General features: G+C 39.7%; 1 protein-coding gene and 3 non-coding genes across 4 annotated transcripts; 2 read left to right on the top strand and 2 right to left on the bottom strand.

Moving 5' to 3' along the window:
• Nucleotides 1-15,683: 15,683 nt before the first annotated feature.
• On the top strand, nucleotides 15,684-15,790 carry LOC141624816 (small nucleolar RNA R71). The gene has a single exon (XR_012534619.1). It is a non-coding gene; the product is annotated as a small nucleolar RNA R71 (small nucleolar RNA).
• A 52,645-nt stretch (nucleotides 15,791-68,435) lies between these two features.
• Nucleotides 68,436-103,721, top strand: LOC141623738 (2-methylene-furan-3-one reductase). Its single transcript, XM_074439884.1, has 4 exons — nucleotides 68,436-68,990; nucleotides 69,091-69,414; nucleotides 102,859-103,018; nucleotides 103,298-103,721. The coding sequence occupies exons 1-4, from the start codon at nucleotides 68,571-68,573 to the stop codon at nucleotides 103,561-103,563; spliced, it is 1,170 nt and encodes a 389-aa protein (XP_074295985.1). The 5' UTR covers nucleotides 68,436-68,570; the 3' UTR covers nucleotides 103,564-103,721.
• Nucleotides 103,722-114,087: 10,366 nt separating this feature from the next.
• On the bottom strand, nucleotides 114,088-114,194 carry LOC141625879 (small nucleolar RNA R71). Its single transcript, XR_012535625.1, has one exon. It is a non-coding gene; the product is annotated as a small nucleolar RNA R71 (small nucleolar RNA).
• Nucleotides 114,195-123,455: 9,261 nt separating this feature from the next.
• On the bottom strand, nucleotides 123,456-123,562 carry LOC141625878 (small nucleolar RNA R71). The gene has a single exon (XR_012535624.1). It is a non-coding gene; the product is annotated as a small nucleolar RNA R71 (small nucleolar RNA).
• Between the last annotated feature and the right edge of the window lie 20,617 nt (nucleotides 123,563-144,179).

The raw sequence follows: 144,179 nt of genomic DNA, 5'->3' as shown, positions 1-144,179 counted from the left end.
CAAATCATATAACACATTGTATATAAGACATAAATATTATTACCTCTTTTCCTCCTCCTCCTCCTCCTCCTTCTTCTCCTCCTCATCTTCCTCTGCTTCCTTTATGACTTCTTGAACCATATCCAACTCTTCTTCTGATGGCTTTTCCCCAATTTCCACCATTCTCAGCATCAACCTGGCCATTTCCTGTAGTTGTGTAGTAGAAATTAATGTCAGCATAAATAGTTATAAATTATGTTGAATCAAATACAGTATTTATATGATTACCTTCTTGGAATCATCATCATTCATCATTCTTCGAGGAGTTTTCCCAAAATACTTAATGATACCAACATGTGTCGATACCCCTCTCACACGACCTGGATGCTCTACTTTGCCGATTGCCCTAGCAAGAATGTCATCACTTCTTTGAGGCTTCCATTTTCCTTCCTCTACTTCCTTCTCACAGATCCTCTACATACACAAAAAACAATTAAGCAACTAAATTTTATTTAAACTCACAATTATATAACTCCGACCACCAGTGGTAGGTGTGACATATTAAGTCAAACTTACAATTTTCTCTTTGATGTCCTTATCATATTCAGTTTCCGTCTTTCCATTCTTAGGAGTGTGACCTTCCACCCAAGCGTCTTGATGACTGAATTTTCAAAGGTTTGCCTTCAATTCATTCATCACATTGATATCTTTTCAAAATATGTATGATAACTATGACCATATATAACATCCTACTAAAACACCTAATAGTCTAATACTACAAGAATTATGTACTTACAAGTTTTGTCTTAATCAATCTATAACCACCTCGGGAGCCATAAATGGTGGTCTTTTTCTTTGAAATGTTCTCCCTGTTCCTCCCACTCATAGCCTTCATCAAATAAATTGTATCGAGAAACGTAAGCATGACCAAACACTAAACTAAGTATACTTCTTTAGTCATTTAGTTACCTTAAACTTGTCTGACTGCCTATAAGCGATATAGCTTTCCCAATAGTCCTGACTGACATAGGGATACTTCTTTGTTGGTGGTTTCTTGTTCATCTCCCCGGTTTCCTTGTTGAACAAGTGGTTCTCAGCAATATTTAACTTCCAAGAACTGGGGGCTTCCCCTGTCTTTTTTTTAAGGTACTTACCATACTTTTCGGGGACAACGTAAGCTAACTACATATATGATGAGCATAGTTGGTTTGTTTCTGCTAATACACATATCAAGTAGTAACTTAATTTCAGCTAAAGCTTTTATTATTGTATATACATAGCTTTATTCTGTTTATTAGCATGGTGTTCCGTGTTTTACTTACTTCACTGATACGGGGCATACCGAGAGGCACATACTGTCTTACACAACAACCAATCCAACTCGCAAAATACCCCGCATTCTCACCATATGGCAGCCCCGTATCTTTATCCCATTGTAAAGGATTAGATATCTTTGAATTTATTGCTTCTAGGAAACCTTGTGGCGCATTCGACCCGCGGTTTTTTGAACATTATTCTCATCACCTAAGTCGTCGCCTGACACATTTCCATCGGTTTTTTTTCCGCTTTTCGACCATATCTAAAGCATAAATTTGTTGGAGTGTCCCCGACAATAATGCGATCACAATTGTCGATCATGATGATCACATGTTTAAATCTCATTTTTAAGAATACGTAAGGGATGATTCATTATATAGTCAACTGATCAACATTAATCGGTAACGATTGGCTTGCTAGAGTTTGACGTTACTGTCGTGGGACGTTGGTGGTCAGTTGATCCCTTAAGGTCACACCTAAAGGATGATGCCCTAATCTGTAAAGTTGATTAATTATATGACGATACAAGTTAATCAATTCCTTAAAATTGAATAATTCAATTTGTGAGAGAGAATAATTATCTTATTGTAATGGGATTAAATAAGATTTATTTTAGTAATAAAATACTTTTTTACTAAAATTGTTTATTGTTTGAGAAACAATAGAGATAAGAATGAATGGTTAATTATAATTACAAGATATTGTGAATTATAATTATATAACCCATTTTATTTATGTGATCAAATATCACTAGTCAAATTTTTGTATGTAATTTAATTAATTCATGAAATGATATTTATGTGATAAATATGCATTAAATTAATTAATAACATGTATCATACTACATGTGACATGTTGTGTGACAAATGACAAATTGACAAAATAAAATGGTAGTCCATTTTATGTATATGGACCGAAAATGGAGGGTGTGTTAGTGGGTTATGGTTGTTTTATTTTATTTGATAAAATGACATAATGATGCCTACCTACAACTAGTCTTACACCTACTCTTGCACATCTTACACATCTATTTCTTGTGAAGACAAAAAGGAGAAAGTAAGATGCCCTATATTGGACTACTCCAACCGCCCACCCTCCATCAATCTATAGAGAATTTTATTCTCTTATTATTATTCATTCACATGCATCATTTACTTATGCATCTTTCCTCTTTTCTCTTCCATCTTTCTTAAAAACTTGAGAAATGATGATCCAAATTATTCACTCACATTACTAATATTATTAATGTAATATATGAGTATTAGTAATCAATTTTAAGGTAAACTACTAAACTAATATCTAGCTAATATTATTTAGTGGGGATAAGGGATAATCTTGGGTGCAATCAAGAGGAATGGCTTCTATACTTGAGGTCTTTGGAGGATCATCCTAACATATGGAAAGCTCAAGAACAAGTGAGGTAGGAGACTTCACTTGTGCCCAAAATATCCGAAATATTCACATGTAAGGAACCGGTTTTCTTCTACACTTATTTATATGTCTTGCATACATAAGATCCTTAAGTTTTTATGACTAAAACTTTCAACTAAAATATGTGATATTCAAAATATGATTTCTAACAACTGGTATCAGAGCATTATGGTTGTTGCATGCAAGATCGGGTCAGTTGTTCCGAGTTAATTTAATTAACATAAAAAACTTGTTATTTAGGATTTATGAAGATAAATCATGAAATAATTTTGCATGTTAAAAGTCTCTGGTCCTAAGTGATTTTTAGGACATTTTGGTTTATTTATGGATTTTATTGTTCATTTTATATAACATTGGCATTAAAATGTGATTTTTATGATAAAAATGTCATTTTGGACGAAAATTAGCTAAACTTCGAATTTTTCAGTGGTTTTTGGATATGTTTTCATATATATTATCTACTGATGGCCTGTAAAATTTCATGTTAAAATGAGTTGTTTTTCTCGAAATATGGATTTTTCAAATTAAAATCGTATTTAAATGGGTAAATAGGTTAATATGAGTTATATTTCGAATCTGATCATTAAAATTTAGTATGTTGTCACATACAATTTTACAAGATGTGTGTAAAATATTTGGCTATAATGAAGTCTTTATGCATGATTTATGAATTTTTGATGAAAAATCACATAAATAGTGACTATAATTAGTAAAAATGCTAAAACATACTTCATGACTAAGGAAAAACGTCATATGTTGCATTTTATCATATATGTCAGATCTAAAAGTGAAAAGTTGATGAAAATAATTTTTCTCATATTTTTATGGTCATAATTGTTAAAACCGATAAACCGCAACATTGTTTTTCTCGATAAATTTTCGAAATTTTTAACCTAAGTTTTGAACATTATGAATGTCATGGTATTTTTCCAGAATGTTAATGAGTTTAAATTTCAAATTTTGAAATTATTTGAAATTTTTATAATTTAATTTGAAGTTTATGATATAATTTTGTATTTTTAGGTCCATTTATGAACAATATTATGAAATCAAGTTTAATTATTGTCAAAATGTTAGTGGAGACTAATTTTTGTGTCCTAAGATGGTTAGGGTAATTAACTTGTACATAAATATGAATTTATGTAATTATTGTGATTTTAACAAGTTATAATCACGCAAATCCATGAAAACCGATAAATATACGATATTGGCTCTTAAAAGGCGATTTAGCATAAAATCTAGCATGTTCATATATATTATAATGCTGCATTTTATTTATGTTTGTCATATTTTAATTTTATGTAATTTTTGAATTATGTAATTTTACTTAGTATGGCCTTAGTTTTAATTGGTATTACCCGAAATGTATGGGAATATCGATTCGGTTGTAATTATTATGATCTTGTATCACCGTTTTGTAATTTAATAGATTTATTTTTATTTTTAATTACAAATGTATAATAGGAAATTATATAATTCATTTTGTAATTTAATTATTCCAGAGTTCTTTGAAGACGGTGCCATTCGAGAAGGCGATCCATCAAAGAAAGTGTTGCCTTGAAATGCGTGCCAAGACCGAAGTTCAAGGGACCAAAATAGTTGGTTTCCGAATTTGTAATAGTTTAATAGATTTACTATTTTAGGAAGGCCATACTAGGATTTTATTTATGCTTTGCATTTTATTTATATGTTGCATGCATCGCTAAATCGCCATAACTAAAACATGCATTTTATTTAATCGAGTAAATCGACCGTGTCAATTATAATTATCGTAGTTCACCGCTTTAATTCACTTAAAACGTGATAGATAATAAATTGACATGACCTCTCGCTAAAATAAACAATTGAGACTTAGCCTTACCAAAAAGTAGAAACCATGAAAACCTATTTCATGAGGGAGTGCACTCGGCCCTACCGGGGTAAAAACCTTGTTACGTAGGGGAAGTGGGTGATAAATGTCTAACCACCGAATTTATAAAGATAAGGGTTGTATTCGGCTTTACCGATGCCCAAGTTGATGTAAATTTGGATCATGGACACATTTATTCGAAATTTGGGTTGAACTCAACGAAAGTATTCTCGACAGTTGTCGGATGTGTTTCGGGCTAAAGATAAATATTAATGTAATTTTATCGACCAAGAGTTCTAATAGTAGAATCGATTAAAGAGTTAATCCACCGAGTTATATTGATGAGGGTTGTATTCGGCTTTACCGATGCCCAAGTTAATATGAATTTGGATCTTGGAATCATTTATCATAGTTGGGTAGAGGTCACTATGTAAATGCTTTACTTGTTATTTACAAGTATTAATAAAACGATAAATGTTAAGTTTTTCACTATTCCGTAATCATATTGTTCTATTCCTTTACCACAATTCATATACGATATCATTTCGATTTTTGATTCAAATCTCTATTAAAACATCGTAACTAAAGACAAATATGAATTTTCTTCTAAAAAACCTCGTATTATCCATTGTAAGGATCTCTTGTGAAGAGTATAGATGAAAGTAATTCATGATCAAAAGGGTTTTTAATTCTTGACTAACATATCTACTTACAAACAATTGTTTCTCATATTCTTAATTGAGTTAAGCACTTTGAAACGTTACATCATTTTGGTAACTAGATCTGTTGGAAATCAAAATTGACCAAAATACCGCAACCACTTCAATGAAAGTTTTAAGACTAAACAAACGAATGAAGAGTAGTCTTCATGAATTTCAATTTTGCTTCTCTTAGCAAAGACTCATTGAAATGAGTGGGAGCATTCTCTTAAACCGTTAAGAAAAGGGTGAGGTTCAAAGAAGTAAAATTAGAATGGAATTGATACAAGGTTATGATAAAAGTAAAGTTATTGAGAATAACGATACTAAACCTATCAATCCCGACCGATAAAGTTTCCATTGTCTTAAATGTTGGACACAAGAAAGGAAACTACCCCAAATTATTGAAGATTCAACAAGTTAGTTGTGGGACATCTAATGGGACCTTCTTCAATAAATGTTTATTTGATTGACATAAATTTTGGTAATACTACTTCGTCAATATTAGAAACCGATGGTGGTTTTCATCATTGTATTTGATACATAGGATGATTAGAATATGACGACTAGCAACAATAATGTTGAGAGATAGAGTCATTGTGTAATAAATCTAGTTTTGGGTTAATAGTTGTACCTTAATTATGACTATTAAGTGCATAAACTCTAAATAAGAATATAAACTTGTTAAGATACAAAAGAGGTTTCACTTTTGTGACCCTATACACCATGATTTGATGTATGGCTAGCCCATTATCAAGATGATTATATTCTAAACCAAACTAGAATGATATATCATGTAGATGATGCAAGACTCAAATTGGTAACCCAAGATTGAACCTTAGATTCTGGAATGATGAACGCAAAGAGTTATCGAGTACTCTTGAAACCATTAGATCTTATGGTATATGTGTATCTTGTATTCAAAGCAAGATGTCTCGTGCCTTTTGGTTGAAAAAGAGATCGAGGTTGTAAATCATTGATCCAAAATAGGTTGATCATTTTATTTTACCAACAATTTAAGTTGACGCTAATGTGTTCACTTAATAAGGTAAATAGAGAAATCTTTGAAGAAAATCAATGAGTTCAAGGAATCACGATTTAGTCGTGATGGGATTATCAAAGTGAAGACTTTGATATAAGCCAAATGAAATGTGATATAGTATCACAAGTTAATCTCTCTTAACACACATTATGGGATAATGTGTGGTTGGATAAGAAATCAAACGCTATTCGATATGGTTTGGACTTCAATCAAGTTACATTGAGTTACTTGATCCTTTTGGGGATTTTATCATTTTGTCTAAATTATTTTTCCACTAAATCTAAAACGAATCATATGAGATATGAAATGGTAGGGTACCATGTTTGTAAGTTGACCAATGCTCATTTTTCCTTACTATAATCACGAGTACAACGGGATTGTGGCTCGTGAAGCTGTCTTTCTAGAATACAAGTTTATTTCTAGAAGACAGAGTGGGAGAAATTATTCAAGAGCCACAAAGAATGTTATGTCGCAAGAAACTGGTCTTTCTTGGCTACATGAGACGTTTTGTGTAAAACGTTGTTTCTTCAAAACCTAGGAGGTTAAAGTCATCACTTGTTGAAGATGATGAATTAGTGTTACTTTTAGAAAGTAAATAGCTTGTAACTTACAAAGAAATTGTTTGATTCAAGTTGATTACTTCTGGAAAGTAATGAACATATGACTTACATGAGAGTGTTTAAGTCGCAACTCAATACAAGGCTTAGAGCCATGAAAATCCGAAATAAATTCTAAGTGAATTGTTAGATATCAAAGCTTGATTGGTAGCAAAGGGTTTTGCACTAGTTGAAATGCTTAAGTCTATTTGGATCTTCTTAGGGATTGTGTTTCATTATGATATATATAGCGAGTGAATCTAAAACCCACTTCTTCAATTAGAAGGAATGTATTCAATACATGTCTTGAGTTTTGTAGATTCTTGCAATCCTAAGATAATGTGAAAATTAAGAGAGGGTCTTGAGTAGGACATCAATGAGTTGGAATCAATGATTTGATCATGGTATAAAAAATTTCCCGATAAGTTGAGAAGTTGTGTTTATACATGAAGTTTAGTGGGAGTTACGGAAATTTTAGTAGTCTTATATATGGATGACATATTGATCATTGCGAATGATTTAAGACTTTGGAGAAATATAGTACATCTTTAATATCCGGATTTATGGAGATAAATCTACATGATATTAATGTCAAATAAGGAGTCTTATGTTGATAAGATTCATGACTAGTTCAATCGAGTTGAACATATTTGATTGATTCCATTTGCTTCCGCTGCCGAATCAATTAAATAGGAAATGATGTATAACACTTCATATACTTTGAGTATGATGAATTGTTTCAAATCGAATTTAAGTAATCGTTACCAAGTAAGCCATAAAGATTACCCTTAAGTGCTTGCAGAAGCATTAAGGATGTAAAGCAAAGTGTTTTAATGCAATTTTGTGTAAGGGTGTTACACAAATGATAGTTGACAATTGATATTGCGCGTGGTTTCCGACAAAACCATTATCAAAACACATTAGGATGGTTAAGATACCATTGTGGCTATGTTATTTAAGAAATAGATTTTCTAGAATCGTTCTAGGCAATAAAGAACAATGAGAAATATTTACAACGGAAGTTTTGTAATGCAAATGTATACATTACAAAGGAAAACGAGTATGTAGTAAGGTTGAGTAAGGTACAAGAAGTTGATAAAACCTACTAACCAAAGCCTTCTCATAGGCTTAACATGATGAGTCATGTCATATGTCATTTCAATTGCATTGAGATGAACAACTACATATAAGATGAAAATAGATTATAGAATATGAAATATTAATCAGGCATTGACTATTCATATATGATAATCACATTTGTCGTTCGAGTTTTTACTTTAAAAACTCTTTTATTACTTTGTTACATCCAAACGGGTTGTAGAGACAATATTGAACCCCGTTAAAGTGAACCCGGATTAACATGGTATTTGCCCATAGTCACTTGTATGAGGTGACGTCTTGAAGTGACTAGAGTGTGATGCGATTGATGGCAAGTTCAAGTGCCATAGAGTCATGTGAGATGACTGGTCGATCACATAGTCAAACTGTTAGGAACACTTTATCGGGCAGTGACCGCTTATAGAGTTCTGGCAAATTTATAAAGCCTGGTCGTGGCGAGAGCTACTATAGTATTCTAATGAGTCGATTCTTTTGACTAAAGACTGTTCGCCTAAGATGGCACAGTTTCAGATTAACTTTGATTTATGTTACTACAACCTTCGTAAATGGGGTCAAATGGGCATATTTTGGGTTATGATGGATGTGGCTAGTCGAAGGGAATAGTGCGATAGGAATTGTCCACCCCCTTGTCAGGGTTAAAACAATATCTCAGGGCCACTCGAGGAGCAATGAACTGGAAATGCGTGGCCACGCTCAGAAGGTATCTATGGTAGATAATTCCGGTCAAATCAGTTATTCTCCAGATCGAGGAAACCACTCTCGATGTGATCACTTGCAAGTACGACCTGAAAAACATCTTGCATTGAGTGGGAGATAGTAATAGGATAAGAGAATTGGTGACGCACACTTGTCGATGACAAGTGGGAGATTGTTGGAGTGTCCCCGACAATAATGCGATCACAATTGTCGATCATGATGATCACATGTTTAAATCTCATTTTTAAGAATACGTAAGGGATGATTCATTATATAGTCAACTGATCAACATTAATCGGTAACGATTGGCTTGCTAGAGTTTGATGTTACTGTCATGGGACGGTGGTGGTCAGTTGATCCCTTAAGGTCGCACCTAAAGGATGATTCCCTAATCTGTAAAGTTGATTAATTGTATGACGATACAAGTTAATCAATTCCTTAAAATTGAACAATTCAATTTGTGAGAGGGAATAATTATCTTATTGAAATGGGATTAAATAAGATTTATTTTAGTAATAAAATACTTTGTTACTAAAATTGTTTATTGTTTGAGAAACAATAGAGATAAGAATGAATGGTTAATTATAATTACAAGATGTTGTGAATTATAATTATATGACCCATTTTATTTATGTGATCAAGTATCACTAGTCAAATTGTTGTATGTAATTTAATTAATTCATGAAATGATATTTATGTGATAAATATGCATTAAATTAATTAATAACATGTATCATACTACATGTGACATATTGTGTGACAAATGACAAATTGACAAAATAAAATGGTAGTCCATTTTATGTATATGGACCGAAAATGGAGGGTGTGTTAGTGGGTTATGGTTGTTTTATTTTATTTGATAAAATGATATAATGATGCCTACCTACAACTAGTCTTACACCTACTCTTACACATCTTACACATCTATTTCTTGTGAAGACAAAAAAAGAGAAAGTAAGATGCCCTATATTGGACTACTCCAACCGTCCACCCTCCATCAATCTTTAGAGAATTTTATTCTCTTATTATTATTCATTCACATGCATCATTTACTTATGCATCTTTCCTCTTTTCTCTTCCATCTTTCTTAAAAACTTGAGAAATGATGATCCAAATTGTTCAATCACATTACTAATATTATTAATGTAATATATGAGTATTAGTAATCAATCTTAAGGGAAACTACTAAACTAATATCTAGCTAATATTATTTAGTGGGGATAAGAGATAATCTTGGGTGTAATCAAGAGGAGTGGCTTCTATACTTGAGGTCTTTGGAGGATCATCCTAACATATGGAAAGCTCAAGAACAAGTGAGGTAGGAGACTTCACTTGTGCCCAAAATATCCTAAATATTCACATGTAAGGAACCGGTTTTCTTCTACACTTATTTATATGTCTTGCATGCATAAGATCCTTAAGTTTTTATGACTAAAACTTTAAACTAAAATATGTGATATTCAAAATATGATTTCCAACAAAATTAATAAACAAATAATAATGCATACTTATAATAACAAACAAATCTCTAGAAAGGAGGGTTTATTACTTCTTTAAAGAGGATAATCCGGGTTGATCTGGCGGCGGCAGTGGCGATGACAATGATGACTGCGACGGCGATGGAGTAGACTGGTGGTTGAGGGGAAGCTCAGTGTTTGAGGATATTATGTGGGGGAGGAGAGGCTAAGAGTATATATGTGTGAAAAATACAATACTTGCAAGACCTTGTTTAATGGAAAGTAATAAACACGGTATAAGAAAACCCGTTGTATTTTGTTTCCAAATAGACATTGGTTTTGTTTGAAACCGTAATTAATTAGTATTATCTACAACGGGTTAGAAATAACCGGTGTCTTAAAGCTTTTCATTTTGATTGATTTTACCGCCAAGAAATAAAGCATCATTTTTATATAGATAAGAACGACCTGAACCGTTTTAACTGTATACGTCCTGAACAACGGTTTAGGTATAACCGTTTTATTTTATATTTCATTTTGTTTCATTTTACCGCCAAGAAATAAAGCATCATTGTTGAGATATGTATTTCACACCTTTGACTTGAACAATGTTACGATTTTTCCCTAACCCACTGCAAAAGCAGAAAACGTTTACAACAACAGTTTGATTTATGCCAGCTAATTACAATATGTTTCTCAAAAAATCTTGCTTATTTTCATTAATTTAAAGGATTAAAAGTTTATACATAAAGAGTACAAACTACCACCATACATAATTGACTAGGTAAATAATAATTAGAAGAAGAAATTTGACAATTAACTTAAGTCAAGCCTCATTATTTGTGAGTTCTACGATATCCATGGTTAACTTCTTGCATTATTATTTTGCCTTCAATATTTCACTGTCATTTCCCCGCTTCTCTTCTTCAAGTTGATGTATTATACTTCTCACTTGAGTAATCTCGATATCCATGCTCTTTTTCTCATTCACTAACCTGTTTATAATCATCCTCTGCCACTCAGTCATTGGTTCATCAACCCACTTGAAGTAATTGCATCCACGCATTTTAGTCTCCAGATTATAGAATTTGCAAGTAAGAAGCTTTCTTCCCGGATTTTCCAAAGTCTAAGAAGTCCACAATGCTGCCGGAACTGAACAATTGCATGTGCATGTTGAAATTGAGGAAGAAAAAGAGCTGTCACTTGACATAATTTGAGTAATAAGAGAAAGAAAGAAAGAAAGAAACAAAGAAACAAAGAAGGTTATTTAAAATCTATGTTATTCAGCAATTGCATAATCTAACACGATTCTTATAAGAACCGTTGTAATTATATTATTAATATCTTCCAATTTCCATTTATTTTTAGAGGTGTTTATATTCTAACACAGTTCTTATGAGAACTGTTGTCATTATATTATAAACTAATTACTAAAGTATGAAAATGTTTATTTTGATTGTTTAATTTTTGATTGAATATGTTATTGTAATTAATGTAACCTAAATCATTATTATTGTTTCATTCATTTGTCTGTTCGTAAGTTATTTAAAATGTATGTTAATAAGCATTTGCATGTAATTAAGAGTAGAACTATATATTAAAACGAGTATATCATACAATGGCAAAAAAAGGGAAAAAAAAAAGAAACGCAATTAAAAAAACCACAAAAACAAACAGCTTGCTAAGTAAATTAATTAAACACCCTAACAGAAGTTTGACTAGGGGTGGGTAATCAGGATAAACATGATTATAAATCAAGCTTACTACATCGGCATCAAAACGGTGGTCAAAATGAGGCACTTCTTCGTCTTCCCATGATTTCGGTACAGAAATAAAACTGTATGAAAAAACCTTCTCAGCAGATAATGAGCATTCTCAGCAGTGGCAACCCATAAGTAAGGCCCAGCGTGTACATAACGATCCTTAGGGTCGTCGGCATAAAAGTCACGTTTGCCCCTTTGATGGTCACGTGATGCATACCTTGCAGCGAGTTGTTTTGCTTGGCGAAAATCGTCTAGACCATCCCCTCGAAACTCGATCAGAGCATATCCAAGAAACCCATGACTCGAAATCTAAGCCGAGTGGATTGCCCTAACATTTGAAAACCCATTCTCAATAAGGATGTCCCTCAACGGGGTAAGGCTCTTAGAAGTTGGCTTCCCAACAGCATCGCGTGTGACTGGGAGATTGTGAATTATGCACGTAATCGGATTAATATAATGGGTTACCGATTTATGAGGATGTGCGACTGCGGATGATAAAGACGACAACATTTTAATTATGATATTTATTTATATGTATATTATTTAAAAAGTGAAGTAGATAGGTTAGTAATAATAAATTGATTCTTATTATTACTGCAAATGTCATGCTATTTATAGTATAATTCTATAATTAATTAGATTAATTTCATCCATACGTTATATTTAAATTTGTATTAATTGTTCATGAGGTGAATAATGGTCAAACAAGCAATAATAATAGGGCATGCATTGGTAAAATCACAAACTTCTCAGTTTTCACGGTGGATCTATGTTTACAACGGTTTTAAGAAAAACCATTGTTTATTGTTGTAATATGACAACGACATTAAAATAACCGTTGTTTATATGTGTAATATGATAACGGCTTAACAAAGAACTGTTATCATTTTATGTTATACATATGGTCAAACAATCATTACTGCACCTTGAATCAGAAAAAGTAAAAATTACAGGGCATGCATTAGTCAAATCACAAACACTGAAAAATCACAAATAATTAAATAGATAATATGATGACATTGTTTGATAATTTAGTTTAAAACGGGTGTTGTCCTACCGTTGTGTTTTTACTCATTGGAAAACGGTTTTGTAGATAACCGTTGTTAGATTATATGTTTAACACGGTAGAGTGAACCGATTCTTATTTTGTAGCACAGACACTTCTATTAAAGCTTAGGAGTCTATTTTTGCTCCTCTTTTCATTGACGCATTTTCTTGTGCAAACTTTTTGATTTTCATTTCAAGACTTGAACTCAATTTTGGAGATTTTTGTGCCCATTCCCTTTTGTATTGGCAAAACATGATGATAGTAATGAAAGAGCGATTGCATGGCATCATGGGTCACCTTGGAATAAACGGTAGCCAAGGGGTCATCACACCACAAGGTACTCTTGACTAGGCCTTAGTCCATGAGTCAAAAGATACTATTATGACACATCCTAGGGTGTCTTGAGGGTATTCTAGCAAACAAAGTCTCAAGGAGAAAAATTACCTACAAGGGACTATATACACTTGCCAAGCTTCCCAACTAGACATTTTCACAAAAAATTTCCTAAAATGCAACTATATGCCATGATGCAACTAGCATATATACAACCTAATGCAAATGCTACTATCACTAGTATGCCATATAATCTAAATGCAACTCCTAGAATCACATTGGTTTGTACCCTATCAAACAAAAAGAAGCCACATAGTCATTAACATAGAGAGGAAAAAGGAGATTTGGAAAGATCATACCATGCGGTCTTCATATTTCTCATGCCTCGGATGTGGCGTAGTCGGTCCAATGTAATTGGAGTGAACACAAACAAACAAATATATACAATATATACATTTCTACACTACAAAAGGAAGAAAATGTTTTTGGATTTTAAAATTTTTAAAATTTTTATCATTTTTGAAATTTTTGAGTTAGGAAAGTGTTAGAATTGGGCGGTGTGTATTCGCCCTTCTCTTTGAGATTTCCATCTTTTCCTTGCTCTTTGAATGGAGATTCCATCTACTTCTTGTCACCCTTCCGAGTATAGTGATCAACCATAAAACATGGTTCAAACAAATTGGGAGCTCTCATAGTCTTATCAAGGTTGAAAGTGATTGTTTCGTCACCTACTTCAAGGGTTAGCTCTCCATGTTTCACATCGATCACCGCTCCGGCGGTGTGTAGGAAAGGTCTTCCTAAGATGATTTTAATGTTAGAATCCTCCTCCATGTCAACAATGACAAAGTCCACCAGTATGAAAAACTTTCCAACTCTCACGGGTACATCTTCCCATATTCCTAGTGGTTTCTTTATTGAACGATCCGCCATTTGTAAGATCATGTTGGTGCACTTGAGCTCTCTCACTCATAGTCTTTCACATACCGACTATGGCATGACACTCACACTTGCACCTAGATCACATAGTGCCTTGTTGATTGTGGTATCACCAATGGTACACGGAATGGAGAAACTCCCCGGATCTTTGAGCTTTGGAGGGGAATTCCCTTGTAGAATCGCACTACTCACTTTAGTAAAGGCAATGGTTTCCAATTTTCGGATGGACCTCTTATTGGTAAATATATCTTTGATGTACGTTGCATAGGCCGGACCATGATGGATTAGCTCCTGAATGGTATAGAAACTTCTAAGTTCTTCATAATCTCTATGAACTTTTTAAGTTGCTCATCAAACTTAGTCTTAGCTTGGCGACTTGGGAATGGAAGTCTAATTACAATAGGCTCTTTCTCAATTTCCTTAGCCTTCTCTTCATTTATCTTTTTTGATGAGTCATTGGTTGTTGTCTCTACCACCTTAGGATTTCTCCTTGGTGGCTCAATCACATCACTTTGCTTGTCATTCTCCTCAACAATTCCTTCTTCAATTTGCACATTTGGTCCCTCATATCTAGTACCGCTCCTCAAGTGGATAGCATTGATGGTCTCATGTCTTGTGGGAGGGTTACCTTGAGGAGGTAATCGTCCCTTTTGTCTTTGGGAGCTAGAAGAAGCCAATTGAGACAATTGAGTCTCCAACATTTTGGTGTGAGAAAGGATATTGTTGAAGGTGTTTTCTTTGGCTTGGCTATCCCTTTGCATTTGAGAAAAGAAATCTTATTGGCTCTTTTGCATTTGGAGGACCGCTTTTTGAACATCAAAAGCTTGGTCATTGGGTTGATTGTAGTATGGTCTTTGAGTAGGATTTCTCATTGGAGGTGGTGTGTATGTGGGTTGAGGGTTTTGGACATTTTGGCTGTTGTATGAAAGGTTTGGATAGAATTTGGTATTCTCATTATAGTAGTTGGAATAAGGGGTGCCATTCTTGTATGCTTGGAAAGCATTTACTTGTTCATTTGTTCCCCTACATTCATTTTGATCATGTCCCAAGGTTCCACAACTTTCATATACTTCATTTGGGATTGAGGATGATGCCATCATAGCATTGACATGTTGTTTGGGTGATTTGGAAGCTTCATCAAGCTTAGCCATGGCCTTCTCAAACTTCAAGTTGATAGTGTCGATGTGAGCACTTAGTTGGGCACCCAATTATGTGATGGAATCTACCTCATGCTTTCATCCTATAGTGGCCTTTCTAGGCCTTTTATATTTGGAATTATGAACCGCCATCTCTTCAATTTTGGCCCATGTTTGATTGTAATCAACCTCGGTGAACCTCCCATTGGATCCCATATTAAGCACATTTCGTGAGTCTTCTTATAAGCCATTCCAAAACTGTTGAACAAGGAACCACTCACTAAGTCCATGGTGTGGACAAGAACGGCAAGTATCCTTAAATCTCTCCCATGCTTCATATAATGATTCCTCATCCTTTTGCTTGAACCCGGTGATTTGGGCTCTCAACATGTTAGTCTTCTCCGGAGAATAGAACTTCTTGTAAAAGGCAAGTGCTAACTTCTTCCATGAATCAATACCAAGGTTAGCCTTGTCTAGGCTCTTCAACCATTGCTTTGCGGCACCGATAAAGGAAAAAGGAAACAACACCCATCGAATTTGATGTTGGGTTTCTCCGGTTTGAGAGATAGCATCACAATAGTCACAAAACATTTCCATGTGTAGATGAGGATCTTCGCTAGGCATCCCTCCAAATTGGCTTCTCTCAACTAGTTGTATGAATGCAGATTTGGCAATGAAATTACCGGTTAAATGAGACGGTGTCGGAGTACCATTTGGTAGGTTCTCCTTGGTAGGTACGGAATGAGATGAAAATTTAGGCATTGTGGGTTGGTTTTGAATTGGGTTCTCCTCTCCTTCTCTTGCAAAAGGGTTGGTAAACGCAATATTATCTAATTGGATAACACCGACGTCCACAAGTTCTCCAATACCGAAACTTGTTGAAGCCCCTCTGGTTGTTCTTCTAAGATTTGTCAAGGTTCTTTCAATTTCGGTATCAATAGGTAAAGGTCTACCTTGTGCTCTCCTAGATATGCAAAAAGCAAACAACTAGAAAACAATTAAAACTACCTTGAGGAGCTTGACTTCCCCAAGGTTAAGAAACACAACTAAAAACAACAAAAGACAACAATTCAATTGAACACCGTCCCTGGAAATGGCGACATTTTTGGTGCGGTTCGAAACTTTGTCGTCTAAGTCAACTAACCAAAACAATATTTATAACTAAACAAACTACTCTTAGTAGAGTGGTAAGTAAAAGTCGGATCCCAAAAGACGGGTATTGAATTAAGTTATCGGTTGTAGAAAGTTATGTCTTAGGCTGTCACAAATTGGGTTGAGATATGATGTATCAAGCTACACTACTATAACAATGAAATGTAAAGAAATGAAAGTAAAATAAGAAAATAAAGTGGTGGTTTGTAAACAATAGATTAAAGCACTAGGGTGTCATGGGTTTATAAGGGATTTCATGGTGGTGATCATACAAACATGTTTTCATAGTTGCAATCAATTGTTGTTGTAGTGGAATCGAGTTAGTTTATATCTTACGATTCATAGGAAGATTTGGGTCCCGGAGCCGAGTCGTCTAGACTGTACAACACCTACAAGTCGAGTTACTTTCTTCCTATTGACTTCTATGCATGGTCTAACAAGACTCGAGTTAGTTTATATCTTACAAGTTTTGTTGAAAAGATAAGAGATGGGTAAAAAATGCAAGGTTTCATAGTCTAGCATTTCATCAAGCATAATATGTGCATAGGTTAACACTACAACAAGCAAGCAATTATATGATAACATATTAGATTAAGTATGGATCTACCCCCATGTTATAGTTCCCCTAATCCCCCATTAATCCTAGCTAGGTGACTACTCACTCATGACTATGGTAAACATGCTAATGAAGGTGTCAATCATATTAGCAAAGTTAAACATGGTGAATGAGTAAATAAATAAGCAAGGGTAAAAAGGATTATACCAAATTGGGGATGATCCAATTAATAAGCAAAGAATAATAGAAGAACACTTGATGAATGATGAAGAGTTGTCAAGTCTTCAATAAACACAAATAATCTTCAAATTACCCAAATAAAACTAAGAACACTTGAAGGATTAAGATTTGATTAATATTGGATTAGGAGATTACAACTTCATAAACTTGATTAATGTTAAATTCTAACTAGCTAAACTTCTTAAACTTGATAAAACTTCATTAAAACTTGGTGTCTAATCCCCTAAAATAATGGGGTATTTATACTAAGTACAAGTATTAGGGTAACTAAGGGCTTAAATGACTATTAAGTCCCTAAGAAGATGATTAGTGCTTTGCAAGTCCTAGAGGGAGCCGTGCAGATTGTTGCCTAAGGATCCGCTTGAGCTGAGCTCGGGACGCTTGGATCATGGCTTGAGACGCCCGGATTCTTGCTGGAGTCGCTCGACCTGGGCTCGGGACGCCAGGATTCTTGCTCAGCTCTTCTTCTTCTTCTTCCTTGACTGCCCCAAGGATACGTGGGGATCGTTGGTAGGTCGTGGGACTCCTCATCATTGCCCATTTCTACTTCATTTATTCACTTAGGCCTTTAGCAATGGTCTCCTCTTTGATGCTTGGTCATTAGATGCACTCCATTTAGCTCTACTTTTCTCCATAAGTGCAAGGTTAGAGATCCTCTCTTACCAAGGACACAAAACCTCAAAGAATATGAAAAGTAGGGAACTAAAGATAAGAAACGACCCTACATAGCACTAGAAAGCATAGGAACGAGGCTAGTTCGGGGACTAAATGTGCACAAGTATGAGTCACATTAATTGTTATAACAATTCATATGCTTTGAGTATTACGAGTTGTTATTAATCGAATTTAAGTGCAAATCACATTATAGTCAGATAGATTATCTTTTAGTACTTCAGAAGGACTAAAGATGTGAAACTAAGTGTTTTAAATTTATTTGATTTGTGTAAGGAGTCACACGAATGCTAATTGAAGTTTGTGTAAACTGTTACATATATACCATTTTTTTAAAACATATATGGATTATATGGAATCTCGTACTGGCTATGAGGAGTTGATCTGCTGGAAGAGTTCTAGGCAGTTATACATTGCGGATTTTACAACGGAAATTGAGTACATTGTAACATTTGATGTTGGAAAAAGGAAGTAGCTTGGATTCGACAGTAATGCAGGGACTAGAAGTAGTTCCTGCAGCCGCATATCCTATCCTAACACACTGTGATGATAGTGGGAGCTGTTTTTTAGGCAAGGGTGTCTTAGTCTAAAGTCAAATCTAGATATGTAGTCAATTTTGTTACATGTAATATAAGTCATGTGGAACAAAGGGAAATAGCAATTTGTTCGTTTGATCAGATGAGGTGTCATTGATTTTAAACCAGGCCTTATTGAAAGCTAAACATGATAGTCATGTCGTTTCAATGTGATTGAAACACAGTTATTGAATTGCTTGTAGATTATATGATGTGTAATAATCTGATAGTGTATCAATTTTACATATATGATAATCGCATTTATCGTTTAAGTTTTTCTAAACTCTTATATATTCAGTACTTACTGGATATTATTTAATACTTTGTTAAATCTGAAAAGGTTGTGGGACAACGTTGAACCTTTCAAGTTAACTGGAATAACATTGTATTTTGTCCCTAGTTGCTTAATGAGGTGACGTCTCGGAGTGACTAGATTGTAAGTCGATCGATGGTTAGTTCAACCACCATAGAGTCATAGAGATGAATGGTCTATTACATAGGCGGAATGTAGAGACATTTTGTCGGACAGTGACCATTTATAGAATCCTCATGTTGCCTGGTCGTGGCAAGGATTTCTATTTATTCCTTCGAGTCAATTCTTTAGACTGGCGGCTATTTGTCTAAGTTGGTACAGTTTTCCGATGACTTTGGTTTTTGCTTTAGGTCGTACCGTAAAAGGAGGCCAATGGGCATCTACTGGGTCATTGTGATCTGTATCAAACGAAGAAAATAGGTCAACGGGATTGTCCACCTATGTCATTTTTTATCTCAAGGCCACTCGAGGAGAGGTGACTGGAAATGCGTGGCCACGCTCAGATGAGATCTATAGTAAATTATCCGGTCAGACGGTCATTCTCCTGATCGAGAAAACCATTTTATGATATGATCACGTGCAAGAACGGCCTGAAAGACATCTTGCATTGAGTGGGAGATAATTTAGGAAAGAGAATTGATAGCGCACACTTGTGTCGGACAAGTGGGAGATTGTTGGAGTAGTGTCCTCCTCAATAGTGCGTCTACATAATAAATATCGTAAAAGGAATATCAGGGAAATAATATTTTATTTGTCAACTGATTAACGTAAATGGGTAACGCTCGGCTGACTAGAGTTTGACGTTACAGTCGTATGACGGCGGTGATCAGTTGATCCCTCGACGTCACACCTATAGGATGGAGCCCAAATGGAAATCTAATTATTTGGATAATTAGTTCCTTGAAATATATATTGACTAATGGTTAGTCAAGTGAGTTTTAAAGTATATTTATTATCATATTATGTGATAATTGAGTAATAAAATATTATATCTTATTAATGTGATTAAATCAGATAAAAATTTAGTAATTAATAGTTAATTGACTAAATTAGTATTATTTACTGATAAAGTATTAGTTTTAATACGATAAGTTTATTAAGTTTGAGGCGGAGGTAATTAGCTAATTAAATTTACAAGAGGTTGTAAAATTAGCTAATAGAGTTTTATCAGTCACATTTTATATTGAAAAAATGGTCTAATAATACTTAAAAGTTGGGTGAACATTATTTGTTAATTTATATTATTTAAGTGTTAAATAATTAAATTAATATTTAATTATATAAGATAATTAAATATAGGACTTATAAGCATTTGTGGGACAAATGTCGAAAGTCGAAATAGACCCGATAATTACTAAGTGCCGCCACTTGTTGATGATGATAGTCATCACATGTTGTTTGGTATTTTCCACTAACAAATGTTGTTCCTCATTTGTTTACATTTGAGGACTATATAACCCCCCCCCCCCCAAACTTTATCATTTAGATGGTTAAAAAATAAGAAGAAAAATTGCTCTAGTTTTATTAGCATAAGAACAATAGTTGTTCATCATCTTCTCTTCTTATTTTTACACATATAACTCATCCAAAACTCACATAAATAATAAAACATCAATTATTATTATAGTAATAATAATTTGTAATATTATTTCAAGGTAATATTCTACTTTATATCTAGTTAATAAAAGTAGGATTTTGGGTGATATCTTGGTGCCATCAAGAGGAGATCACCTACTTTGGTGATTTGAAGATTGGAGGTTCATCCTTGAGTTTTTAGCACAAGAACAATACAAGTAAGGAGTCCTTGTGTTGTGCCCATTTTGTTTTCCTTGAGCATTGTAAGGATTACTTACTCTTATCATCTTAAGTCATTTTATATGTTTGCATGTAACTAGATAATTAAGACTAAATTAACAAGTAATTTAGTAACTAATTAGAGGTGTCTAATTAGGGGTCTAGTACCTTCAGTTAGCCCACATGCAGAAGTTGGTAAACCTCAAGGATCATCCATTGATCAAGAAGATGAGCAATCCACCAATCATTTGGTGAAAAGAATGAAAATCAATTCACAAATATTCAATCAGTCAAGGGAGGCATCATCAGTTGCAAATGTCATCAGTGGTCTTCACCCAAATTATGCTTCTTGTTTGAAAAGTGGCATCCAAACCATTGAAGATTTGTCAGAAGAAATTGTTCATATTAGTGAAGTCATTCAAGGAGATTCCTCGGCTATGCCAACTCCTAGTGAGCATGTTATCCACATTACCGAAGTGAAGTGTGTGGAGCCTTCTCCAGAAAGGACCACACATCCGCGAAGGCCTCTATCCAAATTGGGTATTCCCTATGTCGCAGCCTTTAGAAGGCTAGTCTCCAAAGAGCTAATCCAGCCAACTGGTCCGACTCCAGAAACTAGTCTTGAAAGGAGAGGTCGTTTTTGGGATGGCTCTCAATATTTCCAATATCATAGGGGCAAATGACACGACACTAAGGAATGTTATACGCTCAGGGATACCATCCAATATATGTTTGATCATGGCAAGATATCTTTATCGGCTCTAGATCTTTTAAGAGGGAAGAATGACCCTCATGGGCATTTTACTCTTCAATAACAGGAAGGTCTTCTAGACTGTTATCCTTCCAATGTTGCTAACAATGAGGACGAGGTGCTCAAATGGATGAATTCTCAAAGCCGGATGTCGAAGCCAGTTCCCGGAAAAGTAAATGTTCAAGCATGGGCCGATGATTATGAGTCTGGATCTAAGATCGAGTCAGAACCCGAGTCCGCGTCCGAGTCTTAGGCTTTCTGTTCCATAATTATTCAAGTGTCTGTTTGTCTTTTTTTTTTTCATTTCCATTTCCTAGTGGCAACCTGGGGGCTCTCCCACGAGTCATGTCTTCTCGAGTCTATGTTAAATACATTAATTAATCATTACAATAAAAGTACAATTTTTAATCCACATATTATATCCTATCTCTTTCTTTACCATTTCATGTGACAACAAGAATTGATTTGAGACATTTTAAAATGAACAACAACACATGCCAAGTCAATGTGAGTTCACTTAGTCCACTTTTTGTTCCAAGTTGTAGAGGACCTGAAATTCCGTATCCATTTTTCTTACCTATTCTATATCTGGCAGTAGAAACCCCTTGATATAGCCTAGTTTAGGACGAGCTATCTCAAAGAGATTCTAGGACGAATCCAGACCGTCTCCCTTGTTAAAGATCCATGACGGAAGGCAAGCCCATTCCCTACAATAAAAAACCTGTTTACTTAGGACCAACCCGTTTCACACAAAAGGTGCTAGTCTGACCCAAATCCATGGTAGCAAGCAAATCCAAGACGATACGAGCCATGAACAAAGACGAAGGTTCAATTAAGAGAAACTGGTGCCAATATCCAAGGCCGCAGTTATGCCCGTAATCTAAGACAAAAGAGTAAAAAGAAGAAGGCTCAATCAAGCAAGTCAATTTCAATATCCATAGTCAAAGTTATCTTCAAAAACCTGAATCAAGAATCTGAGCAAAAGCCTAGATATATTCCAAGACCAGGAATCGGAGTCTGAATCAAGAACAAGCCTGAAATCAAATACTGAACAGAATAATGTTGAAGTCTATATAGAATAAAGACATCGATGAAGATGGTCAGCTAGCACCCTCACTTAGGCTTTCACATATCACACACCCTAAGTCCTTCTCGAGACCGTTACAGGGAGATAGTTAAGAATTTTGAGAATCCTCTTAAGCTTGTCAAGTATACTTATCCTTTATAGCCAAGACATGGAAACTTGATCCCGCATCAATTAACCTACCTTTATGTGCTCAGGCTACATCAAGCCAGGAGACTCCATTTCCAAGCCACATTACAAGTCATAATCCCATCGAGCCTCAGATCCACAAAATAAAGCTCCAAAGATTTGCTCATCAAAGCCTCTTATTTCAAAGCTCCACATTCCAAATATCCAATCCAGTTTCACCTTCACCCAGACACGGAGTCTTCAAATACTTTGCTACCTAGAATCGGACATACCCAATTCATCCTTAGGATCCCCTTTTGAGTGTGCTCACACGATAAGGAAATTTTTACAAACTTAATTACACCTCTTTGGTCTATGATCTGAGGGAGTTATCTCAAATCGGTTCTTTTGAGTCACTAAAGAAAATTGCCGTTGTGAACCATGTATTTTAAGGACGTAACAACATAGCTTAGGCACACACACAGAACTATGATCTGGTTTGATTTCACTTCACGTGAATACGTAGGCAGTCCTCAAGGACACAACCATCCCAATTATTAACTTTCGACCTCAATTCTCAAAGCCAGCTCATAACTACGATCTGGTTTGATTTCACTTCACGTGAATACGTAGGCTGTCCTCAAGGACACAACCATCCCAACCATCAACTTCCAACCTCAATTACCACCCTAACCATCAACTTCCAACCTCAATTATCATCCCTTACATAACCAACACTTCTTTACTGGGGGCTCCTTCTCCTCGCCCAGTCTCCCTTTTTACTAAATTCCCGAGTCATATTCTCATCCTAGAGGCTTCTCTTCCGAGATGCCACCCTTCCTTCATCCTTCGAGTCTCAATTGAGTCGAGCTAATCTTTGTTCTGGACAATGGCAAGGTCTTAGATCAATTCTCCAAGTTATCGTGCCTCAAGAAGGGTCTCTTTTATAGAAAACGGCGGCAAAAGACATCCAAGTAGATAGCTTATCCATAGCTCATGACTTGCCTTTATATGTCCCCATCATTCTTGCAATTCTCTACCTTTGGAACTGATACGCGTTGTCGCCCACACTTGGCTAGGGGTTGCACATACTTAAGCAAAGTTTGTCAGAGTCATCCTCGTGTCGCGTCAGTCAGTCCTATGTCTGTATTGCGCCAGTCCATCAGTCTACGTCAGTATAAGGTCTACATCGCATCAGTCATGTGTCTAAAGCCCATTGAATATGCATAACGCATTACAAGCAACAAATTTCATGTTTTAAACAATATTATAAAGAAAAGAGCTTTCAAAATTTGTGTATCTCCTCATGTGCTATGTGTTATTTGTCTGTTAGATTGCATTCTTGCGTGGCTACTAACCATATAGGTGAGTATGAGAAGTATAGCTTGCTCTAACTGGGGGCTTTGCTCAAGTCTTCATTTTCCCTAACGCCAGTCAAATCTATAAATATTCGCCATAAATGCTTAAGGTTTTATCCTTGATGATCAAGATGCTCCTAGTCATCGATATTATCCAGTGAGAGTTCATTGCCGTTATACAACCCATGTATTTCTCGATCAAAGTAAGATTTGCTTGAGATGATGCAAGCAGATTATTTATCGGCAGTTCTCGTAAAGTCCTGCCCTTTTATCAGCAGTTCTCGGAAAGTCCTTCCCTTTTATCAGCAGTTCTCGGAAAGTCCTACCCTTTTATCAGCGTTTCTAAGAAAGTCTCGCCTTCTATAAAGTCAAGTTTTATCAGCGTTTCTCATAAAGTCTCGCCTTCTATAAAGTCAAGTTTTATTAGCGTTTCTCAGAAAGTCTCGCCCTTCTACCAAGTCAAGTTTCTTCAACGGTTCTCGGAAAGTCCTGCCTTATTCTCCAGCAGCCCTCGGAAAGTCCTGCCTTCTATGAAGATTAATTATTTTTCTCAGCGGTTTTCAGAAAGACTTGCCCTCTTACCCATCGGTTCTCAAAAAGTCATGCCTTTGCCTCCAGCACTACACAGAAAGTCTTGCCCTTCTATTCGGTGGTTCTCGGAAAGTTCTGCCTCTGTCCCAGCAGTTTCTTCTAACGTTCTGCTATCGACATTAGATGTTTCATCCCTGTGAAGACCCAGGTATGGTTACTTCTTATGGCTGGCGAGCTTCCTTACGTAGTCAAATGGACTTTGAACGACCCTCTCCGATAGTCGACAGACTCTAAAATGTTCCTGACAACAGGTCCTTGGCTCAGACCCCTTGAGCCACCTAGCGTCGCCATAGTCTTAAGGTTGTAATCTTCGATTGGCCTGAGGGCTATACTTTGACTTTTGCCTTGTCCAAGCCTCAGTCATAGTGGGGGCTCTGTAGACACCTCATTTCTACACCTCCCGCCAAATACCCAGTGATGATTGGACAGCATGTTTAGCATATGTCGCGATTTTATGACGTTTCATAAATCGGTTAATAAAAGGTAACTTGTACACTTGTGTTTACCCCATGGTTGTCATCTAGGTTTTATTACGGTCGTTTTGGCAGTAATTCGATTACATTTGGAGTCCGGGTCAAAAACCGTTTCCATTTTCTAAAACCGTCAATCCCGGGTCAAAAAGCAATGTGCTTGTCTACCTAAGGTTAGGATGTCATAAAATGTTAGGAGTATATCTCATTTTGAGTCCAATGTCACTTCTTTAGGCTAAACATACATTTACATTGCAAAATATGCACTTCATTTACGTAAAATGAAAACCCGACCTTTAGGCCCGTTTTATGAGGTAATAACGACTTTTTTGGGCCTGGCCTATTTCACAAAAAGTTCTAGATCTTTCTCTTACCTTTCCAACGCCACTAAAATCACCTTAAACCGAGTCTTGTAGAGAAAGTTATGCCTAAAATACGATAAGTTGTCAAACGCGCTTTCTTGCGCAAATAGAAACTACTAGAGACAAAACGCATCAGGTGTTGCGCCTCTTCTGTGGGACGCAACACCTACTGCGCCTTTTCTCAAGGCTTTCTTTCGGTCCAAGTTTCTGTAATACCCTCATACACCAAGGTGCCATACCAAGACCACCTAATGCATGGAAATGCTACCATCTCGGTTACCCGAGGCAATGTATATCAAATAGACCATGAAGAAACGTATTTAATTAAGTAAATGAGTTTAAGTGATTACAATTTCAAACCCAAACTGTAAAGTAAATACAAATGTTCCCAAAAACCAATCAACTGAAAAGAAAACTAAGTCCAAGACACAGCGGAAGACTCTAAAGACATGTGATGACTCCATCCCAGCTATCCCTCGCGCAAGCCATCTCATACCTGCTCAACAACTGCTCACCATCCCCGAATGGATCACCATAGTTTTCAAAACATTTAAAACGGGGTCAGTTACTGATTACATAAACAAGATGCACAATAAACAAACAACAGACAGCTCCCAACTCCATAATATCTCCACACACCTGACTACACACTTTAGTCCTGAAAAAATACCCAACGCAACAGGTATTCCACGCCGCCAGTGGGGAACCGCAGCCGTACCCACTAAATCTCCGCTCATCTATTCCGAGCGATAACCCATGTTCCTTAATGTCCAAATCCCCTCCTGTGGCGGGTTCCACAGGGGACGAATCAAGAGCGTGAAACCACTCCCGCAAGTGACTCCACTCAGCCAAGGACACGCCTCGCGAACCACAGACAAACACAACACAACCAATTATACAACAACAACACCAATACAATCCAATACGATAAAGATCAACAATAAACACAACCATCACCAACAACTATGTAATCAATAACCGAGTAGGGAAACCTTACCTGGAATAAGCAAATCACCACGATCGTCACAAAGCAGCTATTCAAAATTGCTCCTCTACCAAACCACCTCCTATAAGCACATAATCTTAACATTACCATCTAATACAACATCATACTCCCAAAACCCCCAAATTACCCAATTAGGGTTTTAAATAAACTCAACGAAATGATATAAAAACTATACAAGGATCTTACCCATGACACGATGAACTCAACGGCGTAAAGAACACGACGATCCGACGATCCGAGCCTTTGGGATTTCATAGCAACGCGAAGATGAAAGTAACGTAATTTGCTTTTTCTTTTGAAAGGTTTTAGAAAAGATAAAAGTGATAAAGGAACTGACGGAAAGCTTTAAATATCAATCACGCGTTACTAACAAAACCCGGCTAAATCAACCCGCAGAATCGACTTACTCGATCGAGTAAGTCACTTACTCGATCGAGTGACCCTTACTCGATCGAGTGCCACACTTACTCGATCGAGTACCCATCAGCAAAACACTATTTCCTGAACCAAACGTACTTACTCGACAGAGTAAGCCCCACTCGATAGAGTACCCAAAAGCATAGAAAACAGTAGTATTACAGTCTTCCCTCCTTAAAAAGAACTTCGTCCCCCGAAGTTCAACCCACACTCAAAAACAAAATATGCTAACTCAAACACGACACAACAACGCAACTAAAAACTCAAAACAAAACTCCCAACCACAACTCAAACCAACTCAAGGAACCAACTAACTGTACCAAAACTAACATAAACCATAACAAAACCATAAGCGATCACCTCCTACCCTCTAAAAGAAACATGGTTACGTCCCCGTAACCGCACATACCTGATCAAAAAGAGACGGATACCGCTCCCTCATAGCCTCTTCCGCCTCCCAAGTAGCTTCCTCAACCTCATGATTAGACCATAGGACCTTAAGCAACACTGTTTCCCCTAACCTAGTTTTCCGAACCTTGTGATCAAGAATCTGTTTTGGCACCTCAAGATAAGATAAGGACTCATCCAACTCTATGTTCTCCACCTCTAGCACATGGGAGGGATCACTCACATACTTCCGTAACTAAGGCACGTGAAACACATTATGCACACAATCCAAAGCCACTAGTAACGCTAACCGGTAAGCAACCTCTCCCACACGATCCAAAATCACATATGTCCGATGAAATTCTGGCTCAGCTTCCCTTTCTTACCAAACCTCATAACCCCACGCATAGGAGACGCTTTCAGAAGAACCTTGTCCCCAACCTTAAACTCTATGTCACGGTGATGTAGATCTGCATAACTCTTTTGACGATCATGGGCCGCTTTCATCTTTTGCCTAATCACCTTAACTTGTTCTACCATCTGTTATCCTAAAACCATTTCCTCAGCTTTATCATCCTAGCAAATCGGACTCCTGCACCTCCTCCCATACAGAGCCTCAAAAGGTGCCATCCCAATACTCGTGTGATAGCTGTTATTATAAGAAAACTCAATCAAATCCAACCTATCCTCCCAGCTACCACCAAACTCCATCACACAAGCTCTCAACATATTATCCAAGGTCTTGATAGTTCTCTCTGTCTGCCCATCTGTTGCGGGATGAAAAGCAGTACTCATCTTCAGGGTAGTTCCCATCATCCCCCGCAACTCTTGCCAAAACCGAGAAATAAACCTCGCATCCCGATCTGACAAAATGTCCTTAGGAACTCCATGTAACCTCACCACATGTTTCTTATACCCATTAGTCAACTGAACCTTACTCCAAGTATCTTTCATAGGAATAAAGTGAGTTGACTTAGTCAAACGGTCAACTATCACCCATATCATGTTGTTACCCTGCTGGCTCCTCGGTAAACCCAATATAAAGTCCATAGAGATAGATTCCCATTTCCACTCAGGTACCTCAAGAGACTGAATCTTACCTTGTGGTCGTCCCTGTTCTCCCTTAACTCTTTGACATGTCAAATATCGAGCCACAAACTCAGCTGTTTCCCTCTTCATCCCAGGCCACCAGAAAGTTTTCTTCAAATCTTTATACAACTTGTCACCGCCTGGATGTACTGAATACAGTGTGCAATGAGCCTCTGTCATGATTATCTTTCTCAACTCCTCATCATTAGGAACACACCATGTCCTATTAAACCTAACACTCCCATCTGTATGAATAGAGAACCGAGCCACTGTCCCTTTCTCTACTCCAACGCTCCACTCCACAATCTTAGGATCAAGAGCTTGCTTTCTGCGAATATCATCATAAAGGTCTGGCTCCACTATCAAGTCACCTCTAGCATCCCCTTTTTGTATCACATGTATCCCCATCTTCCCCACCTCATTTCTCAACCTCATCAAAAACATAGATGTGCATAGAGAATACACATTCTTTCTGCTCAATGCATCAGCAACCACATTTGCTTTCCCTTCATGGTATATGATATCTGTTTTGTGTGGATTTTGCGCAAGGCGAAATCAGGTCAGGGTAGAGTTGTGTAAGGTTAATTAGCTCTAGATAGTCTGTTGGTCAGGTCGTCAGGGTGAAATAATAAGTTGTAAATGAAATAATAACAACAATAATAAGACAAGTAATTTTGTACGTGAAAAACCCTTGACTGGGAAAAAACCACGGGCACCAAGCCAGGAGAGGATTTCACTATGTAATTTGGGAGAATAATTATATGATTATAACAATGCTTATTTCTCTCTATGTATTGCGTATGCTTCTTCTTGCGTGTAAATGATATCTCCCCAATATCTTCAAAGTATTCTTTATATAGGCTTCTTCCCTGAACGGCTGCTTGATATTGTATTAATTGAGATTATTCTCCATTATTACCAGTAATAATTGCCAATTATTCCTCCCTTAATTACTGCATTTACTGCGAAATATTTATACTTAATGCTGCGTATATAATTCCTTTATAACACGCGTATATGGTCTAATATCGTCCTGATATTTTGACCGTTGTCCTCTCCATGGCCTGGCGCCTATCTTCATGTGCCCTGATAGTCTGGCACCCTGACAGTCAGGCTTAGATGAGATACTGATCAGGAAGGTCTGCGGATTTCCAGGCCTAACAATTGCCCCTTATCTCCTTATTTGCAGTGTGCCGGGACGAAAAAATAAGGAGATAACTTTATTTTTAGGAAGATTACCCAACGGTTAAGTTTTGCCTAGTCAGTTTCCTGTAACGGCTATTTTACTGCAGTTGATGACGCGTGTGATATTTACTGTAACTTCCTTAATGATTATCCACTTCTTTTGCGGCTGAAACCCTAATCTTCTTCATTATAAATACCTGCGTGCTTCATTAAGTTCAACTCACCAAAGCAATTTCTTCTCATTTTCTCTCTTTAATAATCTTTCTCTTCAGTTCTCTTAATTTCCAACTTCTTCAATCTTTAATCAATTCTTCATAATCTTTCTAATAATGGCTGCAAAGAAGAAGTCTACCATGGCAGCGGTTCCTGCAACTCCTCCTCCTCAGAATCCTGAGGAAACTTCTTCTGAAACCTTGCTTACTTCTTCTGCTGCTCCATCTCCCACAGTCAATAAGCCGAGTGATTCTCCATTGGAGATGATCTCAATATTCCATGGTGATTTTCAATTCAAGCCTACGAAGGCTTTCAATGAGGATCAGTCTCCTGAAAACCGTTTGAAGCCTGAGTTTGAGAAGATTTTGAAGGATAAGGGGATCATCCCTGCTGATGCTGAAGTCTGGATCCCTGAGAATTCTCCCATCAGGGCTGACTAGGCTTGTCCTGGTTGGTTCTGTATTCATGACTGGGCTTTCAGGGCAGGCTGTAAGCTTCCTTTTTCTCCTCTTATGGCTGAGGTTATTAAGGAGATCGGTGTTCTATCTTATTAGTTAATGCCAATGGCGTGGAAGGTTGTATGTTCCATTGAGAATCTCTGTAAAAAACACAATATTTCTTTTTCTCTTGACGACTTGAAGACTTGTTATGCTGTTAAAACAAACAGTCCTGGCCGTATAAGTTTTAAGGTCAGGGCGTCTACTACTCCTCTTCTGAGTAATTTGGACAGCGGCCATGATAAAGGCTGGGCTGCTGGGTACATGTTTGTCAGGACCAATTCTGTGGGTCCTGACTTGGCGTATTTAAATCATAAGGCCTGCGTTGCTGGTGAGTCTTTTGGTTTCTTTCTTTGCCCTGCATGTTTTATTTGTTAGTGAAAAATAAAATAAAAATTATAATAAGTCATACCTCTTATGTGTGCAGTTGATGACTGGGTTACTGAAACTGAGTATCCCACTCCCAATGTTTCTGCTTTCCTCGCTATTCCTCCTTTAGAGAGGTCATGGCCTCTCTGTTGTGGGGTTGGTCACCTTCCTCGTTGTTTGAAGGCTGATAGTGCTGCCAGGGCGGCTAAACCTTCAGGGGCTGCTAGTGCTACTACCTCAGGCAGTAAGTCTATCTTAGTCTTTCTTTTCTTTTTATTTTAGCTTCCTGATAATGTTTGGTTTATATTGCTAATATAGTATTTCGTGTTGCAGCCACCAGGTCATTTATTCGCCTTGCCAGGTTTGGTATGGCTGACCTTTCAGCCAGGCTGGCTAAGATCAAGGAGGAAGGTTCCCAGGGAAGCGGGGATACTGAGCCTGTTATTGACTTGACTGAACAGTCTGATGCTGCCAAGGTCTCTACTGTACCTGCTGCCCCTACTGAAACAGTTTCAGCAGCCCAAAAAAGGAAAATTGAAGATGTTGATGTTTCTGCCCCTGTCAGGGAAGTGAGAGTCAGGGTGGACAATATGGAGGCTGCTAGGGTGAAGATCAGGGACTACGCTGCTTCTAAATCAGATGTCATGCTCACCCTTGACCTTGTTGAGACTGCTACTCAGGCAGTTGCTTCAGTGGATCATTCAGTCCGTCTCTTGGCTGGTGCCTTGGCTGCCGTAAGGGAGGTAGGTTGGAACAATTTCTATGTGTGTTTTGTTTTGGTAGTTTTCTATTATTAGGGTAAGTTACTCATTCTTTTCTCTCTGTTTTTGATCAGGATGTTGCGACCTGTCTTCATAGTGCCTATCAGGCTACTTCTTTGGTAGCCAGAATTGATCAAATGAGATTAGATTATGATAGGCTAAAGTCGGAGCTGGATTTTGCACGAGCTGACCAGGCTGCTAAAGCTGCTGACTTGACAAGGGTGCAGGCTGAGAGGGATGCTGCTAAGACTGAGGCAGTTTCGAGCAAGCGACTGTTACAGGAGGCCTTGGACAGGAATGAGGAGCTCACCCAAGAGAGGGATGACTTGGAGTTCAAGCTGGATGATGCTTTCCTCTACTTCTATATCAAGAGAAGGGCGGCTGCTATGTCGGAGCCTGTCGAGGCCAGGGCGAAGTGAAACCCTGAGGCTGAGATGGCTTTTGCTGCTTCGAAGTATCCTGACCTGCATAATATGGAGAATGAACAGGAGGTCGACTCTCCAGGGGAGCAGGATGTTGATGCTTTGATCCGGCTAAGAGTGGGAGCGGGTTGTTGATGCTTTGCTCTTTTTCTAAGGAGAAGCAGTAGTTTATTTTTTTAGTTTGGTATTTTGGCCCATCCAGGGGGGATGTCCCTGGACAAACAATATTTTTCTTTTCCTGTGTTTGGTCAGGGAGGCTATCCCTGGCTTTTATGAATATTTTGGCACCTTTGCCCCAGGGGGTAAAGGTTTTTATTAATATAGGCATGATGGCCTTCTTTTTGCTTATTCTGCTTTTGATATTCCTTTGTGAGTTTCATCCTGTTGGGCCTGTCAAACATTCTGTTTGAATAACCTGCACATTATTTTCGTTTTATTTTGTTATTCATGAGTAATTCAACCAAGTATAGTTTTTGCTATAATGGTTGAAGGGGTTGAAGGGGTGGGAAAACCGGCCTGTCAGGAGGGCTTATGTCCCATGCCTAGCTGGAGGGCTTGGTATTCGGCATGTCAAGAGGGTATTTTAGACTAAGTGTTTGGGAGAGAACACCCTTACACCTGTCTTGCTGCGTCCAGCCGGTTGTAATCCGTGGCAGTAAACCTAGTCAAGTCAGGCAATTATTTCATGCCTGATTGGTCCTGACTCTTTACTGTATCTGGTGGCGGTTACCAAATCGTCAGGCACAGTTAAGTGCGAAATTTAAGTTTCAGGAATGTATAGTAGAGTAGCCCTCAATCCTGAATATTTATGCATATTATATTTTATCATGTATAATTGTTCAGGATTCAAAAATTCAATAGATGGGTTAGTTGAACAGATATAAAATACAGACAAGGCATGTAAAATATATAATTCATCACATAGCATGTTAGGTTGAGTAGTGATTGAATGTATACCTGATTGTAGCATGATCTTTACATATGGAATAATTTTAAATGAGTTACATTCCAGGATCTTGGGATCATTTCCCCTTCTAGCGTTTGGAGCCTGTATGCTCCTTGTCCAACAATTGAATCAATTAAGTAAGGGCCTTCCCATGTGGGAGCCAGTTTGCCTGCTGATTTTTCTTTTTTATTTGGGAATACATTGTGTAGGACAAGGTCTCCTTCTTTAAAGACCCTGACCCTGACGTTTTTATTGTAAGTCCTGGCGACTGCTTGTTGATATGATGCCATCCTGATTTTGGCAACGTCTCTTAATTCTTCTGTCAGGACCAAGTTGTCTTGCATCAGGTCTTTGTTTGCTTCAACGTTGTTCAGGCTGCATCTGGATGTTTGTACTCGTACTTCCACAGGAATGACAGCTTCACAGCCATACACCAGGGGGTAAGGTGTTTGGCCTATTGCAGTTTTTGGAGTTGTCCTGTCTACCCATAGTACTAATGGAAGTTCTTCAGCCCATCTGCCTCGTCTTCTTTTTAGCTTCTTTTTTAGGCAGCTTATGACTACCTTATTGCTAGATTCATCCTGGCCATTAGCTTTTGGATATCCAGGGGTTGATGTTACCAGGTTGATATTCCATTCTTGGCAAAATGCTTGGGTCTTTTTCCCCACGAATCGAGTTCCGTTATCGCATACTATTTCTGATGGGACTCCATATCTGCAAATGATGTTTGTCCTGATGAAGGATATTACTTCTTTTTCAGTTACTTGCCTGAAAGAGTCGGCCTCAATCCATTTGGAGAAGTAATCAGTCATAGCTAACATGAATACTTTTTGTCCTGGAGCTACGGGCAGTTTTCCCACAATATCCATGCCCCACTTTATGAATGGCCAGGGCGCGGAAATTGAATGGAGGAGTTCAGATGGTTGATGTATGATTGGTGCATGAATTTGGCAGGCTTCGAATTTTGAAGAGTATTCCAGCATCACCCTCGGTGTGGTCCAAAGAGTAACTGTCTCCGAGAACTTTGCTTGCCAGGCTCTTTCCTCCTTTGTGGTTGCCACAGTGTCCATCGTGTATTTCTTGAAGTACTAGTTTGGCTTTGTCAGGCTCCAAACATCTCTGGTAGGGTCCAACCTGCGATCTCTTGAAAAGAGTGTTATTGATGATAGCATAAGCCCTCGCCTCATGTCTGCCCTGAGGCAGTAGTCCTTGGAGAAACCAGTCATAATAGGGTTTAGTCGAAGAGTTATTGTCCTGATTGACAGGACTGACTTGTTAAGGTTTGCTGATGGCTGGCTCTAATAAGTGCACAATTGGTATTTTGCCGAAAATAGTGGGGGTAAAATTCGAACCTAGGCTGGCTAGAGCGTCAGCCTGGGTGATAGGTGCATTTTATATAGTCTTTTTAGCCTATTTTATGCACGTATTTCTTTGCTTTTATCGTAGTTTATGCTACGAAATTCCCCGAATAGGCTACTTTGGGTTATTTTGTCTTATTTGCAGGAATGAACCCAAAAGTAATGAAATCGAGCCATTTATCGTCCGATTTGCATGCATTTGGAGGAAGAGTGAATTTGGAGCGGAACTATTGTTGTCTTGGGATGCGTGAAGATGTTTCGGGAGCTAAAAAGACAAGTCATAGCTGAACTAACGAGAATTATGAGTTGCTGAAGTTAGTTTTCACTCAATCGAGTACTTAACTGGTCGATCGAGTGGTTTTAGGTCAAATAATCAGTCGATCGAGTACTTTAGTTGGTCGATCGAACTGTTTCATATATGGGTTTAGTCGATCGAGTAGAAATTTTGGTCGATCGAGTGGTCGGAGCCTTAGTTTGCTCGATCGAGTGGTTTAAAACCACTCGATCGAGTGGTTTATCCTACGGGCTTGGGCTTTTTAGTTTATTTCCGTCATTAGGTTAAATAATTCCTATTTTCTTATAAATAGGAAGGAGGACGTCAGTTGTAGCTCTCTTCTCTTCTCCCCTTTCTCGACACTTAATACATTGTTCCTGCTACTTTGTTCTTCCTTAATTCCGGATCTATTTCTAGTGTAACTCTCTTCTCTCCCTTTTCTCCTTATTTTAATTTAATGTTTATTATTCCCCCTTCCCTTATTCTTGCTCCTTCATTTATGTCTAGCTAATTCTCTTGCTAGGATTAGGGTAGTCAATGAATGAATGTTAATTGCTAATTAGGCTATTAGATCTGTCGTTGCTGTTGTTGTCTTTGTTGTTAAACTGCCGTTAACTGTATCTTGCTAGTTGATTCGAAGCAACTAGCCTTTTAATATTGGTAACCCTTGACCTGGACCGAAAGGTTGGAATAGGTGAGACCCGCTTTAGTGAGGGCGAAAGTTAAGCTAATAGCATTTTAGGGTGAATTGAGACCGAAAGGAGATATTCATTGCCCCTTAGACCGACACATCGACTGATTTGTGACCTTACCCGCAATTAACTAACGTTCATTGATGACCCGAAATCCTAGTTCCCTTCTCTTATTGTTAATTTCTCTTGCCTTTAGCCTCATTAGTTTAGTCAAAACATTTCAAACCCCCAATTGTGACATTAGACAGATAGAATAGACAAGTAGATAGTAAACCGCCTCCCAGTGGAGATCGACCCTACTTACCGCTAACTTCTGTTGGTAGTAATCTAGGTATTTATTTTTGGTACAGAAACGACCGTATCAAATTTTGGCGCCGTTGCCGGGGAGATCGACCCTACTTACCGCTAACTTCTGTTGGTAGTAATCTAGGTATTTATTTTTGGTACAGAAACGACCGTATCAAATTTTGGCGCCGTTGCCGAGGAGGCAACTATTTATTTATTTGTTTATTTCTGTCTGTTTTTAGCCTCAAGGGATTTTTCCCTTGAGGCCGTTCTAATCTTTTCTTTAGTACTGTTTTGATAGGCCTTACAGGTTCTACCTAGACAGTTCTAGGTGAAAGATTGTCAAAGGGAAGGCTTGAGTACCTTTGACCCATCACCTATGTCCCATTATATGGCGCAGCAGGTGATTTACTGGGGGAGATGTGGTTCTGCTGAGCACAATGCAATTCTTTGTATGGCAGAGAATGACGCGGTCTACGAGTTCAAGCGTTGGGGACGTGTTAGCCATTCCCCTGTAGTTGTGCCGCCACATCCACCCTATCAATGGCCACCGCAACAAGATCCTCCTGATATACAGAAAGAAGAGGTTGCAGAGCTGAAATCTTTGTTGGAGACGCTTGTATTACAAATGCAAGATGATGATAGACGCACTTGTGCGCGATTTGATAAACTCGAGTCTGAAATTGCTCAGTTAGTAGCTGAGCCGGATAGTTGGCAACCAGAAGAGGTATACTGCACCGAGAGCGGTTTCTCCCATAAAGAAACCGTGTTGCCCAATGCTGAGGATGATTTTTATGACTCGGACGACGAATTTCTATCATATTTCAAAAGTTTACACGAAGATTTCAGCGCTGTACAGGAAGAATCACTCGATCGAGTGACTTACAATAGTCGATCGAGTGAATTTCCAGAAGAACCAGTCGATCGAGTAGTTCAAATCACTCGATCGAGTGAAAATCAGGAGGAAAGTACTCGATCGAGTGATAATTCTGCTCGATCGAGTGAGTTGGCCAGCGAGAGCAATGATTTGTTGCTTGGGTTCATTTTAGACGATGATTTTGATGATGGCAATGGTTATGGTGAGTCTCCCCTATTCAAAGCCGAGTTGGATGCACTTGAGGCCGCGATTTACGGGACGAATTCCACTGAGGGCGACGAAAGGACAGCTGAGTCGGTAATTGCTCATAGCGCGGAAGAGGTAATAAATTCCTTTATCTATGATTCCATCGTTGAGAGCAACCTACCTGAGGTAATTAGCGATAATTTTATTATTGTTAATATTCAAAGTACCCTACCTCGTTTGACTCGTGCTTTTAATGCTATACCCCCTCCCATGTGGACGTTTAATTTAACGAATTTTCACCGTCCTTGTCATTTCAATTTTGTTAATCTAAAACGGAGCCCTAACTTATTGTCAATTGCTCCTGCGCTCCTTTATTTTGTGGATAAATTTAGGAGCTCACATAGGAAATTTGTTAGGCTTAAACGGTTGTACAATTTTATTTCCTATTTCTTTATTCCACTGTGGTGCTACTTACATTTCTCGTAGCACATGCGCAGATTTATGATTTAATGCTGCGCACTTTGAGTGTTTTGATTATGATTAATTAGAGAGCCTCAAGAAAAGAAGGTCGAGCTGGACTGATCAAGCTAGCGCCGCCGAGGCAACCCGGAGATTTATTTCTAATTTCTTATTTCATTTCAGTTGTAATAAATGGTTTTCATACCATAGACTATCTCAGTATGCTTGTTAAGTTAGTTTGCGGGCTGTTTTTAATTGCGTTTTGCAGGAACACACTGAGGATCACTCGATCGAGTACTTTTTGTACTCGATCGAGCACTTTTGTTGCTAAATCCACTCGATCGAGTGATTATTTTACTCGATCGAGCACCTGCAAAGAGAGAACTACTCGATCGATCGCTATTCTTCTCGATCGAGCGCTTTAGACGCCCGATTCACTCGATCGACCACACGCTCGATCGCTATCGTGTGTTATTGACTTGGATTCGCTTCCCGTGACGATATTTGGGCTATTTAGCGACCTCCCACGTTGCTGGCTGGTTTGGGGAGGTCCCTTATTCGCGTATCTTGTGAGTTTTCCGCATTTACTCTCTTTCTCTTTCAGTTTGCATTTCCTTTCCATGTTTTGGTACAATGAGGGCATTGTACGGTTTGGTTTGGGGAGGTTATGCATCTATATCTGTGTCTGCATCTTGTTTTTTATTGAATTTCAGTTATCACGTTTAATTTTCGTATTGCATTGTTGTTTATTTCTATAAAAATTCAGAAATTTCATAAAAATTAAAAAATTGATAAAAATCAAAAAAAAAATTCATGTTTATTTTAGCATATAGGCTGAGTCGGAACGGTCGATTTCAATGATGATATTGCTCTATTATTTGTCTTTTTGCTTAAGCCTTGCATTAAACTATTATTCTTTTTAGCTTTGTCTTATTGCATATCTACGAGTTAATGTTAAATTTAGCTGAACGAATAGACTTGACCGGAAATTTTGGCAACCTACTTATAATTTCTAAGGATTAGAGCCTTATAAACTGGTGTCATTTGTGACAGTTTCATGTAGGATTGTGAGTAGTTACTCCTTGCATAGCATGTTCATCAATTTGCACGTATATGAAATTCAATTGCTTTTTGCCTGCATACATTCGGGTTAGTGGTTGGTGTCACATGCAGGGAGGTGCTTACATTCCCTTTTCTTTCATTTTTACCCATTTAACTCCACATTAGCCAAAATGCCAAATTTGCCTGTTGACCCTTAGCTACATTCCAAATTCAATCTGCCTTGTCAAGCTAGTTTAGTGTATGTTTTGCGGTATATATTTCATTGTGCCAAGTTTGGCTTGTATCTGTTGATTCGGAGTTGGTATTTTATGAAGAGAAGGAGGATGAAAGGAAAAGAAAAGAAAAAAAAGAAAAAAAAAACGTGAAAAATGAAAAAAAAAGGATTCGGGAAAAGAAATGTGAAGAAAAGAAACCGAAATAAAAGATTTCGAAAAAAAAAAAAGATGTTGTTTGATGAGACGGTCTCACTCCTATGCTTTATTTACATTTATTGAGGAGTATTTTCAGTTCGGTTTGGTGAGTTTTGTGCCAAATGAAGGGCACTCATGCTTAAATCTATAATTGAGTTGGAAATGGATGTTGTCATATGGTTCTGTTTAGGTACTAGCTTGATCACCTATACCTCCACATCCCCATAAATGTTTTGCCTTTTCTTACCCATTGCCTCACTTTACCATATTTTTGTAAGCCCTCGGCTGTGACAGGACCTTGTTTGGTTGGAATGTATGTACGGTAGCTAGAATTGTCTATCATATTAGTTGCATACATGTTTATGTGGGTCGTAGTCTAGGTGAGCGACTATTTTTCTTTCTCTCTTACATATATATATGTGTTCACTCTTTGCTTCATGAGAGAAGAGTGATCCGTGAGAGTCCATTATTAAAGGTCTTGCAAGGTCGACGGTTCAGCTTTATTATAAACATCTTATAACTCGTTTGCATTTGACTGTTTGCTATAAGTGTTAGTTTGCTTGCATTAAATTGGTTTAAGTGGGCATTTGTAGCTAGCTCTGAGTTATCTTTTCCGTTCCATTAGTTTGCATTTAATTTACTCGAGGACGAGTAAAGGTTTGGTTTGGGGAGATTTGATACGTGCATTTTATATAGTCTTTTTAGCCTATTTTATGCACGTATTTCTATGCTTTTATCGTAGTTTATGCTACAAAATGCCCCGAATAGGCTACTTTGGGTTATTTTGTCTTATTTGCAGGAATGAACCCAAAAGTAATGAAATCGAGCCATTTATCGTCCGATTTGCATGCATTTGGAGGAAGAGTGAATTTGGAGCGGAACTATTGTTGTCTTGGGATGCGTGAAGATGTTTCGGGAGCTAAAAAGACAAGTCATAGCTGAACTAACGAGAATTATGAGCTGCTGAAGTTAGTTTTCACTCGATCGAGTACTTAATTGGTCGATCGAGTGGTTTTAGGTCAAATAATCAGTCGATCGAGTACTTTAGTTGGTCGATCGAACTGTTTCATATATGGGTTTAGTCGATCGAGTAGAATTTTTGGTCGATCGAGTGGTCTGAGCCTTAGTTTGCTCGATCGAGTGGTTTAAAACCACTCGATCGAGTGGTTTATCCTACGGGCTTGGGCTTTTTAGGTTTATTTTCGTCATTAGGTTAAATAATTCCTATTTTCTTATAAATAGAAAGGAGGACGTCAGTTGTAGCTCTCTTCTCTTCTCCCCTTTCTCGACACTTAATACATTGTTCCTGCTACTTTGTTCTTCCTTAATTCCGGATCTATTTCTAGTGTAACTCTCTTCTCTCCCTTTTCTCCTTATTTTAATTTAATGTTTATTATTCCCCCTTCCCTTATTCTTGCTCCTTCATTTATGTCTAGCTAATTCTCTTGCTAGGATTAGGGTAGTCAATGAATGAATGTTAATTGCTAATAGGCTATTAGATATGTCGTTGCTGTTGTTGTCTTTGTTGTTAAACTGCCGTTAACTGTATCTTGCTAGTTGATTCGAAGCAACTAGCCTTTTAATATTGGTAACCCTTGACCTGGACCGAAAGGTTGGAATAGGTGAGACCCGCAGTGAACAATAGGATGCTTTAGTGAGGGCGAAAGTTAAGCTAATAGCATTTTAGGGTGAATTGAGACCGAAAGGATATATTCATTGCCCCTTAGACCGACACATCGACTGATTTGTGACCTTACCCGCAATTAACTGACGTTCATTGATGACCCGAAATCCTAGTTCCCTTCTCTTATTGTTAATTTCTCTTGCCTTTATCTTTCTTGCCTTTAGCCTCATTAGTTTAGTCAAAACATTTCAAACCCCCAATTGTGACATTAGACAGATAGAATAGACAAGTAGATAGTAAACCGCCTCCCTGTGGAGATCGACCCTACTTACCGCTAACTTCTGTTGGTAGTAATTTAGGTATTTATTTTTGGTACAGAAACGACCGTATCACTGGGTATTCAGGTCTCTTGATATTTGATCTATGTCAAATAAAGCGAATTTAGCGGTAAGGTTTTTTGCATATTCTAAATACGAGATCATTTTTGCATCCTTAGCCGTATAAATTCCCTTTATTTGGTTAGCAATTAAGAGTGAATCAGGTTTTACTTTTAGGTTTTGAACACCGAGGTCTAGACATACCTTTAAGCCTGCTATTAGAGCTTCATATTCTGCTTCATTATTGGTAGTTTTGAACTCACAGCTTATAGCCTGAGCTATCACGTCTCCCTGTGGTGATTTAAGTACTAACCCTAACCCTGTCCCCCTGGCGTTGGGTGCCCCATCTATGAATAGGGTCCATTCTTGGTCTGGGGTTTTATTTTCTAGTTGGTTGACTTATTTTATCAGGTCTGGTTCCAGGTTAGGGCTAAAGTCAGCCACATAGTCTGCTATGGCCTGCGATTTGATCGCTGCCCTGGGTTCAAAGGAGATGTCGTATGTGCTAATCTGTACTGACCATTTGGCCATCCTGCCTGAAAGTTCAGGTTTACGTAGGACATATTTTATGGGCAGATTGGTCCTGACTATAATGAGGTGACTTTCAAAATAGGGTCGCAATTTAGTACATGACATAATTAAAGCTAAGACATATTTTTCAAGTAGTCCATACCTCAACTCAAAGATCTCAGCAGTGCTTTTACTTACATAGTAGACTGGATGTTGTCGACCGTCTTGTTCTTTCACCATGATCATGACGATCATTGTGTCATGTGATGATAGGTATACTGATAAAGGCTCTCCCTTTTCTGGCTTAGCCAGTAAGGGTGGAGATGATAAATAGGATTTTAGATCCTAAAAAGTTGTCTCATGCTCATCTGTCCACTGGAATTGTTTATTTTTCCTGAGGAGGTTATAGAATGTTTTGCATCTCTCGGAGGATCTTGATATGAAACGTTGCAGTGAGGCGGCTACCCGGCCATCAATTTTTGGATATCTTTGACGGACTTGGGTGACTGTAGTTCCAGGATAGCCTTTATCCATTCAGGGCTAGCTTCTATACCTCTCTTTGTGACCATATATCCAAGAAATTTACCTGAGAGACTCCAAAGTGGCATTTTGCGGGGTTCACTTCATGTTGTATTTTTCTAATATCTCAAATGCTATTTCTAGATGCTTCACATGATCTTCCGCATTCTTGGATTTCACCACCATGTCATCTATGTATACTTCCATGATGTCACCTATCTGGTCTTTAAACATCATGTTGACCGGCGCCAGATACGTTGCCCCCGCATTCTTCAGCCGAAAGGCATGGCGAAGTGTAACAAGATATGCCTCGGCCTCAAATGAATGCAGATTTCTCTGGTCAGCAGGGTGCATCTTTATTTGATTGAATCCACCGGAAGCATCCATGAATGTCGCATTTCGTGGCCTCTTTGTGGCGTCTACCATGGCATCAATATGAGGCGGGGGAATGGATCTTTAGGACAAGGCTTTGTTCGGTCGGTGTAGTCTACACAGACTCTCTACTTCCCATTCTTTTTCTGCACAACAACTACGTTAGCCAGCCACTCAGGGTACATTACTTCCCTGATCATCCCCATATCCAAGAGTTTCTCTACTTCCTCGTTTATTATGGTATTTCTTTCACCGCAAATTTGCGCCTTTTCTCATTGTACAAAGCTTAAAAGATGGGTCAACATTGAGCTTATGAGTAATTATATCGCTAATTCCATCATATCAAAATGTGACCAAGCAAACCAAGATGATTTATTTTTAAGGGATTTTACCATTCGGGCCCGACACTATCCGTGCGTTAGATCCTATCAAAACATACCTGTCGGGGTACTCGAGTCTAGGATTACCTCGATCTGTTTCCATTCTCGGGAGGTGCCACATAAGTGCTCCCGACAGTCTCGTAATTGCTATGCCAGGGACTTACCCGCCTTGAAGGCTTCAAGGCCGCCGTGTAGCATTCCCTGGCTGTCTTGTGATCCCCTTTGATTGTGGCTATGCCCCAATCTGTTGGTATCTTGATGCACTGGTGATAGGTTGATGGTACGGCCTTGACATTGTGAATCCAGTGGTCCGCCCAGATAGCATTGTAGGATGACAGTGATCAAGGACTCCAAATTTCTCATAAGATGAGACTCGTTCCACGTAGGTTGGGAGGTCGATTTCTCCTAGAGTGCTCCTGGTTTCACCACTGAATCCTACTAGGACGCTTGATTTTTTGATGATTTGGTCCTCGTTGATCTTCATGGCTTTTAGTACGTCAAGCATGATCAGGTTTATTGAGCTGCCTCCGTCTACCAGGATCCTTCTTATTGTGGCTGTTCCAATCTGCATAGAATTTAACAGGCCATCATGATGAACATCAGGGATGCCCACTAGGTCACAATCATTGAAAGTGATTGTTGGGACATGATCCGGCCATAGGCGATCGATCCTTGGCGTCCTGGCTATCTTTTTGTTCTTGAACTTGTCGGGCCACAAATCTCGAACCGCCGATATGAATTTTACTTCATAGATTGGTGGTGGTGGAGGGAGACTACGATCCTGCTTATGCTCCCGATTCTCTTTATCCTGGTTTGCGTTCCTCCTTTTGTCTTGATCGGGTCTTTCGGGTATCCCGATTTTAGCGGGTAGGCCACTTCCTTCCTCAGGGTGAAACAATCATCCGTGGTGTGTCCAATATCCATGTGAAATTCGCACCATTTTTAATTGTCTCTTCTGGGATTTGGATTTTCGACTTCCCCGGCCATCCGACACCGATCCCATGTTGTCCGGTCTCGGATCGACCCCGCAATATCAACACCGAAGTTATGTTCGGAGATAGGTGGGTAAACTTTAACCTTACCTTGATACTCATGGGCCAGGTTCACTTCCGATCGATCCGCCCGGAATATAGAGTAGGTCTATAGTTGTTTCCTTTGTTGCTCTTCCTACTGCTCCTTTCATGATCTTTTGGTCTGCTGGGTGATCCAAGTTTATAGCTTTTATCTTCTTCCAGCCTGATGAAGGCAAGAGTCTTGGCCTGGACATCTTCGAAGGTGTGACAGGGATACTTAGTGAGTTCGTTGTATAAGTCACTATATGGTAGTAACCCCTGTCTGAATGCCTCCACTGCTGTTCCAACGTCACACCTGGGTATGGATACTTTCTCCTTGTTGAATCATGCAAGAAATGTCCTGAGAGTTTCATCAGGCTTCTTTGTAACTCGGTAAAGATCACTGGATCATTTCTCCAACTCCCTGCTACTCGCGAACTGATGGTTGAAGCTGTTGACCAGGTTGGCAAAGGAATGGATGCTCCCAGTTGGGAGGTTGATGTACCATTGCAGAGCAGGGCCAATCAGGGTCATTCCAAATCCCTTGCACAAGCAAACTTGTCTGAACTCGCTGGGAATAGATGCAGCTAGCATTTTTTGCTTGTAAAGAGCCACGTGATTTTGTGGATCTGTGGTTCCATCATAGACCCTCATGGATGGAATTGTGAACTTTTTTGGTAGGTCTACTTTTGCTATTTCGTCTATGAAAGGCGAATCAAGATAGCTTGTCGTGGGGGCGACTTCTTCCATGCTGGCAGGTACTCCAGGTATCTTATCGAATTTTTCATTGAGTTTCTTGTTCTCCTGAACCACTGCCATCATGATGGCTGCTGCGGATTCATCAGGTTTCTCCTTATCATCTTTTGGTTCATCATCACCATCAACATTAATGGATTTAGGAATACTTGGGCTCCCAAAACTGGAAATATCAATATTTTTAATGATTGATGAAAATGGGGTTCCTGGTTGGAATATAGAGCCTGTCCCTTGGGTCTTCTCTAATTTTTGCTTTAGAGCTGACTCAGATTCTTTCAATTGCAGGATTTCTCTTGCCCGGTTTGACTACGTTTTCTTTCGTGCTTTCCAACTCGGCCGATTTTTGGAGAGCCGCATTCAATTGTTCTTCAACGGTGGGTTCGGCCATTTTTGTAGGTTTTTTGAATTTTTGTAAGATAAGAACAAAGGATTTAAAGAGCTAGATGCCCCACGGTGGGCGCCAATTGTTTTGTGTGGATTTTGCGCAAGGCGAAATCAGGTCAAGGTAGAGTTGTGTAAGGTTAACTAGCTCTAGATAGCCTGATGGTCAGGTCGTCAGGGTGAAATAATAAGCTGTACATGAAATAATAACAACAATAATAAGACAAGTAATTTTGTACGTGGAAAACCCTTGACTGGGAAAAAACCACGGGCACCAAGCCAGGAGAGGATTTCACTATGTAATTTGGGAGAATAATTATATGATTATAACAATGCTTATTTCTCTCTATGTATTGCGTATGCTTCTTCTTGCGTGTAAATGATATCTCCCCAATATCTTCAAAGTATTCTTTATATAGGCTTCTTCCCTGAACGGCTGCTTGATATGGTATTAATTGCAGATTATTCTCCATTATTACCAGTAATAATTGCCAATTATTCCTCCCTTAATTACTGCATTTACTGCGAAATCTTTATACTTAATGATGCATATATAATTCCTTTATAACACGCGTATATGGTCTAATATCGTCCTGATATTTTGACCGCTGTCCTCTCCATGGCCTGGCGCCTATCTTCATGTGCCCTGATAGCCTGGCACCCTGACAGCCTGACAGTCAGGCTTAGATGAGATACTGATCAGGAAGGTCTGCGGATTTCCAGGCCTAACAATATCCATGTCATAGTCCCTTATCAGCTCCATCCATCTCCTCTATCTTATGTTCAGCTCCTTTTGAGTAAAGATATACTTGAGACTCTTATGATTTAAAAACACTTTAAAGATTGCTCCATAAAGATAGTGCCTCCAAATCTTGAGAGCAAACACAACTGCACCCAACTTTAGATCATGTGTCAGATAGTTCTCCTCATAAGGCTTCAATTGCCTAGAGGCATAGGCAATTACTTTCCCATTCTGTATCAACACACATCCTAATCCATTCTTTAAAGCATCTGTATATACCTCAAAGTTCTCACACCCTTTAGGTAAAGCTAAGACTGAAGCTGTGGTCAAACGTTCCTTTAATGTTTGGAACGCTGTCTCACAACTTTCATCCCAACGAAACCTATTCTCTTTCCTCATCAACGCTGTCATAGGTCTGACGATCTTTGAAAAGTCTTTTACGAACCGACGATAGTACCCTGCCAAACCCAAGAAACTCCTGATCTCTGCCACGTTCTTCGGTGCTTCCTAATTAGGCACTGCCTCTATCTTTGTCGGATCCACAGCTACACCATCCTTGGAAATCACATGCCCTAGAACGGCAACTTCCTCAAGCCAGAACTCACACTTAGACAACTTTGCATACAACTGGTTATCATGCAAAGTCTGCAACACCAACCTCAAGTGCTCCTAATGCTCCTCCTTAGTCTGGGAATAGACTAAGATATCATCTATGAACAGCACCACAAACTGATCCAAAAAATTTTTAAAGACCCGGTTCATCAAATCCATAAACACTGCTGGTGCATTAGACAACCCAAACGGCATCACCACGTACTCATAGTGACCATACCTCGATGTAAAAGCTGTCTTTGGTATGTCCTCATCCCGAATCCTCACCTGATGGTAACCTGATCTCAAATCAATCTTGGAAAAGACTGTTGCCCCACTCAACTGGTCAAACAGATCATCTATCCTTGGCAAATGATACTTGTTCTTCACTGTAACCTTGTTCAGCTCTCTGTAGTCGATGCACAACCTCAAACTCCCATCTTTCTTCTTCATAAACAGAACTGGTGCTCCCCACGGCGATACACTAGGTCTAATGTATCCCTTATCAATCAAATCATCTAGATGTTTCTTCAGCTCCTCCAACTCCTTAGGACCCACGCGGTACAGGGCCTTTGGGATTAGTCACGTCCCTGGTTTCAGCTCCACACTGAAATATATCTCCCTCTTTGGTGATACACCTGGTATCTCCTCCGAAAAAACATCTGGAAACTCCCCCACCACTGGTATCTAATCAGCTGTCGAACTCACCTTACTATGGTCTCTCACATGGCATAGAATCAAAGGTCACCTCTTCCTTAGATAAGACTTTAATGTCACCGCTGCAATCTGATGTAGAGCGAGTCATTGTTCACTCCATCAATCAAACACATTTATATTTCTCAACAAATAACTAGTTAGTGGTTAAGTTGAGGTCGATCCATTGGACGATGTGCTTTGGGTTCTAAGTCTATCTATCTCAATTTATGCTAGTGTCACACTTGATTTGGGTTGGAGTTGGCGAGTCTAAACTAATAGAAGGAATAGAGTAAAATGAGCAATAAGTTAAGAGATATAAACAATTAATAAAGATACTAGGATGTCATGGGTTCATAAGGGACTCATGGGAGTAGATCATACAAACATGTTCTCAATTAGAAGCAAACACTTATTATTGTGATGGGATCGAGTAAGTGTATATCTTACAACCCCTAGGAAGATTTAGGTCCCGGAGCCGAATCATCTAGATTGTACAACACCTTAAGTCGACTTAGTCTCCTCCTATTCAACTCTATGCATGGTCTAATGAGGTTCAAGTTGGTTTATATTTTACAAGCCTCATTGAAAGGATAACAGATGGGTAAAAATGCAAGGATTCATAGGCTCGCATTTCATCAAACATAACATGTGCATAGGTTAAAGTCACAACAAGTAAGCAAATTAATTATGAAAACATATTAGATTAAGCATAGATCAATCCCCATGTTTGTTTCCCCTAATTCCCCACTAATCCTAGTTAAGTAACTACTCACTTATTATCATGGAAGACATGTTATCTATGGTGTCAATCATTACAACAAGTATAAACATGATAAGAAAGTGAGGAAATAAACAATAAACAGTAAAGAGTAAAGAGATTATACCAAACTTAAGATGAACAATTGGAAAGGAAAGAATAATAGAAGAAAACTTGATTGATTCATGAAGAGTTGTCAATTCTCCAATAATAACCCAATAATCTTCAAATTACCCAATAATAATAAGCTTGAACAATAATTAAGGAAAGATTGACGTGGAATGATTGAGATTAGTCTATTCTAATCTACTCCTAATATAATCTAAGAAAGGTTTGCCTCCACTAAGAGGGCTTAGTCTCTTGATTCTTACAAACGGAGTATATATAGTCGTACATCATTAGGTTAAGCAAGAGTAGATTAGTAAATGACAATGCTAAGTGTTGAATAGAGAATTGCAAGTCCCGAGGGAAATACGCAGATCAAGCTGCTACTCCCACCACGATCCGCTCGACCTTAACTGGTGCACGGCTAGTCTATATGGAGATCCGCTCGTCCCGTGCAGGAACCGCTCGGATCAGGACACTGCAATCCGCTCGTCCCGTGCCAAGGATGCTCGGATCCTGACACAGGATCCCATCCTTTTGCTTAAAGACCTACGATATATGTTATACTCTTTATTCTAACTTCTTTGGTCATCGTTCTTGCCTCCTCTTCATACTAGTCTATCCAAGATCGTCAACAAGCTTCCGAACATACGCAAGAGACGATAATTCTGCCTCATTATCTCCTTTCCTATAAGACATATGAAATGCACTAAGAAAGCAAAATAGGAAGGATTTGACGGATAAAATGGCCATGAAATACTATAATAGTATGCAAAATAGGCTCAATTAGGGGACTAAATGTGCGCAAATAAGAGTCACATTACAATCACTTTGATTTTGGGTTTGACAACAAACCCACGATAAGACACACTAACTCCCTTAGGACCTCTCAAAGAGACTCTTTTGGTGACAATCTATTCTAGCCTTGTACTTACCCAGTCAATCCATACCAACTATCATCTCAAAACCATCCATAGGAAATTCTAACAAATCTACTGGAAGGTCAACCTGTCCAACTATCATAAATACACCCTTGTACAACTTCCTACAAGATACAGACTCATCCGACGGTATAAAAACCTCATCTTTTACAGGCTCAAACTCTCTCAAACCCAAAAGCTTAACATGACTCGACGATACAAAAGAGTGTGACGCCCCCGAATCAAACAAAACAAAGGTAAAAACACCATTAACAAGAAAAGTACTCGTGATCACGTGAGCATCATCCTCAGCAGCTTTCTTGTCCATCATGAATAACTTGCCACTGGTCTTTTGTCCACCTCCCTGGACGGTACTGGCAGAAGTAGACGGCTTGGCAGCCGGCCCCTAGTTGTTATTAGCTGCCGGTTTCTGATAAGAGTTACCGCCATTGTGGTTAGATCCCCCGTTGTTGTTACTCTGACCACCCTGATTGTTCCATGACCCAGCCGGCATGTTGCTAGCATAACTCTGAGACGGACCCTGAGAGAAACTCCCATGTGATGGCCTCTGAAAACCCCTTCCCACACCACTATTACACTCGTATCTCTTGTGGCCCATACCGCCACAGTTGTAACAAGATATACCCCAGCTTCTACTACCACCACCACGGCCACGCCCATAGGAAGCTCCGCTACTAAACTCCGATCCCGATGAGTAAGCCCTCGCTTGATTATGGTTGCCCCTCTTGTAACTGGACTGACCACCACCCTCACTCTCGGCCATCCTCTTCACGGGACCTCTCTCCCTGTTCTCCTTGGCCATTTCGACCAACCTCTCAGCTCTCCCTGCTCTCTCATACACCTCCTTGACATCTGTAAGGACCCCAACCTGTAACTTCTCCATGATCTTATAGGTCAAGCCTTTCTCAAACCTCAGCGCTTAGTTCTCCTGGTTCAACCCCATATCCTCTTTATATCTAGACTTCTCATTAAACTTATGATAGTACTCAGCCACTGTCATATCCTGAGTCATTTTGAAATCATCAAACTCCTCCCTCAGCTAACTAAACATGCTCAGGCATAAACTCTCGGCGCATAACTCTCTTAAACTTGCTCCACAGTATAGCTGACTTCCCCTGCCTCACATACAAGTCCAGAGCACTCTCCCTTACCTTATCCCACCATTCTCCAGCCGCATCTCTCAAGTAGAATGCAGCTTGTTTCACTTTGAAGTCGTCGGGACAGTGAACCACATTCAGGATATTCTCCATTTTTCTATGCCAATTGTCGAGCAAAATTGGCACTCCGGTACCCATGTATTCCTTTGGGTTGAAACGGGCTATGGTAGTACTCATCTTAGCAAAGAGTACCCCAGCTCTTTGTTCTTCCCAAACTTCTTTAAGGCCCCAGTAAGCGCCTCTTGATGCTCAAGCATCTTGGCAACTTCATCCACACTCATCAACTCAGCCCTAGCATACAAAGCGGATCTCTTTGGCGGCATATTTGAACTATATAGAAAAAAGGTAAACGTAAACACACATCCCACAACTAAATATGTATATAAACTGTGCAGACCCCACTCGACCGAGCTACTCATCCCACTCGATCGAGTTGAGGTCACTCGATCGAGTTGCCCACTTACTCGATCGAGTACCTTAACTCCAGAACCTGACCAGAAAGCATCACATAACCCACTTGATCGAGCCCCTCACTTACTCGATCGAGTAGCCCTCACTCGATCGAGTCCCCAACTTACTTGATCGAGTGCCCCAAAACAGCAGCGATTGTTCAAAAAGGTCATATACCCCACTCGACCGAGTCCAGCCCACTCGATCGATCCCCACCTACACGATCGAGTATCCCCCACTCGATCGAGTCATGCTGACTCGTTAGCTACTGATGTGACTCTTAATTACGCACATTTAGTCCCCTAAATGAACCCATTTTGCATACTAATATAGCATTTCATGACCACTTTATCCGTCAATTCCTTCCTATTTTGCTTTCTTAATGCATTGTATATGTCTTGTAGGAAAGAAGATAATGAGGCGGAATTCCCGTCTCTCGCACATATTCAGAAGCTTGTTGATGATCTTGGATGGACTAGTATGAAGAGGAGGCAAGACTTATGACCAAGGATATAGAAATAAAGAGTATATAGAAGGATCATAGGCTTAAAATCAAGGATGACGAGAAGGAAGCCATTACAAGAAGAAAATTTCTCGGAACAAAACTTAGAGTTGCTTGTTTGGCTCTGAAAGTATGCTAGATGAAACGGCGTCAAAAAATCAAGTGGTATAGGCTTTTAAATCACTCCAATAGGAGTCCGGATGAGGAAATGATGTCCGTTTTACAATCCGAACTCAAATAGACAAGCTGTCCCAGGATCCGCGCGTCCCGAACTCAACCCGCGCATCCCGAGCTGCTTTGCCATTTCAGAAAGTATTGTCTGAGGATCCGCGCATCTCGAGCTCAGGATGAGTATCCCATACCTAGGATCCGCGCATTTCCCTCAGGACTTGCAAAGCTCTACTCAGCACTTAGCATTGTTATTTACTAATCTACTCTTGCTTAACCTAATGATGTACCACTATATATACTCCATTTTTAATAACCAAAAGACCAAGTTCTATTATATTAAATATCTCTCTTAGATTAGATTAGGAGTAGATTAGAATAGATTCATCTCAATCATTCCACATTAATCTTTCCTTAATTATTGTTCAAGCTTTATTATTATTGGGTAATTAAAGATTATTGGGTTATTATTGGAGAATTGACAACTCTTCATCAATCAATCAAGTTTTATTCTATTATTCTTTCCTTTCCAATTGTTCATCTTAAGTTTGGTATAATCTCTTTACTCTTTACTCTTTATTGCTTATTTCTTCACTCTTTTATCATGTTTATACTTGTTGTGATGATTGACACCATTGATGACATGTATTCTATGATAATGAGTGAGTAGTTAATTAACTAGGATTAGTGGGGGATTAGGGGAGTTAATCATGGGATAAATTTATGCTTAATAAATTCATATGAATGCTTGCTTATTGTTCTTCAACATATGCACATGTTATGTTTGATGAAATGCTAGACTATGAAACCTTGCATTTTTTACCCATCTCTTATCTATTCAACAAGGCTTGTAAGATATAAACCAACTCAAGCCTTGTTAGACCTAGCTTGTAGTTAAAATAGGGAAAACCCAACTCGACTTGTAGGTGTTGTAAAGTCTTAACCGACTCGGCTCCGAGACGTAAGTTTTCCTTGGATTTAGTTTATCATGCATGTAGTTTAATAGGAAGAATTAAGTTGACTTGTAGGTGTTGTAAAGTCACAAATGACTCGGCTCCGGGACCCAAATCTTCTTATGAATTATAAGACATGAACTAACTTAATTCCAACAATAATAAATCTCTTGCATCTATATAACTCATTTATGCTATCTTACCATGATTCCCCTATGATCCCATGATATCCTAGTATCCTTTATTACTTGTTTACATCTTTATTTGCTTTATTGCCTATTTTATTCCATTGCCTTCTTTAGTTTAGAATCATCAACCCAAAACAATTGTGAAAACTCCAAGCACAACTACAATTAGATTGAACAATTTGAGTACCCCCGTCCTATGGGTTCGACCCCGACTTGCTTGCTATGCTAGTAGTTGGGTATAAATGTGTTTGATGGCGGACAACGACCCACTCCATCAAAATGGCGCCGTTGCCGGGGACGGTGTTGTGTATTTGAATTATTCTTTTGTCTTTTTTTAGTTTTGCTTCTTCTTGAGGAGCCTTGGTTCCTTGGGAATTTCGTTTCTTGTGCTTTAACCTTGAGGAACTTGTTCCCCAAGGTTCGTTCTTACCGTTTTTGTGTAGTTTCCTTGGTTGTAGTTGTTTCCTTGTCTTAGCTATGATGATGACTCAAGACTTGACATATGGAGTATGTGGTGGATCTTTTGAGTATGATTATCGGTATAGGGAGTTTGAGGAGCAAGTCAACATAAACCTACCTTACAACTCATACAAAGAAAATCCTAACTACTACCCCAACTTTCCCCACCAAAATCACCACATCCAATACCCACAACAACCACCCACCCAAGTCCCATATTACAACCAATGACAAATGCCACAATATGACCACTTTCACACCCACACACAATAAGAATATGAGCCAAACTTTGACATGCAAAGTGTGGTTCTCCAAATGATGGGAGACCAAAAAAATTTCTTCACACAAATGCTAGAAGAGAACCAAAATAGGAACAATGTTCTCCAAAGCATTGTTACCTATGGTGAGGAGTTGGCAATTCTAGTTGCCCAAATGGATGCAACCCAAGAAACCACCCAACCAACCACCCCCTACCAATCCTTGAGCATTGACCATGAATGTGAATTTGAGGTAATTACCTTTGGTGAAGAAGATGTGAAGTGGGAAGAGCCAATATCTTTAAGCTCTTTTGTGTATGAAAGTGTGGTATTTGATGAAGAAGATATAAGGTTGAGTAATCCAAGTACTCTTAGTCTTTGTGAGTATGAGGGTGTGTCATTTTATGTGGATATTGAGGTGTTGGAGAAAGAGTTGATGAGGAGGAGTGAAGCCCCCATTTATGGTTCATATGGAGATAGCAATGATGACAAACCTATGGAAGAAGCTTATGCGGAATATGTGTCTTTCAATGACTTATGGAATGTAGAAGAGGAAAAGAGTTATGATATTGCCTCACTTGAGGAGCCCATCCTTGAGAAGTTTGAGGTATGCTTCCATGAAGAAGATGAATGCCTCTTTCCTATTGACAATGAAGACCTTTTCGCACCCACCATGGAACATGTGATTGTTAGAGATGATGAGGTAGACCTTCCCCAAAATGTCAAATTGTTATATAAAAGGTACTTGGTGGAGAAGCTCAAGAAGAAAGTTACAAATAAGCGTACTTGTGGAGACTTGGCACCCACAATCTCAATTCCTAAGGTACCTCATCATCAATGTTATGAGAATTCTCCTTCTATTCTTGAAGGATTGACACATCCGAATGCTATCATCATCACCATATTTGAGAGAGATGGGAGAGATGGAAGCCTCCCGATGACAAGAATTGTAACCTTGCTAATTTGGAGAGCCAAAAAGGCTATAATGAAAAGCCCAAGGTGAAGGGGAGAAATTTCCATAAGAAGCCCCTTGTGGAGGATTGGCTATATTCTATTTTGAAGTGGCCAAGATCCTACTTGTGTTTATTTGAGACCTATTCACAAGCCTTTGATCGTCTACTAAGAGCATTGAGCAACATGGACAACATCAATAGCCATGGCAACAAGGAATGAGTGTGGTGGAGTCCTCCCTCAAACCACCATTTGTAAGATATCCTCTCCTTTGACTTTGCATTACATTTACACTTGCATTTAGTTATATACATATACATTTAGCTTGCATTTGTGAAATATTTCATATTGCATCTACATTAGTGAGTTGCATATAGTTAGTTGTTGCATTCATACATAGTCACTAATGACCAAACCTATTCCTTTCTACACTAGAAATAGTGCTTAAATCGGTTTGGGGAGGTTTGATCATAGGTGACGTAAGCATGCATCATCTAGTATAGTGTAGATTGCATTCATTTGTTATATATGTCATATAGAATTGCATTTAATTAAAGCATGCATTCATTCATATCATATCATTGCATTTATACTTCAATTTCCATAAAATCAAAAATCCAAAAACATGTATTTCTTTTTCATTCCTACTCCTACATGTACATTAAAGTGGGGGATGGGAATTTATATTCCAAAAATACATAAAAATTGAAAAATTTCGAAAAAAACTCAAAAATATGTCTTTCAATTTCATTAAAACAAAATCCATAAAAATTTTAAAAATTCAAAAACCAAAAACATGTTCTTTAATTTAGTAGTGTAAAATTGTATATACTTGTGTTTTTGTTCTCTTCTCACATAGATACAACACTACATTTGAGGCATTAGCAAGGGAAAATGAAGACGGCTTGGTATGATCGCTCTAATCTCTATTTCCCTTCCATTTATTTTCATTATTCTTATGAGGAGGATGGGCTTACATGTCAAGGAGGATGTGGTGTATTTTGTTATTGCGGTTTGTGTACATATGTGTTGTTAGGAGTTGCATTTAGTTTATATGGCATAATAGTTGATAGAAGCATATGCATTAGAGTTGTATATATGTTAGTTGCATCATGGCATGTAGTTGCATGGTTAGAAAATTTTGTGAAAATGCCTATTTGGGAAGCTTGACAAGTGTATATAAGGCCCTTTTAGATAATTTTTCTCCTTGAGACTTTGTTTGCTAGAATGACCTCAAGGCACCCTAGGCTGTGTCATACTAGTATCTTTTGGTACCTTGTGGTGTGATAACTTCTTGGCTACCGTTTATTCCAAGGTGATCTTTGAAGCCATGCAACCGTTCTTACACTTCTATCATCCAATTATGCCAACAAAAAAGGGAATGGGCACAAAAATCTTCAAATTGAGTTTAAGTACCAAAAAGAAAATCAAAAAGTTTGCAAAGTGCATCAATGAAAAGAGGAGCAAAAATAGACTCATACGCTTCAATAAAAGTACCCTTGCTACAAAATGGGGTTACTTTGAAAAATGTTCAAAAATGCAAAGATTTAAAAATTTGTCAAGTATCAAAATGCCAAACATAAAAATATGACAAGAAATGTTCTTCAAATATCAAATGCCACAAGAAATTGGGGGGAAAAACAAATCAAAAGAAAACTACCATTGTGAAACTCATACACTTCGAATCCCTTTTATCCATTGATCTTATTTGTTGCATGGTGGAGAGGGGACGACCCTTCTTCTTGTCTAAGCAGAAAGGGGAATTCCGCGATCCTATAGTGTTTCTAACACCATAGGGAGTCTACTCTTGACAAAAGCATTTAGCGATTGAGGACAAAAGTAACCTAGTTTGACACAACTTGGAGGTGATTTGTTGGTATTCTCTTAGACTTAGTAGCTTAGAGAAACACTATCTATGATGAAGTGTGTACCCTTAAATTGCTTCCCTTGTAGATGATTTCCGCCACTTAGATGAGGAAAGTGGCTATTCTTTTGTAGATGCATCCATTACTTGTTTTGAGTGCTTAATGCTTGGATGTATCGCCATTTTGGCAAGCTCCACCTTTCCTTTCAAGAAGGAATCTTACCTCATAGATGTCTTGTTGTGAGTTGAAGGGACGGAGTGAGACCCGCTAATTATCTCACATCGGTTATATTATTACTAGGATAGTTTAAATAAAGGTCTAGTTCTAGTCACCTCTTTACTCGGGACGAGTAAAGGTTCGGTTTGGGGATGTTTGATGTGACTCTTAATTGTGCACATTTAGTCCCCTAATTGAACCCATTTTGCATGCTAATATAGCATTTTATGGCCATTTTATCAGTCAATTCCTTCCTATTTTCCTTTCCTATTGCATTGTATATGTCTTGTAGGAAATAAGATAATGAGGCGGAATTCCCATCTCTCACGCATATTCAGAAGCTTGTTGATGATATTCGATGGACTAGTATGAAGAGGAGGCAAGAATGATGACCAAGGATATAGGAATAAAGAGTATATATAGAAGGATCATAGGCTTAAAAGCAAGGATGACGAGAAGGATGCCATTACAAGAAGAAAATTGCTCGGAACCATACCAAGAGTTGCTTGTTTGGCTCTGAAAGTATTCTAGATGAAACGGCGTCGAAAAACCAAGTGGTCTAGGCTTCTGAATCACTCCAATAGGAGTCCGGATGCGGAAATGACGTCCGTTTTAAAATCCAAGCTCAAATAGACAAGCTGTCCCAGGATCCGCGCATCCCGAACTCAATCCTCGCATCTCCAGCTGGTTTGCCATTTCAGAAAGTACTTTCTGAGAATCCGTGCATCCCGAGCTCAGGATGAGCATCCCAGACCTAGGATCCGCGCATTTCCCTCAGGAGTTGCAAAGCTCTACTCAACACTTAGCATTGTTATTTACTAATCTACCCTTGCTTAACCTAATGATGTACCACTATATATACTCCATTTGTAATAACTAAAAGACCAAGTTCTCTTAGACTAAATATCTCTCTTAGATTAGATTAGGACTAGATTAGAATAGATTAATCCCAATCATTCCACATTAATCTTTCCTTAATTATTGTTCAAGCTTTATTATTATTGTGTAATTGAAGATTGTTGGGTTATTATTGGAGAATTGACAACTCTTCATCAATCAATCAAGTTTTATTCTATTATTCTTTCCTTTCCAATTGTTCATCTTAAGTTTGGTATAATCTCTTTACTCGTTACTCTCTATTGCTTATTTCTTCACTCTTTTATCATGTTTATACTTGTTGTGATTATTGACACCATTGATGACATGTTTTCCATGATGAGTGAGTAGTTACTTAACTAGGATTAGTGGGGGGATTATAGGAGTTAATCATGGGATAAATTTATGCTTAATGAGTTCATATGAATGCTTGCTTATTGTTCTTCAACTTATGCACATGTTATGTTTGATGAAATGCTAGACTATGAAACCTTGTATTTTTTACCCATCTCTTATCTATTCAACAGGGCTTGTAAGATATAAACCAACTCAAGCCTGGTAAGACCATACTTTTAGTTAAAATAGGGAAAACCCAAGTCGACTTGTAGGTGTTGTAAAGTCTTAACCGACTTGGCTCCGAGACGTAAATTTTCCTAGGAATTAGTTTATCATGCATGTAGTTTAATAGGAAGAATTAAGTCGACTTGTAGGTGTTGTAAAGTCACAAATGACTCAGCTCCGGGACCCAAATCTTCTTATGAATTATAAGACATGAACTAACTTAATTCCAACAATAATAAATCGCTTGCATCTATATAACTCATTTATGCTATCTTACCATGATTCCCCTATGATCCCATGATATCCTAGTATCCTTTATTACTTGTTTACATCTTTATTTGCTTTATTGCTTGTTTTATTCCATTGCCTTCTTTAGTTTAGAATCATCAACCCAAACCAATTTTGACAACCCCAAGCACAACTATAATTAGATTGAACAATTTAAGTACCACCGCCCTATGGGTTCGACCCCGACCTGCTTGCTATGCTAGTAGTTGGGTATAAATGTGTTTGATGGTGGACAACGACCCACTCCATCAAAATGGCGCCGTTGCCGGGGACGGTGTTGTGTATTTGAATTATTCTTTTGTCTAGTTTTAGTTGTGCTTCTTCTTGAGGAGCCTTGGTTCCTTCGTTTGTTGTGCTTTAGCCTTGAGGAACTTGTTCCTCAAGGTTCGTTCTTACCGTTTTTGTGTAGTTTCCTTGGTTTTAGTTGTTTCCTTGTCTTAGCTATGATGATGACTCAAGACTTGACATATGGAGTATGTGGTGGATCTTTTGAGTATGACTATGGGTATGGGGAGTTTGGAGAGAAAGTCAACACAAACCTACCTTACAACTCATACAATGAAAATCCTATCTACTACCCCAACTTTCCCCACCAAAATCACCACATCTAATACCCACAACAACCACCCACCCAAGACCCATATTACAACCAATGCCAAATGCCACAATATGACCACTTTCACAACCACACACAACAAGAATATGAGCCAAACTTTGACACTCAAAATGTGGTTCTCCAAATGATGGGAGACCAACAAAATTTCTTCACGCAAATGCTAGAAGAGAGCCAAAATAGGAACAATGTTCTCCAAAGCATTGTTACCTATGGTGAGGAGTTGGCAATTCGAGTTGCCCAAATGGACGCAACCCAAGAAACCACCCAACCAACCACCCCCCACCAATCCTTGAGTATTGACCATCAATGTGATATTGAGGTAATTACCTTTGGTGAAGAAGATATGAAGTGGGAAGAGCCAATCTCTTTGAGCTCTTGTGAGTATGAAAGTGTGGTATTTGATGAAGAAGATATGAGGTTGAGTAAACCAAGTACTCTTAGCCTTTGTGAGTATGAGGGTGTGTCATTTTATGTGGATATTGAGGTGTTGGAGAAAGAGTTGATGAGGAGGAGTGAATCCCCCATTTATGATTCATATGGAGACAGCGATGATGACAAGCCTATGGAAGAATCTTATGCAGAATATGTGTCTTTCAATGACTTATGGAATGTAGAATAGGAAAGAAGTTATGATATTGCCTCACTTGAGGAGCCCATCCTTGAGAAGTTTAAGGTATGCTTCTATGAAGAAGATGAATGCCTCTTTCCTATTGACCATAAATACCTTTTCGCACCTACCATGGAACCTGTGATTGTTAGAGATGATGTCGTAGACCTTATCCAAAAAGTCAAATTGTTATATAAAAGGTACTTGGTGGAGAAGCTCAAGAATAAAGTTACAAATGAGCTTACTTGTGGAGACTTGGCACCCACAAACTCAATTCCTAAGGTACCCCATCATCAATGTTATGAGAATTCTCCTTCTATTCTTGAAGGATTAACACATCCGAATGCTATCATCATCACCATATTTGAGAGAGACGGGAGAGATGGAAGCCTCCCGATGACAAGAATTGTAAGCTTGCTAATTTGGAGAGCCAAAAAGGCTATGATGAAAAGGCCAAGGTGAAGGGGAGAAATTTCCATAAGAAGCCCCTTGTGGAGGATTAACTATATTCTATTTTGAAGTGTCCGAGTTCCTACTTGTGCTTATTTGAGGCCTATTCACAAGCCTTTGATCGTCTACTAAGATCATTGAGCAACATGGACAACATCAATAGCCATGGCAACAAGGAATGAGTTTGGTGGAGTCCTCCCTCAAACCACCATTTGTAAGATATCCTCTCCTTTGACTTTGCATTAAATTTACACTTGCATTTAGTTATATACATATACATTTAGCTTGCATTTGTGAAATATTTCATATTGCATATACATTAGTTAGTTGCATATAGTTAGTTCTTGCATTCATACATAGTCACTAATGACCAAACCTATTTCTTTCTACACTAGAAATAGTGCTTAAATCGGTTTGGGGAGGTTTGATCATAGGTGACCTAAGCATGTATCATCTAGTATAGTCTAGATTGCATTCATTTATTATATATGTCATATAGAATTGTATTTAGTTAAAACATGCATTCATTCATATCATATCATTGCATTTATACTTCAATTTCCATAAAAATCAAAAATCCAAAAACATGTATTTCTTTTTCATTCCTACTCCTACATGTACATTAAAGTGGGGGATGGAATTTATATTCCAAAAATACATAAAAATTGAAACATTTCGAAAAAACTCAAAAATATGTCTTTTAATTTCATTAAAACAAAATCCATAAAAATTTAAAAAATCAAAAACGAAAAACATGTTCTTTACTTTAGTAGTGTAGAATTGTATATACTTGTGTTTTTGTTCTCTTCTCACATAGATACAACACTACATTTGAGGCATTAGCAAGGGAAAATGATGATCGCTTGGTATGATCGCTCTAATCTCTATTTCCCTTCCATTTATTTTTATTATTCTTATGAGGAGGATGGGCTGACATGTCAAGGAGGATGTGGTGTATTTTGTTGTTGCGGTATGTGTGCCTATGGGTTGTTAGGAGTTGCATTTAGTTTATATGTCATAATAGTTGATAGAAGCATATGCATTAGAGTTGTATATATGTTAGTTGTATCATGGCATGTAGTTGCATGGTTAGAAAATTTTGTGAAAATGCCTATTTGGGAAGCTTGACAAGTGTATATAAGGCCCTTTTAGATAATTTTTATCCTTGAGACTTTGTTTGCTAGAATACCCTCAAGACACCCTAGGATGTGTCATACTAGTATCTTTTGACCCATGGACTAAGGCCTAGTCAAGAGTAACTTGTGGTGTGATAACTCCTTGGCTACCGTTTATTCCAAGGTGACCTTTGAGGTCATTCAACTGTTCTTACACTTCTATCATTATATTTTGCCAACAAAAAAGGGATTGGGCAAAAAAATCTCCAAATTGAATTCAAGTACCAAAATGAAAATCAAAAAGTTTGCAAAGTGCATCAATGAAAAGAGGAGCAAAAATAGACTCATATGCTTCAATAAAAGTACCCTTGCTACAAAATGGGGTTACTTTGAAAAATGTTCAAAAATGCAAAGATTGAAAAATTTGCCAAGTATCAAAATGCCAAACATCAAAAAATGGCAAGAAATGCTCTTCAAATATCAAATGCCACAAGAAATTAGGGGGAAAAGCAAATCAAAAGCAAACTACCATTGTGAAACTCATACACTTTGAATCCCTTTTATCCATTGATCTTATTTGTTGCATGGTGGAGAGGGGACGACCCTTCTTCTTGTCTAGGCAAAAAGGGGAATTCCGCGATCCTATATTATTTCTAACACCATAGGGAGTCTACTCTTGACAAAAGCATTTAGCGACTGAGGACAAAAGTAACCTAGTTTGACACAACTTTGAGGTGATTTGTTGGTATTCTCTTAGACTTAGTAGCTTAGAGAAACAATATCTATGATGGAGTGTGTACCCTTAAATTGCTTCCCTTGTAGATGATTTCCGCCACTTAGATGAGGAAAGTGCTATTCTTTTGTAGATGCATCCATTATTTGTTTTGAGTGATTAATGCTTGGATGTATCGCTATTTTGGCAAGCCCCACCTTGCCTTGCAAGAAGGAATCTTTCCTCATAGATGTCTTGTTGTGAGTTGAAGGGGCGGAGTGAGACCCGCTAATTGACTCACATCGGTTATATTATTACTAGGATAGTTTAAATAAAGGTCTAGTTCTAGTCACCTCTTTACTCGGGACGAGTAAAGGTTCGGTTTTGGGATGTTTGATGTGACTCTTAATTGCGCACATTTAGTCCCCTAATTGAACCCATTTTGCATACTAATATAGCATTTCATGACCATTTTATCCGTCAATTCCTTCCTATTTTGCTTTCTTATTGCATTGTATATGTCTTGTAGGAAAGAAGATAATGAGGCGGAATTCCCGTCTCTCGCGCATATTCGGAAGCTTGTTGATGATCTTGGATGGACTAGTATGAAGAGGAGACAAGAATGATGACCAAGGATATAGGAACAAAGAGTATATAGAAGGATCATAGGCTTAAAAGCAAGGATGACGAGAAGGAAGCCATTACAAGAAGAAAATTGCTCGGAACCAAACCAAGAGTTGCTTGTTTGGCTCTGAAAGTATACTAGATGAAACGGAGTTGAAAAATCAAGTGGTCTAGGCTTCTGAATCACTCCAATAGGAGTCCGGATGAGGAAATGACGTCCGTTTTACAATCCGAGCTCAAATAGACAAGCAGTCCTAGGATCCGCTTGTCCCGAACTCAATCCGCGCACGCATGTCCCGAACTCAATCCGCGCATCCCGAGCTGCTTTGCCATTTCAGAAAGTACTGTCTGAGGATCCGCGCATCCCGAGCTCAGAATGAGCATCCCAGACCTAGGATCCGCGCATTTCCCTCAGGACTTGCAAAGCTCTACTCAACACTTAGCATTGTTATTTACTAATCTACCCTTGCTTAACCTAATGATGTACCGCTATATATATTCCATTTGTAATAACCAAAAGACCAAGTTTTCTTAGATTAAATATCTCTCTTAGATTAGATTAGGATTAGATTAGAATAGATTAATCTCACTCATTCCACATTAATCTTCCCTTAATTAATGTTCAAGCTTTATTTTTTATTTTTTTTTTATTTCTTTTTTTTTTTTTTGATGATGAGGGGGTTGAGTCCCCCCCGGGCCCATGCATTCCCGCACCACCACATGGACCATGTAAGCCACCCCCTTCGGTGGCTGCAGTGGTCAAGTGATCATCGCCCCAGCTGGTAGTCGAACCCGAGACCTCTCAACTCCTGCATTTCTGCAAGCTTCAAGGTTTAACCCAGCTACTAGTGGACTAACACCACTTGGTTTGTTCAAGCTTTATTATTATTGGATAATTGAAGATTATTGGGTTATTATTAGAGAATTGGCAACTCTTCATCAATCAATCAAGTTTTCTTCTATTATTCTTTCCTTTCCCATTGATCATCTTAAGTTTGGTATAATCTCTTTACTCTTCATTTTTATTGCTTATTTCTTCACTCTTTTATCATGTTTATACTTGTTGTGATGATTGACACCATTGATGACATGTTTTCCATGATAATGAGTGAGTAGTTACTTAACTAGGATTAGTGGGGGATTAGGGGAGTTAACCATGGGGTAAATTTATGCTTAATGTGTTTATATGAATGTTTGCTTATTGTTCTTCAACTTATGCACATGTTATGTTTGATGAAATGCTAGACTATGAAACCTTGCATTTTTTACCCATCTCTTATCTATTCAACAAGGCTTGTAAGATATAAACCAACTCAAGCCTTGTTAGACCTTGCTTGTAGTTGAAATAGGGAAAACCCAAGTCGACTTGTAGGTGTTGTAAAGTCTTAACCGACTCGGCTCCGAGACGTAAGTTTTTCCTAGGAATTATTTTATCATTCCTGTAGTTTAATAGGAAAAATTAAGTCGACTTGTAGTTGTTGTAAAGTCACAAATGACTGAGGGTGTAAACTCATCCTTTATCTTACTTATTTTTATAATAATTATTATGTACGTTTTTAAATTATAAACATGCCAAAACCGTCTTTTAAAATCATCTTTTAAAAGCTTTTTTACGAAAAAACAGAGATCTGGCGTGGAGAAGGTTCGCATAAACTGATGTGCCTTCCGGTAGGATTGCAGCATCTGCTGTGCCTCTCCCAGGGACTGCCATCAGTTGCTGCACTTCTTCTTCTTCTTCCTCGGGTTTCTGCACTTTTGTCCCTTTCATTCATTCGTTCTTTTTTTCGTCTTCTTTTCTTCTTATTTCAACAAATTGTTTTCATTACTTAGTTTTTTCAAACCTTTTCTAATCCTTTTTTACCTAAATCCCTTATAATCAATATCTGCGGGTTTTCGTCATTAATTCAAAACCCGGATTTTAAAGGCTCGATTTCTTCCATATAAAGTCTTTTGAATCCGTCTTTTGTATATTGTTTCCAGTTCACTCTCAATCCTTTGTTTCCCAACTCCTGTTTTAATTCGATCTTCGTAAAATCTGACATCTTAAATAACCATTGTTTTATCTCGTTTCGATTCCCTTTTCTCCCTTTATGACAATTTTAGATGCACATAAATCTGACTAAATCACTTCTACTCGATTCTTACATCAATAATCAATGTAAATCAACCAATGAACAATAACTAATCAACGAGTCCGACTTTCACAGTCATAATCCAACTCGAGAACAGTCGCATATACTGATGCGCCTCTTCAAGAGGACGTAGTTTATGCTGCGTCTGTTCTCAGATGGCTTCTGCCTCTGAACTCTTCTTGTTTTGACGCAGCTTTTCTAATTAGGATTTTAATCAACTATTATTCTTATTATCGCCATGATTCGACATATTTTACATAATTAATATTTTCCATATTTTCTATTTTATTTTTATTTCTTTATTTTTATTTTCCTAATTTATGTTATTTTCTATTTCTTTTAATTTCCTTATTTCTTTCATAAAATCTTTTGGCGTGTTTATGACGTAGATCGTTTGTCACTTGTAATTTATTTCTTTGTAATTTGTAATATTTCATGTTATCTTGTATGATTTATTTATCTGGCTTTTTAACATGTAATCAATCTACATATTCTAACTTCGACCCAATTGTCTGCTAAATTATTTGTTCGCCGACTTAGTCTAATCTCACATGCTAGGTTTAAAACGTTGGATGTTTCATAGCATGCATACAATTGACAACATATCGAGTAAAAATAACTTCCCTGATCATTAGTAGAGGTTGCTATCGAGGCGGGCGAAATTAGGTGTTCAAATAAACGAGCTTCCTAATACGTACCCTTACCCCTTACTCAAGAACTTTGTGAACACCCGTGTTCATTAGCATCGCGAGAGTCATTCTAGACATAGAATGCTAAGGGTAATGAATTTCTTAGTGTTCATGTCACTACTTTGTATCTTGACATGGCACGAGGTATTCGAACGGTTCTAATTTTGCATAAAAATTGGTGGCTACTCCACAAATGCAGGCTTGTCAACCTTTCACCGGTTTCAATGCCTTACAAATCGGTAATGCCCCATGACGTACTTTAGCCTCGCGCCGGAGTTCTATGGGAGAAGTGTCGCCGCCTCGAAACCAATGTGCGGGTGTGCGCGACGCGGGTGGCTATGTCCACACACTGTGACATAATGAGTTTGTTCCATGATTCTCGTGTTTAAGTCTTAATTGTAATTTCTATGTTCTTAAGTGAACCACTGAGATTATGACTCTGTAAACCTCTGAGATAGAACTTATAAACTCTTGAAGCGGAGTAGGTTTAAGTTTGAGTTGCAACCGGGGTTGGTTGGCGAGTTATTTTCATTGTAAAGGGGTTTAGTTGTTTGAGTAAATTTCTACGCAATAAAATAACGGTTGGACTTAGGCGTCGGTGTAGAGGCTGGACCAATTTTTTAAACATCGTCTTGTTTGTTCATTTACTTTTACGTTCATTTACCTTTGCTTATTTATTGTTAATCTTGCTCCCAATTCTGTGTCACAATCACTCATACTGTGATATAGACCTGCTGTACCTATTTGTGAACTCACAATCAATTGAGTTTCTCAAGTCTTGTACTTTATAGCTCTTACTTGTATTATCAATTAACCAAGTCAAGGAGAAAATTTTTAAAAGGTACACCTAATTCCCCCCCCCCCTTGGTGTTAGTCGTTCTTAACTCTTTACCTTGACTAAGAAGCAGAAGAAGGAAGACGGAGGTGAAGCGTCCAACAATATAGAAGGCGAATCAGAGGAAGACCGTTCTAAAGGAAACAAGAAGAATAAGAACGATGATGATCGGGGATTAAAGCTCGATATTCCTGACTTTGACGGCGAGATGGATCTAGAAAATTTTATGGATTGGGTAAGACAAGCCGAGAAAATTTTCGAGTACAAGAAATACGATGAAAAGAAGCAATTTAAGGTTGCAATTCTGAAACTTACCAGGTATGCTTCCTTGTGGTACAAAAATATGAAAAGGTAAAGAAGGAAAGAAGGAAAACCAAAGATCCAGTCTTGGATAAGTTCAAAAAGCATATAATGAAACGGTTTTTGCCACTAGATTATGAACAAGAAAACTACCTAAGGCTACAATATTTGTCGCAAGAAGATCTGGCCGTGATTTACTATGTCAAAGAGTTCGTGAAGTTGAGCATCGTTTGTGATTTAGAGGAGAAAGAAGAGTTGAGGATGGCTAGGTTTATTCGAGGACTCAACCCATCACTATCATGACAAGTCGAAATCCAGAATTTTGACGGGTTCAATGATGTGTTCCGATTAGCTTTGAAATTTGAGAAACATGACAAGGGTAAGAAAGCATAAAGAAATAGAGATTGCACTAAGGAGTCATATTTTGTGTTCGGGAATACTAGTCCTGCTTTGAGTCCGAGTGAGTAACGAAAAGAGGAGCCTAAGGACAAGAGGAAGAGTGTCATCGTGGAGACTAAGAGTGCTAGTTTGCAACGGTGTTTTAAGTGCCAAGGCTATGGGCACATAGCTAGTGAATACCCACAAAGGAGAGCTCTTACATTGCAAGCATTGTGTGGGATGTTGCCTTGTTTCGTGCTACCAAACAGTCCAATAGACTGTAAAATTCAAGGTGATAAAGAGGAAGACGAATTTGTTACTTATGAAGTCGAACCCGAGAGTGACGATGTCCAAACAGACCAGCCAGAAGCGGTGGTTCCAAATTTGCATCTCCAAGCCGATCCAACTGAGGTTGTTGATGATAGTGATCGTGATGAGGGCGAACAAACAGAGGACGGAGTGAAGGAAGTGTTAGAAGAGGGGTTGATCGTGGATAATACTAAGGAAACTCTGAGTTAATCAGATGGTACGAGATTCCAACAATTTGGTGATTGCTCAAATTTTGGAGACGAGGAAATTTATTGTTCACCACTTGATAAAGCAATTGACTAGAAGCTCTATGTTGAAGAATATCAGGGCTGCTGGTTTTTCTATCGGTACATGTGGTTGCTTACGGGGAACTTGCAAGTACAGGCAAGTAGTATTTTGGTTTCTCTAGACTTGTGCTAGGTGGGAGGTGGGGTGGAAGGCACAATCACAGATGGTTCGAAGATCGTGAATGCCGCTAGAAGATTGCTGCTATGGAGGAGGTAGAAGGGACACTACATAAGGTCGTCATCATAATCATGGTTAAATATTTGTGGTTCGTTTTTAATCCCGGTGGCAGGAATTTGAGGGCAAGTTTTTTTAAAAAAAAAGGAGAGAATGATGCAGGAGTAGAGTCGAAGAAACAAGCAAATAAGGTCTTACTTACTTGAGACATTCCGCTCATCCAAGAAGGTCTAAAATGAGGCTCGCATTAGTGGTCAGGTTAGCTTAGGATGAGGAAGACTAACGAAGACAACATGGCTTGGCAACGAAAAGGGGCGCGAAATGAAGTAGCTGCTGGGAATACGATTTCCAAAACCGTATAGCTGACTTTATTTATATTTAATATGGTTATTTTACTTTCGAATAAATATTAGGAATAATATGTTATTTCCTATTTACAGCATTAGTTTATTGTTTTATTGTTATTTCCTAATTAGCTAAGGAAATCAGTTTGCTTGTTGCCCAAATATGTTTAGGTTTGAGAGAAGTATAAATAAGACCTTGTAACTATTATTTCCGGATTACCGGTTTTTAATAAAAAGTTTACAATTTGTGATTTATTTTTGTTATTCTTGCGAGATTAGCAATTCGTCTCCTTCCGAGGCAGATCTGATTGTTTCAAGTTCGTAACATGCGAGGCGGAGAGCAAGATTCACATCAATACTATCCCTATATTTTTTTTCGTTTGTTCCAGTTTACACGACTAATTCATACAATCAGTCCGTTAATTCCATTAATTTGTTCGAGTTTTACAATCTGTTTTCTTTTAATTCCGCTGCATAATTTCAGACTATAAATTTCACGCCTAAAACATACCTATTCTACACCACAGTGATGAAAAGATAATTTATATTTAATTAGTTGATTAATCGAAGATTATTTGCCCTTTTTTTTTTTTGCAGTGTTTAATAATCACAAAGATTATAGATTGGTGTCCATAAAATAGTTAACTTTGCGATGAAAAGGTAACTTATAGTTAATTGATTGCTTTGACAAAGATTAGTTGTTGTTTATGTTTTTTTGGTAGTGTTTGCTTGATAACAAAGATTGTTTATACATGATTAGAAAATAATTTTATGTTATTAATTTATTGATTGATCAAAGGTTAGTTTTCATTTTTTTTTTCTTTTGCAGTGTTTTGATTGAGGCCCTGTTTGATAAACAACAGATTAATTTCAGTATAAATATATTTGAAAAATAGATTATAAATGACAGCTTATATCAGAAGGTTTGACTAGCATATTATAATTAGCAGAATTAATTTGAGTGTTTGGTAATTGACAGATTACGATTAGTAGATTGTTAGTTCTCTTTGTAAAATGGAGTAAAATTTCCTATTTTAGAATATGCTAACCAATATGCTGGGTAAGGAGCATATTGTAAAACAACATATTGACCCCAAATATGTTGTTTCAATATGTTGTTTACCAAACAGTAAAATTAGCATATTGATTGGTCAAACTTGTTAAAACCCTTAGATATGCTTAAAATCGGCCAATATGTCGTTTACCAAACACCCTTTCACTATAAAGATTAGAGGCAGATTCTATAGTTGGCGGAAATGGAAATGGAAAAGCATTCACAACTTGCAGGGATTATAAGAAGATTTTGTATATATTTAGTGTATATTATTTATTTATTATTACCGATTATTCTAATATTTCTTTATTATGGTTGACTGGATTGGAAAATGAATATTAAATGGGCTCTTGTTAGCCGTGTAAATGGAAGTGGGCTCAAATGATGCCCAAGCTTGGAATATTAGGCGGAAAAATCAATATTGAGAGTGAATGTGAAACTATCATGTGTCTAGTGTTTCATCTATTATACTTTTATATAGATAGATGCTGAGGACTTAGGAGTATGGTCATGAGGTGGTTAACTATTTGGCTGGGCGAGTTTTAGAAAAGCATATAAGGAGCGTTTTAAGGGCAGAGTTTGACTAGTTTAAAGCGGATGAGGAGGAAATGAGCGTTGAGGAATATAGAAGCTACAGAAATAACGAGTATATTTATTAGAATATAAAAGTGACTGAAATAACAAGCGAAGACATATCGTCCACAAATATAAGTAGCCCGTAATATTTTGATGTTAACCACCATTCTAATTGCCATGAGTTTTAGAGGAACAATCATGAAGCTGATTAAATTCCACAAGGGCCACACAAGTGTGACACAACTAGCGCCTGTTAGACAACATAGACCAGTGAACTGCAACGATTTCAATCAACTTCAAAATAAAATAAATTCACTTCCACACTTCCAGAGTACAAGAGATAAGTTGAGAGATGGAAACTGTAATCAGCACCACACCTTCCATCACTCTCTTCCACAACACCTCATCCTCACCAAACACTCCTTCACTCTCTTTCTCCTCCCTCTCAACCGTCTCCAAAACTTCCTCAAAGTTTACGACTAAAACCATATGCTACAAAAAGGGCACTCGAAAATACACGCATTGTGTTAGAATATCAGCAATGGCCCAAACTGCCCCAGCATCTATAACAGCATCGAGCATACCCAAGGAAATGAAGGCATGGGTATATCAGGAATATGGAAGTGTTGATGTTCTTAAATTAGAGGACAATGTTACTGTCCCTGACTTGAAACCTGATCAAGTCTTGGTTAAGGTTGTTGCTGCTGCCCTTAATCCTGTTGATTTTAAGAGAAGGCTTGGCAAGTTTAAGGCCTCTGACTCTCCTCTCCCTGTAATTTCACTTTCCCTCTCTCTTTTCTGTTTGGATGTCTCATTCATTATGTTTAACTTAATGGACTTTGCATCTTAGACAAAACTCCGTTTTAGTGCAGACTGTCCCAGGCTATGATGTTGCCGGTGTAGTAGTAAAAGTAGGAAGTGACGTGAAAGAATTCAATGTAGGAGATGAAGTTTATGGAGACATCAATGAGAAAGCTTTAGATGAGCCAAAGCAATTCGGGTCATTGGCAGAGTATACAGCAGTGGAGGAAAAATTACTGGCTGTAAAACCCAAAAGTTTGGACTTTGCACAGGCTGCTGGACTCCCTCTAGCAATTGAGACCGCCTATGAAGGTCTCGAGAAAGCCGGTTTCTCTGCTGGGATGTCCATACTCGTTCTTGGTGGTGCTGGTGGTGTTGGCTCCCTTGTTATTCAGGTACTTTTCCTCGTTTTAGATTCAACATAATAATTTTCCGCCAAATTTATATTAGGTGTGTCATGTGTGGACTATATATAGACTCATATCATCTATGTTACTTACCTTCGATTATAAGTATTAGACACCGGTGCATGTGCAAATGTCGGATTCATCCCCGTGTTTTTCCTGTGATATAATGCTCTAGAAAACTGTTGGGGGTATTCTCTCGTGTACCTGAAACTTTTTCGTTTTATAAAGTGTATCCCTCGTTTTTTCACAAATAAACTATGACCGAGGTCTGTTACGAGTTCATAAAACGGTAATTTTTTTTTTCAAACCAATTATCTCGTCAAAGCCTTGAATTTGAAAAAAAAAAATCACCGCTTTTTGAACACGTAGCCAGTAGTTATGGTTGGTCAACGCTTTTTTAACGAATAAACTTTGACCGACCATAATTCTCGATAACGAGTTGGGACATCGGTGAATTCTTTTTCAAACTAAAGACCTCTTAAACACGGTCAAATTGAAAAAAAAAAAACGTTTATTAATTTTCGAACTTATAGCCAAAGTTTTTGAGGGTCAAAGTTTTTTTGCAAAAAAAGAGGAGTATATGTTAGAAAACGAAAAAGTTCAGAGGTACACGAGAGAATATCCCAAAATTGTTTGTATTTCCCTCTAGTCATCTTGTATTTTACTATTTGCAAATGGCGTATTGGTTTTGTGTAGTTAATACAAAGTTGATTATAAAAGACGGATTAGAATAGGACAGTGAACGCACTTCAGATCTAAGTGAACATTTGACGCATTGCGAATGTTTTTGAAATCACAGCTTGTGCTGTACGTACCTGTTACCGTACATCCACGACCTGCACCACATTATTATTTCATGATCAAGTATCTCTGTATCAGTATGGGAGGTACGGAGTAACAGACGATAGGTAAATAAGATGTTGTAAATAAGATGTTGGCTCCCTTGTTATTCAGGTACTTTTCATCTTCTTAGATTCAACATATAATAATTTTCCACCAAATTTCTATTAGGTGTGTCATGTGTGACTGATTATATGTAGCCATATCATATATGTTGGATACTGTTTGGGCTAATATCTATATAATCGGTGAAACCCACTTAATAAGTTGTTAGGGAAATGGGCCATGAAAGGAAGCATAGTGGAAGGAGAGTCTATTAGAAATCTTGATCTCTTTACACAACATATTCATATATGTTTTATTTTTAATTTAGCCATAAAATTAAAAGGTGATCTTATGCATGCAAAATATAAGTAAAATAAGGAAGAAATCTTCATTCTTACATTGAGGATTTCGGTTTATATGGGCACACGTGAGTTCTCCTACTCACTTGTTCTTGAGCTTCCTTTAGTGGATGACCAAGGATTCAAGTAGAGAATCTCTCCCAAGGTTTTATACCCAAAGTAACAACTTAATAAAATTAATACTATTATTACTAGAACAATATTAATTTTGTATAAAAATTGATCCAAAATATTATTTGGTCTCTCTATTATTTCGGTTAAGAGAGAGGGAGGAGAAGGAAGATTTTTATATCTCTAAAATTTTAATTTTAGATGAATGAATGAATAATACACTAGCTTCTTTTGGTAGTGTATAATAGGTAAAAATAAGGAGAAAAACCATTGTATTCTCCTCTTTGAAAAACCGGGTGGCATGGGGAGGAAGGGACCAATGCATGCACAAGGTAGTCTTCACAAGATTAAGTAGGGTTGCATGGCTAGGTTTAGAAGGAAATGATTATGTTTACCACTAACATAATCAACACAATATATTTCTAATACTCCCCTTAATTTCGGTACATATAGATAAAATGGACTCCATTTTATTTTTGTCAATTTGTCAATTTGTCACATGTCACATAAAATTGTTATGTATTTTTAACATATTAAAAATCAATGCATTAATAAAAATACGTCATATACAAAATCGACTTAGTAATTCATAATTACTTGTACCAAAATATTTTACCAAATATAAATCACAACATCTTGTATTTATAATAATTTGTTCATTCAAATGCAATTGTTTCCTTAAACAATAATTTCATCTAAATAATTAAAGCAATTCGATTACTTAGACCGTATCTCATTTAATCAAATTTCAATGAGACACGTAAATATTACTTCCAAAATCGTCCGTCAATTTTAAGTAATTTAATTAACCCGTATCGTCATACGATCAATTAAATGATCAATTAAGAGTGTTACCCTTTAGGTATGACCTAAGGGGATCAATCGATCACCACCGTCAATTTGGTAATGTCAAACTCTAGTCAGCCAATCATTACCGATATGTGTGGACCAGTTGACAGTAAAATATTACTTCCCAATTGTATTCTTTAAAATGAGACTTAAACATGTGATCATCATGATCAACAGTTGTGATCGCATTATTGTCGGAGGACACATAATCCAACAATCTCCCACTTGTCCTCGACAAGTGTGCGTCACCAATTCTCTTGTCCTGTTACTATCTCTCACTCAATGTAAGGTGTCTTTCAGGTCGTACTTGCAAGTGATCATATCGAGAGTGGTTTCCTCGATCTGAAGAATAACTGATTGACCGGATTTATCTACCATAGATATCTTCCGAGCGTGGCCACACATTTCCAGTTCATTACTCCTCGAGTGGCCCTGAGATATTGTTATAACCCTGACTAGGGGTGGACAATTCCTATCGCACTCATTCCCTTCGACTAGCCACAACCATCATAACCCAAAATATGCCCATTTGACCCCATTTACGAAGGTCGTAGTAACACAAATCAAAGTTAATCTGAAACTGTGCCATCTTAGGTGAACAGTCTTTAGTCAAAAGAATCGACTCATTAGAATACTATAGTAGCTCTCGCCACGACCAGGCTATATAAATTTGTCAGAACTCTATAAGCGGTCATAAGGCCCGACAAAGTGTTCCTAACAGTCTGGCTATGTGATCGACTAGTCATTCTCATATGACTCTATGGCACTTGAACTTGCCATCAATCGCATCACATTCTAGTCACTTCGAGACGTCACTTCATGTAAGTAACTATGGGCGAATACAATGCTAATCCGTGTTCACTTTAACGGGGTTCAACTGTCTCTAAAACCCGTTTGGATATAACAAAGTATAAGTTGAGTTAATAATAACACAAACGACAAATGTCGACATCACACTTGGGTAGTCAATACCGTATTACAACCTTGTGATGCATATTGTAAATGTGTAAACACTTGTTGATTGCAATAGAAGTTTAACATATCATGTGTCCATGTGTTCAAACTTCTTTTAATCGCATTTTCCTTTACGTTCATGTTATCTATCATAGCATGAACCTTACCAAGTACACATCTAGGTTCCCAACCTCGGTTTCGGCTCTTTATCTTGAAAGAACTTCCTTGTACTGATCAAGTACTCCATCCACTCATAATGCACTAGGTAAATGTTTTGCAGAGTCTTGCAACAATTTGTCAAGAAGATTAGCCTAGCACTTCTCACAAGTCCTAGCATATTAGGAAAAATTAGTTTTGAGTAACTTCTTATTCAACTAAGTATCTTTCCAAACTTCCTATTTCTCCTTTTAGCTTGAAAACCTTAGGATTTTCATAAATCCTTACATGTGTTCGAACTGCAATATGTGCAACCTCTTGACACACAACAGAGTCTTCTTGTCAAACACTGAAATCGCTCATCAAATTCTCCTCGAGAATACATGACGTTTCTTGTATGGCTCGCCAACGATTCATCATGCTTTTATGCATATGAATCATTATTGGACATGTGCATGATTATTCTAATGGCGGAAACATTAGTAACTAATAATCATGAGATCAACCATTCTTAGGTTCAAGGAACGACCATGACTGCTAATGGCAATTCCATTTTCATTTACATGAATAACCTACGTTTCTCGTTGATTCGATGTGTATGTCTCAATACTTATCCAACATCTCATGATGTGATTGGATTCATCATAGTCCATTTTCATCTAGAATTGAAAACTCAAATACTCCTTTATAAAAGAAGGTATTAGCTCGTCATTCTCAATGAGTAGTGAGTTATAAATTTTTTATAAGATGATTGCTCTCACTAAATTCCATGTCTTCACACGATAATTTCCAACTCCCACTTAATTCCACATGATTCGCAATTGACTACTCAATTGAGACATTTCAAGAATTGAAATTTATTGCTTTGTTAAGTTATTGAGATAAAACCATATATGTTCCCATCATATCCTTTCATAATACCAATTTTGAAGTGGTCTCATCTTAACCTTATGGAAAAAGATTTTAATCTCTAACTCATTCATATCATAATGATGCGTAGCAATGTCATTATTTAAATATGAATAATATCTAATACACGTCCTTCAAAATACCCTTTTCGGAAGGAGGTTTAACCAATTCATTTTCATAATGAGGTTAAGTAATGACTTTTGCGTGGTTAATACTTAACTTAGCTATTGAGAATATCGGTATATCAATCCTTGCAACCTCTAGTCATAAATCTCGTTTATTTTCTAGGATGTTGCTTTGATTCATTTAGGCTCTTAAGTAAATATCAATATTGAAACTATTGGTCAAAATATATCATAAACTAGTCAAAAAACTCTTGTTAAGACTTTATATTAGTCATTCTTATTCCAAAACTTTCTTTTGGTCTCCTCGTGTTGTCATTCTTATTCCAAAACTTTCTTTTGATTACTTCACTTGATCTCTTTTGTCATGTAGATTTATTCGAGACCATAGATCTCATCTATTGGGTATACTATATAAATAGATATATCTTTATACAAATCATTCTCCCTTGCGTAGATCTCATTTACACAAGTACACAAATTAGTGTTGTGTGTTGTGTCCTCATTTTTCTCCCACTCTATCTTTAGAATAAATACACTAGAGATTCAAATATAGCATATGAGACTCAAATAATGATTTTTGAAGTATAAGGAGAGCTATCTCATAGTTTGACTAATTGTTTTAGATTTTGTAAGTGTACTTGGTGATTGACATTCCTTTAAGAGAGTTCATTAACTCAATATCACTTTATAAATGATCATACACAAGCCTTAAGCTTGTGGACATATAATGAATCCCATCATTATAGTTGTCTATTAGATCACTTTAAGTGAATAATCATATGTGTCTATGAGCAAGCGGATAAAGACGAATTTTAGAACAAGGATAAAAACGATAAAACGGGTGACTTGGGTTGCAAACCAAGCCACCATTGTCCAAAATACAACCATTATCCAAAATACATTTCCATGTCGAACACGGAAATCAAAAGGTTCTAAAATCCGAAACATAATTAAAATAAGACAATAAAAGCGAAGTTTCATGGAAGCTATTCCTAGCTTCTCGATGGTTTCTCAAGCTTGCTTTTCTTTTCCCTTGTCCTTGCTTGGTGGAGGCCCTATTTACAATAAAAAGGGGATACATTATCACAACTTTGTATCACAATTCCATAGTTGAATTAGAAACATAAAAGAAAGGATAGTCATTTACCTACTGGAGTGATCTTTCTAGCCTTAATATCACCAAGGTATTTGGAACAATTTCTTTTCCAATGTCCAACACCATTACAATAATGGCATTTATCAAGAGGACCCTTCTTGATTTTGGAAGTGCTAGCTTCATAAGTCTTAGCTTTGGTGAAAGTGGGAGCTTGCTTCTTACTCTTCTTCCCATTCCTTTTGAACTTCCCCTTGCTTTTGGTGCTTATGTTAAGCACATCCTTAGATGGGTTAACATTTAACCCCATGTCTCTTTCGGCTTGCACAAGTATCTTGTGCAACTCTTCAAGAGACACGTCTTTGTCTTGCATGTTAAAATTCACCCGGAATTGAACATACGCTTTGACCTTGGACAAGGAGTGTAGAATCCTATCTACAATGAGTTCTTTGGGGATTTCAACCTTTTGAATCTTCAAAGTCTCGACTAGCTCCATTAATTTGAGCACATGAGGGCTAACCTTTTGGCCCTCTTTGAAGTCGAGATCAAAGAATGCCGCGGCCGCCTCATATTGGACGATCCGCGGAGTTTGTGAAAACATTGTCACAAGCTTGGAGTAGATTTCATTAGCGGTGCCCATTTTAAAGGCTCTCCTTTGGAGATCCGCCTCCATCGCAAAGATCAACACATTTTTCATTGCGGCGGACTCCTTATGGTAAGCCTCATATGCTTCCCTAGTGGCGGCGGTCGACCTAGTGTTAGGTTCGGGTGGAGAGGCCTCGGTGAGGTAACGAAGCTTGTCGTCACCTTGGGCGGCTAATTTGAGTTGGGCATCCCAATCGGAGAAATTTGACCCATTCTTTTCATGTTTACATCGATCCATGAAGGATCGGAGCCATGAAGTATTAGTGAGAGGCGTGGCGTTGGTGTTTGGATTTGCCATTTGTTATGAGAAATAAGAGCGGTCTACAAAACAAAATATAGAAGGAATAAAATCATATGTCGTTTTCAAAATAATACTCGTAAAAATAATTTAAACAAGTTTTATGACATTTATCTAGTGACCTCTACCCAACTTAGATAAATGATTCCAGGACCCAAATTCATATCAACTTAGGCACGGGATAGCCGATGAAACCCTTATTAATATAACTCGGTGGATTAACTTTTAATCGATTCTACTTTTAGAACTCATGGTCGATAAAATTTACATTAATATTTATCTATAGCCTGGAACACATGCGACTACGGTCACGAATACTTCCGTTGAGGTCAATCCAAATATCGAATAAATGTGTCCATGATCCAAATTCACATTAACTTGGGCACGGGATGGCCGATGAAACCCTCATCAACACGAATTCGGTGGATAGACATTTATCACCCACTTCCCCTACGTAACAAGGTTTGTACCCCGGGATAGCCGAGTGCACTCCCTCGCGAAATAGGTTTTCATGGTTTCTACTTTTGGTAAGGCTATGTCTCAATTGTTTATTTTTAGCGAGAGGTCATGTCAATTTATTATCTATCACGTTTTAAGTGAACTAAAACGGTGAATTACGATAATTCTAATTGACATGGTCGATATACTCGATTAAATGATAATGCATGTTTTAGTTATGGCGATTTAGCGATGCATGCAACATATAAATAAAATGCAAAACATAAAAAAAATCCTAGTATGGCCTTCCTAAAATAGAAAATCTAATTAACTATTACATATTCGGAAACCAACTCCATTGGTCCCTTGAACTTCGGTTCTTGGCATGCATCTCGAGGTAACACCGTCTTTATGTATCGCCTTCTTGAATGACACCGTCTTCAAGGAACCCCGGCATAATTAAATTACATAACAAATTACATAACTTCCTATTATACATTTGTAATTAAAATAAAATAAATCTATTAAATTACAAAACGGTGATACGAGATCACAATAAATTACAACCGAATCGATATTCCCATACATTTCGGGTAATACCAATTAAAAACTAAGGCCATACTAAGTAAAACTACATAATTCAAAAATTACATAAAATAAAATTATGACAATCATAATAAAAATGCAGCATTATAATATGTATGAACATGCCCAATTTTATGCTAAATCGCCTTTAAGTAGACAATATCGTATATTAAACGGTTTTTACGGATTTGCGTGATTCAAACTTTTAAAATCACAATAAAATACATAAATTCATATTTATGCACAAGTTAATTACCCTAACCTTCTTAGGACTCAAAATTAGTCTCCACTAACTATTTGACCATAATTAACTCATATTTCTTAAAATTGTTCATTAATGGACCCAAATTACAATAAAATGCTATAAACTTCAAATAAATCACAAAAATTCCAAATAAATTCAAAATTCAAAATTTAAACTTATGAACATTCTGGAAAAAATACCATGACACTCATAATGTTCAAAAACTTGGGTTAAAATTTCGTAAAATCATCGGAAAAACTATGTTGCGGTTTATCAGATTTATCAATAATAATCATAAAAACATGAGAAAAATTATATTCATCAACTTTTCAATTTTAGATCTGAAACAGATAATAAAATGCAACATGTGACGTTTTTCCTTAGTCATGGAGTATGTTTTAGCAATTATTCACTAATTAAGCCACTATTTATGCTATTTTTCATCAAAAAATCATAAATCATGCATAAAGACTTCAATATAGCCGATTATTTTACACACATCTTTTAAAATTACATGTGACAACATACTAAATTTCTATGACCAGATTCGAAATTTATCTCATATTAACCTATTTTTCTTCTAAAATCGATTTTTGTCTTGAAAAATCCATATTTTGAGCATAAAAACTCCAAAAATTCTGAAAATTTACAGGTCATCTAAAGATAAAACATGTGATAACATATCCAAAAATCACTGGAAAATACGAAGTTTAGCTAATTTTAGTCCGAAAATGACATTTTAATCATAAAATCATATTTTTAATGCCATTATTATAAAGATGAACAATAAAAATCCATAAATTAACCAAAATATCCTAAAAATATTTTAGGACCAGAAACTTTAACATGCATAAATTTATTTCGTGATATACCATAATAACAGAAATTTACAAGTTTTATATGTTAATCGTATAACTCGGAAAAACTATAACCGATTTGCATGCAAACAACCAAGGCTCTTGATACCACTTGTTAGAAATGTTGATCTCTTTACACAACATATTCATATATGTTTTATTTTTAATTTAGCCATAAAATTAAAAGGTGATCTTATGCATGCAAAATATAAGTAAAATAAGGAAGAAATCTTCATTCTTACATTGAGGATTTCGGTTTATATGGGCACATGTGAGTTCTCCTACTCACTTGTTCTTGAGCTTCCTTTAGTGGATGAACAAGGATTCAATTAGAGAATCCCTCCCAAGGTTTTATACCCAAAGTAACAACTTAATAAAATTAATACTATTATTACTAGAACAATATTAATTTTGTATAAAAATTGACCCAAAATATTATTTGGTCTCTCTATTATTTCGGTTAAGAGAGAGGGAGGAGAAGGAAGATTTTTATCTCTCTAAAATTCTAATTTTTTATGAATGAATGAATAATACACTAGCTTCTTTTGGTAGTGTATAATAGGTAAAAATAAGGAGAAAAACCATTGTGTTCTCCTCTTTGAAAAACCGGGTGGCATGGGGAGGAAGGGATCAATGCATGCACAAGGTGGTCTTCACAAGATTAAGTAGGGTTGCATGGCTAGGTTTAGAAGGAAATGATTATGTTTACCACTAACATAATCAACACAATATATTTCTAATACTCCCCTTAATTTCGGTACATATAGATAAAATGGACTCCATTTTATTTTTGTCAATTTGTCACATGTCACATAAAATTGTTATGTATTTTTAACATATTAAAAATCAATGCATTAATAAAAATACGTCATATACAAAATCGACTTAGTAATTCATAATTACTTGTACCAAAATATTTTACCAAATATAAATCACAACATCTTGTATTTATATTAATTTATTCATTCAAATGCAATTGTTTCCTTAAACAATAATTTCATCTAAGTAATTAAAACAATTCGATTACTTAGACCGTATCTCATTTAATCAAATTTCAATGAGACACGTAAATATTACTTCCAAAATCGTCCGTCAATTTTAAGTAATTTAATTAACCCGTATCGTCATACGATCAATTAAATGATCAATTAAGAGTGTTACCCTTTAGGTATGACCTAAGAGGATCAACTGATCACCACCGTCGTACGACAGTAATGTCAAACTCTAGTCAGCCAATCATTACCGATATGTGTGGACCAGTTGACTGTAAAATATTACTTCCCAATTGTATTCTTTAAAATGAGACTTAAACATGTGATCATCATGATCAACAGTTGTGATTGCATTATTGTCGGAGGACACATATTCCAACAGAGTCCACGGATGGAAGAAGGTCAGATGGGCTAGGACGCGTGAAAGGAGAGGCGAGGCTCACTAGGAGAGGCGTCCGTGTTTAGGAAAAGGCTCAGGGAGAAGTCAGGGAGTGTTGTGCGGAAGCGTGAATATCCCGACATCTTTTCACCTGAAAATCAAGAAACCCAAATAACGCCTAAAAGACAACTAACGCGGAAGCAAATCCCAAATCAGAACCTTAGCTTTGATACCACTTGGTGTGCGGAAGCGTGAATATCCCGTGTTTGGCCTCTGCTACATCTGTGTCCACAACCCATAATAGTACGATATTGTCCGCTTTGGGCCAAGCCCTCACGGATTTACTCTTGAGCTCCTTCCCAAAAGGCCTCGTACTATTATATTTTCTGGACACTTATAAAGATGATCTTCCATCTTTATTCTACCGATGTGGGACATGAGTTTGCACCCTAACAATCCTCCCCTTAAACCAAGGACCATCATCTTGACTCGGACCTTGACCTCTATGGAGAACCTTTCAACACCATAGCCCCAACTTTTAGACACCCGAAACATCAGAAGTCTTGATAGCCTCCCCTTAGCCGACACACCATGTGCCCTTCTTGGGAATTTGCTACACATGCATATCGAACAGCCTCTGCATCCAATATACCCTGGACCGGATCCGTCACTTCAGAAGTTCCTAGAACACAAACGGTCTCTGGCATCCAACCTGGAAAGGACCCACCAGACTTGTGGCACCCAATCTGATAAGGGTCCACCTGATCAACAGTTCTAGTACACAAATAGTCTTTGTCCTGCAAGACCTATGACGCCTTTCATCCATTTAGCCCTGGACTGGGCTACTCACCCCGAGCTAGGAGTTCCATGCCTTACAGTGTACAACTTCAAGTCTTGGGCCTGTTGATGCATCCTCGTGTCTAGCCCAAGTCGAACCTTGGGCTCTGATACCACTTGTTGTGCGGAAGCGTGAATATCCTGACATCTTTTCACCTGAAAATCAAGAAACCCAAATAACGCCTAAAAGACAACTAACGCGGAAGCATGTCCCAAATCAGAACCTTAGCTCTGAGACCAATTGTTGTAACGGGGGCGTCCCGTTACCCAAACAGTTAATTGATAAGGTGATAAGAACAATAAATAACGAATGTAAATAAAGTTGACACAAAGATTTACGTGGTTCACCAATAAAATAACTGGCTACGTCCACCCTGCGAGGAGATCAAATTTCACTATTGTGGAGAAAATAGTACAGCAATAGACCGGTACACACGCGCTCAATATAAGCCAAAAGTATACCCTATTCTACCAACAAATATAGTAGTTTCAAAAGGAACAAAAGAGACTACCCCAATAAAACGAAGGACAAATAATCTTGAGGCCTACCAAGATCTGAACAAACTCCTCCGATCTTCAAAGACAGACGAACAACAATAATAGAGCCCGGAACAAACTGAGTTTTCTTCTTCAGAAGGAACCTCACGAATCGACCCTCTTTATTGTGCTCTCAAATCTCTCTCTTAATTAACCTAGAATAAAACTCGGGGCTTTATATACTTATTCCACCCAAGATAAAATATCTAAACTAAATAAGAAATAAACCAATAGGAAATTAAATAAATAATTTCCTAAAACCGAAACCATACGTTCTACGTAACAACCGAACACATTAAAATAGAATAGCAAGATTCAGTGATCCACTAATTTCCCAATTCTAATGCAAGTCAACGTAGCAACAAAATCAGCCAGAAAACCAAACATGAATTCAGTGATGCATGCGACTCACGAAGAGCTCGGTACTTCCTTTCTTCTTGTTTTACTTTTCGGTCTACCACTCTTCTTGGATTTTCGTCTTCGACACAAATTCAAGGCACAAATCCCTAACAAATCTCCACCTTGACTTGAATTATTCAAACCCGAATTCAACCAAGAAGAACCAAACCCAAAACAGCTTCAATAGAGTCGATCCTCAAGTCACTACCTGTCCCGATAGTCTCCACTTTGACTTGAACACAACCCACAAAAAGGACAAACAAACAAAGTGTGCAACAAATGTGACCGATATACGAAGTACCCAATGTAGTAAGCTGAAAACTACCAATTGTACTAAGTACCCAACATATCTTCATACTAATAGGAAGGCCAAACGTAGCAAACTCCGAAGAGGGCAAAAGCTACCAAACGCCAACACAAATATATGAGATATCAAATGTCACTATGATGGAACGGTGTACCAAAACAACACACACAAGACTCCAAACAAAATCTCCTTCAAAACTATATTTCTAAATGTACCGTCGTACCAAACTGTCCCAAAAGAAACACAAACGCCATGAACAAAACAAATGTCTCACTTGAGTATACTAGGTGTCATGACCACCACATAAATGCCTACACCAAGGCATTAAAACTCAAGTCAAAACCAAAACAAAACAAACATTCTAAGCGAGCACAAATTACATCCATCAAAGGTACAAATTGTTAGACAAGATAGTCCAACCCAAAAGCTCCAAAGAATAAACTTCCGTCGAAGTTTCAAATGACCCCTTCCGAGGTCCCAAACGGCTCTTTCAAGAGCCACAAACAGCTCCACCTGGAGCCCCAAACCGCCCCACCTCTTGGGGCGCAGACCGCCTCATTGAGGCGCAGAGACAAAAGTAGATAGCTTGTCTTGAGAACCCTGTAGCTTGACCTGTACCGGAATAGACTCCACCTTACTGTCAACACTACCATTCTCACTAAAGCTATCCAAAACCGAATTATCCAGAATATCACCAAATGACCCAAACTGGATGTGCTTCAAAGTATCGTTCACATATCCAAGTTGCATATGCCCCAACTTAGACTCGAGAGAGACAGAAGAACGACTACCTGATGCTCCAACAGCCAGTGCCTTGAAGGACATAAACAGTTCCTTCCTTAACACCCCTCCAAGTAACAGAAGAACCCTTACCAACGCACAACGATCCACCATCACCTTGAAAACTGTAGCCCTGATCCACTAACATCCCAAGTGATACAAGATTTCTCTTCAAACGTGGAACATGCCTAACACCTTCTAGGAAAATAACAACACCATCACATGTCCTAACCCGAATAGTACCAACTCCAAGCACCTCACAAATAGACCCATAACCCATGGCAACATTGACCCCATATGAAGCTTCATAAGAAGTAAACCATTCCCTAAAAGGACATATATGATAAACGCATCCCGTATCCAAAATCCAACTATCCGAAGAACGTGGAACAACATCAACAATGAGAGCATAATCTTCCTCAGAATCGTATTTAGCAACCTTTTGTGCAACGTGAAAACACCACTTCCTTGAACTTAAGACATTTTTTCCAATGAGCGGGTTCCTTGCGATGATGCGGACATTCTTACGAGGACCCTTAGACTTGGCTTTACCCTTACTAGAACCCTCCGAATTAACAACAAGCCCTACAGGACTACTGTCTACAACACTACCTGACGCTACTCGGCGCAAATCCCTAGTGTGAAGCGCTAACCTCACTTCCTCTAGGGTCAAAGAATCTTTACCAACAACAAAAAACTCCACAAAAGTCTCAAACGAATTTGGTAAAGAAACTAACAAAATTAAGGCGGCATCCTCATCATCTACCTTAACATCTAAATTACGAAGATCAAGTAAAATAGAGTTAAGACGGTCTAGATGGTCCTTGAGAGACGTACCTTCTTGCATACGAAGACCAAACAAACGCTGCTTAAGAAGCAACTTGTTGGTTAGAGTCTTTGTCATATACAAAGATTCCAACTTCAACCACAAACCTATAGCAGTTTCCTCATCGGCAACCTCAACCATAACATCATCAGATAAACATAACGAAATTAAAGAATGAGCCTTCTCCTCCAAGACTACCTCTGCATCCGTCTTTGCTGTCTTTGCTTTGCATCAGACGAACTACCTGCTGACTTTGCCTTTGAGATAACAGACCAGACGCCTTGCTGTCTAAGCAAAGCTCTCATCTTTAACTGCCACAACCTAAAAGTATTTCTCCTAGTGAACTTATCAACATTCAAAACATTCGTTATTTATTGTTCTTATCACCTTATCAATTATTTGTTTGGGTAACGGGGCGCCCCCGTTACAACAGGCAGATTGGAGGGAGACGACGTGTTATGGAAAGAGTTATTATGGAAGCTATATTCCTTTCCATAATCATGGTAAGATATATCTAGGGCTCTTACCCTATAAATAGCGAAGGAAGCAATCGAAGAAGGGCATGTAAGATCTCACACACACAATACATCGTGCTAGCAAGATTTACATTACGTATCAATTGTATTCATCCTCTCATTCAAAGCTAGTGCAATATTTGGCAGGGTACCGTCCCTCCCGCGGTTGTTCCCACATTGGGTTTTCCGCGTCACCAAATCTTACGTGTCAATTTACATTCCGTATTTTATTTCGTTATTTAAATATCAAATACAAACGATCCATCAAGCAACCAACGAGTAAGACCGCATTGACCTAATATAATTAACTTGGTAAAAATCACCTAAACAGTTTGGCGCCCACCGTGGGGCATTGTGGTCGTCAATCGTTGATAATCTAAGTACACCATGGATAAACAAGTATCAGAAGCCGTGTCAGGGAGTAGTCAACCGTCGTTGCCACCAAACTCTACTCAAAACCCGGCATCAATGGTGTCAACTCAGGCTCCTGGGCACACCTCAAGAATCATACCCACGGCAAAAACTTATTTGCCTCCCAAAACCCCTGCTGCCGCAAGCCAGATCAGATAAAGGAACAACAAGCTCAGTCCTCACCCCACCACCCAGTCCAACGCAAATCTTGCTCGCCGGCGTAGAGAATCTTCAGAAGGCCATGGAAAACATGAGAGAAGACCAGAGGAAAGCTGAAGCTGGAGCAAGGAAAAGAGACAGAGAGCTCTGGGCACAGATAGACATTCTGAAGCAGCAGTCTATCACATCAACAAGCAAAGCAGGTGAAGGAAGAGCTCTAGTAGTAGATCTAACGCAGGGGGCATCAGGCAGCAGGAATCCGCTTCGACAGATACCAGCAGAACTGGTAACAAGGCTGGATCTAGCTGTAGTACCGTCAGATGAAAGAATAACTCCGCGAGGGCCGGGATACTTACACCAAATAACTGGCAGCCAACCAGCCATACGGAAGCACGATCAGGTAGCATCCCTGTTGATAATTTCGCAGCAACCGGCCAGACACCTGGAGTAGGGTCCACGGCCAACCCGCAGGTGAACTGGCAGCAGGGAACACTTGTGACCTCAACTCCTCTAGCTGCCGGGACACATCAAAGCCTTCAAGAGTTTGGACTAGGAGGCGGCACATTGAATCAGCAAGCAGCTGACAGGCGGACTCCAGATTCAGGAAGCATAACAAATCAGCAATACTTGAAGTTAAGGGAGATGCTAAGCAGGGTCCCAGGATTGCCACCTCCACTTGAGAAGGTGGCACCTGACAGTTATGCCGACTCACCATTTGTGGACACCATATCCGTCACAGCCATGCCAAAGGGATTCGCAAGTCCTAACATGCCTCTCTTTGATGGCACGACATATCCCTTTGACCATATGAGCCAGTACAAGCAGAAAATGATGACGGTGACAGCGGTAGGGCAAGTGAAGGAGGCTTGCATGTGCAAGGGGTTTGGATCCACATTGACGGGGCCAACACTTCGATGGTTTGTAAGCCTGCCCAATAGGTCGATCTTCAGATTTGCTGAATTGGTAAATGCATTTACCCGAAAGAATTTGCAAGCAAAAAAGCCACAAAAGCATGCGGGAGACCTATACGAGAATCGTCCGGGAGCGGGAGAAACCATTGGAGAGTACAACACCGTTTTAACAATGAAAAAGTGGCGGTTCGGGAGTGTGATGTTTCAACAAAGAGAGAAGCTTTCGGAGAGGCTTCCACCATGACTTCGACTGTCACAAGCGGCTAACTATGCACCCTTGTCATAGCTTTGAAGCGGTATAAGAAAAAAGCATTGCCGCCGAATCGTTGGAGGAAGACATTCTAACCAGAGCCAGCCTGCCTAATACACCAACCGTGTCCAGCACCTCAACTGTAGAGAAGTCAGCCAGAAAGCTATCTACTAGTAAAAGGGATGAAAGATACAGGCCATATGAAAGGGGAGTTAACAGGATCGAAGAAAATCAGCAACTCTCTACTCTAGCAGAGTACGGATTCACCACGGGCATCGGAGGAATCCTGAAAGCACTCAGGGAGATGGGAGATGGGGTAAGGTGGCCCAAGGCACCAGTAGAAGGACAGACATGGCGAAAAGATAACAAGAAGAAGTGTGAATTCCATCGTGACATTGGGCATAACACTGAAGATTGCTACACACTACGAAGGGAGATCAAGCGTCTGTACGAACAAGGAGAACTGAGCCACCTATTACCACGTGGGGGCAAGTAGCGAGGATAAGGTAGGCTCATGAAGCCTGCAAATCCACCCTCATGCACCAAGATAATAAACGTGATAACAAAAAAGGCTCGGTGGATTGACGTACTCAGCAGCTAAAAGGCACGCCACTGAGACTAAGGGAGATAGGCCAGCGAATTGTTGTATAATTTCTCACAGTGATCTACCTGCTGTTGCCTTTGATGAAGGAGATATAGGTGACGAACGGGAACATCACGATGCACTCATTATCACCCTGTTAATGTCTAACCGTACGATCGAAAAGGTTACGTAGATACGAGCGACTCGGTGATCATCTTTGAAAACCATAGAAAATATGGGGTTTAGTGAGAAGGATTTGCAGAAGAAGACCAGACCATCCCGCTGGTAGGATTCAGTGGGGAGACAGCTAACTCACTGGGCGAGATAGTCATCCTAACCTATGTGGGAGGGGTCAACAAGCAAATCAGGTACCTAGTTATAGACGGACCCTCCACCTACAATGTTATCCTGGGAATACCGTGGCTACACTAAATGAAAGCAGTCCCCTCAACATATCATCAATGCATAAAATTTCCCACTCCATGGGGGGTAGAAACAATACGAGGAGACCAGGAGGAAGCTAGAGGCTGCTACAAGAAAGCACTAAAGTGCACCGCTTGATCCTCCAAAGATAGCAATTGACGACTGTCCAGGACGAATACATCGAGCCCCCAGCTGAGGAGCTAGATCAGATCAACCTGGATAAGCTGCACCCAGAGAGGACCGTGCTAATTGGAGCTGGATGCACAGGAAACTTGAGACGGCAACTAATCGAATTTCTACAGGCTAACATGGATTGCTTTGCGTGGTCACATGACGACATGATAAGAATAGATACATCCATCATAACACATAAACTCAGTGTGGACCCAAAATATAAACCCATCCAGCAGAGGCGAAGAAAGTTTGGAGCTGAGAGGAATAAGGTGATTAATCAAGAGGTAGACAGCCTTCTGGCAGCAAAGAAGATAAGAGAAGTAAAATATCCAGAGTGGCTATCCAACGTGGTGGTGGTGCCTAAGAAGAATGGAAAATGGAGAGTATGCGTGGACTTCACTGATCTCAATAAGGTTCCACATATCAGAGACTGGTCAATCGCATGTTTAAAGAGCAGATATGGAGAACTATGGAAGTATATATTGTTGATATGGTGGTAAAGTCTAAAAAAGCCACAGATCACATGCGACACCTGGCAGAGACATTCAACACCCTGAGGGAGTACAAAATGAAGCTAAATCCATCCAAATGCACCTTTGGGGTATCCTCTGGTAAATTCTTAGGATACATTGTAACTCAGAGGGGGATGAAGCCAGCATCGAGCAGATTAAGGCTGTGTTGCAATTGGAGTCACCTGAAAAACCAAAGGACGTTCAGAGACTAGCTGGCAAGGTAGTAGCTTTAAGCAGATTTATCTCAAGGTCCTCGGACAACTGCAGGCTATTCTACGACGTACTAAGAAAAAGTCAAAAGTTCGAGTGGACTGCGGACCACGAGCAAGCATTCAGGGAGCTGAAACACTACCTCAGTAACCCGCCACTTCCGTCAAAGCCAAAACCAGGAGAACCGATGTTCCTCTACCTAGCCGTCACAGAGGTAGCAGTGAGTGCGTTTTAGTCAGAGAACAGGAGAAGGAACAGAGGCCAATCTATTATGTGAGCAAGTCTCTGCTGCCAGCAGAGACCGGGTACACATCTCTTGAAAAATTAGTACTAGCTCTGTTAGTAGCATCTTATAAGCTGCGCCCCTATTTTGAGTCCCACACCATTCATGTTGTGACCAACTACCCGCTGAAGTGCGTCATGAGGAAACCTGAGCTATCAGGCAGAATGTCAAAATGGTCTGTACATCTTAGTGGGTATGATATTCAATATGACCCCAGAACAGCAATCAAATCGCAAGCACTGGCAGACTTTGTCTCGGACTTTAGCCCAGCCATTCAAAATCTGGTAGACGAGGAAGTCTTGACCTTAGAAGGGGGCAGGGGGACAGAGGTCTGGCATATTCACATCGACGGAGCCTCCAACCAGAGAGGGGCAGGTGTGGAGTTAATCCTACGGTCACCACAGGGAGATCTGATAGCACAGGCAGTAAGGTGCGAATTCAAGGCAACTAATAACGAAACAGAATACGAGGCTTTGATACTAGGAATGCAACTATCTCTGGACTTGGGGGGTCAACAACCTGCACATATCCAGCGCTTCCTTGCTGATAGTCAACCATGTGAACGACGAGTTCATAGCCAGAGACTCAAAAATGATCGCATATTTAGAGGTAGCAAAGGAGTTAAAACAAAAATTCAAAACTTGCAAGCTCAAACAGATTCCCAGTGATCAGAATGTAGAAGCAGATGCCTTAGCAACTCTGGGGGCAACATTCAAACCGACAGAACTATCCAACATTCCCATTGCCCACATACTGGAGCCTTCTATCCAGAAGGCAGGCGAAATAGACATAGGGGAATTGGAGGATCAGCAAGATGAATTGGGAATTCAGACAGCTACGGAAGCCAGCTACGGAAGCCGAGAGTGACTCACAGCCAACTGACCAGCCGTCCGATCAACCAGCTATACAGGCAGGTGATTGTGACTGACGGACGCCCTACCTAGACTGGCTGCGTCATAACAAGCTGCTACACGACAAGAAGGAAGTAAGAGGCTTCAAAATGAATGCCTCCAGATTTATACTGATTGATGATATACTCTTCAGGAAGTCAGTGGTAGGTCCTTACTTGCGATGCCTGGATAAGCAGGAAGCAAGACCGTGTTACATGCTCTCCACAGTGGTGAATGTGGAAACCATACAGGGGACAGGAGTCTGTCAAACAAAGCTATCAGACAAGGGTACTTCTGGCCCACAATGAGAGCAGATGCAGCAGAATATGCCCGTAAGTGTGACGCCCGCCGCCGTTCTCAAAGACCAATGATCCATCGGCCAAATAGAGCCCTTACACCCCATCATTTCTCCCTGGCCATTCATGACATGGGGAATGGACATAGTAGGCCCTCTACCTAGAGCCACAGGGAACAGAATATGGATGCTGGCAATGACAGATTACTTCTCCAAATGGATAGAGCCAGAAGCATTCACAGAAGTAAAAGACAAACAGGTCATCTCTTTCATAAAACGCAATATCATCTGCATGATTGGCATCCCATCAGAAATCATATGTGACAATGGCTCACAATTCATCTCCAACGATCTTTGAGGATCTGCGCCGGATGGAACATCACCCTGAAAAGTCAGCACCCAGGACTCCAAAGTCTAACGGGCAAGCTGAGTCTAGCAACAAAATTATCATGGATAATCTGAGGAGGAGGTTACAGGAGTTAGGAGGAAAGTGGGCAGATGAATTGCCACTAGTGTTATGGTTAGACAGAACGACGCCAAAGATAGTAACAGGCCAAACACCCTTCAACCTGGTATTTGGTGCGGAAGCAGTCATTCCCTCAAAAGTTCTGGTTCCCACCCACAGGTATGGGTGTATGACAGGGGAGCTAAACAATACAGAGATGGTCAGGATCCTGGACACAGTAGATGAGCTGCAAGCAAGCGCAAAGATACGTCTAGCTGCCTACAAGCAGTCAGTGGCCAGGAGCTACAACAAGAATGTGAAAGTTAAGCTCCTGGAGGTAGGAGACCTGGTACTCCGTGAAGTGTTTCAGAACACTAAAAATCGAAAGGCAGGCAATTTCGCCTACAAATGGGAAGGACCATACCAGGTAGAAGGAGTTGTTGGCCATGGTGCATACAGACTGATGACTATGGACGGTCAAATCATACAACGCCCATGGAACATACTTCACCTGAAGAGATATTACTTTTAATAATAAGTAGATTTTAGCCTACAGAGTAATGTACTATGAAAAACCAAATTATTTTAAAATAAAAAGAAAAAATCCGGTAGTAGGCATACTACCAATTTCATGTCCTTTTCTGATACCTCAGTTTCTTTCAATTTTCAAATTACTATTGGAGTGGTGTGGCCTGACAGCTTCCTGGGACCACAATTGTTCTGGTACCCTATGAGATGGCATCAGGTACTTCGCATCGCTCTGATAGACTTTTCTGTTTTCAGGCTTCTCTAAGTGCGTCACTCTGAATCCTAATATCTATGGTACGTTGAAAGTGTATCTAGCAGATCAATCAATCGCCAACGCGGGGTGACAAGGCACATGGCACTCCAACATGCCTAACCTACTTTCTCCATCAGGAGCACCCTCACCAGGCGGACTGTGGAACACACGAAAGGGAGCCTGGTTGACAGCTGAAAAACGTTTACCCAGCTACCCCTGATACCACCCCATGGACGTAGCTCGCACTAATCGCAATTAATCAGGTCCCTAGAATGCATGCACACATATATGGAACGTAGATATCTCTGAGCTACCAGAAGCCTACAGCGTCCCATTTGTCCTAGAATGACGATAAACTTGTCTAAATTACGCCCCTGTTGGCTCTAAAAAAACGATGAACACACCTTGCGTCATGAACAAGGTTAAGTTGTCAAAATTGCGGCATACGCCTAAATCAGTCATCAGACTGACACGGCAGTCATCAGACTGACACGACAGCTAGCTGAGTCTAAATCAGCCTTTTCAGGCTGACACGACTGGTCTTAATCAGCCTTTAAGGTTGACACGGCCACACCTCCTTACAATGCGGCACATGCCTAAATCAGTCAGCAGACTGACACGGCAGCTAGCTGAGTCTGAGTCGGCCTCCTCAGGATGACATGACTCGCCTAGATCAGCTAGTAGGCTGACACGGCAACTACCTGAACTAAGAAAATTAAAACGTAACACACAAGATGTAATTCAAACTTGCCAAACTAGGGCAAGGTGCATTCCAAAAAGTTTGGCCAAAAGTATGGCCCCAGAGTTTAAACCGCCACCATGGCGAACCAACCAAAAGGTGTTTAAAAAAACTTACAAGTCCGCCACCAAAGGGCCAGACTACCAAAAAGTTCACTAATAAGAAAAAAGTTTCTTAATTTTCGGTCACATTAATGACCTCCACATCTGGCATCTTTTCTGCCTCCTCCTGCTGACCATCTGTTTCAGGTACTTGCACACCCTCAGCTGCCATAGCTTTCTGAGCTCCGTCAGCAGCATCCTGGGGCAACCCAGCGTCCTTAACAACAGCCTGCTCAGCCAGCGCAGGAGAATTCACTTTGCCGACTTCAGGCATCAGGATGCTCAGGTCAGGTCGCACCAAGTACAGGGTCTCCAACTACCTCTCTTCTTCTTCAATAGCTTGTAGAGTTGGAGGCTCCTCAAGGGCAGCACGCATTCCGCTGATCTTTTCCCGCCAGGTAGCATAGGCAACAATGTTTGAGGCCAGGGTGATCAACTCACTGATCCTCTCCTCAGAACGCTTCAAGGAGTCAGAGAACGTGGTGCAAACCTCCTGGTTACGAGCCAGCTGATCAGCTCCTTCCTTCAGCTTCTTCTTTGTACCAGCTAGATCTGCCTTCAGCTCAGCCACCCGTCCCCTCAAATTAGCACGCTGTTTCTCTAGATCAGCAATGGAGCACGGCTGGTAGTTTGCACTATGTTGATCATCTTCCTATTGTAGAGAGCAGATTGGAAGGCCTGGGGGCAAGGAAAGTCAAAATTAGTAGGAATCGAAGATAAGTGACTTAGAAAAGGTGGAAGGCGAAGGATACTTACCATGAAAGCATTATGCACAGCGTTCTCAGCCATCTCCTCGGGACCAAACTCCGAGAAAGCATCAACCAGAGAAGGGAAGAGCAATTGGTCAATTTCAGGCCAGTATGGCACCTTATCAACATTTCCAAAGCCCTCTGAAAAGTGGGCGATGATGCCACCGCGAATAGAAGCACGAGGGCTGGCAGGAGGAGTAAGAGAATGACGAGACAATGGGGTGACCTCTGAGGTTCGGTCAGAAGCGAATCGGAATGAGTAGGAGGTGATTTGGAAAGAGCGGCGGGCGCTCCTCTTGGAACCGAGACGCCACGTCGGGACTCGCACGGACCTTTTTCTTTTAGCACTGGGAGGATAGCCTCCAAAGGGTCAACTTTTGAACTGCGAGCGATCATCATTTCGTGTCGGGAAGAATTAGACGACCAACAAGGTTGCACGCAAGTAAAGAAGACTTTAGGCGGCTTTACCTAAGACATGCTATGGGGATTGCGGGGGTGGAGGAAGAAGCGGTGAATATCCGAGCGGCGGATCGGGGAACCTCCTCTCACTCAGAGGAATGTAGAACAGTTTGTTGCGAGCAGGGATCGGGGCACCAATGCGGGTTAGGTAGCAGGGACCTGCACGAAAACGACAAAGTAAGCCAGTAAGCATTGAGATGAACAAGCCAGGCGTCAGGAAAGCTACTTACTTGAAGTAATATTCCATTTCTCGAAGATATAGTCAGCAGGCGGCTGGATAGAAGCCTTCCTCACGTAGAAGAAGTCCTCAAACCATTTCTCGTCCCTGGACTTCGACACATGCTTGAAGGGGGTCTCACCAGAACCCCGGAGCGAGAATTGGCCCCTCTCCAGGGACCTGATATTATACATATGGGCCAAATTGCCCAGAGACATGGAGTTGCCAAAGTTCAGACATGCAGCTAAAGAGTAGAGGAGAACCCTCCAAACGGTGGCAGAAATTTGTGCCATAGCAAAGTTGTTGGTAAAGATGAAGTCTTGGATAAGTTTCGGAAAAGGGAAACAGAGGCCGTATCTAAATGGGTATAAATAGAAACAAACCCACCCTGGACGGATAGCATCAGCCTTTTGACCCGGTTTAGGGATGGCTATCTCAACCCCATCACCAAGGCCGAGCATACCCTTGATTAGGGGAATATCGGCGGGAGTCAGGGCAGAGTCACAGTGAGGGTGAGTAAAAAGATTTCGCGAAGGAAAGACGGGGTCTGGATTCCGGTCAGTTGGAGTAGAGGATGAAGAGGCTTGTCGGGTCTTTCCCATAATTGAAAAGAGAAAAGAAAGGAGGAGAGGAAGGAGTACCTGGTGAAGTGACGGTGGTGAGAGCACAAGAGAACCGGCGTGGAAGGCAAAAGGGAGAGATGGGAATAAAAGGAAGAGTTTTTGAGGGAAATAATGAGAGAGAGAGAGAGAGAGAGAGAGAGAGAGAGAGGTGGGCGGCGAGTAATGATGAGTGTGCATGGGAGGAAGTGTAAATGACGGCTTAGGGTTTTTAATAATCAACTACGTAAATTCCTTGTTCGACACCTCGATGCGTACCTCGCAAGGAATTGGGGGCAAATTGTTTGGGTTAAAATCTGTATAATAGGTAAAGCCCACTTAATAAGTTGTTAGGGAAATGGGCCATGAAAGGAAGCATAGTGGAAGGAGAGTCCACGGATGGAAGAAGGTCAGATGGGCTAGGACGCGTGAAAGGAGAGGTGAGGCCCACTAGGAGAGGCGTCCATGTTTAGGAAAAGGCTGAGGGAGAAGTCAGGGAGATCAGGGAGAATGGAGAGAGACGACGTGTTATGGAAAGAGTTATTATGGAAGTTATATTCCTTTCCATAATCATGGTAGGATATATCTAGGGCTCTTACCCTATAAATAGCGAAGGAAGCAATCGAAGAAGGGCATCCAAGATCTCACACACACAATACATCGTGCTAGCAAGATTTACATTACGTATCAATTGTATTCTTCCTCTCATTCAAAGCTAGTGCAATATTTGGTAGGGTACCGTCCCTTCTGCGGTTGTTCCCACATTGGGTTTTCCGCGTCACCAAATCTTACGTGTCAATTTACATTCCGTACTTTATTTCCTTATTTAAATATCGAATACAAACGATCCATCAAGAAACCAACGAGTAAGACCGCATTGACCTAATTTAATTAACTTGGTAAAAATCACCTAAACACATACCTTCGATTATAAGTACTCATATTAGACACTGGTGCATGTCCGCAAATGTCGGACTCATCCACGTGTTTTTCCTTTGATATAACGCTCTATAGAAAACCGTTAATATTTCTGTCTAGTCATCTGGTATTTTAGCATCTGCAAATGCCGTATTGGTTTGCGTAATTAATACAAAGTTAACTATATAACAGACGGATTAGAATAGGACAATGAACACACTTCAGATCTTAAGAGAGAGTGAAGATTTGACTCATTTGGTGAATGTTTTTGAAATAACGGCTCCTGCTGTACGTACCTGTTACAGTACATCCACGACCTGCACCACATTTTAATTCCATGATCACAAGTATCACTGTATCAGTATGCGAGGTAAGAGTAATGACACGCCTAAAATGTCGCACTAAAAGACGGCCAAATTAACAATTTATATACCACTAAACACACTAATTAGCACTAATTATAAACTAGTAAAATAGCAAGCAAGGGATCGAACCCAAGAGAAGATGGGTTTTGCAATAGTGAAATTAAAAGAGTAATTAGAATAATTAAGACAAAGTAACAACAATTATATAAAAAGGGGGGTTTTGGGTTGAGTTCAATTGTAACAAAAGCAAGGAAATTCAAACAAGAGTGCAAAGCAAGTAATCAATCAAGAGTTTTAAAAGATGGAAATTAATCAATTTGAGAAAGACTTAACCCGACCCAAAGTTTGGCACTTTAGTTGACAAAACCCTTCAATCAATCCTTCAATTATATATTATCACTCTATTGTGAAGATTAATCTTCTAAATCTCCTAAATAATGGCCAAATGACAAGGAAATCACACTTAATCAAATAACCCAACTTATCAATTCTACCAAGTAGAAATCACATACATTGGTCAAATTAACAAGAAGATATGAGCACAAGAGATTCAATAGAGGTAATTAGACACAATGAAATCACAATTAATGCCTAATTACAAGTTAATCCTTTACTTGCTAATTAAGCCAAACAATATTGTTAGGATCGGGATTCTACTTTGAATCGATGAAGAGGGTAGGATCGAATCGATAGAATCGGATCGTAGAATCGTAAGATTCTACAAATTCACTAAGTATAGTTTTTAATTCACCAAAATATAGTTTTTTATTTGGTAAAAATATATAATTGAAGATCAAAACACTTATTTATACACAAAATATCGATAGTTATTGAGTTTAGTATCATTTCATGAACATGTTTCTACAACTTACATGAAATTTAGATTTTACGATGTCATTATATAAAAATATATTTTAATATGTTTACTATGGAGTCGAATCGTAGGATCGTAAGATCGTAGAATCGTATTATGATTCTACCTCTAGAAAATTTCAAATAGATAGGATCGTAAGATTCTACAAGCATGATAGAATCGTAGGATCCGGGATCGGTCAAGCATTTTTGGATCGTAAAATCGTAGAATCATAAGATCGAATCGGGATTCTAACAACAATGAAGCCAAGAAGAAATCACATTCATTAGCATAATAACAAGGTGTTGCAAAGATGGAATTACAAGGAAATCACACTTAATAATCCCAACAACAATAAATTAAGGAACTTGATTAATTAAGCAACAAGGAAATCACACTTAATTACTCAATATAAACAAGGATTCCAAAATTCAAACAATAAACACAAAAGGATTAACAATGATAATGAAATTAAAAGAAGGATTAAAGAGTCTTACAACCAAAAGATTAAACCTTGAGTCGGATTAAGATCGGAGATTAGTTCTCCATAATTAGATCTAAAACCCCAAATTAGATGATAATTCTTCAATTACAACTTGATTAACAAAATAAAGTCTAAAATAAAGCATAAGATCATGAATCCCTAATGGCATTCACCTATATATAGTCCTAGGTTGAAGAGGAAATGATGGGCTTAAGTTGGATGGAAGCCCGTAATCAAAACGCATAATACCCAGGTAAGGCGCACGGTGCGTCCTATAGCATAGGGAGGGGCGCACGGTGCGTCCGGTGCGCTGGACTGCATTTTCCAAAAAGTCATAACTCTCTCTTTACTTGGCCAAATGAGGCGTGTGACCTATCGTTGGAAAGCTAAAAACATAAGCTTTCACCTCCACTTGACCTTGCATCGATACGAGCTTTAGAACTCAAGATATACTCATTTGAAGTCGATCCTTGTACAAACGAAGCTTCAAATCTTCAATTGGTTCATCCTTTCACTTCTTCATAGCTAGTCTTCCTTCTTGCTTGTAGATGTTTGTATCATGGTAGACTTAAAGACATATCTTTGCTTCCGGTCATTGCTCAAAACTCCATTATTACCCCGACACTCGAAAAACGGCAATAGTGACGTAAATCATATAAAACCGCATCCCAATGTCGCTTTATTGTACTTAAAATATGCTAAATAGATAGTAGAGATACGAGCCTATCAAATACCCCACACTTAAGCCTTTGCTCGTCCCGAGCAAACTATTATAGAACCAATCAATCAACAAAAGGCTCACAAAATAAGTATGAGTAAGCTCAATCGATCCATCCCTCTTCTCTCACACCTCATCCTACTTATGTCACCCTCATCACATTATGATCCTAATTTTCACCAATTCAATCTCATTTTCACAATCCAATAACATAACATCCTCCTTATTTCTCCTCCTTATCACTCCATCCATTTGAAACACAAGGTTATCTAGCATCAAACACCTCCAAACTCAATAATTAGACAACCTCAAAATCCTCCAAAAATACTTCAACACAATCCATGGCAAATCATACAACAACAACAACAATATCATTCAAACAACTCAAACACCAAATGCACCAAGTGCTAGTCATAAGATAGGCCTCCAATTCCCCCTCCTAGCCTTGGCACACTTCTAACCTACCCTTCCAACCTTCTTTGACCCCTCCTCTTATTTCACCAACACATGTAGGAAATAGTAAAATTATGTGACAAGACTTAAGAGTTTCAATCATTTTTCATTTTGCCTAAATCTCTCATTTTGCCTAAACCGCCCGCCCTTGCGGGTTTTCGGTTTAGCATTTTCCTCACTCTATTTCACGTGGCTCGCACTCATTTTTTTCATTTTGCCCGGAGTGCCCTTTCGGGTTTTCACTCCGACCTCGGCCACTTTCCCATTTTTGCCTAGGATGCCCTTTCGGGTTTTCATCCTAGCCGGGTTTTTCTTTTCTTTCTTTTTCTCTTTTTTTTTTCATTCTCATTTTTTTTTTTTTTGCAATACATGGAATAAATATAATACAAGATATTACCAACTCATGTCCACCCCACACTTTGTTTTTCACTTTGTCCCCAAAGTGAAGGTGAACATCACAATCAATCCTCAATGAAATGGCTTGAGGCACCGTCATTCTCTTCAAATTAGAACAAGTTCAACTCCATCTCACAAGCTCACTAACTTACACCACCAACACCCTCGACTCTCGATGATGGATCTCAAAGATTCACACCTTACATCCTCCTCTTCATCTACTTTACTTGGTATTATCATGGTGTACCAAGCACAAAATCATGGGCAAAATGAATCATCTCAATTGTCCATCAATGATACCTCAACATACTCCACCCTTTTCTCCAACAAAACTCCTCCATATTTGAACTTTTGATTGCTTCTTTTTCATTGTTTGATTTGTGGGAGTGAAAGTGGCTATTTTTTTTAGTGATGGCGCATGATTGAGGTAGTGAAAGGGAAATAGGGTGTTTAAACAATTAGACAATGAGGAGTGGTGATGTATGTAGTGATTGTGTCAAAAAGTGAGCTTGGGAATAATGGGGCACAAGGGTAGCTTGAATGGGCTTGAGAAGGAGCATTGGTGGAATTGTCAAGCATGATAACTTTTACTCTCAAGCAAGGACTTATCAAAAGATTTTAATGAATCACTTGCACCACTTCACAAACACCTTGTGTGCACTGCTCAAGAACTTGAGTTTTACACACAAGTAACAACTCATAATCCAATATTAGGAAAAGACAATAATAAAAACATTAAAGAAGGAGTACGAGTTGCCTCCCGTAAAGCGCTTTTGGTTTCCGTCGTTTCCGTCGTTTGCTCGACGCCTTTTCAAGCTTCATCTTCTATCAATGGTCAAGAGCGGAGCAACTCAATGCTCGTAGTAACCTATCAAACATGTTAGCCCACACAAGAGAAGTGACAATAATAGTAGAAAGTCAAGGCATACCAAGCATTCACGATGAGAACATATGCATATGACAAGTGATTCATTGAAGCATGTTCGAAAAACAATTCAATGTCACGATAAGACTCCTTGAAAGAAGGGTTAGACTTGGTAAAAACCAAGTAATAGTGAAAGGACACAAGAGGTTCTTTAGGAATTACAATGGGTGGCTCTTTCATGTAAACTAGGGGAGGTTCCTCTTTGTGCGGCAAAAGTTCCAACAATCATCATGTTCTCTACCCTCTTAACATTCTCTTTAAAATTCATACTCACTAACTTCTTAGCCAAAGAAGGGTCACAACCAACATCCTCAAGGACCACAACATTTTCGTTTCCTTCCAATTCCTCCGTGGGTGGATTCAAATGCCTTTGCGGTTGGCGAACGGGTTTGGTTTCTTCCTCCCCTAGATAAACATACTTCAAGTGACTTGGCAAGGGGTTTAACTCAACAATAGGAGCCTTCACTATTGAGGGAAAAGGTCTCTCATTTGGTAACTCTTCCAACAAAGAGGAAAAAATGAAACAAAAATCACGGACAAGGGTCCGAGCGCACGGTGCGCCTGGTCTGCTGCCCTGTTTCTTGTTTCGATTTCTTCCCATTCTTCCATGAATGGGGTTGCTTCCAAGTCCTGCAAATTACAAGACAAAGCATACCCAATATCCTCTCCAACCAAACCATTAGTTAAAGCAACATTTAATGTGTCAATTTTACACAATTCATACACGGTTTGAACAATTGGTTCGAAAATCTCAAGAAAACACAAAGAGGAGGTCTCAGTTGGGTATTTCATTGCTTCATGTATGCTATACTCAATCATTTCCCCTTCAAATTCCATTGTGAGGCGTCCACTAGATACATCAATCTTGGTGTTGGAGGTTCTCATGAAAGGCCTTCCCAACAAAATGGGAGTGGAGCCTTTCTCGGGATCCATTTTAATCACATAGAAGTCGGCGGGGAAAAGCATTTCCCCCAGCTTCACCAAGACATCTTCCACAATTCCCTTAGGATAGATATTGGACCTATCGGCCAAAGAAATGACCGTACGAGTCGGTTTCAAAGGCCCTAACTTGAGAGACTCATAAAGGTAATTGGGCAAGACATTAATAGATGCACCTAAATCAAGCATAGCATGTTGACAATCCAAGTCTCCAATTTTACAAGGGATGGTGAATATGCCCGGATCACTACATTTTTGTGGCAAACGTTTTTGAAAAATTGCCGACACATGTTCACTAGCCCTTACCTTTTTCATGCTTTTTGCCTTGTTGGTCCTCTTAGTAGTGCACAACTCTTTCAAAAATTTTGCATGCTTGGGCACACTACTAAGAAGATCAAGGAGAGGAATGTTTACCTCCACTTTACGAAAGATATCATAAAGGCTTGAAGTTTTCTTGTCAATCATCCTTGTATCATTCAAAGCACTTGGAAATGGAGCTTGTGGCTTATATTCCGGAAGCGGTTCATTGACCCTTACTTGTTGAGGTGTAGATGCTTCCCCTTGTTCCACTACCACTTCAATTTCATCTTCAACCACATCCTCCACTTCATGAACAATAGGAAGTGGTCTTGTCTTCTTAGGAGCCTTGGGTGCCTCTACCAACTCTCTACCATTCCTCAAAGAGACCGCTTTTGCTTGTTCCTTGGTGGGTGGAGGAATGGTGTGAGAAGGGAGACTCCCTCCTTGGGTGGGTTGAGAATTGAGTGTAGTGAGGATTTGACCAACTTGGGTCTCAAGGTTAACAAACCTAGAGTCGGTGAGTCGGTTTTGTTGAAGCACGGCGGTTTGAAATTCCTTGATATTTTGTAGCAAGACTTGACTTTCTTTTTGCATTGTCATTTGATTCATAGCAAGTGTTTTCACCATCTCTTCCAAGGAATTTTGGGATTGGTTTTGATTTTGATTTGGCTTTTGAAATGAAGAGTTTGAAGCCCCTTTTTGATTTTGATTTTGGTTTTGATTTTGGTTTCCACCCCAACCCATATTTGGATGAGATTTCCACCCTTCATTGTAAGTGTTGGAATAGGGGTCAAACTTCCTAAACCCAATAGCCTTCACCGCTTCAATTGCCTCCTCCGTTTGCAAAGATGGACACCCATCGGTGGGATGAGTTGGGTCATTACAAAGACCACAAAATTTCACATGAGAAGCACTCCCACCTCCTTTTGTAAGTTCCTTGACCAAATTGGTAAGAAAATCAACTTTCTCCTCCATATGATTGGAGCTTTGCCTTGAAGAGGATGTCCCACTTGTCTTCCTAATTCTCCTCCCAAAATTCCTAGAGCTTCCTACCAACCTTTCAATCAACTCATTTGCTTCTTGGACCGACATGTATTCAATTCCACCTTGGGTGGCGGCTTTAATCATCCTAGCATCATCCTCGAGTAGACCACCACAAAAGTTCAAAAGAAGGTCGTGGTCGGTATACCCATGGTATGGGCAACTAGCAAGAAGTTGTTTAAACCTCTCCCAATACTCATACAAGTTCTCCCCATCCATTTGTTCAACGTTACTTATTTCTTTCTTCAATTGAGAGGAGAGACTAGCGGGAAAATACTTTTCTAAGAAAGCCTTCTTCATTTGATTCCAAGTGGTGATGCTCCCGGTAGGGAGATAATAAAGACAATCATTTGCCGCGTCCTTGAGTGAGAAGGGGAAGGCCCTTAGTTGAAGTTGCTCATCGGTAACCCCATTTGGCTTCATGCTTGAGCAAACAACATGAAATTTGTTGAGATGCTTGTTGGGATCTTCCGTGCTAAGTCCATGAAATTGGGGCAATTGGTGAATGAGCCCGGACTTCAACTCAAAGGTGGCATTTTCCGCCAAGGCCGGAAAGGAGATACACAAGGGCACTTGTGTGAGATCCGGGGCGGTAAGTTCCTTAATGGTTCTAGGCCTTGGTGGGTTCTCTCTTTCACCATCTTGGTGTGGATTTCCGTCTTCACGATCACCCATGATGATTTGTATGGGTATGGGTTGTTCAAAAGGGATGTTGTTATCTTCTCTTTGGTCTTGTTGAAAACCGGGATCAATTTCTTCAATAACCGGGTTGTCTCTTCTAATACCTCCTCCTATCCAAGCAAGTGATCTTTGAATCTCCGGATTGAATGGAAAAAGTGGTTCACTTGAATTCCTAGTATTGACCATAAACAACTATACACAAGAGCACACAATCAAAAAGTTCACACAAGTGATGAACAAGACACTAACAACAAGAACAAAGAGTAACTAAAACAACTATTCTAAAAACACAAATAACACACTAGCAAAACCGTTACCTTCTCCGGCAACGGCGCCAAAATTTGACACGCCTAAAATGTCGCACTAAAAGACGGCCAAATTAACAATTTATATACCACTAAACACACTAATTAGCACTAATTATAAACTAGTAAAATAGCAAGCAAGGGATCGAACCCAAGAGAAGATGGGTTTTGCAATAGTGAAATTAAAAGAGTAATTAGAATAATTAAGACAAAGTAACAACAATTATATAAAAAGGGGGGTTTTGGGTTGAGTTCAATTGTAACAAAAGCAAGGAAATTCAAACAAGAGTGCAAAGCAAGTAATCAATCAAGAGTTTTAAAAGATGGAAATTAATCAATTTGAGAAAGACTTAACCCGACCCAAAGTTTGGCACTTTAGTTGACAAAACCCTTCAATCAATCCTTCAATTATATATTATCACTCTATTGTGAAGATTAATCTTCTAAATCTCCTAAATAATGGCCAAATGACAAGGAAATCACACTTAATCAAATAACCCAACTTATCAATTCTACCAAGTAGAAATCACATACATTGGTCAAATTAACAAGAAGATATGAGCACAAGAGATTCAATAGAGGTAATTAGACACAATGAAATCACAATTAATGCCTAATTACAAGTTAATCCTTTACTTGCTAATTAAGCCAAGAAGAAATCACATTCATTAGCATAATAACAAGGTGTTGCAAAGATGGAATTACAAGGAAATCACACTTAATAATCCCAACAACAATAAATTAAGGAACTTGATTAATTAAGCAACAAGGAAATCACACTTAATTACTCAATATAAACAAGGATTCCAAAATTCAAACAATAAACACAAAAAGGATTAACAATGATAATGAAATTAAAAGAAGGATTAAAGAGTCTTACAACCAAAAGATTAAACCTTGAGTCGGATTAAGATCGGAGATTAGTTCTCCATAATTAGATCTAAAACCCCAAATTAGATGATAATTCTTCAATTACAACTTGATTAACAAAATAAAGTCTAAAATAAAGCATAAGATCATGAATCCCTAATGGCATTCACCTATATATAGTCCTAGGTTGAAGAGGAAATAATGGGCTTAAGTTGGATGGAAGCCCGTAATCAAAACGCATAATACCCAGGTAAGGCGCACGGTGCGCCCTATAGCATAGGGAGGGGCGCACGGTGCGCCCGGTGCGCTGGACTGCATTTTCCAAAAAGTCATAACTCTCTCTTTACTTGGCCAAATGAGGCGTGTGACCTATTGTTGGAAAGCTAAAAACATAAGCTTTCACCTCCACTTGACCTTGCATCGATACGAGCTTTAGAACTCAAGATATACTCATTTAAAGTCGATCCTTGTGCAAACGAAGCTTCAAATCTTCAATTGGTTCATCCTTTCACTTCTTCATAGCTAGTCTTCCTTCTTGCTTGTAGATGTTTGTATCATGGTAGACTTAAAGACATATCTTTGCTTCCGGTCATTGCTCAAAACTCCATTATTATCCCGACACTCGAAAAACGGCAATAGTGACGCAAATCATATAAAACCGCATCCCAATGTCGCTTTATTGTACTTAAAATATGCTAAATAGATAGTAGAGATACGAGCCTATCAAGTAACAATATCATAGGTAAATAAGATGTTGGAAACATTATTCTCTTCAGTTTTCAGATACAAACATAGATCACGATCACAAGTTTTATCAAATACAGAGTGGGGGTTAACTTAAGGACCTGCAGAAACTTATACAGCCTTCTGACGAAATTTGTTTATTTTCCTTTTCTCATTTCTTACGACATAGCTGGCGAAACAAGTATTCAGTGCTTCAAAAGTTGCAGCAACAGCTAGTACAGGGAAACAGGAATTCTTGAAGAGTATTGGTACTGATCTTGCTATTGACTACACCACCGAAAAATTTGAGGAACTACGAGAAAAATTTGATGTTGTGTATGATGCAGTTGGTATGAACCCTCTCTTATCCTTTATTAAGTTATAATGCAGTTATGCTTATGATAGTAGGCTCTATCATTTGTGTTAGGTGAATGCCATGATAAAAAAGCTGATGGTTAAGCATGACTACTTTATTAATCCACTTTGCGCTATTCAATCCTAATCCGTAATGAAAAAGTAGCGAGTTTTTGACTTCACCTAAATTGGAAACACAGCTGTTTTACCTCTTTCAAGCTATTTTGAAAGGCAACTAACATATATTTTTGACATCTAACGTTTTAAAACTACAGGAGAAGGGGAGAAGGCGGTAAAAGCCGTGAAAGAAGGAGGAAGCGTAGTGGTCTTAACAGGCGCGGTTACACCACCGGGATTTAGATTTGTGGTTACATCAAATGGACAAGTCCTGAAGAAACTAAATCCCTTCTTAGAGAATGGCTTGGTCAAGCCAGTCCTTGACCCAAAGGGTCCATTCCCCTTCAACAAGGTCGATCAAGCATTCACTTACCTCGAATCTAACCGTGCCACTGGGAAAGTGGTCATTTACCCCATCCCCTGAGTTTGCTCTCTCAAGTCTGGATGTTGTGATTGACTGATTGTACTTCAATTTGTAGGTCATTTATTGCTTTAAGGGGAATTTGTGTAGTTCGACTGCTGCGACTTTGAGTCTAGCCTTCAATAAATGATTATCTGCATAGGTTTTCCTATGTTTGTCCCTCCATGCCTTCAATGAACCTGTCTCGACTCTGCGCCTGACCCAATCAGTTTTGGTAAATTTCTACCAATTTAGGGTTAAAGTGACCGCCCTTTTTAGCCTCGTATTGGGGGGTTAAATTATATGTGATTTGTGACGAAATACATACGTAATTAAGGCGTAGTAACGATATGAACAAAGTAAAGAACGAAATAAGGGAATAATGACACAAGAGATTTTGGTGACGCGGAAAATCCGATGTGGGAAACAACCGCGGGGGGAGTCGGAATCCCGCCAATATTTCACTATATGATAATCGGAGCACAAGTACAATATACAATGGACACGGATCTGATGATGGACAGCTAATCTGGTGCGCATATGAGGCAGACGGTACATAAACTGGACATTGGCGGTCTTTTGTGGGTTTATGACAAAGTACGTAGGTTAGTTTGTATTGTGGGATTATAATTATGGCAATCATTGATTGAATAATGATTGCACAATGATGGTGGGATAATTCTTATAGAATTAGTTTGGTTCGTGGATGGTTTAGTTGCTGCTTCTTGCTTACTTGCTTTCTCTTTCTTGTATGCCGTTGTGTATGTTTTTGTGTGGATGAATATGGATCCCTTCTCTTGTTTGTCTTCCTTGTATTTATAATGAATAAATCCTAGTGGGTTTATTAGGGTTTTCCACTTAATTGTCTTGTTCCTCAAGGTAGAGTTTGGTAACAACTTGGACATTCCTTATTCAGAATATGGCAACAATTAGGATTACCTTGTCTTACCCGGGATCTTATTAATATCTTAGTCCAAGACGAACTCTTCTTCATCTACTGTCCTTCCCCGGTTTATCCTGCTTCCAGGCCTGCCTCTCTGGCTCGGTCCATGGGCCCGACTCCCCTTGTATGTCATGGGTCCATTGCTCATTAATAACCCACTTATCTCGTGCCACGTAGCCTAGGCAAAATACGGTAATTTTGGCCCTAACAATTACCCCCAATTTCGCTTCTCAGCTTTGTTGAGGAGGGAAATTGATTTTTCAAGCTCTGCCTGCTGTCGCTATTATGCTGCTATTCTGCTGGAAGGAGGTGCAGCCAACCTACTATAACGGACCGTTGGAACAGACTGCTGAAGCTCTCATGGAGAAGTCCGCTGGAATTCTGGAGCAACTCTTTGTCGCTGCCACGGATCCGACTCTGCTATATATACTTGAGATAATTCCGCATCCCTACTCACCTGCACTGCAGTACCCTGGTCTGCTTGATTCTGCTGAATCATACTCTGCTGTCCTTGTAAACTAATTTCTGGCTCTCCTTGGTTCTACTGATCGGGAAGTAGATGTAAACTGATTTTTTACTGATGTAGACTCGTGGACTCCCGTTAGCAGACTTTTCGTGGCGGACTCGGGGATTTCTGGGAGGATGCTCAGAACAACTGGTGGACTCTAGGATCCTGATCGCAGACGTTTGGGTCCTGATGGGCTGCGGGGAATCGGGGCGGTTTACCGTTGTGGAGTCTGCACTGGCTCGGGAACCAGACGGCCGATCTTTGGGAGCTGAGGGTCTGAATCTGGGAACCGAGAAAGTCGATCTTTGGGAGCCGGGACACCGAGTCCTAAAACGGACGGCCGACACGAGGACCGAAAGTCGATCTTTGGGAGCCGAGGCAGGCCGAGTCCGGAACCGGACGGTTGACACCGGGGACCGAAAAGTCGATCTGGGAGCCGGGACGGGCCAATCTGGGAAGCACTTCTCACCTGTCCTTACCATTCTGTTATCTGGTCACCAAGGGTGACTCTGGTGGTCGGAGCATTCGGCATAAGTTTGCTATGCACTTGTTATGTAGGTGATACCTGCAAAATATTAGTAGTGCGATGCATGTGCATGGATGGACTCTCTAATGTATGAGGCATACTATATGATGGTTAGATATGCTGTAGACTATCATATGTCGTGAATGCAGTGTCAACCATGACTATATGTTGTGTCTCTGTCATTTCGTTTGTCTTTGTCTGGAGTTTAGTTCCCACTTAGATATATCCAGGAGGCTGACCTGGTTCCAGGTGCACAGCCCTTGCGCCTGGTGACAGATATTTGATAACATATCTTACCCATGACGTAAAATATCTTATCACTAGGATTAGCTGATTAGAGCGTACCTTCATTGAATATTTCTGACTAACAAGGAATGTTGCGTTCCTTGTGGTTCCAGACGTTTGAAATTTCGTGCGTGCACCTTTTGCTCTACGTCATAGCTATGGATTTCCTAAGATTAACGTTAAGGTATGGGTGGTCTTAGTATGCCGTACCCTGCGCGCTACCTCGGCGTATGCTCCCCATGTGGCTTGACTTAAGTTAAACGTCTCGCACCCTTACATGGTAGGGGTTGGACCCTCAAAGTGTCCCTTGTCTTACAAGCAACCAATATCAGTGTCAAAGCCTTTCTTCCTAGAAGCGTAAAAGATTACCAAATAGTACAAATACCTGGTGCTATCTCATGGTGTTCCAGGGCAACATCTGGATCCAGGAAGCCACAGCGCGTACCACTTGGGTTTTTAGAAAATATTTTGTTTTAAATAAAGAGGAATAAATAAAAAACACAAAAATAAATTTTGAAACTAAAAAAGGACTCGATAAAAAAGATATTAGTAAAAAGGCTTTTGCTTCATGGACTGTTGAAAAGTACTCTGTACACTAAGGTTTTAGCATTTTGTCAGACAAAGTACTGTCGGGGACTATACAAGATTTGACCTTGCATGGCCATCAATCTGTACAACCCTATTACCTGGCGCTTTCAGCCTGTCATTGTCTTTTCCGATTGTAAGCAAATTTTTCAGCCTTGTGATTTTTGGTATTTTCAAATACCCTTCATAGCACTAGGTCCTCTACTGCGAGAGTCCTGATTCTGACGTTGTTATCATATGCCTTTGCTTCTGATTGCTTGTACAATGTCATGCGTATGTGAGCACTTCTTAGTTCAGTTGTTGTGGCTATTTCTTTTTACTATCGTTTCAGGTTCTCAACATTGAGTTTGTTGTTTGACCAAGCTTGCTTGATGGACTGTTGGCTTCTGGCTGTCGCGTGAGGGATGTAGTCTTTGCCCCCTGCATGACTTTCACGGCTTTGCTGTGGATGGCATGCAATATAATATGAGACCCATGCTTGCCTTTTACTTTCTTGATGAGGGTAGTGTCATTTGTTTTTTCACGTTCTGGTGTCCAGGGAACCAGGCTGGTGGTAGCATGTGTTGTGATTTTTCACTTTGGGCAGCTGATGCAAGGATGTGTTCTGCAGCATTTGGCTGCTGCCCGTCTCCTATATATTCAGGGTGCTAGGAGCTTTTATGTACTAGCGGTACGTTGATTGAATTGTCCCCATTCCATTGATTCATGTCCTGCAAGCTGCTGGCGGAGCTACCTGTCCTGCAAGCTGTTGGCGGAGCTACCTGTCCTGCAAGCTGCTGGCGAAGCTACCTGTCCTGCTGGCTCGACCTGTGCACGGGGAGGTTGTTTCTACAGGCCAAAAATTTGCTGCAGGAAGCGCTCTGCGCCCTGCTCTCCAAATTCTGCATTCTGCATTCTACGTTCTGCGTTCTGCGTCCTGTGTTCTGCGTCCTGCGTCCTGCATTCTGCGTCCTGTGTCCTGCATTCTACATCCTGCGTCCTGCATTCTGCGTTCTGCGTCCTGCATTCTACATTCTGTGTCATATGCTGCAGGAGGAGCGATTTTATATGGGGGAGTAGTGGCAGGTTCGGAAGCCTGAGTAACCACTTCTGCTGGTAGGGAGATCTCCTGCAAGAAATTATTCTAATAGGGCCAGCAGATGGCATAGCCAACGACCTTCCAATGCTCAAGAAAGTAGTTATTCAAAATATAACAGGGTAGTAAGATTACAAAGTTACGAATTACTTTAAGAGCGACATATGGACATGAATCTTCCTGTTCTTTGTTTACCAATGGTTTAGCACATGAATGATGAGCATAAGTGATAAGATACTCTAGCTTGAATGCTACCCCCAAGTTGTAAGGACGTTTGCCTCCAGGTTCTGGGTTCTGGCCCCCGACTGGGGACCTGCCTGGTTTCAAATATTTTCAAGTGCCTGACTCTCAGGGTCGCTGCAGGCTCGGACGATCAGGTTCCCTCTTGGTTCTCTCGCGGGGACCGGGTACCAGGCCTGCTCCTGTCCCTTTTATTGGAAATTCCACTAGTGTGACATGTACAACTCTGGTTCCTATTTTCCTTTTAGGTCGCTGATGTTTTCATCAACCTAGGTCTGGGGTGCAGGACTAAAGTCAGGTGCTAGTCTACCATGGTTGTGATTTAACTGTCATTCGAGGTTCGAACTTCAGGGTGTGAGCACTTAGGCGTATGGTTCAATTGATCATTGTTCATTTATCCTAATAACTTTAGTTTTCTCATATAGGTTTTCAGGGGTAGTCAATTACCACATGGATATGAAGAGACTAAAATAAGAAAGCAATTTACAGAAAGCTATAACAAGCGCAAGAAACAAATTTTCAAGTGATGTGTACCTGATCTCTGCGGGATGTAGAGACTTATTTGAGATAATATTCTGGGTGTCAGTATGACGCTAACTGAAGTCTTGGTTACCTACAGGTATGTGGAGCAGGTGCTGGGACCAGGCGCGGTGAATCAGATACAGGGACTGGGTGTGGGATCCAGGTGCTGCGACCAGGGCTCTTCTGGTTCCAGGCTGGACGACAGTGGTGGTACCAGGCTTCCCCCGGTTCTGGCTCAGACATCAGAGGTAGTACTAGGGTTCCCCTGTCTCTGCTCCTTTTAGCCGATGGCTCCTGTAAATGGGCTATGTAGAAGTCTGGCTCACTCTGGGTCCTGCCTTCCATCTGGTCATGTTTCCTGCCTCCACAGGTTTTCTGCTTCATGTTTCCTGCCTCCTCAGGTTTCGCCTCTGCTTCCTCCTGCATCCTGCTTCCGACTTTCTGCTCCCTGGAATTCCGTTTCAGGTTCCTCCTGCTTTTTGGATTTCCGTTGCTGGTTCCTCCGGCTTTCTGGATTTCCATTGCTGGTTCCTCCTACTTCCTGTCTCCTGGAAGTTAAGAGAAGATAGATGGTCGAGATTTATTTATTCTACTAGATCTCAGCGTCTTGGGGACCTGTCTCTGGGTGTTGATGAGGCCAGCTCCCCGAAAATGATGCTTGGTGGGTCATGCCCCCGAAAATACTGCTGGAGATGTCAGCCACCCTAAAATGCTTTTGAGGCTGCTGATGTTCCTGAGCCAGAGATAGTTCCTGCAATAGAAGATCAAACACAGCAAGGTAGAAGGTAGAAAAGCTGGTGTAGCTGCTGCCAAGGAGACAATCATGTTTATCATTGCCTGGCGACTTGGCCCTTTTGTATTTTGCTTTGTTTCGGGATTTTTCCATGAGATGAAGACTGGGTATGAAACTCGTTGTAGAAGCTTCTTATGAGATGTTACCCTACAAGGGTGACAATTTGCTGGAATCAACATCCAAGCGCCTGGCGGACTGCGTGTTGATTGCTGTTGTTGGTTCTTATATTCCGATTGCTTCTTTGCAAGCTTTGATAGTTCCTTCAGGACGCCCATTATGGTTTGCCACTTGCTAGATTTGATCTGCTTCCTGTGTACTCTGAATATTTAGCACTATTCGTTCCGGATTCAGCTTACCCACGTTCGGTGGCATGCCTTTTTCGCCTTTGAGTATTTTAGGTTGTAGAGTTTTGATCCACCTGTTATCACGTAAATTATTCTACCATAAATAGAGGTGTAAATGCTAGAACCTGCCTCGTGGAGCTTATTTTACTGGACCTGCCCCCATGTGATAACAAGTGGTGGCTCCTCCAGGTTTTCTGGTCCTGCAAGAGGGTTAGAGACATGCAAAATAGTACCAAATATATTACCACCTAACGAAACTCATGCAGATGTCTGCCCCCAGGGTCGCTGGCTAGTGGAGTTGTAGTGACACTAGTTCAGTTTGTCATTCAGGTTCCTGCTGGCTGAAAGTTCCTGCAACAGGGAGGAATATAGCTCCAACAGAATAGAACTACGAGATATGGTGATACCCGATGTTGTCTCCATTCTGATCAGCATGGGAGAGCAGCAGGATGCTAGACATCTAGGGTATAGCCTGGCGTCTCTGCTTACTGCAGGCTCCAGACTGTCTCTTTGCAACTTGCTTCTATATTTCCATCTGGAGCACCAACACGTCGTCTAGGGATCTCTGGTCCAGAGATCCTGGAGGCCCTGATATGCCCCCAGCCTGGTACCTTTGAGTCTGTACCCCTGTACTGAACATTTCTGCTTGTTCATCTTCTGCTGGTACACTTATTGCTGGTACGCTGCTGGCGGTTTCTGGTGCACTGACCATTCCTGCTCTGGTAACTAGAGGTTGGAGGGACTCTAGCATCCACATCTGCTATAGGACTCTAGAGGAACTCTAGGGAGCAGTTCTGCTTCCGGTATCTGGATGAATTCTGGGACCAGGTGTGGACAACGGGGGGCCCACGGGGGCGCTTGGGAGGAAGAGAACAAGCATTTGCATTTGTTGGAGTCGCCACCAATTTTTATGGGAAATTGGAACCGTTCGAATACCTCGTGTCATGTCAAGACACAAAGTAGAGACATGAACACTAAGCAATCATTACCCTTAGCATTCTATGTCTAGAATGACTCTCGTGGATGCCAATGAACACAGGTGTTCACAGAGATCTGGAGTAAGGGGTGAGGGTACGTATTATGACGCTCTTTTGATCGAACACCTAATCCCGCCCGCCTCGATAGCGGCCTCTACTAATGATTAGGGACATCATCTATACTCGATATATCGTCGATTATATGCATGCAATGCAACATCCAAGTTTTAATCCTAGCATGTGAGAATTAGACTAAGTCGGTTGACAATTAGTTTATCATACAATTGGGTCAAAGTAGGATTTAATGCTCAATTACATGTGAAAACATACAAATGGATACAAAATACAATGATGAAAATAAATAAAGAAAATTACAATAATGAAAATTACAATAATTACAATGGGTTTCATTGATTTATGTCGAAAATACCTTTAAAACGGATAGTTTGAGAAAAAGAATAAAAGAAAGAACTAACGAACAGATCAGTGGGTGATAATACGATTAATAGTCAATTATACGTAAGCTAATTAAACTAGGTCAAGCAACAATGGAGTTGAGACGAACTCAACTGAACAGCGCGAAGAGATCGCGCCCTTTGGAAGAGGCGCAACAGTTGTTGCGTCTGTTCCAAGGGTGAGTTCATGCTGTGAAGCCGGAACTGCAAATCGTTAATATTAATTGGTGAATTTAATGATTGATTATGATATATACTCGGATGGAAGTGATTAAAACAGGTTATTTACATATGAATGAGTCATGAAAACGATAAACATGGATGAGACGGATTAAAGATGGATTATTTACATGAATGAACGATCGATTAATGACATGGGTGAACAAAATAGGTTAAATATGACGAATTAACAACAAATTAATGACGAATATGACAAAAGACAGATGAAGATATATCAAAGATCGAATTCCAGAAACCCGATATGAACAAATCGAATTCCTACAACCCGGATTGATTTTTTAATGACGAAAACCCGCAAATATGAGATTATAAGGGATTTAAGTCGGATTTAAGTGACGAATTATACATATGAATGAATGATAAACAATATACATGAGATTACTAGACTATTGCGTCGAAGAATTAAAGAGAACAAACGAAAACAAAGAAGAACGAATTACAGAGGACGAAGGAAGAAGAAAGGAAGCAGGAACTGCGGCAGCCTCACGAAGAGGCGCAGCAGGAACTGCGCTCCTTCGAAGAGGCGCAGCAGTTGTTGCGTCCTTTCTCGACGGGTTGTCTTCTAGAAATCCGTAAAAAAGAGGTTTTAAAGTGATGTGACCATAATTAGCGCATTTTTAGCCCCCGAATTAGCCTTGTTCCCATGCTTTTTAGTGCATATTTGGGTCATTTATTATCTTTAGTTCTTTGTTTTGCATATTCTTTGAGATTTTGATCCCTTGGTAGGAAAGGAGTAAGAATCTTGCATTTTCATGGCAAAACAAGACTAAATTGATCGAATTCAATGACCAAGCATCAAGGCGAGACAAGATTAGAAGGCCTTTGTACATATGATAGTAGATGAGCAATGTTGAGAAAGGATCCTTGAGTCCCCAAGGAAATCCCCAAGGAATTTCATGAACAAAAGGGAAGAAAAGAAGAAGAATTTGTGCTGACATCCGAGCGGATTGTCTCCAATCCGCCCGTCTCCTCACAGCACAATCCGAGCGGTTTCCTCCAAAGACGCTCGGATTGCACCGCCAGCATCCGCCCGGATTCCCTCGAATCCGCTCGTCTTCCACCACCAGAATCCGCCCGTCCCGACTCCAATATGCCCGGATTCCTCTACAGCACGATTTCCTCTTCTCCAAGTTAAAAAGAAAGAAGCCCTTCCTTCGGAAAATACCGGCTCCTCCCTGCTCAATCTAAAAAGTGTAATTACTAGTTTAGCCCTTAGTTAACCCTAATACATCCTCCCTAATTTCCACTATAAATACCTCATTAGTCTAATTAGAGGGGCATGTGCTTCTTATCAATAATTAGTGTAGTTAATATAAATAAAATCTCTCTTTAGTTTTGTAATCAACAATTAATCAAGTTCTAATACAAGTTTTATTTCCTTAATCTCTCTTTTGTTCATCCTTTATTTTGGGTAATTGAAGAATATTTGGGTTATTGTTGGGAGATTGACAACCTCTCAATCAAGCATCAAGTACTTCTTTTATCTTTGCTTTATTATTGGAATCATTAGTAGGTATAATTCTCTTAATCCCTTTTTAATTATTGTTAATTACTTTCATTTATTCATCATGTTTCATATTGTTGGTATGATTGACAACCTTGCTAGCATGATCAACATGATAATGAGTGAGTAGTCTCTTAGCTAGGGTTAATGGGTGATTAGGGGAAACCAACATGGGGAATGATTCATGCTTAAATTAATATGCTTTCATGTTTTATTTGCTTGCTTGTTTTGATCTCAACTCATGCACATGTTATATTTGATGAAATGCTAAGCCTATGAATCCTTGCATTTACTATCATCTTCTATCTTTTCAATGAGACTTGTAAGACATAACCCAACTCGAGTCTCATTAGACCATGCATGTTGTTGAGTAGGGAAGATTAAGTCGACTTGTAGGTGTTGTACAATCTAATCGATTCGGCTCCGGGACCCAAACTTTCCTAGGATTGTAAGATATAACCCAACTCAATCCATCACAACAATAATTGCTTGCTTATAATTTGAGAACATGTTTGTATGATCAATTCCCATGATTCCCCTTTGATCCCATGACACCCTAGTGCTTTTTAATCAATTGTTTACACCCCTTTTAATTCATCTTGCTAGTTTGTTTTCATTGCTATTTTAGTTAGTGACCTTCTACATCAACCCAATTTGTGACACCCCTAAGACATCACTAGTTTCAATAGAAATCTCATTTCAATACCCGTCCCTTGGGATCCGACCTTTACTTGCCTCTTTACTAATTGTAGAGTTGTTTGTGAAGTTACAAATTGTGTTTTGATTCGGACGTGACCCAACGACCACACCTTTAATTGTGAACACGTAACGGACCGATCAAAAATGGCGCCGTTGCCGGGGACGGTGTTTGTTTGATTTAGATTTCCTTTTTATTGTTATTAGTTGTGTCTTTCTTCGCCTTGGGGAAGTAAAATTCCTCAAGGTTTGTTCTAATTGTTTTCGAGTTGTTTGATATTTTGCATGTCTAGAAGGTCAAAAGGTGATTTGTTACCTTTTAACCGTGAAATCGAAAGAACCTTGACGAACAATAGGAGACTTGTTAGGAGGAATTTAAGAGGTATTAGTGAAGTTGTTCAACCAACTATTGAGTTCGTCAATCCTTTCGCAATAGAAGGAGAGGAGAACCCATTACACAATACCCCACAAAATCAACCTACAATGCCTAAATTCTCGTCACACTCCGTACCCACCGAGGAGAACCTACCAAATGGTACTCCTACACCGCAACATCTAACCGGAAATTTTATTGCCAAGTCCGCCTTCATCCAATTAGTTGAAAGGAGCCAATTTGGGGGGATGCCTAGTGAAGACCCTCATTCTCATATGGAAACCTTTTGCGACTATTGTGATGCAATCTCTCAAACGGGTGTGACTCAAGACCAAATTAGATGGGTCTTATTTCCTTTTTCTCTAATCGGCGCCGCGAAGCAATGGTTGAAGGGCCTTGATAAGGCCACCCTCGGAATAGATTCTTGGAAGAAGTTGGCTCTAGCCTTCTACAAAAAATTCTACCCACCGGAAAAGACTAACATGCTAAGAGCTCAAATTACGGGTTTTAAGCAAAGGGATGAAGAATCTTTGTATGAAGCTTGGGAGCGGTTCAAGGGAATTTGTCGCTCATGTCCTCACCATGGACTTAGCGAATGGTTTTTGGTACAACAATTTTGGAATGGTCTATATGAGGATTCAAGGAACATTCTCAACATGGGATCAAATGGAATGTTCACCGAAGTTGATGACAATCAAACATGGAACATGATTGAGGAAATGACGATCCATAACTCACAATATAGTAGACCTCGCAAGGCTACAAGAGGAGGAAAGCATGAAGTGGACTCCGTTACTCAATTGGGTGCTCAACTTAGTGCTCATATTGACACAATCAATTTGAAGTTTGAAAAAGCTATGGCTAGACTTGAAGAAGTCTCAAAATCACCAAAGCATCATGTTAATGCCATGACGGCATCCTCATCAATCCCAAGTGGGATATGTGAGAATTGTGGAACTTTGGGACATGACCAAGGTGAATGTAGGGGAACAAATGAACAAGTGAATGCTTTCCAAGCATACAAGACTGGTACGCCTTATTCCAACTATTACAATGAAAACACCAAATTCCATCCAAATCTCTCATACAAAAGCCAAAATGTTCAAAACCCTCAAACAACATACACTCCACCACCCATGAGAAACCAAAATCAAAGACCCTTTTACAATCAAAACCAAGGTTACCAAAATCAAAATCCATACAATCACCAAAATGACCAAGGTTTTGATGTCCAAAAAGCGGTCCTCCAAATGCAAAAGAATCAACAAGAATTTTTCACTCAAATGCAAAAAGATAGCCAAGAAAAGGAAACCACCATCAACAACATCCTAGCTCACACCAAGATGTTGGAAACACAATTGACTCAACTAGCATCTTCAAGCTCACAAAGACAAAAGGGGCAATTACCACCTCAAAGTAATCCCTCTGGACATGAAACGGTTAGTGCCATTCACTTGAGAAGTGGTACAAGGTATGAAGCACCAAGGAAGCAAGTTGAGGATGAAGTTGTGGAAGCTAGTAACAAGGAAGAAATTGTGCAAAGCTCCAAAGATGGAGAATCATCAAAAGAATAAAGTTCAAAGAAAAATGAAGACAAGGTCAAGGAGAAGGAGCCCATTGTGATTAGACTTCCTTTTCCAAGTCGTCAAGCCAAACCCAAATTTGATGATCAACTTGGAAAGTTCATGGAAATTGTGAAGAATTTGGAAGTCTCGATTCCTTTCACGGAATTAATCAATCACGTGCCGGCCTATGCGAAATACATGAAAGATATCCTCACAAAGAAGAAGTCGATCTGGAAGCTTGAGACTATCGCCTTCACTAAGGTGAGTAGTGCAATACTTCAAGGGAGTTCACCTCCAAAGTTAAAGGATCCGGGAAGCTTCTCAATACCGTGTACCATTGGCGACACAACGATCAACAAAGCCTTATGTGATCTAGGGGCTAGTGTGAGTGTCATGCCGTACTCGGTGAGTAAAAGGTTGGGGATAGGAGAGCTTAAATGCACCAACATCACACTCCAAATGGCCGATAGATCGACAAAGACACCATTAGGGATATGGGAAGATGTCTCCGTACGAATTGGGAAGTTTTTCATCCCGGTGGACTTTGTCATTGTTGATATGGAGGAAGATTCCAACATTCCAATCATTCTAGGAAGACCTTTCCTACACACCGCGGGTGCGGTGATTGATGTGAAACATGGTGAGCTCACTCTAGAAGTGGGAGATGAAAGCATAACCTTTAATCTTGACAAGACTATGAGAGCTCCTCATTTGCATGAACCATGTTTTATGATTGATCATTATAGCCGAAAGGATGAAAGGAAGAAATCGGAACTCCAATGGAAGAAAAAAATTGAAGATGCTCCATTCAAAGAGCAAGTGAATTGTGACAAGGAGAGCTTGCAAAACTCATCAAAATCAACCAAAGAAGAAGAGGAAGGCCTCATTGGCCAAAAGAAGAATTTGGGAGAGTTGTCTCCATCAAATCAAGAGATTTTCAATGATCAACTTAATGAACTTTGTGGTCTTTGGGAAGACGAATTTGAAGGGATTTTTAATCCCTACATTGGTAATGCCATCGATCAAGACCAACAACAAGGGCAAAGGACTATTGAAGACCTCTACCATAATAATGAACAAGCTTTTGATTACTTTTTCAAGGTGTTGAGCAACATCAACAACACCTTGAACATGCCCCCTTGACATCTCATCAAGAATGAGAGTTTGGTGGAGTCCTCCCTAAACCACCATTTGTAAATATTTCTAACTCCCTAACTCGCATTTCAATTCTTGTATTGCATTTTTGTCATCTTTGGATTTATTTTATTTACTTTGATCAAGATATTTGTTATGTTTGAGAGAAGTGAGGGAGGGACTAACAATTTCAATTGATGTGTAGTGCTTTACCTTAGTGTGGGGATGACAATTGCCTAGGCTATCCATGCTTTAGTAGTGCCCCCACAATGACGAACACAAGATTTGAAGAAGAATAGAAGAATGGTAAGGGAAATGCATTGTGCACGGATGGAACTGAATCCGGGTACAAAAGGGTAGAATCCGAGCGGATTCAAGAGAATCCGCCCGTTTTCCTGCAACCCGAGCGTACTGGGTTGAAGACGCACGTCCCTATGAGATGCAATTTTGAAATATTTTTGACTGTAAGAGAATCCGGGCGTCCTGAGCAGCAATCCGTCCGTCTCTGCAAATCCGTCCGTCTTGGATAGAAGACGCCCGTCTTCTCTGCTAAGGAAAACAAGCAAAATTTCCTGGACTCAAATCCGTCCGTCTTCAAGAGAATCCACCCGTCCCGTATCAAGAAAATCCGAGCGTCTTCTTCTGAATCCGCCCGTCTTTAGGCGAGTTTTATCAAACCCAGAAAGTGCAGAATCCGCCCGTATTGGGCAGAATCCGCACGGATTGCCCCTGCAGTTCGAAAATTTCGGTCTTTATAAAACCCCTCCCACCTTCATTCATTCATTAATTCATTCATAACACTACTTCAAAACATCAAAACCCTCATCCTCTCCATCACAAAAACAAAATCCCTCAACAACATTCACCAAAATCAAATCAAATCATCCTTTCAACAACAAATCAATCACTCCTTTTTCAACAAAAATAAAAACCAAGCACAAAATCTTCAACCTTTGAGTCGATTTTTGAATTCATAAAGGCAAAGCCTTTCACCTTTAAATCTATTTGGGTACACTACAAATTGAAGATTTTTCATTCTTTTCTTGGTTAAATCATCAATGGCAAGGACTAAGGGAGCAACAAAGGCAACAAAGGCACTTTCACAAAGGCAAAAGACTCTTCAAGCAAAGAAAGCATTGGCTATGGTAGTAGCAACACCAAACTTGGAAGTGCAACAACAACAACAACCTTCTATGGGAGCAACAACATCTTCTACTCCGGAAATCGATCAACTTTTGCATTATCCGGAGGTAACTTTTATTTCCAAAACCCATAGAGATACTTTTGCCAAGTTTGCTAGGAAATCAATTCAATCCACCAAATTTATTTGTGAAGACACCTTGGGAAAGTTGGGTGTCCTTGAGCAAACTAGAGCCTTTTTCAAAGCCATGAGGTTAGAGAAATTGTTTTAATCAAAAGAGTTGACATACCACTCCCTTACGTTGGAATTTTTGAGTTCTTTGAAAGTCACCAAAGTTGAGAGTAGGGAGAATCTCGAGTTTCGTCTAGCTAATGTTAGTAGACGCATTTCCTTTAGGGAATTGAGTGAAATCTTGGGTCTTAGTGATGAACCGAGTTATTTTAAGAATTATGGAAAGTATGACCCCGACCCTCTTTGGGAGGCAATTTCCGGGAGGAAATTTGAGGACTTTCATGCGAGTCGTGCTCTTTTAGTCCACCATCCGGGCATAAGAGTATGGCACAAGGTCATGGGAAACACCATTATTGCAAGGAAAGATACCAACCATTTCACCAAACTTGATTTTATTCTCCTTGAATCGGCTTTGAACATTGGAAGAGTACACACCAAGCCTTACAATTCTTTGAGGCTCTTGGTAGATAGATGGCTCAACATTGATTGTGGGAAGAAGGGCACTACCGTTATTGTCAATGGCGGCCTAGTCACTATCCTAGCTAAGTACTTTGATCCTAACTTCAATAAGGATAACAAGTATAAAGCAAAGGAGGGTGGTCATCTTGTTGATTTGCATACTATGATACACAAATACAAGTGGGTTGCTCATAACCCTCTTGATACCAAGTATGGATGGCTCACTAGTGAAGCTAGATCGTTCACTTTGCCTTCAAAGATTTGTCGTCTAAGCGTCCACCGGACCAATTATCTACTTCCCCTTTCTAAAGAGGTCGAGTATATTATTCAACAACAAAAGGGTGAACTTGAAATGCCCTCCTCTTCCATTGTCATACCACCTTACCCCTTTGAGTATCAAGAGTTCAAGCCGGAAGGAGTTGAAGCTAGAAATGACTATGTGACTCTTCTCATGCAAGCAATGCACAAGCAAGCCTTTGAGGACCGGAAAAATGCTTACTTGGCTCAATATCCACCCCTCCTTCACTTAGCTAGGCAAGGACTACTTGACCCATCATGTCCTTTGCCTAGTTGGGCGGATAGAGAAGTCCTATTTTCAGGTGCATCTAGGGTCGTTTCGGGTGACAATGAGGTTGTTGGTAATGAAGAAGTTGATGATAACATTGATGAGGAAGCAAGTGAAGAAGGAGAGAAGGATGGTGAAGATGATGATGAGCAAGATGAGGAAGAAAGTGAAGAGGCAAATGAAGAGGGAAGTGGCAATGTGACCACTTCTAATGAGGAAAGTGATGGTGAAAACATGATGGAAGATTAGCAAGACTTGGAGGCTCCTACCCTCTTATGGTTTGTCTATTTCTCTCTTTGTTTTTATTATTTTTCTTGATCATTGTTGGAGTAGTACTAGCACCATAGAGGACTCACACCTCGGTACCATTGAGGTGTTCTCATTTTATTGTTCCCATTTTCAAAATCCAAAATGACAAATTAGTTTCATGCATTGCATAGTGTGTGCATGAACTACACCCATCCTTGGACATTAGCAATAGTGTCTCACTCGGTTTGGGGAAGTTAATGCATACACAATGGGAGGTAATTTAAATTATCCTTTCCGTCATAACAAAAACCATACATCATGTAGTATAGCTTAGTGTAGATTGCATTTAGCATAGAAATCATGCATCATCTTTGCATAATTTCCATCATTTTGGCCATTGAGGACAATGCCCATATTAGTGTGGGGATGGGAATTCTAACATTTAACTCTCATTCAAAAATCCAAAAAAATTGAAAAATTTCGAAAATCATGAAAATTGAAAAACCCAAAAACATGTTTATTTCCCTTTGTAGTCTTGTGTATATATTGTTTTGTATATATTGTGTTTGTTCTATCCTTGTTCACATTGATTGACTACGCCACATCCGAGACATGAGGATAATGAAGACCGCATGGTATGATCTTTCCAATCTCCTTTCTCCTCTTTATGTTAATGACTATGTGGCTTTATTTTGATTGATGCGGTATAACAATGTGAACTTAGGACTTGCATTTAGTTTATATGTCATATTAGTTGATAGAATCACTTGCATTAGGATGTTTATATTAGTTTCATCATGGCATGTAGTTGCATGTTAGAAATGTTTTGAAAAATGCCTAATTAGGAACCTTGACAAGAGCAACTAAGCCATTACAAATACTTGTTCAACTTAAGACTTTGCCTACTAGAATGGTTGTAAAACACCCTAGATAGTGTCATACTAGTGTCTTTTGACCCATGACCCAAGGCCTAGTCAAGAGTTTGCATGTGAGTCACCTATCCAACCCCGTGATGCGATGTGGACTTGGTTAACTTGTCTAGGTGACCTTGTGGTAAGGCAACCCAAAAATACTTTTCTATCAATAAGCTTGAAAATGCTCATTTCGAAAATTTTGTCATGTGAAAGTAATTTAATGCCAAGGAAACCTCAAATGTTATGAAATGTTGAAATGTTGAGAAATTTAATTGTTTTGATGGAGGCGTACCACTTCGATGTGCTTTGGTGCGGGATCCATTGGATTGGGCCCCCACGGTTGTGAATTCGGCCGCCCGCAGAGAGAGTGACTATCACCCCGAAAAGCTATTGTCTAGAGGTTAACCGGTTGCCTAATAAGCGATTGGCGAAAGCAAGGGACACTAGCCCGGAAGGGACAAACCCCATCTTAAATTTTTGAAATGTGAAAGTGAAATGAGGACAATTTTGAATGCTAGTCATATCCACCCGTTGTGAATAAAGATTTGAGCATTTCATTCCCAAAAAGCCTTTTGTCAAGCCACTTGGTCGAGCTTGGGACGATCCATGACCTTTACTTTTGTAGAGAATTCGAGACTTGTCATGTCATACGCTACTAGCATCATAGGGATCATCATTCCACCACCATCCGATCGCTCTTGACGAAAGCATTTGGAAATTGAGGACGAAAGTAGTCTAGTTTAACACCATTTGGAGGTGATTTAGTGCCATCCTCTTAGCCTTAGTAATTTGTTGAATTAGTATTTGTGAAGGATTACATGCTCTTAAATTTGTTCCTCTTTAGTGCCTCCGCCACTTGATGAGGAAGTGGCTATTCCTTTTGTAGATGCATCCATTATGTGATTTTGTGTGCTTAATGTTTGGATGTGTCGCCATTTTGGCAAGACCCACCTTGCCTTGCAAGAAGGCATCCTACCTCATGGTTGTCTTGTTGTGAGTTGAAGGGGCGGAGTGAGACCCGCTAATTGTCTCATATCGGCTATATTATTAGGATAGGTTAGTATTGGTCCTAGTCTTTGTCACCTCTTTACTCGGGACGAGCAAAGGTTCGGTTTGGGGATATTTGATGTGACCATAATTAGCGCATTTTTAGCCCCCGAATTAGCCTTGTTCCCATGCTTTTTAGTGCATATTTGGGTCATTTATTATCTTTAGTTCTTTGTTTTGCATATTCTTTGAGATTTTGATCCCTTGGTAGGAAAGGAGTAAGAATCTTGCATTTTCATGGCAAAACAAGACTAAATTGATCGAATTCAATGACCAAGCATCAAGGAGAGACAAGATTAGAAGGCCTTTGTACATATGATAGTAGATGAGCAATGTTGAGAAAGGATCCTTGAGTCCCCAAGGAAATCCCCATGGAATTTCATGAAGAAAAAGGAAGAAAAAAAGAATAATTTGTGCTGAGCTACAATCCGAGCGGATTGTCTCCAATCCGCCCGTCTCCTCACAGCACAATCCGAGCGGTTTCCTCCAAAGACGCTCGGATTGCACCGCCAGAATCCGCCCGGATTCCCTCGAATCCGCTCATCTTCCACCACCAGAATCCGCCCGTCCCGACCCCAATACGCCCGGATTCCTCTACAGCACGATTTCCTCTTCTCCAAGTTAAAAAGAAAGAAGCCCTTCCTTCGGAAAATACCGGCTCCTCCCTGCTCAATCTAAAAAGTGTAATTACTAGTTTAGCCCTTAGTTAACCCTAATGCATCCTCCCTAATTTCCACTATAAATACCCCATTAGTCTAATTAGAGGGGCATGTTCTTCTTATCAATAATTAGAGTAGTTAATATCAATAAAATCTCTCTTTAGTTTTGTAATCAACAATTAATCAAGTTCTAATACAAGTTTTATTTCCTTAATCTCTCTTTTGTTCATCCTTTATTTTGGGTAATTGAAGAATATTTGGGTTATTGTTGGGAGATTGACAACCTCTCAATCAAGCATCAAGTACTTCTTTTATCTTTGCTTTATTATTGGAATCATTAGTAGGTATAATTCTCTTAATCCCTTTTTAATTATTGTTAATTACTTTCATTTATTCATCATGTTTCATATTGTTGGTATGATTGACAACCTTGCTAGCATGATCAACATGATAATGAGTGAGTAGTCTCTTAGCTAGGGTTAATGGGTGATTAGGGGAAACCAACATGGGGAATGATTCATGCTTAAATTAATATGCTTTCATGTTTTATTTGCTTGCTTGTTTTGATCTCAACTCATGCACATGTTATATTTGATGAAATGCTAAGCCTATGAATCCTTGCATTTACTATCATCTTCTATCTTTTCAATGAGACTTGTAAGACATAACCCAACTCGAGTCTCATTAGACCATGCATGTTGTTGAGTAGGGAAGATTAAGTCGACTTGTAGGTGTTGTACAATCTAATCGATTCGGCTCCGGGACCCAAACTTTCCTAGGATTGTAAGATATAACCCAACTCAATCCATCACAACAATAATTGCTTGCTTATAATTTGAGAACATGTTTGTATGATCAATTCCCATGATTCTCCTATGATCCCATGACACCCTAGTGCTTTTTAATCAATTGTTTACACCCCTTTTAATTCATCTTGCTAGTTTATTTTCATTGCTATTTTAGTTAGTGACCTTCTACATCAACCCAATTTGTGACACCCTTAAGACATCACTAGTTTCAATAGAAATCTCATTTCAATACCCGTCCCTTGGGATCCGACCTTTACTTGCCTCTTTACTAATTGTAGAGTTGTTTGTGAAGTTACAAATTGTGTTTTGATTCGGACGTGACCCAACGACCACACCTTTAATTGTGAACACGAAACAGACCGATCAAAAATGGCGCCGTTGCCGGGGACGGTGTTTGTTTGATTTAGATTTCCTTTTTATTGTTATTAGTTGTGTCTTTCTTCGCCTTGGGGAAGTAAAATTACTCAAGGTTTGTTCTAATTGTTTTCGAGTTGTTTGATATTTTGCATGTCTAGAAGGTCACAAGGTGATTTGTTACCTTTTGACCGTGAAATCGAAAGAACCTTGATGAACAATAGGATACTTGTTAGGAGGAATTTAAGAGGTATTAGTGAAGTTGTTCAACCAACTATTGAGTTCGTCAATCCTTTCGCAATAGAAGGAGAGGAGAACCCATTACACAATACCCCACAAAATCAACCTACAATGCCTAAATTCTCGTCACACTCCGTACCCACCGAGGAGAACCTACCAAATGGTACTCCTACACCGCAACATCTAACCGGAAATTTTATTGCCAAGTCCGCCTTCATCCAATTAGTTGAAAGGAGCCAATTTGGGGGGATGCCTAGTGAAGACCCTCATTATCATATGGAAACCTTTTGCGACTATTGTGATGCAATCTCTCAAACGGGTGTGACTCAAGACCAAATTAGATGGGTCTTATTTCCTTTTTCTCTAATCGGCACCGCGAAGCAATGGTTGAAGGGCCTTGACAAGGCCACTCTCGGAATTGATTCTTGGAAGAAGTTGGCTCTAGCTTTCTACAAAAAATTCTACCCACCGGAAAAGACTAACATGCTAAGAGCTCAAATTACGGGTTTTAAGCAAAGGGATGAAGAATCTTTGTATGAAGCTTGGGAGCGGTTCAAGGGAATTTGTCGCTCATGTCCTCACCATGGACTTAGCGAATGGTTTTTGGTACAACAATTTTGGAATGGTCTATATGAGGATTCAAGGAACATTCTCAACATGGGATCAAATGGAATGTTCACCGAAGTTGATGACAATCAAACATGGAACATGATTGAGGAAATGGCGGTCCATAACTCACAATATAGTAGACCTCGCAAGGCTACTAGAGGAGGAAAGCATGAAGTGGACTCCGTTACTCAATTGGGTGCTCAACTTAGTGATCATATTGACACAATCAATTTGAAGTTTGAAAAAGCTATGGCTAGACTTGAAGAAGTCTCAAAATCACCAAAGCATCATGTTAATGCCATGACGGCATCCTCATCAATCCCAAGTGGGATATGTGAGAATTGTGGAACTTTGGGACATGACCAAGGTGAATGTAGGGGAACAAATGAACAAGTGAATGCTTTCCAAGCATACAAGACTGGTACGCCTTATTCCAACTATTACAATGAAAACACCAAATTCCATCCAAATCTCTCATACAAAAGCCAAAATGTTCAAAACCCTCAAACAACATACACTCCACCACCCATGAGAAACCAAAATCAAAGACCCTTTTACAATCAAAACCAAGGTTACCAAAATCAAAATCCATACAATCACCAAAATGACCAAGGTTTTGATGTCCAAAAAGCGGTCCTCCAAATGCAAAAGAATCAACAAGAATTTTTCACTCAAATTCAAAAAGATAGCCAAGCAAAGGAAACCACCATCAACAACATCCTAGCTCACACCAAGATGTTGGAAACACAATTGACTCAACTAGCATCTTCAAGCTCACAAAGACAAAAGGGGAAATTACCACCTCAAAGTAATCCCCCTAGACATGAAACAGTTAGTGCCATTCACTTGAGAAGTGGTACAAGGTATGAAGCACCAAGGAAGCAAGTTGAGGATGAAGTTTTGGAAGCTAGTAACAAGGAAGAAATTGTGCAAAGCTCCAAAGATGGAGAATCATCAAAAGAATAAAGTTCAAAGAAAAATGAAGACAAGGTCAAGGAGAAAGAGCCCATTGTGATTAGACTTCCTTTTCCAAGTCGTCAAGCCAAACCCAAATTTGATGATCAACTTGGAAAGTTCATGGAAATTGTGAAGAATTTGGAAGTCTCGATTCCTTTCACGGAATTAATCAATCACGTGCCGGCCTATGCGAAATACATGAAAGATATCCTCACAAAGAAGAAGTCGATCTGGAAGCTTGAGACTATCGCCTTCACTAAGGTGAGTAGTGCAATACTTCAAGGGAGTTCACCTCCAAAGTTAAAGGATCCGGGAAGCTTCACAATACCGTGTACCATTGGCGACACAACGATCAACAAAGCCTTATGTGATCTAGGGGCTAGTGTGAGTGTCATGCCGTACTCGGTGAGTAAAAGGTTGGGGATAGGAGAGCTTAAATGCACCAACATCACACTCCAAATGGCCGATAGATCGACAAAGACACCATTAGGGATATGGGAAGATGTCCCCGTACGAATTGGGAAGTTTTTCCATCCCGGTGGACTTTGTCATTGTTGATATGGAGGAAGATTCCAACATTCCAATCATTCTAGGAAGACCTTTCCTACACACCGCGGGTGCGGTGATTGATGTGAAACATGGTGAGCTCACTCTAGAAGTGGGAGATGAAAGCATAACCTTTAATCTTGACAAGACTATGAGAGCTCCTCATTTGCATGAACGATGTTTTATGATTGATCATTATAGCCGAAAGGATGAAAGGAAGAAATCGGAACTCCAATGGAAGAAAAAAATTGAAGATGCTCCATTCAAAGAGCAAGTGAATTGTGACAAGGAGAGCTTGCAAAACTCATCAAAATCAACCAAAGAAGAAGAGGAAGGCCTCATTGGCCAAAAGAAGAATTTGGGAGAGTTGTCTCCATCAAATCAAGAGATTTTCAATGATCAACTTAATGAAGTTTGTGGTCTTTGGGACGACGAATTTGAAGGGATTTTTAATCCCTACATTGGTAATGCCATCGATCAAGACCAACAACAAGGGCAAAGGACTATTGAAGACCTCTACCATAATAATGAACAAGCTTTTGATTACTTTTTCAAGGTGTTGAGCAACATCAACAACACCTTGAACATGCCCCCTTGACATCTCATCTAGAATGAGAGTTTGGTGGAGTCCTCCCTAAACCACCATTTGTAAATATTTCTAACTCCCTAACTCGCATTTCAATTCTTGTATTGCATTTTTGTCATCGTTGGATTTATTTTATTTACTTTGATCAAGATATTTGTTATGTTTGAGAGAAGTGAGGGAGGGACTAACAATTTCAATTGATGTGTAGTGCTTTACCTTAGTGTGGGGATGACAATTGCCTAGGCTATCCATGCCTTAGTAGTGCCCCCACAATGACGAACACAAGATTTGAAGAAGAATAGAAGAATGGTAAGGGAAATGCATTGTGCACGGATGGAACTGAATCCGGGTACAAAAGGGTAGAATTCGAGCGGATTCAAGAGAATCCGCCCGTTTTCCTGCAATCCGAGCGTACTGGGTTAAAGACGCACGTCCCTATGAGATGCAATTTTGAAATATTTTTGACTGTAAGAGAATCCGGGCGTCCTGAGCAGCAATCCGCCCGTCTCTGCAAATCCGTCCGTCTTGGATAGAAGACGCCCGTCTTCTCTGCTAAGGAAAACAAGCAAAATTTCCTGGACTCAAATCCGTCCGTCTTCAAGAGAATCCGCCCGTCCCGTATCAAGAAAATCCGAGCGTCTTCTTTTGAATCCGCCCGTCTTTAGGCGAGTTTTATCAAACCCAGAAAGTGCAGAATCCGCCCGTATTGGGCAGAATCCGCACGGATTGCCCTATGATTCGAAAATTTCGGTCTTTATAAAACCCCTCCCACCTTCATTCATTCATTCATTCATTCATAACACTACTTCAAAACATCAAAACCCTCATCCTCTCCATCACAAAAACAAAATCCCTCAACAACATTCACCAAAATCAAATCAAATCATCCTTTCAACAACAAATCAATCACTCCTTTTTCAACAAAAATCAAAACCAAGCACAAAATCTTCAACTTTTGAGTCGATTTTTGAATTCATAAAGGCAAAGCCTTTCACCTTTAAATCGATTTGGGTACACTACAAATTGAAGATTTTTCATTCTTTTCTTAATTAAATCATCAATGGCAAGGACTAAGGGAGCAACAAAGGCAACAAAGGCACTTTCACAAAGGCAAAAGGCTCTTCAAGCAAAGAAAGCATTGGCTATGGTAGTAGCAACACCAAACTTGGAAGTGCAACAACAACAACAACCTTCTATGGGAGCAACAACATCTTCTACTCCGGAAATCGATCAACTTTTGCATTATCCGGAGGTAACTTTTATTTCCAAAACCCATAGAGATACTTTTGCCAAGTTTGCTAGGAAATCAATTCAATCCACCAAATTTATTTGTGAAGACACCTTGGGAAAGTTGGGTGTCCTTGAGCAAACTAGAGCCTTTTTCAAAGCCATGGGGTTAGAGAAATTGTTTTAATCAAAAAAGTTGACATACCCCTCCCTTACCTTGGAATTTTTGAGTTCTTTGAAAGTCACCAAAGTTGAGAGTAGGGAGAATCTCGAGTTTCGTCTAGCTAATGTTAGTAGACGCATTTCCTTTAAGGAATTGAGTGAAATCTTGGGTCTTAGTGATGAACCGAGTTATTTTAAGAATTATGGAAAGTATGACCCCGACCCTCTTTGGGAGGCAATTTCCGGGAGGAAATTTGAGGACTTTCATGCGAGTCGTGCTCTTTTAGTCCACCATCCGGGCATAAGAGTATGGCACAAGGTCATGGGAAACACCATTATTGCAAGGAAAGATATCAACCATTTCACCAAACTTGATTTTAGTCTCCTTGAATCGGCTTTGAACATTGGAAGAGTACACACCAAGCCTTACAATTCTTTGAGGCTCTTGGTAGATAGATGGCTCAACATTGATTGTGGGAAGAAGGGCACTACCGTTATTGTCAATGGTGGCCTAGTCACTATCCTAGCTAAGTACTTTGATCCTAACTTCAATAAGGATAACAAGTATAAAGCAAAGGAGGGTGGTCATCTTGTTGATTTGCATACTATGATACACAAATACAAGTGGGTTGCTCATAACCCTCTTGATACCAAGTATGGATGGCTCACTAGTGAAGCTAGATCGTTCACTTTGCCTTCAAAGATTTGTCGTCTAAGCGTCCACCGGACCAATTATCTACTTCCCCTTTCTAAAGAGGCCGAGTATATTATTCAACAACAAAAGGGTGAACTTGAAATGCCCTCCTCTTCCATTGTCATACCACCTTACCCCTTTGAGTATCAAGAGTTCAAGCCGGAAGGAGTTGAAGCTAGAAATGACTATGTGACTCTTCTCATGCAAGCAATGCACAAGCAAGCCTTTGAGGACCGGAAAAATGCTTACTTGGCTCAATATCCACCCCTCCTACACTTAGCTAGGCAAGGACTACTTGACCCATCATGTCCTTTGCCTAGTTGGGCGGATAAAGAAGTCCTATTTCCGGGTGCATCTAGGGTCGTTTCGGGTGACAATGAGGTTGTTGGTAATGAAGAAGTTGATGATAACATTGATGAGGAAGCAAGTGAAGAAGGAGAGAAGGATGGTGAAGATGATGATGAGCAAGATGAGGAAGAAAGTGAAGAGGCAAATGAAGAGGGAAGTGGCAATGTGACCACTTCTAATGAGGAAAGTGATGGTGATAACATGATGGAAGATTAGCAAGCCTTGGAGGCTCCTACCCTCTTATGGTTTGTCTATTTCTCTCTTTGTTTTTATTATTTTTCTTGATCATTGTTGGAGTACTACTAGCACCATAGAGGACTCACACATCGGTACCATTGAGGTGTTCTCATTTTATTGTTCCCATTTTCAAAATCCAAAATGACAAATTAGTTTCATGCATTGCATAGTGTGTGCATGAACTACACCCATCCTTGGACATTAGCAATAGTGTCTCACTCGGTTTGGGGAAGTTAATGCATACACAACGGGAGGTAATTTAAATTATCCTCTCCGTCATAACAAAAACCATGCATCATGTAGTATAGCTTAGTGTAGATTGCATTTAGCATAGAAATCATGCATCATCTTTGCATAATTTCCATCATTTTGGCCATTGAGGACAATGCCCATATTAGTGTGGGGATGGGAATTCTAACATTTAACTCTCATTCAAAAATCCAAAAAAATTGAAAAATTTCGAAAATCATAAAAATTTGAAAATTGAAAAACCCAAAAACATGTTTATTTCCCTTTGTAGTCTTGTGTATATATTGTTTTGTATATATTGTGTTTGTTCTATCCTTGTTCACATTGATTGACTACGCCACATCCGAGACATGAGGATAATGAAGACCGCATGGTATGATCTTTCCAATCTCCTTTCTCCTCTTTATGTTAATGACTATGTGGCTTTATTTTGATTGATGCGGTATAACAATGTGAACTTAGGACTTGCATTTAGTTTATGTCATATTAGTTGATAGAATCACTTGCATTAGGATGTTTATATTAGCTGCATCATGGCATGTAGTTGCATGTTAGAAATGTTTTGAAAAATGCCTAATTAGGAACTTTGACAAGAGCAACTAAGCCATTACAAATACTTGTTCAACTTAAGACTTTGCCTACTAGAATGGTTGTAAAACACCCTAGATAGTGTCATACTAGTGTCTTTTGACCCATGACCCAAGGCCTAGTCAAGAGTTTGCATGTGAGTCACCTATCCAACCCCGTGATGCGATGTGGACTTGGTTAACTTGTCTAGGTGACCTTGTGGTAAGGCAACCCAAAAATACTTTTCTATCAATAAGCTTGAAAATGCTCATTTCGAAAATTTTGTCATGTGGAAGTAATTTAATGCCAAGGAAACCTCAAATGTTATGAAATGTTGAAATGTTGAGAAATTTAATTGTTTTGATGGAGGCGTACCACTTCGATGTGCTTTGGTGCGGGATCCATTGGATTGGGCCCCCACACGGTTGTGAATTCGGCCGCCCAGAGACAGAGTGACTATCACCCCGAAAAGCTATTGTCTAGAGGTTAACCGGTTGCCTAATAAGCGATTGGCGAAAGCAAAGGACACTAGCCCGGAAGGGACAAACCCCATCTTAAATTTTTGAAATGTGAAAGTGAAATGAGGACAATTTTGAATGCTAGTCATATCCACCCGTTGTGAATAAGGATTTGAGCATTTTATTCCCAAAAAGCCTTTTGTCAAGCCACTTGGTCGAGCTTGGGACGATCCATGACCTTTAATTTTGTAGAGAATTCGAGACTTGTCATGTCATACGCTACTAGCATCATAGGGATCATCATTCCACCACCATCCGATCGCTCTTGACGAAAGCATTTGGAAATTGAGGACGAAAGTAGTCTAGTTTAACACCATTTGGAGGTGATTTAGTGCCATCCTCTTAGCCTTAGTAATTTGTTGAACTAGTATTTGTGAAGGATTACATGCTCTTAAATTTGTTCCTCTTTAGTGCCTCCGCCACTTGATGAGGAAGTGGCTATTCCTTTTGTAGATGCATCCATTATGTGATTTTGTGTGCTTAATGTTTGGATGTGTCGCCATTTTGGCAAGACCCACCTTGCCTTGCAAGAAGGCATCCTACCTCATGGTTGTCTTGTTGTGAGTTGAAGAGGCGGACTGAGACCCGCTAATTGTCTCATATAGGCTATATTATTAGGATAGGTTAGTATTGGTCCTAGTCTTTGTCACCTCTTTACTCGGGACGAGCAAAGGTTCGGTTTGGGGATATTTGATGTGACCATAATTAGCGCATTTTTAGCCCCCGAATTAGCCTTGTTCCCATGCTTTTTAGTGCATATTTGGGTCATTTATTATCTTTAGTTCATTGTTTTGCATATTCTTTGAGATTTTGATCCCTTGGTAGGAAAGGAGTAAGAATCTTGCATTTTCATGGCAAAACAAGACTAAATTGATCGAATTCAATGACCAAGCATCAAGGAGAGACAAGATTACAAGGCCTTTGTACATATGATAGTAGATGAGCAATGTTGAGAAAGGATCCTTGAGTCCCCAAGCAAATCCCCAAGGAATTTCATGAAGAAAAGGGAAGAAAAGAAGAAGAATTTGTGCTGAGCTACAATCCGAGCGGATTGTCTCCAATCCGCCCGTCTCCTCACAGCACAATCCGAGCGGTTTCCTCCAAAGACGCTCGGATTGCACCGCCAGAATCCGCCCGGATTCCCTCGAATCCGCTCGTCTTCCACCACCAGAATCCGCCCGTCCTGACCCCAATACGCCCGGATTCCTCTACAAAGACGATTTCCTCTTCTCCAAGCTACAAAGAAAGAAGCCCTTCCTTCGAAAAATACCGGCTCCTCCTCGCTCAATCTAAAAAGTGTAATTACTAGTTTAGCCCTTAGTTAACCCTAATGCATCCTCCCTAAATTTCCACTATAAATACCCCATTAGTCTAATTAGAGGGGCATGTTCTTCTTATCAATAATTAGAGTAGTTAATATCAATAAAATCTCTCTTTAGTTTTGTAATCAACAATTAATCAAGTTCTAATACAAGTTTTATTTCCTTAATCTCTCTTTTGTTCATCCTTTATTTTGGGTAATTGAAGATTATTTGGGTTATTGTTGGGAGATTGACAACCTCTCAATCAAGCATCAAGTACTTCTTTTATCTTTGCTTTATTATTGGAATCATTAGTAGGTATAATTCTCTTAATCCCTTTTTAATTATTGTTAATTACTTTCATTTATTCATCATGTTTCATATTGTTGGTATGATTGACAACCTTGCTAGCATGATCAACATGATAATGAGTGAGTAGTCTCTTAGCTAGGGTTAATGGGTGATTAGGGGAAACCAACATGGGGAATGATTCATGCTTAAATTAATATGCTTTCATGTTTTATTTGCTTGCTTGTTTTGATCTCAACTCATGCACATGTTATATTTGATGAAATGCTAAGCCTATGAATCCTTGCATTTACTATCATCTTCTATCTTTCCAATGAGACTTGTAAGACATAACCCAACTCGAGTCTCATTAGACCATGCATGTTGTTGAGTAGGGAAGATTAAGTCGACTTGTAGGTGTTGTACAATCTAATCGATTCGGCTCCGGGACCCAAACTTTCCTAGGATTGTAAGATATAACCCAACTCAATCCATCACAACAATAATTGCTTGCTTATAATTTGAGAACATGTTTGTATGATCAATTCCCATGATTCCCCTATGATCCCATGACACCCTAGTGCTTTTTAATCAATTGTTTACACCCCTTTTAATTCATCTTGCTAGTTTATTTTCATTGCTATTTTAGTTAGTGACCTTCTACATCAACCCAATTTGTGACACCCCTAAGACACCACTAGTTTCAATAGAAATCTCATTTCAATACCCGTCCCTTGGGATCCGACCTTTACTTGCCTCTTTTCTAATTGTAGAGTTGTTTGTGAAGTTACAAATTGTGTTTTGATTCGGACGTGACCCAACAACCACACCTTTAATTGTGAACACGAAATGGACCGATCATAAAGAACGGTTTTAGAAATCGGTTTTAACAAGGTGTTTTCGACATAAACCTTACATTAATGATGACAAAAAGTAAAGAACAATAAATAAAATAGGGATTTACACCCTCAGACTTACATGTTTGACGAAACGAGAAGAACTAAGTTATCGATTAGTGATGCTCGACTCGAATGTAGACGAAAGTGCCCTCGTAAGAGGAAAACGATTAGATTAATTAAAGTTGATTGATGTGGAGTTGGTCAAATTGGTCGGTCATGCAAACGAGGCTGGTACTCATAAGGATCCGAGCTTACATGGTCGAATGTTCAAGCACGTAGACGCCAAAAAGTAAGAACAAAGGTCTAGAATGCAAAGGGAGAAGAGAAGGGCGGACACTCGCGTGAGAAATATAAGGAGCGAAGGCTCCTATTTATACTAATCACGTGAAGGAATAGGGTGTCGGAGAGTCTTTGGAAGTGAATCTCGGAAAGATATGAAAAAAGATACGAAAAATACGCAGAAAAGGACCTGGGAAGAGGCGCAGCAGTCACCGCGTCTTTTGGAAGAGGCGCAGCACCTGCTGCGTCTGTTCCTAAGTGATTTCCTCTTGCGGAAGAAAGATTTCCGTGTTTGAGTTATGGTAGGACGAAATAATTTGGTTTTCCTTAATATCTTGTATGAATATTACGGGAAATTGTTTACCAAAGATTAAAGATTGTGAAATAATTATAAAATATGGAATAGAAATATCCAGAACATTCCAGAACATTCTGACTCGGGATTTAACGATTATCAGAAAATGAAGACGGTTTTAGGCCCGGACTCCAAATGTACTCTAATTACTGTCAAAACGACCGTATCAGCACGTAGATAACAACTAAGAGGTAGACATTAATATTTGAGCAATCACTTGACGACAAACTTACGAACTATCACAAATCGTTCCGCGTACCAAACATGCGGGCCAATCATCACCGGGTGGTTTGCGAGAGGTGCAGAAATGAGGTATCTACAGAGCCCCCACTTTGACTGAGGCTTGGACAAGGCGAAAGTCAAAGTATACCCATCAGGTCAATCGAATATTACAACCTGACGACTATGGCGACGCGAGGCGGCTCAAGGGGTCTGAGCCAAGGACCTGTCGTCGGGAACATTTTAGAGTCTGTCGACTATCGGGGAGGGTCGTTTAAAGTCCATTAGACTACGTAAGGAGGCTCGCCAGCCATAAGAAGAGATCATACCTGAGACTTCTGGACGAAACGGGACTGAAGACGCTTCGGCAAAACTCTTTGGTCTGAATATAACTTGGTGTCTGAAAATACGAAGGCTTATTCCTGAAAAAGGGGAATCTGAATGATATGAGGAAAGACAGCAGGACACAGTCTGGAACTGCTGAGAGAAATTTGCTTGTGTTCAGCTTTAAACAAACTTCCGAAGAATTCGGGGTCGATGTTGATCTCCATGTCTCGAGAGGGAAAGTCTATCCGCTTACTCTCGTTCGGGAACATAATCGGGAACTAATCTCCATGTCTCGAGAGGGAAAGTCTATCCGCTTACTCTCGTTGGGAAATATAATAAAGGCGTGTCGAAACACCTCTGACGGAATAAGTGCTCGTTGTGACAAGCAAGGTCTTGGAAGCGATAAATAACGTATGATAGTCTGCTGTTGGCTTAGAAATACGGGTCTGAACGAAAGATAATCGTCAAACGGACCGAAAAGATAAAATAGCATTGGGGAACAGGCGCACCAAAGATGGGCCCACAAGTAACGAACTTATAACAGATTTTTGAAAACTCGTATGGAGGGAACATCAGGAAGAGGCGCAGCAAGACTGCGTCTCTTGGAAGAGGCGCAGCGCCTGCTGCGTCTGTTCTGCGTAAAAACGCGATGAACAGAGGGTTTATTTCATTTGTTTCGAAACACAAATCACACAATACTCTCTCAAATCTCAACCATTTCTGCCAAGGTTTGATCCAAAAGCTTGCATTAATCATGACTAATCGAGGTATGTGTCTCATTCTTGCATTAATCTTCTATATTTGCTCAATTTGGATCGAAAAAATTAGGGTTTTCAACCCAATTATTTCGAAAATTTGGGGCTTTTCCCCCAAATACATTTGCCTTGTAAAATTGATACTAGAAATGGATAATTGGTAGCATAAGGAACATAACCATGTATTTGTTTCGAATTTTCGTTGAGTTTTGAGCATTTGAGTGAAATTGAGACGGTTTCACAGCTAGACCGTAAATTGCTTCGAAAATAGCCTTGGGATTGCCCATTTGCGATGAAACTTGATATTTGGGAACCTTGGATGATGGGTAAACTTCCTACCATCTCGGAATTTTGGTTTGTGACGGCTTTTTCAGGACACTTTTCTAGGGCATAATCGCCGTTATAACGAAATGCTGATGAAATTTCGACTCGAACTCGGAACTAGGCTTCAAATTAAGCTTGACTTGACCCTAATTACCACATGAGTGATCAGGTTTGTGAGATAATGGCCAAAGATGGCGAGAAAGGAGCGATTTTAAGGCTTCCGAAGGCTCGAAAATCCCTTAACCAAGGCTCGCCGTCACGTGACACGGCCTAAATTTGCTTTAATGTTGCAGGTGATGAGGCTTCTACTTCTGGGAGGACTCCCATGGAGATAGACGCTACTGTTGTTGAGGAGGCTTTGGAGCAGGCCTTCACCGCCGCGGTGATGGCTGGTGGGGACGAGGTCCACGAGGAGGAGGCTGTCGAGGAGGAGGGTCACCTGTCCTACAGGACGGTGAAGAGTTTGGTAATTTTGAATTCATTACTCATCACTCACCTTCTTTCATTTCATTTGCTCATATCTTTTCCGACTTTCATTCAAAACTAAACATAGCTTTTGTTTCAAATCACAATAGGAGGCCGGGAACATCAGGTCGTTCTCGGGTTACACGACAGCGATGGAGTGCTACGAGCGACTGTCAACGGAGGAGCGCGCCATGATCGAGCGTGGAGCGTTCGGTGGCTTCGTGCAGGGGTGGAGGGATATCGTGAAGAGGAGGTTGCGGGCTAACCTTAGCCTGGTCCGCGCTTTCTTGGACCGATTCTGGGATACGACTTCCACGTTTCACATGCCTTTTGGTGAGGTGGGAGTCACTCTGGAGGACTACGGCATGATTTCTGGGTCTGCCGTGTGGGACTGAGGAGGTGGAGTGGCCGGAGACTGCCATGAGGGTGGACTCGGCCGAGGCGAGGAGGTTGATCGGCTGGAACTTGTCGCCGAAGGCTGTTACAGTGCCGGGCTTGGTGCCCAGTTCCTACGTTCGAGACTACTTTGCGGGAAAGATCCCGGCGCTGGTGACGATTGACGGGAGGGAGACTCCTCCTCCTCCCTGTACTGCTGAGCAGAGGGCCCGCTTGTGGCTTTGGTGGTTTCTGTCTTCGATTTACCTCGGAGACAAGGGAGAGAGGCTGTCGATGAAACTTCTTCCCTTCCTTTCTAACCTGAGCTCCCTAGGGCGTTGAGACTGGTCATCACGGTTTTGCGCCTCCTCATCCGCTTCATGAGGGCCATGGTTCGTCCGGAGTTGATGGAGAAGGGGACTTCTCCTGGTGCTGTCGGACCTGGACTGTTGTTGGAGGTATGAACCTTCATTGAGACTTAAAATCAATTCCTTTCGTTATCAAATCAATTCTTTTCTTTATCAAATTATGAAAGATCGCTATTGACTATCTTGTTTTACAGGCGTGGGTGTACTCCTACTTTCCGAGCCTCTCGCCCAAGAGGACGGAGCCGCTGGAGAGAGCCTATCCCGTCGTGAGGGATTGGGTGACGTGCAGGACGAGGAGCAAGCGTTCCTCTCACGGTGTCTACCGGAGGGACGTGAACGCTCTTCAGCTGGACAGCGTGAGCATCTCACTTATATTCATTTTGCTTCTATATTGCTCTTAATCGATCATAAGAATGATTCCTTGTTTATCTTGTCCCAGTGGGTGCCCAGGCCTTGAGCAGAGTACGCTGGAGCGCCTCCTTTTGTGGCAGAGGTCCTTCGACCTAGGAGCTCGAGCCGGCTGCTGCTGAGGACGTCGATGGGTCCTGTGTGGTACTTGGGCGAGCGCTTGGCTCGTCAGTGCTCTCGGGACGTATTGACGGTTCCCGTCGATCCTCCTAGGACGATGTTAAGGGAGCCTTCCGAGGCAGAGAGGGAGGCCGACTTGGCTGGCGTCGGTGGTGATGCCCTCCTTCTTCTTGGCGAGGACTACTCGGCGTTCCTCTACAAGAGGTTGGCGTACTGGCCGGTAGTGGTGAGTATCTTTACTCTTCTTCTTTACTTGATTTTAAAAGTATGATGAAAGATCACCGATTAATGAGAAAAATTTGACCTTGCAGGAGGTTGAGGCGGCGGGCATCGAGCCCCCAGAGTACTCCGAGACCCTCGAGTACACTAACGCGACTGGGAGGACGACGATCTCCAAGCTACGTGACTTTGACGTGGCTGTGACGGATGGTGGCCTGGACGACTGGCAGCATCTGATTCGGAGGGTGAGCCTCTAATTTGCATAATATTTGTGTAAGAACACATTTGATTGAACTTATTCAATTATTGAGAACTTCTTTCTTGAAAATGCAGGTCGCGCCTTCTCGGTTCGTGGCGTTATGGAGGGTGGGCAACCGGCTGCGAGCTACAGCCGTCGAGGCACTTGTCGGCGGTCGAGGTCGTCAGGTATGAACCTTGTGCTTATTTCATTTTTGAACTTTGATTTCCCTTGTAATTGCTTGAAATGATTGACCTGAGCCAATTTTGTTGTTTACAGGGGGACCGCGAGCTGGAGCGAGAGTTGGCCCAGTCTCGGGAGGAGACAACTCGCTTTTTGAGGGAGCTCGAGGTTCGGGACGCCGAGATTGCTGCTCTCGCGGCAAGGGTTGCGGAGCTGGAGGGCGACCGGCAGTAGTCTGTTTGTATTTTGCACATTTTGTACATTTTGGACCTTCATTTTGAACATTTTGGACTTTGCTTGGGGCTCGAGCCCCCAGTTTGTTGTACATTTCCCTTTTTGATTGTATATATGACGGCCTGAGTGCCTTTGCTGCTGGGTTGTGTTGCTTGTACCTGCAGGTTAGCTTTGAACAGGTTTGGTAGATGACGGTTTACGCCGTCATGCTGCCGAAATTTACATAGAAATCAGGCAAAAGATACATTTGTATATACATATGGCCTAAATTAGCGTAAAACGAATGACTCAAGAGAATGCAAAAAATGCAAAAGAAAATGCAAAAAAGCAAAAAATTTGTCGGAAATGACCGGACGGTAGGGAGGGTTACCCCCTAAAAAAAAGAAAAAATAGAACCCTATAAGTTAGAAATGAAATGTTTAAAAAAAGAAATGAAAGAAATATATAAATGAAATAAATATATAAACTTTGAAATGAATTAAATTGGAGTTGAAAATTATTTCCTAAAATGAAAATGTACAAGTGTGATAAAATGACGAAAATGTCGATATTGCCTCGAGATGCGTGCCCGCGGAATTAGGATACACAAAATATGGTAATTTCCTCGTATTTACCAAAACAATCACCCGTAGGAATAGGAAATTATTCGTCATGGAATTAGGAAAGATCCAACGCGGAAAATCACAGAAACCTTGGTGAGGAAGAGGCGTAGCATGAGCTGCGTCCCTTTGAAGAGGCGCAGCAGGTGCTGCGCCTGTTCCCAGGTGTGTCTGCTCTGGCAGATTTTAGGAAACAGAAATTAGTATAAATAGAGACGTCGATAGAGCTTTTATTCACACAATTTTTCCGTCTCTTCTTCGTCTTATTACATAAAATTCTTAAAACAAGCACTCATCATGAATACTTTGGAGATTCGCCTAAAAGAGTGGACCAACGAGTTTTCCAACATGGAGAAACACGACATGGGCGCCTATAATCTTGGATCATTGTTGAGTTTGAAGCTCATCAAGGTTGTCAAACCGTTCTTGGATGCTTGTCTTGATTACTGGGACCCGAATTATCATATTTTTGCGTTCCCTGGAGGCGATATTTTGCCCATTTCCTTAAGAAATTGCGGCGATTGGTGGGTGGGACCCGGACCCCTTGCCCGCTATTCCTTCTACTTCGCAAGGGTATAAAAGCAAATTTAGAGACTTGCTTGGATTGACTAGGCTTGAGGTGGACCGTCTAGTGACCTCGAAAGGAGTGCGAATGTTGGATTTCATTGACCGATTTATTAACAGGGCCGACCCCACCGTTTCTTATGTTGCTAGGCGAAGGGCCTTTGGATTTTGCTTGTTGCATGTGTATGTCCTCCAAGGGCATGTTGACGAAGACTTGAGAGGTGATCCTCGTCTTTTGGGTCTTGTTGAGCAAATGGAGCTGCGTAGGAGCCCAGCTTGTTTATGCTTAGGAGAGATCTTGTTGAGCTTGGATAATAGGAAGGCCAATCGTGACCTACCGTATTTGGGAAGTCCCGTTATCTTGCAGGTAAAAGAACATTTTCTTCTTTTCGTTTTTTTTTTTGCTCTTTTTTTTTTCGTTCGTTTTTTTCGTTCGTTTTTTTTTTGTCTAATACCCGCTTTTGGTAGGTCTGGCTTATGGAATGGTTTCGATTGATCGAGCCCCCAGGTCATGTTCATTCTTATCATGCTCGTTCGATTACAATGAGGACCAGGTTGTACATGGTGGACTTCACTCGAGTCTGCGATTACTGGTAGAATAAACTGAAGAGTGATGATGGCCCCTTGATTAGGTGGATTGTACCATGGTGGTACCTCAAATCTGTCACTGGAGTGTCTTCTTTGGATCCTACCCGATCTGTGCGCATTCCTGGCTTGGAATTCATGGTGTGCATCTTCTTGGAAAGGCTGATGAGACAGGTTGGACTAAAGCAGACGATCCCGCACCTTGATACCGTCCCGCAGACCGCTGTGGCACTTACTACTGACAGCCGAAGGGAATGGGCCATTAAATGGGCCCAAAGAAACATGTGGTTCTTGAACTCTTCTGCTAATGCCTTATGGGTGTCGGATTCTTATATGCGATGGAGGAAAGCTACTACTCCGGAAGAGCGCGAGAGATTGAGGAAGCGCGAGCCCGTTGACTACAAGGCGCGCGAGGTGGAAAAGGAGAAAGAGAAGCATCTGACCGAGGGAGAGGAAGAAGCCGTGTTTCGAGTTGTTCATCCTTCGAAGAAACCGAAGACTTCTCCTGCCGTGGAGATGGTGATGGGCAAGAATGGTAAGGCTAGGCCTCGAGAAAGACCGTTGGTGATTAGGTCTGAAGTGGCGCAAGAGCGTCCGGCTCGAGGTCGTGACAAGAAATATGACAAGAATGACAAGGGCAAGGGGAAAATGGAGGAATAGCCCAAGTCTTTTATTATTATTATTTATTATTATTATTATTATTGTTGTAATAAAAAGGTGGGGTTTTTAGAATCCTAGCCTATTTTATTTATTATTATGTGGCGTATTATTATTAAAAAAAGAATGAAATAAAAAGGTTAAATGGTTATGAAACCGTTGTGATTTTCTATTTATTATTCTTGTCGAATTCCAAGTGCAATGCAAATGTCCTTCTATTTACATTTTGAAATTAATGGGTTGTATCTTGTGATGGATTGCCTACGTATTCATTAAAAAAATGAAATCAAACCCTTGCGCGTAGTTCGAGTAAATGTAAAAGAATAATTGTTCTAAGCAAGAGCTTGTAATGAACTTAGAAAATAAGCATGAGCTTTTGCTTACTCTGAAGGTGCAGTTTAGTTTATTTGATGATATGAGGATGAAAAATTTGTCAAGATGCAAGAGCAGAGTGACATTAGCTTATTTCAGCTTGGCCAGGGGCCGTTTATTTAGTGTCACAAGAGCGACACGGGAGGTTACGCGAGGCGCGTTTTTGTTTCTATTCTAGGCATAGTACCGGTTTAATTGGTCAAGGTTTGTCGGGTTGGAAAACTCATTCCTACCTAGGTCTGTGATTCTAACCGCACCCCCTGGAAGGGTGGATTTGACTAGAAATGGTCCGGCCCAATTAGGTTTGAATTTTCCCCGTGGGTCAACAGGTAAAAGAGCTCTAACCGATTTGAGCACTAAGTCACCTTCTTTGATATTCCTGGGCCTAACCCTTTTGTTGAAAGCGCGTTTGATACGTGCTTGATATGTTTGGACATTATGCAAGGCGCGTAGCCTACGTTCATCTAGGAGGATGAGTTCTTCATATCTATCCCTCTTCCAGTCGGCTTCTGGGATTTGACTTTCGAGTAGGATGCGCAAGGATGGTATCTCTAAATCGACTGGTTGTATAGCTTCCATGCCATAAGTCAAATAGAAATGAGTGGCCCCAGTGGGCGTCCTAACAGATGTGCGATATCCCCACAAAGCGAAGGGTATCTTGCTTGGCCAATCTCGATAGTTGTCAATCATTTTCTTGAGAATTGTGACAACATTCTTGTTTGCTGCCTCTACCGCGCCATTAGTCTGTGGTCTATATGGCGAAGAGTGGTGATGTCTAATTTTGTACTTGGCTAGCAATTGTTCAGTCTCAGCTTGGAAATGTGATCCATTATTACTAATGATCTCATGTGGGCAACCATATCGACAGATGACATTGTTTTGTTTGAACTTTACCACGTTTTTAGCTGTGAGACTAGTGTAGGAAGCCGCTTCTACCCATTTGGTGAAGTAGTCAATTGCCACTAGGATGAAACAGTGACCTCCTGTTCCAGCTGGAGTTATCTTCCCGATTATGTCGATTCCCCAGGTAGAAAATGGCCAAGGAGATGTCATTGTATAGAGCAATGAAGGAGGGACATGTTGTACATTCCCGAAGATTTGGCAATTGTGGCAATGTCTTATGTATTTGATGCAATCGGATTCCATTGTGGTCCAATAATACCCCAAACGTGTGATTTTATTTGCCATCATGGGCCCACTCATGTGAGGACCGCATTCTCCATCGTGAACTTCTTCCATCACCTTCCGCGCCTATGAATGATCAAGGCAACGTAGAATTACACCAAGAGGTGTTCTTTTATATAACTCTCCTTGCAAGAGAACGTATTGGGAAGCTAGTAGGCGTATAGCACATTGTCCCCTCTTGTCCATATCCGGTGGATAGGTACCGTTGAGCTTGAAATTTAGGATTGCTTGGAACCAGGGTTCCTGTGCGATTTCCTCTTCATTGGTGATTTGATGGACATAAGCCGGCTCTGACCGTCGTTTGATACATAAAGGCATTTCTACCATGTCATCTGGCATATTAATCAAAGATGCGAGTTTTGCAAGAGCATCTGCAAATTGATTTTCTTCACGAGGTAGGTGTAGATATGTCACGTGATCAAAGAATTGACCTACTTGGTCTATTCTGGCTTTATAGGGTGCTAAGCTTTCGCTTCAGATTTTCCAAGATCTCGTAACTTGGTTGATGATCAGAGATAAATCCCCATGTACTCGAAGGTTTTTAATGCCTAAGCTCACTGCCGCTTGTAGTCCAATGAGACAAGCTTCGTATTCTGCAGCGTTGTTTGTCACCTCGAAGTCGAGTTTGACAGAGATTGGTGTATGCTCACCATCAGGAGAAATGAGCGACACTCCTATACCAAATCCCCTTAAGTTTGATGCTCCATCAAAGTAAAGGTCCCAGGAGTCTACGTCAGTTTGGAGTATATCCTCGTCTGGAAATGACCAAGTGTCTATTGTTTGTGCATCATTGATGGGATTCTCTGCGAAGAATTCGGCGACGGCACGTCCTTTTATTACTTTCAGAGGCACATACTTGAGATCGAACTCTGAGAGCATCAAAGTCCATCTTGCTAGACGTCCGTTGAGGACGGGTTTTTCGAAGAGGTATTTTACTGGATCCATTTTGGAGTATATTTTGACGGAGTAGCTAAGCATGTAATGGCGTAGCTTCTTCGTTGCCCACACAAGAGCGAGGCATGTCTTTTCGAGTTGTGAGTATTTGCACTCGTACTCCAAGAACTTCTTACTAAGGTAGTAGGTAGCCCTTTCTTCGTTTCCTATGGTTTGAGCTAGCATGGCACCCATGGCTGTTTCGGTTACTGTGAGATATAAACCAAGAGATTGATCTCGTTGAGGTGGCATGAGCACTGGTGGTTTAGCCAATATCTCCTTTATTCGATCAAATGCCTTTTGACAATCATCATCCCACATTGTGTGATCCGTTTTCTTGAGTTCCTTGAAAATAGGCTCGCAAATCATGGTGAGTTTCGATATGAATCGACTTATACATTGCACTTTTCCCAGGAATCCTCTGACTTCTTTTTCAGTTTGAGGTTGTGGCATTTCGATCAGAGCCTTGATCTTGGAAGGGTCTATTTCTATACCTTGTTGACTAACGACGTATCCTAGGAGTTTGCCAGATGTTACTCCGAATGTGCATTTCTGAGGATTGAGCCTCATGATGTACTTTCGTAGCCTTGTGAAAAATTTGCGAAGGTTCGCAATATGCCCTTCTCTATCCTTGGACTTGATAATCATGTCGTCTACGTATACCTCAACTTCTTTGTGCATCATGTCATGTAAAAGTGTAGTTGCGGTGCGTTGATATGTAGCTCCGGCGTTGATTAACCCAAATGGCATTACCGTATAGCAATAGGTTCCCCATTGAGTGACAAAAGCGGTCTTATGCATGTCTTCTATGGCCATCTTGATTTGGTTATAACCTGCATACCCATCCATGAAGGATAGTAATGCATGGTCTGCAGTATTGTCCACCAATATGTCGATATGTGGTAGAGGGAAGTCATCTTTAGGGCTTGCTTTTTTTAAATCCCTAAAATCAACACAAACACGGATTCTCCCATCCTTTTTGGGTACAGGTACTATGTTGGCTACCCAGTCAGAATACTCGGAAACTTTGATGAACCCGGCTTTGAATTGCTTATCAACTTCTTCCTTAATCTTAAGATCCCATTCCGTTCTCATTCGGTGAAGCTTCTGTTTCACAGGCTTGAAACCTGGCTTAATCGGAATTCTATGCTCGGCGATATCCCTGTCGATCCCTGGCATGTCTTTGTAGGACCAAGCGAAGACGTCTTTGAACTCGTTTAGGAGGTATATGAAATCGGCACTTTCGGTAGAGCTCAAGGTCGTCCCTATCCTAAGTTATTGGGGTTCTAGTTCGGTTCCTACATTGATAAGTTCGGTGTCCTCTATTACTGGTCCCCCTTCCCCTTCCTGTAGTATTTCTTTGGCTATGTAGGGAGGTATTTCAATTGAGTCTGGGTCTTGGTCATCCTCAGTATCATCGTAAACAGAATTGCACTCAAGATAACACAAAGAGTAAGCAGAACCGGATTTATTCATATTAAAGTTTGAAAAAAGTTGAAACAAAGAAGCCATCGATCCGTGGTCGGCGGCGGTAAAGGGACAATGGTTGGGACATTTCCCGAACTATCACACTATTCGAGGCTAAGCTAGAAGAAACAAAGGGAATGGGGATGACGACGGAGGAGACTCCCTAGTGACTTCTCTGACTCTGACTCTGACTCTGACTCCGACTCTGACTCGAATTCATCGTCTTCTGGTTCTCCTTTGAACATCTCTCCTTCTCCAGTGGTGAGCCTGAAGAGTCTTCCCTGGTTGTTGGTCCACTTGATTTATTTTCTCCATCCTTTCTGTTGATTCGCGTTTGTTTCTGTGATTAACGCGGTAGGGTTGAAGTGATCATCTTGAAGTATCATGGTAATGATCTCATCCTGCGTGGCTCTAACAAATCGATCCTCTCCAAACAATAGACTAACAGCTTGTTCGTCTAAGCAAGGTGCTGGACGGGCTTTGACGGTAGGAACCGTTTCTGGAGGGATGAAGTAGCAATCATGAAAGATCTCGATTCCGACTAGCTTCCTCTCGAGATAGTGCCAAGGGTTGGGAAATCCGTGAAAGAGTTCTAGGCTTCCTTCCTTAACGAAGTATCCGTTTAGGGAAGGGAGATAGGGTCGCATTTGGACTCCTACGTACTAACGGTTTTGAACTTGAGCAAGCATCTCGAGAACTTCCTCTTTGGTGGGTTTGTACCCTAGTCCAAGTGGTATCCTTTTTGAGTTGCCTTCCTTGTATGGTGCGAAGGTGTTTCTTCGGATAGG

Source organism: Silene latifolia, chromosome X, assembly GCF_048544455.1.
Source record: "Silene latifolia isolate original U9 population chromosome X, ASM4854445v1, whole genome shotgun sequence".
NCBI classification, from domain to species: domain Eukaryota; kingdom Viridiplantae; phylum Streptophyta; class Magnoliopsida; order Caryophyllales; family Caryophyllaceae; genus Silene; species Silene latifolia.
This window is presented reverse-complemented; position numbering and strand designations above follow the sequence as displayed.

What these genes read in the sequence shown, in the direction of transcription:
- LOC141623738 (XM_074439884.1), top strand. Translation starts at nt 68,571, where the DNA reads ATGGAAACTGTAATCAGCACCACACCTTCCATCACTCTCTTCCACAAC. An exon ending in CCTCTGACTCTCCTCTCCCT is followed by an intron (nt 68,991 to 69,090) that starts GTAATTTCACTT and finishes GTTTTAGTGCAG; the next exon opens with ACTGTCCCAGGCTATGATGT. An exon ending in TTGGCTCCCTTGTTATTCAG is followed by an intron (nt 69,415 to 102,858) that starts GTACTTTTCCTC and finishes CTTACGACATAG; the next exon opens with CTGGCGAAACAAGTATTCAG.